Raw genomic sequence first — 143,073 nt, 5'->3', positions numbered from 1 at the left:
AGAGAAACATCGATCAGTTGCCTCTTGCACACCTCCCACTGGGGATGTGCCCGCAACCAAGTTACATGCCCTTGACCGGAATCGAACCTGGGACCTTTCAGTCCGCAGGCTGACGCTCTATCCACTGAGCCAAACTGGTTTTGGCATGTTATATTTTATTTTTATTGGTAGAGGTGCCATCACAAGAAGCTGTGGAATGTGTTGTGTTTGTTTTCCCTTTTCGTTTTTCTCAGTTGAACAAATAAATGTTAATAGACACTCAAATCAGCAATTTACTCCCTAATACTTTCTTTTTTCTTTCTTAGAACACTAATCTTTCCCTCTTGCTTAACATTTTGATGTTAACTTTGAAACAAATACTATGAATGGAGGTGCATGGGGAACCAGCTCTCTTGGAAGCATGTACCCCCTCATTTTACCAGAAGAGGGCACCAGAGAGCTTTTGGACTGTTTAAGGGCCCCCATCCCCAAAGGGCTGGGTGGAGCCTGACGCATTCCTGTAGTCCTGCCAGTCCCAGCCTCTGACTCAGAAGCAGACAGCGTTTGCTAAAGGACAAGTTCAGACACATTTCTCTAAGGTCTTACACCTCTTTAACCTCAAAATGATGTTCTGCTAAATCCTCAAACTTGGACAATGTGGACTAACTCCCTGGTACTTGTTTTGTGTTCTGTTTTTGTTTTTAGCAGTTTTTGAGGTAGACATGGGGTTTTAATTTCATTTTACATGACTCACTAGACATGTCTCAGGGCACACAGATTCTACAAACAAGAGGCATTACAGGGTCTGGACAAGGCACAGCCTAAAACCAATGACTAGAGCTTTGGTGGTAAAAACCTAATGGCCCACACACATTTGCCTTAATAACTATCAGAAGTCATACACTTCAATCTCAGCAGGAAAGGACACTAAGATGACAATAGCTAATTAGTCTACATGTGGAAGAGTGCATAGCATCTAATAGTACAGCAAACATATTTATTTATTGAATTTGTTTTTATTTATTTATTTATTTTTAATATATTTTATTGATTTTTTACAGGGAGGAAGGGAGAGGGATAGAGAGTTAGAAACATCGATGAGAGAGAAACATCGATCAGCTGCCTCCTGCACACTCCCTACTGGGAATGTGCCCGCAACCAAGGTACTCGCCCTTGACCGAATCGAACCTGGGACCCTTGAGTCCGCAGGCTAGTGCTCTATCCACTGAGCCAAACTGGTTAGGGCTATTTAATTTTTTTTAATTCCATTTTTCAGTTATAGTTTACATTCAATATTATCTTGTTTTAGTTCCGGGAGTACATCATAGTGGTTAGACAATGATATACTTCACAAAGTGATCCCCTCGGTATTTCCACTACCCACCTGGCACCATCCACAGTTATTACAATATTATTGACCATATTTCTTATGCTGTACTTCACATGATGTTCGCCATGGGTTTGCCATTATATGGCCTTTATGATGTTGAAGTATGTTTCCTCTATTCCCTCTTAGCTGAGAGTTTCTATCATAACAGAGTACTGGATCTTATCAAATGCTTTTTCTGTGCCTACTGATATGATTGTATGATTTTTATCCTTTGTTTTGTTTATGTGGTGTGTCATTAATTGATTTGTGGATATTGAACCAACCTTGCATCCCAGTAATAAATCCCACTTGATCGTGGTGTATTTTTAATGTATTGCTGAATTCAGTTTGCTAGTATTTTGTTGAGGATTTTTGCATTTATGTTCATCAGAGATAGTGGCCTATTTTCTTTGTGGTGTCTTTATCTGGTTTTGGAATTAAAATAATGCTGGCCTCATAAAATGAGCTTGGGAGTATTCCCTAATCTTGAATTTTTGGAATAGTTTGAGAATAAGTGTTGGTTCATTGAATGTTTGGTAAAATTCACCTATGAAGCCATCCAGTCCAGGTATCTGTTTTCGGGAGTTTTATTTTTGTTTTTGTTTTCTGCATCAGTTTTGTTTATTCTAAATGGTCTGTTCAGATTTTCTGTGTCTTCTTGATTTAGTCTTGGAAGATTGTATGTTTCTAGGAATTTATCCATTTCTCCCAGATTGTCTAATTTGTTGGCATATAATGGTTTGTAGTACTTTCTTATAATCCTTTGTATTTCTGTGGGGTCAGTTGTTATTTCTCCTCTTTCACTTCTGATTTTACTTATTTGGGTCCTCTCTCTTTTTCCTTGATGAGCTGTGTTAAAGGTTTATCAACATTGTTTTGCTTTTCAAAGAACCAGCTCTTGGTTTCATTGATCGTTTGTATTTTTTTAGACTTTGTTTATTTCCACTCTGATCTTTATTATTTCCTTTTTTCTCCTCATCACTTTGGGCTTTGTTCATTGTGTTTGGGTTTTTTTTCCCTAGTTCCTTTAGGTGTACAATCAGATTGTTTACTTGAGACATTTCTTGTTTCTTGAGGTAGGCCTGTAATGGTATGAATTTCCCTCTTAGAACAGCTTTTGCTGTGTCTCATAGATTTTGGGTTGTTGGTGTTCATTTTTATTTGTCTCAGTTATCTTTTGATTTCTTCCTTGATCTCAGTGTTAACCCATTCATTGTTTAGTAACATATTATGTAGCCTCCATGTGTTTGTGTGTTTTTCAAGGGTTTTTTTTCCCCCTTATAATTGATTTCTAGTTTCACACCTTTGTGGTCAGAGACAATGCTTGATATGATTTCAGTCTTCTTACATTTATTGAGACTTGTTTTGTGGCCTAATGTGTGGTCTATCCTGGAAAATATTCTGTGTGCACTTGAAAAGAATGCATATTCTGCTGCTTTGGGTGAAATGCTCTGAAAATATAAATTAAATCCATCTGTTCTAATGTGTCATTTATGGCTGTGTTTCCTTGTTGATTTTCTGTCCAGAAGATCGATCCACTGGTGTCAATGGGGTGTTGAAGTCCCCTCCTATGTCTGCATTACTGTCTATCTCGCCCTTTATGTCCATCAGTATTTGCTTTATATATTTAGGTGCTCCTAAGTTGGGTACATAAATGTTTACGAGAGTTATAGTCTCTTGTTGAATGGATCACTTTATCATGATGTAATATCTTTCTTTGTCTTTTACAATAGCCTTTTTTTAAGTCCATTTTGTCTGATATAAGTATTGCTACCCCCCAACCCACCCACCCGTACAGTCCACACCAGGCAATCACACGCTAAAAAACACAGGCTATATATACCCCAGAGGAAAAGTCATTAGAGCTATTTCAGGCAGTCATACAAATCAGGTCATTCACTTAACAATTACACTAGAACTAGAATGACCCCGCATTTTTTAAATATAATAATAAATAGAGACTGATACATTAGAAAATTTTTAAAATATTTTTTTATTGATTTCAGAGTCTTTACATTATTGTTTAGGGTTCCTCTTTGTCTGTAGAAATAGGTCTGAATATTTTACCATATCCATTGCTTCACACTTCAAATCCCTTAAAAATAACCAATAATGGAAGGACCCTGACAAAAATGGCCATATGGTAATGCAGGAAGGCTTAGCCCTGAGTGGCAGGGCCGCCAAGTAAGCAAAGACTTGGGCACTCCACTGACGTGTGACCAGCAGAGCTGTGTACCTTGAAGGGACCCCATGGGCTTGGACACTGAGGACATCCATGTCCCCGATGGTGACCTCACCCTTACGCATTGTCCAGCACCGGAAGTTCAGTGAAGAACCTGTTGTCAAAGACTCTGCCTTTGCTAGATTTTCAAGGCAAGTAAAACAAGTCACTAAACCTATAGTGACATCATCAGATGGTTTTCCAACAAGTAGCCCTTCTGCTAAGAGCCTTCTTGGTACCACAAAGGAAGCCAGCATCGGTGCAAAGCCAGCACACATAAGGACAGAGAGAGAGAAGGGCTTAGCCCTGATGCAACTGTGCCTGAAGCCTTGGCCCGCTTCTGGGCTCTTCAGTTATATGGGCCAATAAACCCCTGTGCTTTTAAAAACGTAATCAGTAACGGGTCGTTTATATTGTATTTATTAGTGAAGCAAAGAGGCACGTATTCAATAGAACAAGTGAGTTTCCTATTGTGGTTTTGAGTCCCGGAAGCCAAATTTATGGAGCTCGGACTTATACGCAGAGTCACACCAGAGTTCTAACAGTAATACCTTTGTTCCCTCTCACTAGGAGAATTCCAAATCCTATTTCTTTTGGAATACTTACCTTGGATTTTTTGCATATGAATTAAAAATCTAAGCCAGAGTATGTTTTACTGGTGAACACACATTTCATGGCAACTTATTAGGTGCAGGTTTGGAGGACACACCCACTGAAGAGATCACTCTGGCCGGAGGAGCTGGAGCCCTGGGCCACCTGGGACATCTGCCAGATCTGGCTGGCCCACGGACTCAGGCCCCAAGGGAACTGTGTGGACAAGCACTGCTCCAGGGAGTCACTCACCTTCTTTTTTTCTGTGAATTTGTCGCTGGAGGGAACATACCAAACACTAAGGGACAGGGAAATGAGCTACATTTTAGAAATGTAACTGCTTGACTTAAACACCATTTCTCCATGCTCGTCTCTTTGATCTCGGAGAGGGAGTAAGGATAGAGGCATGCAAGTCATGTCTGTACCTCATAAATGCTGAAAAACTTGAATTACTGAATACTTTTAGCTGGCTTTTGCCTCTTTAGGTAATAAGAACCATCTTTAGGTAGCTGGAGGATGAATATAGTAATGGGGGATTGGAAAACTCCAGGCGAGGCCAGTTCTAAGCAGGTTCCAATAGACTTACAAATGCAATGCATTTTATCTCATAGCCTTGAAAAGTTAGTCTCTTTCTGCCCTAACCAGTTTGGCTCAGTAGATAGAGCGTTGGCCGGTGGACTGAAGGGGCCCAGGTTCGATTCTTGTTAAGGTTGCAAGCTCGATCCCCAGTAGGGGGCATACAGGAGGCAGCTGGTCAATGTTTCTGATTTTGTCCCTCTCCCTTCCTCTTTGTAAAATCAATAAATATATATATATACATATATATATTTTAACAAGTATCTTTCTAAAGAACTTACAATCAGAAGGTAGCTCATGGGCTAGAAAAAAAATGGAATGGTTTAGGGCAGTGGTCGGCAAACTCATTAGTCAACAGAGCCAAATATCAACAGTACAACGATTGAAATTTCTTTTGAGAGCCAAATTTTTTAAACTTAAACTTCTTCTAATGCCACTTCTTCAAAATAGACTCGCCCACGCCGTAGTATTTTGTGGAAGAGCCACACTCAAGGGGCCAAAGAGCCGCATGTGGCTCGCAAGCTGCATTTTGCCGACCACGGGTTTAGGGTAGAATGATTGGGGTGGGTGGGGACACCCTGCTACAAAACAATTGAAGACAAGGGCAGAGAGGACGACTGTGGTCCTAAGGTTGAGTTCTCACCCAGTATGAACACTGTGACGTCAGCCCCTGGCAGAGGGCCAAGGCGTGTCCTCCAAGGTGGGGAGAGCAGGGCCCCAGCAGCAGGTTCCTCATCAGACCAGTTTTGCACCAAGGTTTTCAGTTTCGTTCTTGGAAGTGTAGCCTCAAGCCTGTTTTCTCCAGTCCTCCCATGAATTCTGTGAGCTGTCCTGTGAATTGTAATAAGAAATATCCTATATAATAAAACCCTAATATGCAAATCAAGAGAACGGCAGAATGACCGGTCGTTATGACACGCACTGACCACCAGGGGCAGATGCTCAATGCAGGAGCTGCCCCCTGGTGGTCAGTGCACTCCCACAGGGGGAGCACCGCTCAGCCAGAAGCCGGGCTCACGGCTGGTGAGCGCAATGGCAGTGGCAGGAGCCTCTCCCGCCTCCGCTACAGGCAGGCGGTATGGAGCGAGGGGTCCTGGACTGCAGGAGCCCCAGACTGCGAGACAGATGTCTGACTGCCGGCAGGGGGATCAGGCCTAAGCCAGCAAGCAGACATCCCCCAAGGGGTCCCAGACTGCAAGAGGGTGCAGGCCAGGCTGAGGGACTCCCCCAAGTGCACGAATTTGGTGCACGGGGCCTCTAGTATATTTATAATAAGAAATATATATTTGATCTTTGTCCCAGTGATGATAGCACTAAAGATGGCTTTTGTTATGTTAATGGGGTGACTTTTCTAAAACCCCTAAGTAACCTAAGGATGGGAACTGGTTGCTTGGGGAACCAACCATGTGATTAAGGGTTGGAGCTTTCAGTGTCCCCCCAACCCTCAGCCCCCTCCTCCACCTCTGGGAAGGGGAGAGGGGTAGAGATTGAGTTCAGTCACTAGTGGCCCATGATTTCATCATCATGCATAGCTATGTAATGAAGCCTCCGTAAAAACCCAGAAAGGAAGGGGTTCAGAGAGCTCCCAGGTTGGTGAATACTTGGAGATATGGGGAGAATGGCCCTCTCTGAAAGCACGGAAGCTCCGTGCCCGTTCCCACATACCTTGCTGTATGCACCTCTTCCATCTGATGATTCCTGTTATACCCTTTCATAAGAAACTGGTGATCTAGTAACTAAAATGTTTCTCCAAGTTCTGTGAGCCCCTCCAGCAAATTAATTGAACTCAAGGAAGGGATCTTGGGAACCTCTGATCTATAGCACAGGTGACAAGGTGGACTTGCAATTGGTGTCTGAAGTGTGGGGTGGGGGACAGTCTTGTACTGTGCTCTTATCCTGTGGGATCTGACCCTATCTCCAGGTTAATTGCTTGGTAGTGTTGAAAAACACTCCTTGGACATCCAGTGTCCTCCCCCCCAACACACCCCCGGCCCGCCATTTGACATCCCTATCAAGTCAAATAACATTCATCCAATATCCTTTAAAAACATCTTTTAATAAGCTGCTTAAATATCTAGAGTCAGGTTCGGTTGTTTGTAACAAAAAACTCTGAGTTGTTCTTAATCATAAAGTGACATGGCATTTCCTTTGGGATGTTTTGTTCTCACTTCTGTTATCATAGTTAAGTCATTCATCAGTCTCTCTTCATGTGTTCAATTACATTTCTCTGACACAGTTCATCACACCTATGACATATTTTAAAAATAGGGAATATCATAAAAATGGCTTAAGTCAACATTAAAGTGGACTCTCCTTTAAGGCCCTCCACCTAACTGACCTAGCTGATGCCCATAGCATTAACTCCGTGGCAAGCTGGCCACTCTGCTATGCTTGAGATGTTTGATCAGAGCTTTTTATGCCTGTCATACTTAATGCTTAACCCACGTCTAATTTGACACTTAAGCAATTTGAAGTTTTTCTGTCTTATTAAGTGTTTCCAAAGCATTCAACTTAGTTCTCACAGAAGCAATTTTTATGTTTAAAATTTTAAAATCAAAATGTGTAATTAGATAAATGCAAATGGAAATGTCACCGTGAAACGTTACCAATCGGGAAACCCCTTCTTGAAAGCTGCACCTGCCTAATGTCATGGGATGTAACACAGGGAACCGCACACCTCAGTGTTAAAGGCTAAGGTGTCACCAGAAGAGAGATGGAAGGCCAGCTGAGGAGCCTGAAAGTTGACAGATACAGACAGCAAAGGAGCGAAGAGGCTGATATCCAAACAATAGCAAGAAATGAAGGAGCTTCTGGGTTTTTTGTTGTCTTTTTTTCTTTTTAAAATCTGAGGCCTCAGGACGTCTGGAACATTAAGTCAGTCTGTTTGGAAATCTTGTGTAAAAGTGGACTGGGATGAATTCAAGACACAGTAAGACATGGATAATATCTTCAAGTGGTATTTTTTTTTTTTTTTTTTAGATAAATCTAATCATGCCTTGTTAGCATTCAAAACTCAACCTAAGTCCCACCATACAGGGCTGGAGCACTGTGAACAAAGGTCGAGGGCCTAAGAGAAACGGAGAGAGAATGAACACTCTTTGGAAGTTCTCTCTAGCCGGAAAGTAAATTCCTACAAACAGTGGAGCTAGCGTGGTGGTGTGTTACCGAGCACAACTGACTCAGCATGAAGTGTTCCAATTCACAAGGAGGCGTGGGGAGGAGCCCCAGTTTACTTTACCTGCAACCGTACGGTTTGGAGGAAAATCAGTTGAAACGCTGTTTTTCTCATTCTGATGTTTACTTTTGGTTTTGAAGGACCCCCTGGCTTCTCAGGCCATTCAGGCAAAGCCTGCTTGTTGTTTTCACTGTGAGGTCACAGGAACTAACTCCCAGGGTTCTCAGAACCCCATAGAATAAGGTTGCCTTTGTCAGCGAACTATTAGAAATCGACTGTTGATTAACCCCGCTGCAGGTCTGATGTTTAACTTCCTGCAGTAAACATTTGCAGGTCACGGCTGTGACTCTGTTTAGGATCTTCCTATCTCCTCAGGTGCAGGGGTAAAGGTATTCTCATGGCAAACTGCACGTTTGACCAATGTACGGTATCAGCTCCCCGTGTTGGAAGAGTTGAAAGTGAATTAAACCTATCAATGAAATCAGTCTCTTAGATTCTAATCTATAAATTCCATAATAATGTCAAGAAAAAAATTTATAACGTCACAATTTCAATATGAAACCATGACTTTTGAAATGGAAACGTTTGCAGCAGAGAACTACAACATGTTTTCAAAAATATTTTTAAGTTGGCTAAGTTTCTAGGACGCAGTAGGAATTGAATCGTTCTAGTAGTTGCTAGATTTCTGGAAATAATTACCCGCTAGGAGATGAACACCTCTCAACCAGTTATTGCCCAGCTCTAGGCTATTGTTTGTTGGTAAAGGGGCTATTCATTCATAATGTTGGACTCACTCAGCCAAACAAAGACTCTTGGTGACTGTTCAGGTGGATTCCAAGCCAAGAAAAAGGGATTGCCTCATTTCCTCAAGACAACTTTTGATCAGTGCTGTGTGGCCAAGCTAAAAAGTTAGATGGAATTTTAAACAAGGATTTAATGGCGGTTCGGCAGCCACCAACAAACATCCTCCACTAAGGAAGCAAAGTAACAAGATAGATGGGGTCAGACAGGAATTTATTACGGAAATTCACCTCCACTACTGCAATATGCACAGAACTCTTTCGGCATCTGTCAAGGCTCATGAGTATTTTCCAAGAAATTATAAATTATTCGCTTTGACAAAACTGAGGATGTGATAATGGGTTTTATTCACAACCGTCAAGACTTGACTAACAATACGGGGTGGAGTTTACAGGATGTTGGGGTACAACAAAGACTGAAAAAGCCCCTGTCCCCAGGGACCTTATATTCTATTAGTAGAGACAGACCTTAACCATCTTTTTAAAATAATTGTGTTAAGCATTGTGACTTGCGTTTTGAAGGAAATGGGATATGGAGGAGAGAATAACAGTGGGAAGCTAATTAAAGAGGATGGTCGCAGAAGTCCCCTCTGAGTTGGAGACTTTTAACTTGAGACCCAAAACACGAAAGAAGCCATCGCTGGGAGGAGACTGGTAGGAGGAACAGCGCCGGCAGGGCATTGCCATGCAGAGGCCCCGCAAGGCAAAGGTCTGGCAGTTGTAAAAGGACCCACAGAAGGCCCGTGGGACTGACGCATCAGGACCAGGGGAGGGTGGCATGAAATGAGCCTGGAGAGATCCGTGGGCACAGGTTCTGGAGGGAAGCTTTTCTCAAAATTGTTGACCATGACGCATAGTAAGAAATTCATTTTGCATATCATTCAACACTATTTTTTAAAAATATATATTTTATTGATTTTTTACAGAGAGGAAGGGAGAGGGATAGAGAGCTAGAAACATCAATGAGAGAGAAACATCGATCAGCTGCCTCCTGCACACCTCCCACTGGGGATGTGCCCGCAACCAAGGTACATGCCCTTGACCGGAACTGAACCCGGGACCCCTCAGTCCACAGGCCGATGCTCTATCCACTGAGCCAAACCGGCTTCGGCTCATTCAGCACTATTAACAAAATGCTTACGCAAGACCAGGGACTTCCACATCGGGCTCCAGACATGGTTACTTCACTGTCTTCCAGCAGGGTTGTGCCTAAGCATTGGCACGCTGAAATAATAATACTTCCCTTTTATTTCTTTATGTTACAGTTAGGGTATTATGTTGATTAAAATATGTATCAGTCGGTTATACTAACTATGAATTTAATTTGAGAATAAAGGGTATGTTGCCAAAAATTATCATAAAAAAGGGGGCGTTCGGTCTAACGGGGTTGAGAATCACTGTTTCATCTAATACTAAAGAATTTCTGTTATCTCCACTTAACTCAGAATAGAAACACTGTTAAAGCTATTCTCAGCTGCTTGGATTAGCTCACTGAATACACAATCTCTCATGGATCCATGCCAATTGATAAATCCAGCCCAACCTAAAGTTATGTTCCTGCCTCCTGATCTAACAGCCTTAGAATTCATCACCGCACATATTCATGGCCACAGTTGAGACAATATCAATTAGCACTTAGAAGCAGCCTCACCGTCTGACAGATTTAACTCCTGTACACCACCCTCCCTCCCACCTAAGATGTATTGCAGCAGATAGGACGTCGGCTGAGACCCTGCTTTCAGCAGACATTTCCTTCACGGTCAATGCCAGTGGTAATTTAAGTGTTTCATCGCTGGTGTTTGGTCTACCAATGTCCCATCCTTTCCTCATTATGGTTTTCTGATTCTGTTTCATAAAGGATATGTCGTCTTGCATTTTATGGAAGAGGTAAAAAAATAGAAATTTCCCTCTGAATAGTGCTCTATTTGATTTTTCAGAATTAGGTTTTACCCACTCCCACACCTTCACCCCATTGGATCATCAGTCAACAAATATTTATGGAGAAGGTATTACATGCTAGGCATTAGTCAGGGGTCTTTAAACTACGGCCCACGGGCCACATGCGGCCCGCTGTGGACATTTATCTGGCCCGCCGGGTGCCGCTGCCTGTCCTGCTTAGCAGCCGACTCGTCCCGGGCCGCAGTGCGCATAGGAATTTGTTCATAGTTGTTTTTTTTTTAACTATAGTCCGGCCCTCCAACGGTCTGAGGGACAGTGAACTGGCCCCCTGTTTAAAAAGTTTGAGGACCCTGCATGATTAGATAGTTGTCAGGGCTATAAGACTGGTATTGCCCCTGCTCCCATGACATGTTAAAGATACTGTTCCCTTTCTCTTGTTCTGCAAAACTTTTTCATGGCCCACACTTAGTTTTTATCTCTTAGTAATTATTCACGTATTCCTTATTTCTTTATGAGATGAAATCTTTTATATATATATATATATATATATATATATATATATATATATACTTTTTTATTTCAAAGAGGAAAGGAAAGGGAGAGAGTGATAGAATCATCAATGATGAGAGAAAATCATTGATAAGCTGCCTCCTGCACGCCCCACACTAGGGATTGAGCCTGCAACCCAGGCATGTGCTCTGACTGGGAATCGAACCGTGACCTCCTGGTTCATAGGTTGATGCTGAACCTCTGAGCCATGCTGGCCCGGCATGAGATGAAATCTTTACACATTTTATACTTGTCTTTGTCAACAACAGTGACAGTTGAATAGATCTTCTTATCTGATTCTGGATTATGCCTAAGTGTCTGCTAATTTAATTCAAAGAGTATGTATCTACTGCATACAAAACTGTGCTAAGAGGTGTGGCTAATAATAATGATAATATAATAATAGCTAGCACTTAATGTTTAATGAGTGCAATCACTTTGAATGCATAGCTTGTTTGGTTCTCAGCCACTCTATAAAATGTTGCTATTATTACTCCCATTTTACAGATGAGGAAACTGAGGCATTAAGGGGCTTAGAAGCTTGCTCAAGGTTACACATCAGTAATTAAATACAGGTGGTCCACATCCAGGCCAATTCTCTTAACCACTTCTTTGCTTCAAACACCTTGCTATCAAGAGGGAAGCTTTGAAAATGATTATAACTTATTATTGGTTGAAAAAAGAGTCAATCAAGATTCTTGAAATTTTTTGGAACAGCTATCTCAGGTAACTTTTCTCTTTTTTTTTTTTTTTTTTTCTGTTTCACTTTTTTTTTTTTTTTTTTTTTTACTTTAGTGTTTCACTTGACCATTCATGAAATTGTACTTCTATTTTTTTTTTTTTGAAATATATTTTATTGATTTTTTACAGGGAGGAAGGGAGAGGGATAGAGAGTTAGAAACATCGATGAGAGAGAAACATCGATCAGCTGCCTCCTGCACTCCCCCTACCGGGGATGTGCCCGCAACCAAGGTACATGCCCTTGACCAGAATCAAACCTGGGACCCTTCAGTCCACAGGCCGATGCTCTATCCACTGAGCCAAACCGGCTAGGGCGAAATTGTACTTCTTTGTGTTGACTTTGATCTTATTATTTGTCTTCCCTAGTAAAATGAAGAATTCCTTGAAGGTAGGAGCCATATATTATTTATCTTATTATCTTTGGCACCTAACATAAAATGGAGAACCACTAAATATAAGGACTAAATAAATGATTACATTAAAAACAAATAGCAGTAATTATTCATACTTAGTATTTATAAATAAATTTCACCCAAGGGCACAACAGTTTTTCAAAGCCTTTAATTGAATAAATCACAATCATACTCTCATAGGAGAGTTAAATATTACAGTATTATCCTGTTTCACAGTCAAGGGCTTAATTGTCAAAAGGTGAAGTGGCTTACCACAAGTTATTAAGTCAGTCAGTAGAGGAAACAACAGAATCTAAGACTTTCTTTTCTTATTACAAAAAATGATTCCCCCAAAGTTAAATGAATGCCCACAAGAATACAAAAAAAAATCATAACAAACTTTATCAAAACCAAGCAATATTTAAACACAAACATTAACTTATGTTAACTTTGTGGAAGTTTTTTTGGAAAGCAATTACAGAGATCATGTTCAAAAACTTCTTTCCACACTATTTTTGTGTTCTGCACATTATTTTAGAAGTAAGGGCTATATCCTCCCATGAGATCTAGAGGGCGGATATGAGATAAGCCACAGATGAGTGAACTTGTTTTGGCTCCAGTGAGGAAGTGTGCTGTTCCAGATGCTTCCATGCTCCAGGCACATCGGATCCCGGAGGCAGTAGAAACTGGACTAAGACCCAAAGAAAGGGGGTGGTTTTAGCTAAAAACAAAATCTACTCCTTCAGTGTTTCCATAGACTAGGACTTTTTTGAAAGGAAAATATTATTACAACACTAGAGGCCCAATGCGCGAAATTCGTGCAAGAGTAGGCCTTCCTTCCCTCGGCTGCTGGCACCGGCTTCCCTCTGGCACCGGCTGCCAGCAGGCACCCAGGACCCGGGGTACCCTCACAGCCTCGGCTTCGTCTGGAAGGTTGTCCGGAAGGATGTCTAGTCTAATTAGCATATTACGCTTTTATTATTATAGATTATTATAGATGTGTATAGATTAGTTGTTAGCGAACATACTCTGACAAAGAATGATTCTAGAGTCTTGAATTTCTACATGTAGAAACAGTTTTACTCTTACATGTGTTCCGATGACTGTTTTCCCTACATCTGTTCATGGCTTCACTGTCTGTTGAACAGAGCAGGTTAAAAACCTCAAATTCATTCTCCACAGCTCCTCCTCCCTCACTCTCCCATGTCACTTTCCAAGCCCCGCCCACTTTATCTCCTAAGTGGATACATCTCCATTGCATCTTCCAAGGTTGAGCCTCTTCACCTCTCTCGTGGACTATGTGACCGTCTCCCTAGATGTTTTTCCTACCTTCAGTCTCTCCTCTTTCTACTTGTTTTTCCTCACCAAGCTGATAAACTTATTTGTCTAAAAACCGGTGGCCTAGCCCTAGCCGGTTTGGCTCAGTGGATAGAGCCTCAGCCTGCGGACTGAAGGGTCCCAGGTTCAATTCCGGTCAAGGGCATGTACCTTGGTTGCAGGCACATCCCCAGTGGGAGGTGTGCAGGAGGCAGCTGATCGATGTTTCTCTCTCATCGATGTTTCTAACTCTCTATCCCTCTCCCTTCCTCTCTGTAAAAAATCAATAAAATATATATTTTAAAAACCGGTGGCCTACAGGTCAGAATACAACCTCCTTAGAGTATTCATGCCTTCCCCAATTTTTATAACTTACCCTGTTTTCTTCTACTTCCCTGAAACCCTCTATTTTAATTAGGAGTTTCTTCTTGCCGTTTCCCAGACACCTCCGGCATCTCGAGCTCCTTCATGTTTGTGTCCTAGCACATGATGCTCCCTCAGGCTGCAGAATCCTTCCTCTGGATTCATCTCAACGTCAACTCCTAGACGTCCTTCAGATCCAGCATAGATGTGGCCTCCCTCTGAACGATTTCCTGACTCTCCCATGTAATTAATCGCTCTCATTTCATGTCTGTGGCAGAAACTCTTGCTCCTCACTGAATAGCCTTTGGATGCCCACATTTCCCAACTCCCTTGTAATGAGGTAAGGCCCTGTGACTTCGAGTGCGAGTGAGATGTGCCAGTTCTGATCCAAAACACTTAGGAGTTGGTGCATGACCATCCAACTCTTTCTTCTGCTGTTGGCAATTATGGAGACGGCAACACCACAAGATAGAAATGGCCTGGGCATACCACATGGAGGTAGATGCTCTGGAAGTCCTTGAACCTGCATCAGACTTCATACACTGAGTGGCCAGATTATTATGATCTCTGAACGCATAATAATCTGGCCACTCAGTGTATATCCTACATAATAAAAGGCTAATATGCAAATTGTCCCCTCGACCAGGAGTTCGACCAGCAGGCAGGCCGGCCAACTGCCCATGTCCCCTCTCTCTGGCCCGGCTGGCCGGACCCCACCCATGCACCGGGCCTCTAACATAAATACATACACACACACACACACACACACACACACACACACACACACACTGAGTGGCCAGATTATTATGCGTTCAGAGATCATCATAATCTGGCCACTCAGTGTATAAGCACAATGTAAACTTTTGTTGGCTAAGTCGCTTTGTTTGGTGTTTATTCATCACCACATTATGACTTCACCTATCCCGACTAGTTAAACATTCTGCATATCTCCATTTAGCCTCTTATTATGCTGAATTATGACAACGTGCTCATTATTTTTCTCCTATACTGTGAACCCTTGGGTCAGACACTACGCTTTATTTTTCATTTAACCAAGTGCTATAACCCAAACCGAACTTGTTGGAACTCAGCATCTTCAAACTTTACCCCCCCAAATTTTCAGCTTCCAGTGTTTCCTATCTCAGGAAATGACATCACCAGTAGCCCAGTCACTCAATCCAGAATCGGGAAGTATTTTTCTTAGTCTTCCTAATCTTGTTAAGAAATACCTAGAAGGTACTTGTCCACCTCCAAATATGTCTTCCGTTTGCCATGTTTCTCCACCATCTTCTCCATTATTATCTGTCTCTTGATGGGACGATAGGCACCAGCTTCCTAAGTGACCCTCTTCCATTGCTCCTTTGCCATTCATTTTTCATCTGCAATAAGAGAAAGATGTTTTAAAATTCGCAAATATGATCATATTACTTCCAGGCTTACATAACTTTGTTATTTTTTAATATTCCCATCAATAACTTCCAATCACATTTGTATTTCTTATATCATATGCCATCTTACTTTGTTATAATTATTTTTTTAATTTTTGCCCTCCTCTTTCGGGTGTTTTGAGACACAATTTCCAACATAATAGGGTTTCCCCACACTAACAAACCATTTTTGGACATCAAGAATTCAACTCAATTCTGACACTGTGTACCCGGAGGCAGCATCAAATTCCACAGGTTGAAGGCTCAGTCCTCAAGGACCGCCTCCTACTTCAGATGCCAGTGGCAAGACCAGTCTGTTACCTGTGCTTCTGACCAACCTGTTACATATTGGAAGTTCCCACAACCCCTTCTGGGACTTCAGGCACCAATCAGAAGCACCAGCTGTTTCCTGTACTTCTGACCAACTGGCTATAAATCAGAGGTTCCCACGCCCCCTTCTCAGGTTTTATTCATGTGCTGGGGTAGCTCGCACTTCCGTGCCCTCCCCAAGCACACCACTCTCCCAGCACCTCCACGTGTTCCGCAGCCCAGCAGCTCTTCTAACCCGGTCCTTTCAGAGGCTTCACTGCGTAGGTGTGATGATTAAGTTGCTGACCACTGGTGACTGAACTTCCTCTCCAGAGCCTCTCCCCTCTCCAGGGGTGGGGATGGAGGTACTGAATGTTCCAACCCGCTAATCACATCACTGGTTCCACTGTCCACCAGTCCGCATGCTCGGTGCTTCCCAGCCACCTCATTCACATAATAAAAGACACCTTTATTGCTGCCAACACTTAGGAAATGCCAAAGGTTTTAGGAGCTGTGAGCCAGGGACTGCGGATGAAGTCCAAAAATATATGATTGATGTGTGTGTGTGTGTGCATACATACATATACATATACATATACATATACATATACATATACATATATATATACATATACATATATATATGTCTTATAAGTCACAATATTACACCTCCTCTTGGATTTCAAGTGTGTTCACCTTGAAAGTGTCTTCTGCCTTGCCTGTTCACTGCTTTAGTTCTAGCTTATGACACACAACAGGCAGTAAAAAAAGTGTTGAATGAATGAATGAATTCACTTGGAAAATAGTAGATACACAATGGGTGTTTCTTGGATAGATAAAAAGCCAACTACTCAGGTACACTCAAGCAAATATGAATTTCAATACAGTCTGAAATGTTTTATCAGTCAGATTTTAACTTCTAGTGCCTTCTCTTTTTAGGCCAGCCCATAGCCCTTTCGGCATTTAAAATTCTAATCTGTGGTTCATTTATTCACTCTTTTTTTTTGGGGGGGGGGGGGAGGAGGCTCTTTGCATATTAATTCTTATGCACTTATGTATTTGAGCCGCATAACCTTTAAAAATGTGTGTCATTTTGTAAATGTGCTTGAATAATTTTTACACTTATGTACTCTTTCCTCTTGACTGGATTATAAACAAACTTAGAATCAAAACCTGAGCTCTGTTTTGAAACCTTTGCCTCCGCTCACCCTCCTGGCGCCTAGCGTTGTGCTCTGCGTAAGAGGATCACTTAATAACTAACAGAGACTGAAGGGTTAGCCTGCAAAGGTGGACGTGAGAAATGCTCAGCACATAGGTCACTGGAATGGATTCCTGGCTCTGCCTCGGGGTGGAAATGAACTTTAGGGCTGCCATCTAGGGCTTGGGTCAGAGATACAAGGTATCTGGTGCTTATTGTCTTAGTTTCCTTAGGCTCCATTCCAAGATTCCTTCTTTCCAACTCAGTCAGTTATGTTTGGTGGTCCCATGTTAAATATAAGACACCTTAAAACCAGTCAGTGGAGAAGAAAATGCAGTTTCCCGAAGGTCCTTTCAAATTTATTGAAAACTTTCAATTCCTAATATAAACTGCATTTATTCATTAGAAATTACTTAATATTAAGATCTAATTTATCTTTACAACTTCCCTTCCATCTCTCATTGGTACCAATATTTAAAACAAAACCAAAACCCGTGAGCAGGACTATAAAAGACACCTCTGGTGGGAATGAAAACAGGTACACGTGTGAATTCATTCTCAGGGGGTCACTGACCATCACCCTGACTCTGTGTGTGCTGAGGGACTCTCCCTGGCTGTGTCTGTGTAATTATACATCTCAGGTAAGGGGGTAAGACTGATCAGGAGGGCAGCTGATGACAATGGTTCTTTCACACACTCACCTGACATTTACATGATGTTTTAATAATGAGCTGTCTTAAGACGGAAGTTCCAGAGTAAGAAATACTCCAGTGTTTCAGAATAATGCAAAGCTCTCCCGTTCCTTAAAACAATCCTATGCACACAATGAGGCATGGTCCCATACACAAATGAGGGGAAAGTACTGTAAATCTTAGTTCTTATATCGTCCATGAAAATGTTAGGATATTACATATGTTAAGAGAAGAAAATTCATTCTGAAAACTACTGAAATTAAATTTTAAATATCTAACATCATAAAAGCTGGACCATACCTTAGAGCAGTGGTTCTCAACCTTTCTGATGCCGCGACCCTTTAATACAGTTCCTCATGTTGTGGTGACCCCCAACCATAAAATTATTTTCGTTGCTACTTCATAACTGTAATGTTGCTACTTCATAACTGTAATTTTGCTACTGTTATGAATCATAATGTAAATATCTGTGTTTTCCGATGGTCTTAGGTGACCCTGCTAGCGGTTCTCAACCTGTGGGTCGCGACCCACAGGTTGAGAACTGCTGCTGTAGAGCCTAAGACCATCGGAAAACACAGATATTTACATTACGATTCATTAACAGTAACAAAATTACAGTTATGAAGTAGCAACGAAAATAATTTTATGATTGGGGGTCACCACAACATGAGGAACTGTATTAAAGGGTCGCGGCATTAGAAAGGTTGAGAACCACTGCCTTAGAGCTACAAGCAGACAAGATTTTGGCATCTTGTGACTACATGAGCTTTGCTGAGTAACGAAAGAGTTCCTTTTATTGGTATATTTTAGAGGTCAATGAATATTAGATTGTGACAAACTTGGGCATATTAAGTTATAATGTGTTCCTATTTGGGAGTTCCGCAGCCAATTAAGAAAAAAATAAAAAAAGCAGGCCCATTTTCAGTACACACAGTCATCATTTCTGAGATACAGCAGGTTCACTTTCTATCTACTCTGTGGCAACTGATACAAAGTGAAGGTAGTTTAACAGCTCAGGCTGCCTTCACCAATGTCATAGACTGGGTGCTTTAAACCACAGAAATTTATTTTCTCTCTGTTCCGGAGTCCAAGATCTGGTGTTTGCCAATTTGGTAAGAGCTCTTCCTGTCCTTGCAGACAACCAGCTTCTTGCTGTGTCCTCACATGGCTGAAAGAGAGAGAGAGGAAGGGAGAGGAAGTGGGGAGAGAGAGAGAGAGAGAGAGAGAGAGCATATGCTTGCTCTCTGGTATCTCATAAGGGCACGAATCCCATCAGACCAGGGCCCCACCATCATGACCTCATCTAACCCTAATTATCTCCCAAAAGTCCAATCTCTCAGTACTGTCACATTGGGATTCAAGGTTTCAACACATAGAGATATTTATGGGGAACGGCACAAACATTCAGTCCATAACAATAATTTAAAGTGTGGTTTTTTTTTCTTTTTTTTCTTTTTTTTTTATAATATTTTTTATTCATTTCAGAGCAGAGGGGAGAGGGAGAGAGCGATAGAAACATCACTGATGAGAGAAAATCATTGATTGGCTGCCTCCTGCACACCCCCCAACAGGGATCAAGCCCACAACCCAGGCATGTGCCCTGAGTGGGAATCAAACCCTGACCTCCTGGTTTATAGGTCAGTGCTCATCCACTGAGCCATACCAGCCAGGCAGAGTTTTTTGTTTATTTGTTTTTTCCGTAAGGCACATCTGGCTTTTGGGAGTTGCCATGGTGCCTATTTTCCTTTTCTTTCATTTACATTTTGTTGGTTTTTCTTCCCCAAATTTTAGCAATTTGCTTTGGCTTTCATGTTGTGCTGTCCTGAGAAGAGTTCTTAGGAAGTGGTTATTTTCTTTTTCTGCTTCTGACGCTAGCTAGATGGACTATTTTCACTCACTTGCCTTGTGTGGAGGGTATATTGTATTCCTGCTTTATTGCTTCGAGTATTTTCTTTGCTAAAAGTGCGGTGATGTCACAGAGGTCCCTTGTATTCAGAATGTCCTTTCCACAGCCCATTCCAGAATGAGTGATCAATGCTTCCATTAGCACAAATGTCCAGATGCTATTAAAAACAAAACAAGGGTGCCTTATGCCTAAAACGTCCTGACGTGCCTGAAAACTGGACCTCCAAAAGACCATCCGGCTCTTTGAAAGAAAATGGCATTCTTGTATTCAGTGAATACTCTGATGTCAAATTACTTCCTGGAATGACTTTTTCATAAAATCAGCTTGAGTCACTGGTAATTCTTGCTTTGGAAAAGCATATCCTGTGTGGTTAACAAGTGGGTATAGTGAACACACACCAAAAGTTAAAGGTGAAAGGTTAGCAGAAACCACTTATGACTTCAGTCAAATACGATTGGGTCAAGGACTCAAAGTCCTGTTCCTAAAATTGTGGCATACTAATACTGATAGCAAGTTAAGGACTTCAATTACCATGTAATTTATTGGGTAGTTTAAAAACTATCCTGTGTGGTGAGAGGATTGTTCAGCTTTGCTCTCATTAAGCTTAGTGGGTTATCAGGTGACCGTGTCTCTGGACCTGGATGAAAAAAAATGGACCCTTTTCCCCATGTGGAACTAACACACATAAGCCTTGTCAGTACAGGGAATTTATGAAGTCCTTGAGTAGTTTACCATTAAAGTTTAACTTTTAAACTTTAATAATTTAGGTTGCAACCATGGAAAAAAATAACCTGTGTGCATAACTTAAGGGAAATTGAAGTTTTCTTTCCCCCAGCTGATCTTATCTATAACAGTCATTTCTAGTTGTCATAGCACTCAAACTAAAACCATCATACATATTTCTAGGCAATAAAAATCACACACCATATTTCTATGCAATGATATTTGTGCTAAACTTTACTATTTGCAGGTCATTTCTAATATGCTATTGTTTTTAAATTATAAAAATTAGAACTTTATGAGCAAAACATTTACTCAGAAAATAAGTGTCTCATCATTTCTGACATAATTATCAAACTTGAGTGAATGTTAGTTTGATGGTATATACATGTGAACTGATGGTTTTGACACTGGCCACGTCTTTGATAAGTCGATAGAGTTTGGGAGGCAGTGATATATAACGGTGAAGACAAAGGCTCCACAGCCAAACTGCCCATGTTTGAACCTCAGCTCTGCCACTTACTAGCTGTGTGATCCTGGCTAAACTACTGGGCCTCCCTGTACCTCCATGTGCTCATCTATAAAATGGGATGATAGTTAAAATACCTACTTACAGAGTCATCGCAAAGATTATATGAGTCGATCACTTAAAATGTTATTGCCACCTAGCAAATTCCCAGTAAACATTTGTTGTTATGCATGTGGCTAGGGGCACTGTGTCAGACATCCTGAGTTTAAATCCAGGCTGCACCAGCAGCTGGATGACCTTGGGCAGTGCCTTCATTTCTTCATCGGAAAACGGGGATAATGATAGACAGGAGGACTAGCTGAAGTAATGGAGGCACACTGCTTAGAAGAATGCCTGGCACATTGTAAGCGCCGAGTAAATATTAGCAATGGGTACTAAAACCACGCTAGAGAGACTACATTATATTCATGTCTCTTAAATATCAACTGAAAAACAATATCAAGTGGAAAATGTTACATCCTGTTTCACAAGCTTGAAGAATAACTTAAGGCCACATATTTTTAGTAGTAAGATGACTCCAAATATCTATCCTGAATATTATATGAATATCTTTTCTTTTCTGGGTCCGTCCTCATGTCATGGAACCCAGGGGTTGTCACTCAGTCTCAGGGGGTCAGTTCTGACGACTGTCCCTTGCTGTTGAAAGGCCGTTGCCATTTCTGCAGTTCATCCTCAAGGTCCTGGGTCAGAGAGCTTCTGCTGCCAGCCCTCCCTTTATAATTTGCACAAACCACAGGGTCCTCTTTCTCACCTCCCTAAAGCCCAGCGAGGGGCAGACTCCATGATCCAAGCAAGACAATCGCAATAATCAATAGTACATTTCCTAAGGTTCCAGTTATTCGAATGTAAATAACAATATAATAACAAAGAAAACTAAAAAATCCCCCAGTTGCCGAAACCTGTTTGGCTCAGTGGATAGAGCGTCGGCCTGCGGACTGAAGGGTCCCGGGTTCGATTCCCGTCAAGGGCATGTACCTTGGTTGCGGGCACATCCCCAGTGGGAGGTGTGCAGGAGGCAGCTGATCGATGTTTCTCCCTCATCGATGTTTCTAGCTCTCTATCCCCCTCCCTTCCTCTCTGTAAAATATCAATAAAATATATTTTAAAAAAAAAGAAAATAGCCCTAACCGGTTTTGCTCAGTGGATAGAGCGTCGGCCTGCGGACTGAAAGGTCCCAGGTTCGATTCCGGTCAAGGGCATGTACCTTGGTTGCGGGCACATCCCCAGTAGGGGGTGTGCAGGAGGCAGCTGATCGATGTCTCTCTCTCATCGATGTTTCTAACTTTCTGTCCCTCTCCCTTCCTCTCTGTAAAAAATCAGTAAAATATATTAAAAAAAAAAAAAAGAAAATACAATATTAAAAAAATAATAATAAAAAAAAATTAAAAATCCCCCAGTGTTTAGAAATTAAGCAACACACTTGTAAATAACGTATAGGTCAAAGTAGAAATTGCAACCGAAATTAGAATATATTCTGAATTGAACAGGAACAATGATATAGCACATCAAAACATGGGATGTGACTAAAGTGGCATTTAGAGGGTAATTTATATCCTTAAAGGTATATTTTAGGGGGAAATGGCTGAAATTCATCATCTAATATTTCATCTCAAGAAGTTAGAACAGGATATCAAAAACTCAAAGTTGAAAGAAGAAAATAATAAAAATGTAAATGAATAACATAGTGAACAAATAATAAAAATTATAAAGCCAAGATCCGGTAATTTGTAACAGTTAGTTAAACTGGTGAAATCTAGTAAGTAACAAAAAGAGAGAGAGAAAATACCAGTTTTAGGAGTGAATAAAGTTCCTGCCATCATTAAGAAGAGAATAAGAATTAATTATAAGTGAGTCTATGCCAATAAATATTTTTACTGATTTCAGAGAGGAAGGGAAAGAGATAGAAATATCAATGATGAGAGAGAATCATTGATCAGCTGCCTCCTGCACACCCCCTATGGGGGATTGAGCCCACAACCTGGGCATGTGCCCTGACGGAGAATTGAACCATGACCTCCTGGTTCATAGGTCAATGCTCAACCATTGAGCCACACCAGCCAGGCAAGCCAGCTTAATCTTGATACTAAATCAAGATTTTTTTTAAAGAATATAAGAGAGCAATTTCTCTCATTTACATAGATGAAAAAAATCCTAAATATAATACTAGAAACTAAATTCAGTGATAGAGAGAAAATAGTGAAATTAAATTTGGTTTATTCCAGGAATGCAAGGTTGGTTTAGCATTTAAAAATTAATCAATTAAGCCCTAACTGGTTTGGCTCAGTGGATAGAGCATCGGCCTGCGGACTGGAAGGTCCCAGGTTCGATTCCAGTCAAGGGCATGTACCTTGGTTGTGGGCACATCCCAGTGGAGGGTGTGCAGGAGGCAGCTGACTGATGTTTCTGACTCTATCCCTCTTCCTTCTTCTCTGTAAAAAATCAATAAAATATATTTTAAAAATCAATTAATTCAGCATATGAACAAATAATAACATGGTGTGTGTAATAGAAAAGCTAAATAAACATTTTAGTAAATGCATAAAATCATAACCAATTCCAACATTCATTCATAATTTTTTAAAAAAATCTCTTATTAAACTAGGAACACAGGCATGGGCAAAAGTAGGTTTACAGTTTTTCATATAAAAAAAAAAAGTAGTACAAGAATAAATGTACCTAGCCGGTTTGGCTCAGTGGATAAAGCATCGGCCTGCGTACTGAAGAGTCCCGGATTTGATTCTGGTCAAGGGCATGTACCTAGGTTACAGGCTCAATCCCTGGCCCTGGTTAGGATGTGTGTATGAGGCAACCAATCAATGTGTGTCCCTCACACCGATGTTTCTCTCTCTCTGTCTCTCCCCTTCCCTTCCACTCTCTAAAAAAATCAATGGAAAAATATCCTCAGGTGAAGATTAACAACAACAACAAAATAATGATAATACAAAAATAAATAATAATACAAAAATAAACTGCATTTATTCACAACTATAAATCTGCTTTCCCCCATTCTCTCTATAAAGGAATTCCTTAATCTGATAAAAGGTAAATATACAAAATGTACAACAAACATTATATTTAATGGTGAAATGTTGAAACGTTTTCCTCTGAGATCAGGAACAAAGTAAAGATGTCTGCTATTATCACTTCAATATTAGACGTCCCAATCAGTGCAAGTTAAGAAGGAAAAGAGCTAAAAGGGATTAAAAAGGAAAATAAGAAATAAAACTGTCACTATGCACAGGTAACCTAATTTTGAAGCTGGAAAATTAAGAAGAATTTACAAACCATAGGACATAATAAGTGACTTCAGCAAGCTTGTTAGAAGCACGCACAGATGTTACATTTAGGGAGAAGGAAGGGCTACCGATGGTCAGTGGGGCAGGGTGGGGCTTTGGGTTAGGGTAAGATTCTGTTTCTGGACCTGGGTAAGGATTACACAAGTGTGTGCACTTTGTGATACCAACTATAAAACTATACTCTTGGAATCTGTGCATTTTTCCTGTATGCAAATTGTACTTCAATAAAGGATGTCTATTAAAACAAAATAATAATATGGGCTAGGAGAGGGAATTCTGATCAATGAAAAAGTCATTTTAGTGTAGTAGAATTATGGATGAACTATTTAAAGTCTTGCTTTAATTTGGTTACTACAATAGACAAATTTTGGGTGGGAGGATAAAGCAATTTAACATTTATTCAAATACACATGTAAACTGGAGATGGAGACTCTTGAGTTCTGTGCCAGGACCATAACAATTTCAGCCAAAAAAGCTTTTTAAGGTGGTATAATAACAACCTCTTAAAAAGTCTTGCTCAAGAGCAGGGGTCCTCAAACTTTTTAAACAGGGGGCCAGTTCACTGTCCCTCAGACCGTTGGAGGGCTGGACTATAGTTTAAAAAAAAAACTATGAACAAATTCCTATGCGCACTGCGGGCCCGGGATGAGTCGGCTGCTAAGCAGGACAGGCAGCGGCACCCGGCGGGCCGGATAAATGTCCTCGGCGGGCCGTAATTTGAGGACCCCTGCTTAAGAGCTATGAACTTCGAATTTTGAACAATGCAATTTCCAGGCGCACATCCTAAAAACAAAACAAAACAAAAAACAAAAAACCTGTTGCAATATATATCTAAATAATTGAATGAGGTAATGAACCTATGAGGCGAGTAAATGTTAGGAAAAAACAACCAATAATAACAACTTTCCTTTTGCTTTGAAAGAATTAGCCTTTCTCTTTTTTTGAGTTGAATTTTTAAATTGAGGTATAATCGATAACTATCACATTAGTTTCAGGTATACAACATAATGATTTGATATTTGTACACTAGTATATTGTGAAATGGTCACCACAATAAGTCTAGTTAACATCTGTCAGCATACATAGTTAAAAATTATTTATTGTGATGAGAACTTCTAAAATAGACTCTCTTAGCAGCTTTCAAATATGCAACCCAGGATTATTAACTATAGTCACCAGGCTGTTACCTGTACCCTTTCTAACAATATTTAACCATTCAGGGTCAAAACCTAAGGACATTCTGAGTTCCCACACAATAAAACCATGTCATCTGTATGTAAGAGATTATTTCTGTCTCCATCCTCTACAGTGGGATGCAGTGCACATCCGGTTAGTAGAATAATACAATTTTTGAGATGTGGGGGCTCCCTGAACATTTTGGGTCAGGGAGGGACTGAACTTCACTCTTCACTTTGGGAAATATTTTCTTTTGTTGTCTTTGTAATAAAGTTCTAGTTTAAATTTTATGAATGATGATAAGTGTCCTTCTTTCCTCTCCCTTTCTCAACTAGTATCACAATATCAGGGTGGCTTAAATTGCATGTGTGGGGCTGAGTGGGAAGGAGGGACTTTACCTCATACAAGAAGAATCTGTCTACCTGAGCATGGCCACAAAAGATATCTTATCTTGTTATGCTTGGACTTGGACCAAGGACCCAGGCAAGAGCTATAAACCTAACACAAAGAATCATGTGTAGTTATTGTAACTTTGAAGATGGATATTGTAATTCTCTTCCAGTATCACATTAATTTTCACCTAATTTTAAATTCCCATTTGATAACCTAAAAACCTGGGAAGTCTGAAATAGCTCTTCCTTTATCCTCTTCTCTACTATGACCTTTAATAGCAGAAAAGGAAACAGCACTGGACAGGGAGCCAGAAAGGGCAGGTTCTCATCTTGACCTTGCCGCTTGCAAGGTTACAGAGATTACTTCATCTCTTTGAGTCTTAGTTTTCTCAACACTGCACAGCTAATATCCCCTGTTTCAGAGGTATTGCATTTGAAAAGTGTAGAACAGAATTAAATATAGGCTAACATCATTATAATTGCTATCTTAGGTTGCATTCTAAATTTAAAAGATAAAGGATATATATATAGTGGTGCCTGGGCTTGGGAAGAATACAGGGAAATGAGGTCAGAAAGACGAAGGAATGGAAAAATAAACACATTGGTAATTCTAAAATGATAAAAAATAAGGGCAAAGTTGCAATCTTAAAAGGCCAGTGCAACCTTTTACATTGTTTTTCTAATTATATCACACACCTCAATCTTGATGTAGTAGACATCTGTTGTTTTTATTCTGTCCTATAACCTCCCCTCCTTCTGGCAACAGAACCTCTTTCCTTGGAGAACTGCATTCCCCAAATTTTGTGGTTTTCTGGTGGGCTGCTGAACACCTATGACCTGTGTGCACTTGGTTAGGAATGGGATGCTCAGAGACTGGCAGGTGACCCAAGCCGGGGAAATCAGCATCCTTCCTTGAAATAGTTTACCTATTTCCTGAGCGGGGAAATCTCTTTTCTCTGGAGTTCTAAGTGGAATTTTTTTTTTAAGTGGAGCTCTTTTGTCTGTGCAATAAACAGCTACCTTCCTTCCTTTTCCCTTTCTGGCTGCACAGAGGCACTGCTGATTGGGCACTAAGATCATCTTTTGCGGCATCTGATCCCATTCCGTCCACACCTTCACATTTTCCTTCTCAGCACCACATCTGTTTACTAGATGATGGAGTTTCCGAGCAGTTAGGAACAGATATGAAAAGGCTCTGTAATTTTTTTTTAAGACTAACTTGATATAGAAGAAAATGCCACACACGTTCACTTAGAAAAACAACACACCAAGCCGAGTCAATAGTGGCATCTCTCCAGGCATCTACAATACGTATTTTGTTATCACCAAATATCTAATTAGTGTTCAAATCTCCCCAATTGCCTTAAAACTTTTTGTTTTAACCTTTGGTGTGTTTGAATCCTGAAACAAGGGAGCAAAGGTAGGTGTGTGTGTGTGTGTGTGTGTGTGTGTGTGTGTGTGTGTGTGTGTTTTCCTTAGGTCATTGCGCACACTGGCTGGTTACATTTTACCTCTCTTCAAAAAAGGCATTTCATTGTCTCTGTAACACATCCCCATTGAGCAACAGAATTTAGAAATTAACTTAAAACCTTGCTATGTGCTTTACAAATACCAGATGAGGTTCTGGTAATGAAACTGTGGTATAGATAAGCATAAGTGATAGCTTGAAAAGTACCCTTGGACATGAGAACCCCAAAGGGAGCAGGGACAAGCAAACACTCGGCTTTGCAGCCTTTGGGGTCTCCTTACCTTTTTGGTGGCAAAAAAGACGCCCACCATTTGACAATATCTAATAAAATACTTGGTTTATAAGGCAAATGCATTCATGTATTTATTAAAAATGTCTGTGGCTTCATTTACAACCAACATCCTTATCTTTGGCTTTGTTTGTTTTTGTGTACAATCAAGGACCCAATATCATCCCCTCTGGGTATAAATGAATATATTTATTTTGCTTCCCCTCAAGCATAAAAGGATGAAAACATTGCTACGGACAGCCCTACAGCTTTCTTCTCCAAAGAGGAGGTGCCAAGGGGTGAAGAGTTAAACTTTCAGCCACGCACCATCTCCACCCATCTCATTAAATAAAGGAACAACGTAAGTGATCTATGTACTTGCTAAGCAACCTCAGCATTTTGACAAGTCCCTTGTAACCCCTCCTCTCCTCAATCAGATCATTCTCCTTAAAAGCCCTCCTAGAGTTAACACTGGCTGCAACCATAGTATCCTAACATTACATATTTCATTACTTTAGATACTCATTATCCCTTTCTATACGGGACCACTGGGTCCCAAACCAGGCATGGCTCCCCGCCCTCCCTGCCCGGTGGGATTATTATTCTCACTTTACTATGAAGATCTTGAAAAGGTTTTAGATTGTTTTTAAATCTGTCACCTGGAGAACCACTAGGTGCATCCACTAAGCATGGGGACTCGAAAGGTTTAAAACCGCCGCCCTAGGCTGTGCGCTTTTACGGCACTCTGCCTTTCCTGTCTGCTCTCGGTCAGCACCGGGTAAGTGCCCCGGTTCTGATCTGGGACAAAACTCATGATCTTCTGGCTCAGGTTCTGTGAACTGAGTCATTCTGGCACCGAAAATATTCCGTGACTCAGCAGGCCCGCAAAGGAGGATGTCAGATCCAGATAATTTCGAGTCTTTTAAAGGCAAGCTGGGGAACATAAACAACACAGTGGAAGAATTTCGCAGTGGGTGCGTACCCAGGGGAAAAATGTCATTCCATTCCCAGCCTTTTCACTTCCTTCCTTGCCCCTGTTAGACGACAGGTTACACTTTAATTTAGAGGCAGGAAATCGCTTCAGAAAATGCATTTTTGATGCTGCAAGCAGACCCTTATTCTCCGGGGACCGGGTCAGCCCCCTAGACATCCCGGCCCTCTCCCCGGAAAGGGTTGGAGCGGAGCCCGCACGGCAGGGAGCGATCCCGGGCCACAGGCGGGGGTTTGGAGCCTCCGGGCCACCCCCACCGTCGGGTCCCTCCCGTGCCGGCCTCCGGACGCGCCCCGCTGGTCGCGAGGACAGACACCTGGCGGGCGGAGGTCCGCGCTTCTGCGGCTCTGATTGGTGCGGGGCCGGAAGGCCGACCCCGGGCGACCTCACCGTCGCGCCTTTAAAGCCACCTCACTACCCCCGCCCCCAACCCGGAGTCACCCGGGGACGCGGGGTCCAGGGACCCCGGTGCCCAGCCCGCTCGGGGCGCTGTGTCTGCAGCCTCCCGGCCCTCCCGGCATGCACCGCCCCGCGCCCCTCCAGGCCCCTCCCCGCCGATCGCGCGCCCGGGCCGGAGCGAGAGGTGCCCCCGCCCCTGCCGCCGCCACGAGTCGCCGGGGCGGACCGAGGGCGGGGGAGCAGCGACGGGGGCCGCGGGCGCTGCCGAGAGGAGGCCGGGCTTGGGCTTGCGCCTCCGCCAGACCCCACCCCACCCTGCCGACCCCACCCCCTGCGCCTTCCTCCCGGGGGCGCGCGCGCGGGCACGCGCTCGGAAGTCGGGGGTCGGCGCAGAGTGCGGTCTGCGTCCCGGGCGGGTGAGGGCGGCGCGGAGGCGGCGTGCGGGGCAGTGGTCAGCGAGCCGCACGGTCCTCGCCAGCAGCGCCCACCCGCCGGTCTCCAGCGAGAGCCGCCGCCACCGCCCGCCCCGCGAGCCCGGCCCCTGGGCCCGGGAGCTCAGCCCGCAGAGCGGCCTCCGGGGGACGCTGCCGGGAGAGGAACGCGCCGTTGCCGGTGCCGTGGCCCAGCGCGCGGGCGGCGGGATGAGGGGCGGCGAGCGGGCCGCGCGGGCGCTGCGGCCCCGGGGGCGCCTCTGGCCGGTGCTGGCCGTGCTGGCCGCGGCGGCCGGCTGCGTCCGGGCGGCCATGGACGAGTGCACGGACGAGGGCGGGCGACCGCAGCGCTGCATGCCCGAGTTCGTCAACGCCGCCTTCAACGTGACCGTGGTGGCCACCAACACGTGCGGGACTCCGCCTGAGGAGTACTGTGTGCAGACTGGGGTGACCGGAGTCACCAAGTCCTGTCACCTGTGCGACGCCGGGCAGCCCCACCTGCAGCACGGGGCCGCCTTCCTGACCGACTACAACAACCAGGCCGACACCACCTGGTGGCAAAGCCAGACCATGCTGGCCGGGGTGCAGTACCCCAACTCCATCAACCTCACGCTGCACCTGGGTAAGCGGTGACAGCCCTGCCCCCTACTCCTGCTCGCCCACAGCACAGCGCCCGGGCCGTCTTCCCCCACCCCGGCCCAACCTCCGGGGCCCACACAGCCGCGCGCGGGCGGCTTTGCTCCCCAGCCCGGGCCACACAGAAATTCCTTTCTCCGACTTCTAAACTAGATCTAACACTTAACATCCCGCGAGGGCCAAGATGCTTCCCGCCAGCATCTCGCTGATTGCTTTTCTATTTTTTTTTTTTTTTTTTTCTAACTCGGCCGGATTCTCGCTCCCTTGATTAGTCACTATTTCGGCTGTTTTTGTCCCTCTTCTTTGAAACATTAAGCAGAAGCTCCCACCCATGCGTTCCTCTCTCCTAGCGGGGCCATCACAACGCACTCTGGAATCACAGGCAGGAAGGGCCACCTTAAGCACTTTTACCTTGTTGCAGTGTCTCCAGGGTTGAGGGTGATTGCTCTTTGCTCTGTTGAAATAAGCTAGAGAGGAAGGGGTCCAAGATTAGGGAATTTGAGGAGACCAAATGCCTTTACGACCCATAAAGCTCTATGTAATTAGAGTAGAAATTCACTTTTAAAGTTACTGTTCCTTACAGTTCTTCAGCCTTAAAGTCACCAAGCTATTTCACTGCTAATCCTAGTACAGAAAACAAAAGGAGGTGTCTGCACTCACTGTAATTGCTTGGGCCCAGTTTTGTCCCTGGGTAAAAAGGCTCTCCTGACTGTCTTCCTTTTTGCTTTGATTCCAAGCAAGTGTAGAAACATGTATAAGTGAGCTTTTAGAAGTCAGGAAAGGGATGTATAGAAAACTTCATTGCGGGGTGGGGGGTGCGGGCGGGGGGGGGGGGAGGGGGCGCTGCATTCGGATGGACATGTTTATCCTCAAGGGTTATACATCATGTTTCAGCTAGATAAGTGTTTCTTCATCCCTGCAATATATGAACAAGGGAAATGATTTATGTTGTTTAACAGAGTAACAAACAACACGATGTGTGAGAAACCAGCATTCCAGCATTTGATTTGTGGAAGCTTTAATCCCCATTGCCATTGGAAGTCTCGATTTCACCGGTAGCTGGTAGTAATGAACTTCCAGAGAGGGCAAAGTAACAAGCCATTCTTCTGTCAACGCAGGATTATTCTATAAAGTGAATGACATTATTTGGGGGCCTTTGGAAGGAATGTTTTGTAGGCAAATGGTTCTTTTGGTAGTGGTTTGGTATTTTTCTTTCCACTGCTCTCTGGTACACTGAACTTTATACAAGTGTCCAGATGCCAGAGAAGGAATATGACTTACAAAAAAATGCTTTGAAAAGTGGAGTGAAATTACTGTGTATGGAGTGTTAGAGAAGCAGTATTTAGCACCTTTGTTGTGGTAAGTACCATTTTATTTGTAGTCAAGGCATTAGGAAGAGGAAACTTTTGGAAAATAAGTTCAAAAAGTGAAATTCTGAGACACCTCTTTTTCAGGAAGAAGTAAACTGTGCTGAGCTCAGTTTTTCAGAGATACTGGAAACGCGTAGAATTAGCAGTTTTGTGGATGGGGCCAGGTGCCTTTGTAAAGACTGCAAGACACCTAGGGTCTCAGACTTAGTGGGTCTGCTCCTGAGCTATTTCCTCCTAAGTGTTACATTTTTAAACTTGGCCAAGATTACTTTTGAAATGTATATCCAGCTATTTTTGTTTAAATTGTGACTTGTTAACATTTCCGTGTTGAATTTTGAATGGCCCACGAAATCTTATATGATCTATTTTTCAAATATTGAATATTTCAAAGCAAAGGCATTGCCTTAGGCTTTGCCTGGATGTCTCAAAGTGCCTGAGAGTCTCAGCTGAAAATTTCTGAACAAGAATCTTCTTATTGAGGTAAAGGTGGGGCTGTCAGCCTTGGCCTCTGAGTTTTCTGCGGTGGGTACCGTGTAGCAAAAGGTTATTTGAGGTGATCATAGAGGTGGCTAGATTACTCAGGGATTACTTCTCTGTTACAACCACCATGTGGTGGGTAAGACAGTATCAGTCAAGTTAGGTTGCTATTGCTGGGAGGTAGATATATTAACTTTGGGTCTTGGTGATTAAAAGGTCAAAAAGAGATTTTAGACTTCACCTACTTAGGACTCTAACATGACTTTTTGCCCTAAAAAATATATGTTTGGACTTGTTTTTTTGCTGTAAGATTTTTTTTCAGGGTTTTTAAATAATATTCTTGGTAAATGCAGTTCATAAACTATAGGTTTAGAAATTCTAAGGTTAAAAAAAGTTAAAGTAGTTTTCAGATGACCCTGGGATTAACTGTAAAAACATTTACTTTAAACTTTTCAGAGACAATTTCTAAAAACTTGACTAGAACTTATTGTACTTGTTCTCGGGTCAGAAATGATGTCCTGGAGGAAATGGTGTGTGGTGGGAAGGGGAGGGAGATTATTGTGTAGTAGGGTTGATGTCTCAATCAATATCTCTCCCCTTCTCACTTACCTTCTATTCTTCTTTCCCTCCCCCCCCCCTTTTAAATGACAAGGATATATGTATACATGCTTGTTATGGTCTATAATTTATGGCAAATAGGCAAGGCTTTATGATGTCCAGCATATTCACTCCCTCACCCCAATTACTCCATGGGTTTAGCTAGCTCACTAATTATTCCCACGAATTCAAGTGCCATGACTGCCTGTGCATCTATTAAACCTCCCCTCCAGTTCGGATTTCACATACCCTCAAACAAGTGATGCATATTGTGCCTTGCCCTTCCGGAGCATGTGAAACGCGAAGTGAGCGGTGTGAAGGAACGGGTTCTGGCGGCCACTTTTCTAAGCTTCCTTTTAATGTTCAACTTTGAACACAGTACACTTTAAAATAAGCAAAGTCAGATTGCACTTAAGTAGTCGCAAGAAGCATACGTGTTTTGGCACCGACCGTAAGTCATTTTTTATTGTAAAAATAACACATGCCACGGTGAATTAAAACAGTAAGTATAATGACTAGCGAGTCTCTGCATCTCCGGTTGCTAAGTTGCTTTAGAGACCACCGTGCACGGTTTCTTATGTAACCTTCTGGAAACTTTTCATGCACACACGTGTATATAAAATTACATGATCATTTTAACTGCTACCTTTTTTTGGGGGGGGGGGGATGAGGCACATTTTAACAGATGGCAAGTACAAATTAGATCATTGTACTATTATCATCACTTGTACAAAAGCCAGGAAAATCAGCACTGGTTCTGACAGTAGCCATGTCTTCAGTAGCATATCCAGGAATCCAGGGTGCAGGGTGCAGTGTGTCTTCCGATAAAATGAGTTAAAGTTGCTGTGGGAACCAGAATTGCATTTTCTGCTTGTTGTGGAGAGAAATCTCAACCAGGCACCCTTTTCTGAAAAGAAGTCTTTCTTATTTTGCCTTCAACTTCTGGGTCTTCGAACATCTATGTGGATTACTCGATTGCTGATTGTGTGGCTCTTGTGTTTTATAATAAATCATAATAGGTTTCATTAGTATCAGTGGGGTGTGGCTGAGGATTTGCTTTTTTTTTTTATAATATATTTTTATTGATATTTTACAGAGGGGAAGGGAGAGGGATAGAGAGCTAGAAACATCGATGAGAGAGAAACATCGATCAGCTGCCTCCTGCACACCTCCCACTGAGGATGTGCCCGCAACCAAGGCACGTGCCCTTGACCGGAATCGAACCTGGGACCCTTCAGTCCGCAGGCCGACGCTCTATCCACTCAGCCAAACCGGTTCCGGCTGAGGATTTGCTTTTTATTAAGCTGCCCTTTTCATTAACTTGATAGTCATTGTGGATGGAAACTTGGTTGATGGGGGTCTTCATCTTGGGGAAGGTAGCTTTCTCTCTTTCTAAAAACAATTAGATTAAGGGAGTGCTTATAAAACCAACTCAATCAAAGTTTATGGAATTCCTAAAATTTACACCAAGACCAGATTCATTTCCAAGCTTTAGGAACAAATCGTGATTAAAGGATGCATTTTTATCTCTATCTAAATATCCTTTCTGTGTATCTAAATCAGAATAATTGATCTATAAGGATATTACATTTTATTCTGTTTGGTCCTCTGAGTATACACTGAGTGGCCAGATTATTATGTGTTCAGAGATCATAATAATCTGGCCACTCATTGTGTGTGTGTGTGTGTGTGTGTGTGTGTGTGTGTGTTAGAGGCCCGGTGCATAAATTCATGCATGGGTGGGGTCCGGCCAGCCTGGCCAGGGGGAGGGGACACGGGTGGTTGGCCAGCCTGCCTGCTGGTCGAACTCCTGGTCCAGGGGACAATTTGCATATTAGCCTTTTATTATAGGATATACACTGAGTGGCCAGATTATTATGCGTTCAGAGATCATAATAATCTGGCCACTCAGTGTATATTTAGCATGAAACAAACAGCATTTTCTCCCCAGGAAAATCTTCTGCCCAGTAGGCTCTGACTGACTCCATCAGGGAATGGTGTGCTCCGGTGACTTCACTGTGGTATTTGCGTACCCCGGGGGGACACTATTTTAGATTGTCTCACAAAGGCCTGATTTACACTTTGCAGGTTTCAACTTGAGAAGTGAAGGCGCTCTTCTTTAATGGCCAGGGGTTGTTGAACACAGTTTTATAAAGCCCTTGTTTTCCGGTTCTGCAGTTCACTGCTTTTTCTGTAAATACCTTGTCCGTGTTTCTAAAGTATTCCGAAAAGCCTCACACACATTAGGAGAGAAGTTGGAACTAAGAGGCACCCCAACCCCTCCCAGTAATTTTGTCATTGGCCACATCTGTGGGAAGGCTAAGGCTTGCCTATTTCAATTCTAAATCCTTTTAGGAAGTTGGATATGCCTTTTGCTATGCACTCCTTCCCGCTGTGCATACATTCTCATGTTACTGCCAAAGAGTCTGCAAGCATTTTAAAAATACCCACTCAATACATAGCGCAGTAGCCCATAGGAAGGTATAGAAGACTAGTGGCTCGGTGCATGAAATTTGTGCATATTAAAAGGGGATTAATTAGAGGAAATAATTTAATATTGCTATTTGCCCTTTCTTTCTAATAGAAGTGTCAGAGATGAAAGAAAATTAGTAAAATGTATATGAAAACCTTCCTCCTGTCAGAGTCTGGGGCGCACCACGGGACCCAGAGTCAAGTCCCCGTCCACCCAAATGCGCCTCAAAACCGCATGAGACCCAGACCCAGCCAGCCCCCGCCCCCATTGGGCTAGATCCAGACCTGGCCAGTCCCACCCTTGTCAAGCCCTGCCAGGCAGGGGACATAGCCTCAGGTCCCCTGGCCCTGCGCCAGGATGGGGGGGCGTGGCCTGAGGTCCCCCATCCCAGACTGGGGCTGGGGACGTGCCTTGAGGTCCCCCATCAAGCCTTGCCCGGCAGGGGTGTGCAGCCTCAGGTCCCCCGTCAAGCCCTGCTGGGCAGGGGGCGCGGCCTGAGTTCCCCCGACCCAGCACTGGGGGTGCACCTTGAGGTCCCTCGTCAATGCCCACTGGGTGGGGAACACAGCCTGAGGTCCCCACCAGGCAGGGGGGTGCAGCCTCAGGTCCCCTGGCCTGGTGCTGGGGCAGGGGGTGTGTGGCCTGAGGTCCCCCTGCCTGGTGCTGGGGTGGGGGGCTCGGCCTGAAGTCCCCTGTCAAGCCCCACCTGAGGTTCCCCGGCCTGGTGCTGGGGCGGGGGGAGCAGCCTGAGGTCCCCTAGTCCAGCACCAGGACAGGAAGCGCACCTTGAGGTCCCCCATCAAGCCCTGCTGGGCGGGGGGCATGGCCTCAGGTCCCCTGGCCTGGTGCCAGGGCAGGGGGTGAGGCCTGAGGTCCCCTGTCAAGCCCTGCCAGGTGGGGGGGGGCGTGGCCTCAGGTCCCCCAGCCTGGTGCCAAGGCCGGAGGCACAGCCTGAGGTCCCCTGTCAAGCCCCACAGGGGGGGGGGGGGTGCGGTCTGAGGTCCCTTGTCAAGCCCAGCCAGGCAGAGGGGTGCAGCCTCAGGTCCCCTGGCCCGGTGCTGGGGCGGAGGGTGCGGTCTGAGGTTCCCCGGCCTGGTGCTGGGGTGGGGGGTACAGCCTGAGTTCCCCTGACCCAGCAATGGGGGTGCACCTTGAGGTCCTCTGTCAAGTCCTGCTGGGTGGGGTCACGGCCTGAGGTCCCCTGTCAAGCCCAACCAGACGGGGGCACAGCCTCAGGTCCCATGGCCTGATGCTGGGGTGGGGGGCACGGCCTGAAGTCCCCTGTCAAGCCCCACCTGGTGGGGGGTGCGGCCTGAGGTCCCCCAGCCTGGTGCTGGGGCAAGGGGAGCAGCTTGAGGTCCCCTAGCCCAGCATCAGGATGGGAAGCTCACCTTGAGGTCCCCCGTCAAGCCCTGCTGGGTGAGGGGTGTGGCCTGAGGTTCCCCAGCCTGATGCGAGGGCAGGGGGTGCGGCCTGAGGTCCCCTGTCAAGCCCTACGGGGGCGGGGGAGGGTGTAGCCTCAGGTCCCTGCTGATTGCTCATTAAGGCTCCTTATGGAAACTTGGCTTCAGCTGTGGTTGCAGCCATCTTTGTGACAGAGTGATGGTCAATTAGCATATTCCCTCTTTATTAGATAGGATTGAAGGTCTTGCCTCTGAAGTTTATACTTTATTAGATGGAATTTTCCTGCTCACTGTAATGCCATTTCAATAATAAACCGGGAGGGCCTTTATACTATTTCACCGTTTATAAAGCCTCTAGGATATCACAGATTTGATTTTCACAACTCGGAGCAGGTAAAGGTGAGGATCCTGAGGTGGTGATTTGCCAGCATTCACAGTAGAGGTAGATTTTGACTCCTTAGTCTAAAGCACTGGCTCCTGGGACTCAGTTTCTTTAACAAATCTCCCCCCAAAAATCGTTTATTCAGAGCAACTTTAAAATACAAGGTCATGTACATACTGACTCAGAGATACCAGACTCCCTTGGTTTCCCTCCTAGTCCCTCTCGGTTCCTTTTTACTTGTTTCTGGAAGCCTTTATTTTTTTATTTTTTATTTTTTTAAATGCTGCTCACTCTCCCTGAATGAACTCTTAATCTCAAGGCTTCATCTCCAGGCTGGCCAGCTCTTTCTCCAGGCCTAAAGACTTGTTGGACATGGTCAATTTGGGATGTCCAGAGGCCATGTACAAAACTAAATTCATCCCCATCATCGTCTTACCCCACTCAAAAGCCGTATCTTCATGCACAGATGAATGTTTAACCCCGAGGCCCTTGAATCCATCCTTTGCCAAGTCTCCCATGAAAGATAACCACGCTGGACAGGCTCTCATCAGCAAAGATTACTGTGTTTGGCGAGCAGATAGGATTCACTGCTGGGCGGTGGGTCAGCCTGGCCAGCTGTAACTCCACCCCCTCTTTCCCACCCATCTTTCCCCGTCATCTGCCTAAGACTCCACTCTTACCTCTTCTATCTGCCGCTGTGTCTCTGGAATCCTTATCTTTGTCTCTGCCTGACTGTAGCTCCCATGGAATTTCACCTGGATCACTGCAAAGCTTCATAGCTAACTGGTGGTCTTTCTGCCTCCAGTTTGGCTCCTGGTATTTGGACAGCCTCACTCTGGACTGAGCATTGGTTCTAAAATGCAAATCTGAGGATAACATTTCCCAGCTGAACAATGTGCAGTGGTTCCTTAAGACTTTAGGATAATGTGCAGACACCTTGGGGTGGGGGTACAAGATACTTTAGAATCTTCTAGACCTTGTTCATCGCTGGGCTTCAGTTTTGTCATTTTCATGCTCAGAGGGCTGGTTCTTTGCTTTGGAACACTTCTTCCTGGTGCTGCCACCTCCGGGTATCCTTCCCCAGTTTCTCTCTCTCCCTTTTCCATTCTCACTCTCTGGCCTGGATTAGGGGTTCCACTCTGTGTCTCTTTGTTTCCACTTCTAGACCATGAGGTCTTTGAAGGCAGCATCAAAGACTTGGTCGTCTTCTCAGTTCAGTGCAACCAAACTAACATTAATTAATTGCTTGTTAAAAAATAAGGGATTAATCTGCCCCTTATCCTAAATGATCAGTTTCCAAGGGCAACATTTCAAGTGCCTGTGTGCTGGTTCTGTTACCTTGCCTAACTTGCTTGCTCTAAGATTTGTAAGAGGGACCTGCTGGGATTTGCAAGCATCTTCTTTCCTGTGAAATGATAAAGTTAGATGTTTGCTCATTTGGGCTTAAATTGACAGCTTGCTAAAAGGGGCCTACCAAAAAACTCATTTATAGAAATGTCCCTGAGGTTTTAGAGTATTGTGCCAGACTGTGGTGACACTAATTAAGTATGTCTGCTTTTCTTTCCACGGTCTCTTCCCGGGGGCCAGCCTAAAATAACTGGGCCCAGTCAGCCTGGTGCCCTGGGCAGCTCCATATTCATGAAATAAAATAAAGCAGGCTTATCTCCTTCTTAGACAATGGCCCTCTCAGATCTCTCGTGGGAGGAGAACCTTGTGGCGAGGCTGGGGGATGAATTAAGGGATTTACAAGATTTCTTTTCAAACTTCAGGACTTATATTCCCTCGGCTTCCTTCTTTTACTCTTTGTTTCCCACTGTGTGGCTGCTTCCTGTCATAGTGAGGGCGACTTCAGATTTTTGTTATGTCATCTTCCTTGGATTTCTGAAATTGTCTTCGGATTTTTTTTTTTTATTCTTTGTTATTTTATCTTCTTTCTGTTTTGAACGTTTCTGGAAATATTTATCCAGAATCAGCCTCTTTCACATTTTAAAAATTTTCTTGAAATAAAAAATACAAACGGTCTTGTATAGAGTTTGAAACTCAGTGAATTTTGTTTGATGATAAATCACCGTGGATGTGAAGCTCTCCGCTAACCAGGGTGATTGCCTAGGCCCTAGGGCAGTGGTCGGCAAACTCATTAGTCAACAGAGCGGCAAACAGCGGCTCGAGAGCCGCATGTGGGCAGTAACCACGGAGGCACCTGCCCGTGTTTCCAGAGATACCGCAATGACCAGTCTTTTCCCCTCCGTTATAGTTCTAATTTTATGTTCTATGTCTTGACTGGGGTGGAGGTTACATAGGTGTATACATACATGCAAATTCAGAAGTGCAATTTAATGTTTGTATGCAAATTATTCCTCAAAAAAACAGTCAACACAGAATAATATATAGGTGTTTTCATTTGGTTTTGGTATGGTTTGGCTTAAAATAGAAGAACACAGAATCTGAGGCTTGATCATCTAAGATATAGTTCTCTTACTGTCTTTCTACTGCTGGCATTCATAGGTGTTGACTGATAATTGTTGAGTGAAAGGACAAATAAGTGAACCCTCTGGTTTTAGTTGTGATATCAGCTGGTTTTAATGGAGAGTGCCTTCAGAAGGGTGTTCAGGTAAGCTTCAGGCAGAGTCAGGGCGCGGAGTTCTTTTCTCACCTACCTTTAAGCAGGTAATGGTTTTGGTTGATGCTTTGTGGTCTGAAGTGATAAGTTGGTAAGTGTGTGGGTTTTGCTGCTGGTAGATAATTCTCTAAGAATGTGTCTGCACCGTGGTGGTGTATGCTTGGTTCCAATGTCTGGTTTTTATATATAAGTTGTTTAATTTCTATTGTGAAAACAAAATATTCCACAAATTACGTGTAGCTAATGTGAAGGCCCCGTCTTCTTTCCTTTCTACTAGTGGCTTCTTCTCATTGAGTCAGTAAGTCTGCAGCTTGAATTGAGTGGCTTTCTTAGAGAAGTTTATGAAATGTTGTGAAGTATTTACAACTAAGTGAAAAGACCCACTCACTCAAAATGAGATGAGCTTAATGGACTGGGATTCTGAATAGTTAGTGGACAAAGATCTTATGTAAATAAGGCAGCTGGTGAGAGAAATCTTCATTTAATGCCCATTGTTATATGGGATGTGTGGGTAACAATAGATGTTGAAATGTTATATCCTCAAGTAATTTGTAATGTGTCTGAGGAGATGAGACAGAAACATTCATGTACAGGAAATCTATGGGACAATATAAGCACAGCAAGAATAATTCAGTGGAACCTTTTGAAGTGCAGAGGGAAAACGTGCAGAGCCCTTTGAATGAAGAGTGAGGAAAAGCTTCTTGGGTCTTGAAGAAAAGACCCAAGCGGGACATGAATGGAGGACTTTCCAGGAAGGGTGAGGTGCTTGAATGAAGGTCTAAAAGTAATCAGATAACGGTGAAGGCATTGTTTGCTTTCCACAGAGTAGAGGAGACATGGAGGATGGGTTCTGGGGAGATGAGGATCTTGCAAACTAGGTGACAAAAGAAAGTAAATTACCTTCCATTGAGTGCCCCCTGGTTACCTCTTTGAATCCTTTAAAAAAAAACGATCTTGAGACTCTCTCTTACTATATCCACTATGAATAATAATATGAACTAACTTGTGACTTCTCTGAGGTTGGACAGGCTGAGTTTAGGTTGGAATCCAGGCCTGTTGTGGATGGATTCTACGTTAGAACAGACCTGATAAGTGAGAGAGAACTGAAGGAAGACCTTGAATTGGGGAGTGAAAAGAACTTAAAACCTAGGAGCTGAGCCTGGTGTCTCTGTAGACCTCTGCTTGAGGAGCTCTGGTTTTGGGTTGCTTCTTTCAAAACGGGCTGTGCAGTTTTTTTCTTGGCAATGGAAGAATTTTAAATTTGGGGCACTTACACTATTTTAAAATATTTAACCGTCAATGCCTCTAGGACTTTGTAAGGAATTTATTGAATTTCAGAATGAGATCCTGGGTTTTGTCAGCATCTCCTGACAGGGAAAGTGTACTCATTGCCCATTTCCTGAAGGGTGGTCGGGGGAATGCCAGCTTATCTCCTTTTTGCCTTATCCATGACACCCTTTCTGGTTGTTGAGAATTGCTGAATTTAGTCCGGTTGCTTATGTTATCTGACATCCTTGAAGATAAAGCAGCCAGGCCCTCTTCAGGTTCTATTTCATTTCCCCTCTGCTCCAAGTAAATTCTAACTCGGACATGGCTGCTTTTTGGTTGTTCAGGTTTGCTAACTGAATAGGTCTGACCACCTTTTATTGATTGATGGATCCGTAACTACAGTGGTCCTAGATTTCTTTGTCACTGTCATCAGAGTGGCTCCCTTCACCTTCTTTTCTGTATAAGTTACTTTGTAAATCTCTAACTCTGTCTATCGGATCTACCTTATCTATGTTTCTATCTGTTATTTAATCTGTACCTTCTTAGTCTCCCCAGAGCATCACCGAGTGAAGGTTCAATCAGGGGGACTACAGATACCCTAAAAAAAGTGTTTTGTTTTGCTTTGTTTTATTTGCTTTATCTCTAAAGAACAGGGTCATAGTTTCCACTTAGATTTTGTATTTTGGGCTGCTTTCCCACTACAGACTACCTCCACTTCTAGAACTCAAGATTCTTAGGATGGGCTGTTCTTTACAAGTATCAGTTGACTGACTAAATTTTAAGTTCTGCTTTCTCCATAGTCCTGCTTAGTACACATGGTACTCCTGTGATGTTATCACACCATCACATCCTAGTGACTGATGATTTTTATTTTTTATTATTACTTTAAATATCTTTATTGATTTTAGAGAGGAAGGGAGAGGGAAAGAGAGGTAGAAACATCAATGATGAGAGAGAATCATTGATTGTCTGCCTCCTGCATGCCCCCTACTTGGGATCAAGGCCTCAACCCAGGCATGTGCCCTTGACCGGAATGGAACCTGGGACCCCTCAGTCCGTGGGCTGATGCCTTATCCACTGAGCCAAACCAGGTAGGGCTGTGACTGATGATTTTTAAATGTGCATTCTCAGTGTCTTTTCTGATGGGGAGGTTGGGTGGGGTGACACCCATTGTTACATTTGAGGAATGAGTGTTGGGCTTAAAATTGCCCCAGTTGGTAAAATATAGAGAATAAGTATTTTCTCAGGGCTTTTCTGTCAACTCTATTCAAAGAGAATATAAAGATCTGAACTATAGACCCTTGAACAACATGGGTTTGAACCGCGTGGGTCCACTTATACGTGGATTTTTTTTCAGTAAATATATGGTTGGCCCTCTGTATCTGCAGTTTCACATCCTTGGATTCATCCAACCTGGGATCTAAAACAGTATTTTTGAGAGCTTGTTTGGAGATTCTAGCAGCGGAGCACAGCTACTCGTATACCCTTGACCAAAGACGGGTCCTTTCCTCTGGGGGGAAGGTCGTCCTCTTCGGGAGGGACACACATGGATCGGTGAGGGAGGAGGGGGACACCCGCCTAGCCAGCCAGATCAGCTGAATCAACCCTGGCGATCGATGGGGTGACAGATGTCGCAGCCAGATCGCCCTCACATCCTACAACAGTATTTTTGACCTATGATTGCAAATCCAGGGATGGGAATCCCCAGATGCTGAGGGCCAACTGTGTATATTGTTCTAGGCCATGTTATAGAAGGGACTTGAGCACACAAGTATTTTGGTATCTGCAGGGGGGATCCTGGAACCAAGCCCCCCAGATGCTGAGGGATGGCTATAGTTAAGTTTTGGTGGAGTCAAAAGTTTTTGAAAAGGGGGTAGTGACAGCTTGATGACAATGAGTTGAATAGGTTTTCTTGAGCTTTCTGTTCACCAGCAGGGACTGGGAAGTTAGGGTCTAGTTGCCTTGGTTTATACTTTTCTGTACAGCCAAGCCTGGTGCTGCTGTTCCTCCCACAGTGGTTTCTGCTCGTCATGGACCCTATTCCTATAGGACTAATGACTGTTGTTTTGGTGTCCCTAAGTTTTTAGATTATTATTATTTCCTTTTTTAAAAAATATATTTTGTTGATTTTTTACAGAGAGGAAGGGAGAGGGATAGAGAGTTAGAAACATCGATGAGAAAGAAACATCGATCAGCTGCCTCCTGCACACCTCCTACTGGGGATGTGCCCGCAACCAAGGTACATGCCCTTGACCGGAATCAAACCTGGGACCCTTCAGTCCGCAGGCTGACGCTCTATCCACTGAGCCAAACCGGTTAGGGCTAGATTATTATTATTTTCATGCCAGATCATGATCTGGTAGAGATGAGCATCCTGGACTTTTCATTGAAATTGTGTGTTCTTTTTGAAACTGGGAAGAAACAGGGGCTAAGGGTGAAGATTAGCGGGGGAGGAGGAAATTGGAGACCAAAAGAGCAATTGTCTAATGGCTTTGGCCATGTGATCGCCCCTTCATGGGAAAAGGGTCATGTTCTATGGGGTTAAGTGTCTAGGATTAACTTTTAGAGCAGCCCTGTATATAGTTTTGGAATTTATAGTATTTTAGATAAGTTCATGGAATAGAAAATCTATTGACTAAATTTTTAGAACTCTACTACAAATGATGAAAGTTTGTGGGAACATCTGTAATGCAGCTGTAATAAAATTTGTTTACTTGATCGGGATTGCTTTAGAGGCTCACACTGGTTCCTTTACTGCTATTTTCTGCATTTTTGCCGCATGCCAAGAAATAAATTAACACCAACTCCTGGTGGAATTAGGGGTCATTCAGTTTTGTGGCTATTCTAAGATTTTGGTTCTAAACTTATGTCCATTTGAAAGCTCTTCTGTCCTGGCACAGGACATGGATGGTGAAACCAGGATACCAAAAGATGGACTGATTCTGAAATTAACATATTTTCCAGATGTTTGGAGAATGGAGGCTTGTTTTCGGTGCTGCTTTTTGTGCGTTCTTGTGTGTGTCTCTGTGTTTTTATAGGAAAGCCCCTTGGGGAAGGGAGGATCTGCTTTTTGGATTGGGAAATAAAATAGGTGTTAAATTTTTGTGTGAAAACTTTTGTTTGTATTGCCATTTTTGTGATAGATTGAAGAGGCAACTTTGTTCCAAGGAAAGAGCTGTTGGGAAGGGTGGTGTTGGGGCGAAACTCCGAGGCAGTAACTAAAAGCAGACTCATTCACATCTCTAGTGATTTTCACTTATGAAACGGGCCCCTGACGCTCTGACTCAGCAGCCTTTTAACCATGCCTGACTAAATAGACCTTGTTTTTGAAACTCACAGCAGTGCCTAGCTCCCTGCTGTCTTTTGTTCATCCTGCTAACACACAGCTGTTTTGTTCATACATCATTTTGTGTTCAGCTGCCCGGTTACTTCCTATGGTGAATAATGGACACATGGGAATTTGAACACCCAAGTGTGTGGTTATTCAAACAGGAAGTCTCAAGGAAGCACAGTATCCTCGTCAGAGGAACAAAAGGTGGAACGGGAAAGGCCATGGTTGATTCTAAGTCTAAACCATCTGCAGGGAAACAGCTGACAGTTCCTGAGATACAGACACTCTGCAGCTTCAAGGTGGGATCCTTTCTTCAGAACTTGATTCATTTTTTAAAAAATGTTTGGAGTCTCCCACCCTAATCCATGAAATAGAAATGGAGGTGAACAAAGTAACGTGACAGCTCTACCCATGGGGAAGCGTGTGGATCTTAGGAAAGAAGGTGCAACAACTTGCTTTCACCGAAGGTGACAAATGCTGTCCCCAGGTATAAGCCAAGAGGTGGGACTTCACAGGGACTTGGAGAGCAGACAGGGTGGATGGAAAGATGAAATTCTGCACAGCTTTTGGTCACTGAGCTGGAGGACTGTGAGATAAAGGAGAGAGTGGGTTCTACACAGGAAGCATGCATTCTGGCAGAGCCATGGCGGTGAGGACCGTGTTGCCTCCGAACATCCTGCTCACGGGTGCACCAGGGGATGGAAAAAACACGCTAGACCAAGAACTTGCATCAAGATTGGGACTGAAACACATTAATGTGGGTGATTTTGCTCGAGGAGAGCAGTTACATGATGGTCATGATGAAAATATGACTGTCCCATTTTAAAAGAATTGAGAGAGGTTAATGAGTTAGGAAAACAAATGAGTGAAGGTGGAGTTATTATTGATGACCACAGATGGGATTTCTTCTCTGAACGCTTGTTTCATACAGTTTTTGTGCTGAAAACTGGTAATAGTGTATTGTACCAAAGACTTGAAACAAGGGGTTATAATGAGAAGAAACTAAAAGATAATGTCTAGTGTGAAATTTTTCAAATTCTTTATGAAGAAGCATTAGCATTAGCATCCTACAAGGAAGAAATAGTGCAACAGCTGCCCAGCAATAAACCAGGAGATTTAGAGGATAATATCAATCAGATATTGAAGTGGATTGAGAATGGACCAAAGATCATAGCTCTTGACTTATAAGACTGGCCACTTTATAATCACTCTTAGTATTTCCCTGCCCACATCATATAAATTGTCCAATTATTAGTAAACCCCTTTTATTAAAATTGTGCTGCAGAACTGGTAGGTGGATAGTATAAAGGTTTATGTTTGGTTTTTTTTTCCCATGAGAAAGCTGAACAACCTTAAGTATAATTAATATAATGTTATTAAAGATTGGGACTAAAAACAGTCATCATTTCATGCTTCAATTGCTAAAGAATAAATAAATCTGACCAAATGTGTGGATGGATATCTTTTAAGTTTATTATAGAAGAAAATGAACATGATCTCTTAAAATTAAAATCTAAAGATAAAGTAAAGAATGTGTTTACCACCATATACACTCTAGGACAAAACATAAAGCGCCAAAGAGAAGGATAAAAACGGTGGGACTGCAAAGGAGATCTGATTAGGGCTGATCAAGATAAGTGACTTCACGGAAAACTTTTAGATTCCTACCAACTTTGAGATTCTTTGATTATATGATAGAGGACTTGTTAGGACGAGTCAAAACCTGATTTTAGATTTAAAAATGAAAATGAAATCTCTAAAAGAAGGGGGAGCAAACAATTTATATTAAGCAAGTAGGGCAGCGATGTTTAACCTTTTTCATCTTGTGGCACATACAAAGTAATTACTAAAATTCTGCAGCACACCAAAACATATATATATTTTTTGCCATTCTGACCAAAAAAAAAATAGGTATAATTTTGATTCATTCATTCATGCCAGATGGCTATTGTTGTGTTGGCTGTTGTCATTTGTTACTTGACAATCTACGAGAAAAGAGGTCAGTGTCCCCTGACTAAATAGGTATTTATTGCATGTTTTAAAAATTTTTGCGGCTCACTGGTTGAAAATCGCTGATCTAGGGTGATGCAAAATGCAAAAAAAAAAAATCATTTTGGGGCTTAATTAACGGGAGCAATGGTATTCAAATCAAAGGAGTATTGGCTGTGTTCATTGTATGACTGGAACTCTGCCCCCAGTTCCAGTTATAGTAAACATGTTTACACAACATGGGTGCTGCATCTGTTCTTGATTCCTTTTCCCCCCTTTTGCTTGTTTATTGGTTATGTCAAACTCGTGGCAAATTTCTACTCCGTGAAGATTTTATTTTAATATTTTAATTGATTTTTAGAGATAGAAGGAGGGAAAGGGAGAGAGAGAGAGAGAGAGTAACATCGATGTGAGAAACAAACATCGATTGGTTGCCTCCTACACATCCCCTATCGGGGTTTGAGCCACAACCTAGGCATGGGCTCTGACCGGGAATCAAATCAGCAACCATTTGGTGCACAGGACGACGTCCAGCCAACTGAGCCGCACCAGCCAGGACTCCAGGAAGATTTTAATTTCTGGTTCCTTCTGCCCCCTCCATAGCACTTGCCATTACATTGTTTGATATTCATGTATTCATTCATTTCTAAAAATTGGTACAACAAGCATAGTGCATGCCTATGATGTAAGAGGTACTGTCTTCTATTGTTTTCTCTATTTCCCCATTAAACTCAGTTCATTGAGAACAAGTTGAGTTTATTGATTCATCTAACAAAACACTTACTGAGTGCCTGTATATAAAAGGCGCCACAAAGTGCTGGAGACAGGGCAGAGAAGACCTAGAGCTGAACTTCTGGGTGAAAAGCTTGCAGTTCAGAGGACCTGACCCAGGGAGGGTTTTGTTGGCTTTCTTTTTTCATTGGCTCTAAGATCCCTAGCGGATAGCATGATACCTTTTCTCTAGGTGCTCAGAAGTTTGCTGAACGAGTGAGTTCCTATTTCTCTGAGGCTATGGTCACAGAATGCAGATGCAGGTGAGAATGGCAATTTTGTTCAGATTTTCCCAAGGTGGGCTTTGCCTTTGACATAGGGTCGTCGGAACTTAAGTGGAATGGGATGGCTAGTGCATGGTGTAGCTGCCTTACCAACATCCTTAGGTAAAGGCTAGCCACAGTAGCAGAGAGCCCCAACAATAAAGTTGTTTAAAAAATGTTGGTTTCCCTTTCACGGGGTGGTCCTGAGGTAGGTGGGCAGCTGGGTAGCTCCATCCACACAGATGTTTTTTTCATCTTCATGCTCTGCCATCCCTTGGGGTGTGGCCCTCATGTGTGTGTGGTGGAAGTTGGGTGATAGACTCTTCTGTATTCCAAATGGGAAGATAACGGTACTGCCAAGGAGTGTGTGCTTCATTCTTAAGACGGAAACCCAAAAGTGGCACATCACTGTATCATCTGCCACTGGAAGGTGCTTAGACACCTGGCCACTTCCTGTATGCAGTGGAGGCTGGGAAATGTCGGCTAGCTGGGCACCTGTGCCCAGCCACATGTCTGTTACGGTGACAGAGGGAGAACTGATTTTGGCAAGTGGCTCTGGCATGCCAACTCTTGTACTCTGGTGATGTCCTTGCCAGCGCTGTGCGGGAGAGCCTACCTCTCCCAGGTTCTGGTCTCCCTGGAACACCTTCTTTTAGAGGCTCCCATTGTGTGGCTCACAGTTTTAGGAAATGGATCTAGAAAAACTAGCAAACTCTGTGGACCCTCACACCCTCGGGCTTCAGGAGAAGAGGCTCTGCCAAAACGGGTGCGTGCTCATCCTGCTCTTCTCAGCGTGCAGCCTTGGCACCCTACCTTTGCAGAATTCGTTTTATTCTGAGACTGGACCAGGTTGGCACTGAGACCTTGCCTCGGCGTTGAGTACGTAACAGATCCAGGGCGGAGGAGCGCCTCCCAGGCAGGGTCCTGATTTAGTTGACTGTCCTGAGCATGTTTACCTTGGGCTGTGATGGATGAATCAAATCCGTTGTGAAATCCAGATGTGTTTTAGATCGAGAATTCCAGGAGTGATAAAACAGTGCCTGTTGTTTGTGCCACTTACCGGCCACTTGAACATCCTGTCTTGTTCTGGAATCTTTTTTTTTTTTTTTTTTTTTTTTTTTAAATATATTTTATTGATTTTTTTACAGAGAGGAAGGGAGAGGAAGAGAGAGTTAGAAACATCAATGAGAGAGAAACATCAATCAGCTGCCTCCTGCACACCCCCCACTGGGGATGTGCCCGCAACCAAGGTACATGCCCCTGACCAGAATCGAACCTGGGACCCCTGAGTCCGCAGGCCGACACTCTATCCACTGAGCCAAACCAGTCAGGGCTGGAATCTTTTTTAATGTGTTCACCTCTTTCTTGAATATGAGTTCACGGAGGGCAGGAGCTGTGTGTAAATTCATTAAATCAGCAACTTAGAGCTAGCTAGGTACTTGGCTTACGGAATCAGAGTGAATTTAGTAAAATGGGTGTGTACACACAACAGCCACAGCAGTAGCAGTACCCCCAGCCAAACACTTCCATATTCCTGCAGCGAAATGTATTTACACTTTAGGCTGATTAAAGGCTGCAAGAACCTCACACTGAGTTTAAGTCATGCTTTGTTGTCAAATGTCAGGAAAATCCTCTGCTCTTGAGCACTTGTTGAATTTTGGTACATTGCGTCACACTTCACTATGTGTTATACCACTTCTACAGATAGTAATAATAGAACCACTAAACACTATCTCAGAATTAGGCACCCAGTAGGCACTTGGTAATTGATAATTATCTAATGAAATGAATAAAGCCCATTTACTAGGAACTTTTATTTGGTCAAAGGAAGAATTTCAACATTTATTTTGAGGATTTGAGTGGATAGGTTATTAAATTACGGTAAGAATATTTAGAAGTACATAAAAGAGCGTTATGGAAATGTTTAAGAGACGTAGTAGTGGTTGAATTCTAACCAAAAATACCCATTCTAAGAAAAAAGAATTCTTTCCTTGTTTTTTGTTTGATTGTTGTTGTTTTTTTTTTGTAAAAATGCGATTTCATCTCCAGTACCTATGCATAGTTTGTTAGGAACCTGGCTGCACTAAAGCCATCTCATTTGAGATACTTTTTGAATTGGAGTTAATTCTGATTTCTTGTTCTCAGAAGCAGATGTCTGGGTCCTTCCTCTGTTCACACTTTAGGATCTCCCCATTTTCCTACCTACTTAGCCCAGCTTTGTTTTTCTTTCTGTCCTATGGTTTTAAATCAGTAGTTAATCAGTGTCTCTTGGAATCTTTTAAAAAAATGTTGAGGATGAGTGTATAGATGGTTATAAATGATTTCTTTTACCCGTTGAGTTCTCTCAGCTTGGTTTTTGCTTTCTAAAAGATTGTGGTCTCCTTGAATTACTCTTATTTTTTTCTTAGTCAAACTCATTATCTTTATTTGCTCAGAGTCCTTTGCCATCACCCTTTGCCTAAAATATGTCATGTCCTTTGGGCTTGATCATTCCAGTGTTGTTTTTTAAGGAATTTGCCTTCTCAATACATTCTTTTCAACATGCAGGAGGATGAAGACAGCAGTGGGTATTGCACCACTCATTTGGTCACTTGAGCATACTGTCTTGTTCTGCAATCTTTTTCGTGTGTATTTCCTCATATGAGTTCACTGAGGACAGGAAGTATGTTTTAAACCACTAGGTCAGCAGGTTAGAGCAAGGTACTTGCCTCGCGAAATGATAGGCATTTGCATAAGCTTTGATTGTCTTGTTGAATCAGAAAACTCAATTCGAAACGGATAGGGAAGCATAGGGCTAAATTTAACAAATATGTGCAGGCTAACTTCCGGACATCGCCCTGTTGTGGACAGTAATAATAGAAGACCTGCCTGTGTGTTCCGATGCGTTTTCTTTTCAGAACAGGAAAGTAGCTGAAACCAACTATAAACTTGTTCTTTTTAAGAAGCCTCCTCTTCCTTTCCAGGATCCAGGATGCCAAGCTCAGTACCTTTCTTTTTTTAGGATGGCAGAGTTTCTCAGACTGAGACTTGAAGAATTTCTGTCTCACTAAGTATAAAGTCCTGCAAAGTAGGTGTTTAAATTCCTTCTTCGTGTCATTTGAAGGTTATTACAATGTCACACTTCCCTTATAAATTCTCAATACTGATTGCCAGCAAACCCAGAGGTTATTTCTCTGTGAGGAAATCTGTTGTCACTTAGGCTAGTGGTTCCCAAGGGCTCACCAGTAACAAACGAATCACCTCTGGAGTTTTTTGAAATAAGTTATGTGGATTACTATGAAGTGCTGTTCAGTATTTACAGGTAAATACAAGATAAAAGAGATAATTATATTGCTTGTGCAACCGATTGTCTGTTTCAGTGCACAGAGACCGGAGTAGAAGTGAAAACTTCTTTATGAAGTAAATGAGTAGAGGGGTACTTCTTCCAACCCTAGGTACCCTAGAATTTGTGTTTCATTCCCTTGCTTTCAAAAAGAGACAGTTTTATCATCCTTAGACAATGGATTGCTTGTTTTTTGAGTTTATAAAGATGGTTTACTATGTGCATTCATCTACTGCAACTTGCTTTTGGCACTCAGTACATTTCTAAAGTATAATTGTAATTAATTCATTTGCATCCTTCTGTAGGATTTCTATTAAGCGATTATACCACAGTAACGTATTGGTCATCCTGTTGATAGACTTTATGTTGTTGTTGTTAGTATGAATAATGTTCTGTGCATATTCTTACACATGTCTCCTGATGCTCATGTGTGAGAGTCTCTCTCACGGGGTTGCTAGGTCATAATAAGTATTTTCAATTGTATGAGATCATGCAACTAGTTTTCCACAGTGGATATGCCAGTTGAATGCTCACCAGCAGGGTTAATATAAGGCTGTTGACCCAAATTTAGTATTGTTAGAATTCTTAAGTTTTGCCCATTTGATGGTCTAAAATGATATTTCAGTGGCTTAATTTATAAGGTTGAGTATCTTTTCATGTGTTTATTGGTCTTCCATATTTCATTTTCTGTAAAACGTCTCTTCATGTTTTTTGCCCTTTTTTCCTTAGAATTTTTAGAATTCTTTATATATTCTGGGTACTGATCCTCTATCTGTTACATACTGTCTGTATTTTCTACCAGTGTGTGTGATTTGTCCTTTTTATATTCCTTATGATATCTTTTGGGCAGAATCTCTTAATTTTAATATGATCAAGTGTATCAATATTTTCTTTGGTAGTTAGCCTTTTTAATATCTTCATATATTTTATTTTTAGGATCTTCTAAAATTTTTAAATTTGCCTTTTACATTTAAGTTCTTAATCCATCTGACATTGATTTGTGTGTTGTCCTTAACTCCTTGGGCAAACCCCTTTCAAACGTAGTCTTCTAGTTTAGTTATATCCTAGCTGTCTTTGGGGCCTTTGCTCTTCCACATAAATTTTATTTTTTATTTTTATTTTTATTTTTTTAAATATATTTTATTGATTTTTTACAGAGAGGAAGGGAGAGGGATAGACAGTTAGAAACATCGATGAGAGAGAAACATCGATCAGCTGCCTCCTGCACACTCCCCACTGGGGATGTGCCCGCAACCAAGGTACATGCCCTTGACCGGAATCGAACCTGGGACCCTTCAGTCCGCAGGCCGACGCTCTATCCACTGAGCCAAACCGGTTTCAGCTTCCACATAAATTTTAGAATCAGGTCATCAAGTTCTTCTATAACCTCTCTTTAGATCTTGATTGAAGTTACATGAACTTTATACATCCATTTGGGTTGAATTGATATCTTGACAATATTGAGTCTCTCTATCCATGAACATAGTATAATTTTAGCCCTTCTTTAATGAATTCCAGTAATGGTTTCTAATTCTCTCTACACAAGCGTTGGCCTTTTTCTGTTAGATTTAATCCTGGATACATTTTATCTTATAAATTTTTTCTAAAATTAACATTTTCTACATCTTGGTTGCTGGCATATAGGAATGTAACTGGTTTTTGTATGTTGTTCTTATAACCACTTGCGTAATTCTCTGATTAATTCTGATTATTTGTCTTTAGAGTCTCTTGGGTTTTATATGAAGACAATCACTGTAAATAATGACACTTTTGTTTCTTCTTACCAATCCTTAACTGTTTTATTTATTTTTTTCTTTTCTTTGTCGATTAGAACAATATACAAAGTTTCTGTTTAAACATTCCCCTTAAATACTGTGATTCCCAAAGCTTTGCTAATTTGAAAGATGAGAAATGTTTTTATTTTAGGTTGCATTTCTTTTGTAATTGTTGAGGCTATTTTTTATTCTGTGGCATAATATTTATTTCTGTAAGCTACCTCACTTCCTTTTTTTGTAAAGAGATGTGGTATTAATACAAAATTTTTTTCAGCTTAGTTTCTGACTTTTTTTTTTGCTATTAAACCACTGTAAGGAATGTTTTGGGCACAGATTTTAGTGGATTAAAATAGCTCTAAAATATTAAACTTAGTAATACACAGGTACTACTCACTTCTTTGGTAAAATTAGTTACCAAATTAGTTGCTGTCCATACTGTTTGACCTGATAAGTGGTAATTTGAATAATGAAAAGTTTGCTATTTATAAAATTCAGTGAAGACTTGATGAATACATTTGTGTCCCCAAAACACGAAGCAAACTGTCTCAGTGGCAACTCCAGGAGGCACTGATGGAGGGACCTGGGCTTTATTTAGTTTTCATAACTGAATCACTCTTGATTGCAGAGTTTGATAAATTTATCAAGCTCCTGAGATGTTTTAGGACAGTCTTCTTGGTTTTCCTATCATGAATGTGGGTCATAGACTTTAAGCTCTTTCCTCCTCTTCTCTTTAAAATTTAATACACTTTGAAACCTTATTTATATCTGAGAAATGGATTGAACTTAAAGGTCTTGGAACAAAGAATGGTGAATCTATGTGACTTGGTAGAAAGATTGTACAACGTAAAACGTGATAAATGTCAAGTCTTTTGAGTTCTTGGGATAGATAAGCCCCATGTATCATTCATCTGTAAACCCCACAGAAATGGTTCTCAAAGAAGTTGTGATATTGTCACTTTAGGGCCATATAGTGGACAGGTGGTGGGGAGGGCATCGGAGAGGGGAGCGGAGAGGAGGCAGTCCCACACAACAAAGAATTGCCTGAATCCTGCCCATCTGTGGGATTTCCCAGGGGACATTTGTGCTATTAAAAAACCCAGTTATAAAGATCTGAGCCTGGAATATAACTTTGTCTTCATACATAAACACAGAGGTTTTATAACTTAATTTTATTGTACATAATTTATCATGAATACAAGTACCATGTAAGTAAATATTTTTTGAGCTTAACAAGAGTTTACAATCAGGAAAGTCATTTCACTGCCAACAGTGTCTCTTATGGTGTTCAGGTTGCCCATACAACACACAGGCAGACTGCAATCTGAGGGATTCTGTGTATGTATTGTATATTCTTAGCCTCTTTTCTAAAGTATCAAATGTTAAAGAAAAGTGTTGATAACATTCAGTTGAAATTTATCTTTACAGTTTTCCTACATATGAATAGTAACCAACATGTTATTTTCCTGTGGAACCGTGAGATAATTAAATTAAGTGGAATATTTTATAAGGAAACAAGCAGATCAAGTTGGCAGAGGTATATCATCCTTCCTCATGTTCTCCACTCTGATAGTCTGTGATTTGTCCTGACGTGTTATACCTACTCAGTTAAAGCGATATTCCTCTCTGTCTCAAAACATACGCGTGAATCTAGTCTGTGATTACTTCTGACACCAGTTTTCATTGCAGGGTTTACCTGTATCTCTGCCGCTTCATTGTCTGTGTGTCTTACACAGAATGGCATCCAATCCTATTTTTAAAAATTCTAACTTACGTTGTAGTGAGTAGGTACAGGTGTCAGATGGGTTTGCTCTGCCTTCTACTGTATAATCCCCAGAGTTTTATCTATTGAAATGAGCATGTTTTCTTTTAATTCTGGTTTACATTATAGTTTGGGACACACACACACACACACACACACACACACACACACACTCCCCCCCCCTCCCTAGTTAGAAGTCATAGATGTTGTAGATTACATAACTTAAGGATTTCATTTCATTTGGGATAGTAATGTGGAGGCATTACAAAATGTTTATTATAAAAAGAGGCAGGAGTCTGGTGGCTTCAGAATCATCCTGCAGCAGCTCACCTCATGTGCAGTCTTCCGTGTCGCGCCTCCGAGTTCTGCCCGCGCCCCCCCCCCCCCGCCCCCGCCCCAACCCAGTCTGTTGTACTTGGAAGCCAAAGCATCTTCCTAAAATATCAGGTGTTAGTTATTTACCCAAGTACTGTCTTGTGTTAATTTTTTGGTTTCACCGACTGGAGACATGGAAGGTAGGGACTAAATCTTAAATTTCTTTGTATCTCCAACATTAACATAGTTCTTTGCAACTGGTGTATATTCCAGAAGTGTTTGCTGATTTATTTAGTCTACATCCTCCCCCCCGCCCTGCCCATTATGTAGAAAGTCGGAGGAAGTTCTCCATATTTCCTTATAACTCTCCCTATTTGTTGTGCACAACTGCTTTTTCAGTGGGTCTCAGTGGTGAGTGTCATCATAATGTTTTCCAAGGTGGAGGGCATATACATCACCCCTGGTTGTAGAGAAGATGTATAGGAATGGAAAGGACTTAATTCTGGTCCGATTGTAATTATAGCATTAGAATAATGTGTGGTGGAATCATTTAAAATATTTTTACTTTAAAAAATTTGGTTTAATTGTAGTAAAAGAGGTCTTGCTTTTTAACTTTATATAAAAAGGTATGTCAACACTATGTTGTTGACTTTTGATAGCTGTTTTCTCCAATGTGGAATTTGATTTATTGTATGAGATTTGTTTTTGTTTCCTAGAGAGGAAATTTGTTTTTCTTGTCCCTAAACACCATACTCTTCCATTCTTACCACATTATTAAAAAAAATAAATAAATCAGCCCTAACCGGTTTGGCTCAGTGGATAGAGCGTCGGCCTGCGGACTGAAGGGTCCCAGGTTCGATTCAGGTCAAGGGCATGTACCTTGGTTGCGGGCACATCCCCAGTAGGGAGTGTGCAGGAGGCAGCTTATCGATGTTTCTAGCTCTCTCTCCCTCTCCCTCCCCTTCTCTCTTCCTCTCTGTAAAAAATCAATAAAATATATTTTAAAAAAATTAAAAAAAATAAATCAATCTGGACCATCTCTCTTCTGTGTGAGTTGTATTTTTTTTTTTACCCTGGATACAGCAAGAGTTGGGGCAGTACCCCTGGTAAATCATATCTGTATTGGGTAGCATTTTACATATGTTTCTGTGTATTGGTCTTCCAAACTCAGTATCCTTGCCTGATTGTGCTTTACATCCTATGTGCTGGAAATACGGGTCCCAATCAAGATGGTATTATCTACTAATTGATCTTTATCCATCAGATTTCAAAAAGTTGCTATTGATCACGCTGGAGTGTAGGGTTTCATTGCCTGTTGACTCTCCCTGTGGATTTTATTACATTGTTTAATTGTTTAAAAGAAATTTTTGTCTGTATTTATATATTTACCCCATTCTTTGTTAGAAATGTAGGTTACTTCAACTTTGTGACTATTTTCTTTTTTTTTTTTTAATATATTTTATTGATTTTTTTACAGAGAGGAAGGAAGAGGGATAGATAGTCAGAAACATCGATCAGCTGCCTCCTGCACACCTCCTACTGGGGATGTGCCCGCAACCAAGTTACATGCCCTTGACCGGAATCGAACCTGGGGCCTTTCATTCCGCAGGCTGACGCTCTATCCACTGAGCCAAACCGGTTTTGGCTTCGTGACTATTTTCAATAGTGCTTTGATATACTGGCCTAACTTTATGTGTCTTTCTGGTTGTTTTGTTCGGCAGAGTTATTGAATGAAACACATGAGTATTTGTAAGGCCTTTAGGTGTTTCAGTCTTAAACTCTTGAGTAGCAGTTACAGTGTGTCTTTTGCTCTAAAAATTCCCGATTTCTCCTCTCCTTTTAATGTGAGGCAGTCAAATGAATTTTTCTTCACCTGATGCTTTATTCAGGAATTAGCAAATCATGACTGCCTCGGATACAGCTCTGATTTTGGTTGTTACAATGGATTATGATGACCACCAGTGCTTTGACACTTGTCCCTTTGCCTGGGGGCTGGCCCATGACCTTGTTAACCCATATGGATAGTAGGTCAGATGACACGCCAGTTCCAGAGAAGTGACGTTTCCACCTGGGTCTCCTGGAGCCCAAGCATCATGTAGAAGTCTGACTACCCTACAACCAACAGGTTTGAGAGGACATGGACAGGCACTCTGGTGGCTATTCCCAGCTGTGTCCAGCCTTCCGTCTCATCCCTATCAGGGCACCATGTATAACCACCCCAGCTGCCAGCTGCATACTACCAAGTGACTTCAGTCCACACCGTGTGGAGCGCAAGAACCATCCAGCTGAGCCCTTCCCAAATTCCTGACTCTCAAAATCCTGAGATATAAAAACAGTTGTTGTCCCAAGCCACTGGGCTTTAGAGTAGCTTGCTGTGCAGCAATAGATAAGTGGAACCGTTTTGAACCTCTGGGGTATTGAGTATGAGAGGCTAAGCTTTTCTTTCCCAAGGGGAATTAGCCTCTCTTCCTTCCTGGAATGTTGCTTAAAAGGAACCTGTGGACTCCCTCCCAGCAGAAATTGCCCTTCTCCTTGGCTTCTACTGGAGAGCAGTGGGAAAGGAGCCAGAGCTATCCCGAGGCTGTGCGTTTTTGCATGAGAACTGAAGCTTAGCTGGAGTTTCAGACCAAGTTACTATCACTGTGTCTTGTGTCTGAGAAAACAGGCTCTTTTCTGGTCGGCATCCCTGTTGTCTACTGAATGGGAGGCAGGTGCAGGGACCACCTTTAAGCTGATCCCCAGCAAAGCCTTAAATGTGGGTAGCAGTAAGAAAACAAGCTGTGTTCAGATTCTTGGTATCCATAGGTTCCTGCCACCACCCCCCAGGCCAAAAGCTTCCCTTCCATTGCCTGCCAGAGAACACATGCAGCCTCTGGTTGTCACTGCCGGCACTTACTCTGTGTGCCCCACGCTGAAACCATAGCCGCTATGCCCACCTTTTCCCACAGGTGTCCCCAGGCTCTCATGCCTTTTCTTTGCTCTTCTCTCCTTCGTCAAAGGCATCCCCCTTTCCACTCCTCACCCTCTCTCTCCCAAACTCTGCCAGTAGATACTCTCTTCATATACTTGGAGGCTCACATCAGCGGCTTTCTATTTCTTCAAGTTTCATTTCTTTATTCCTCCTGCTCTTGTCTTGCCCTCTCCCTCACCTTGAGCACAGTCCTGTGGCTTTTTGAGTGTTTGTCTTATATCCCTTAGGAGATTATAAACAGAGAAGGTCTTATTTATGATATAAAATAGTGTACATTAAATTATTTGCACTAAGTGGAAACCATTTCTATATTTGTATTTTCTTCTCTTTAATTCCAAGAAACTATGTGAAAGCTCTTTAGCGTTTAGTGACCAGAAACTTAGGGAATTATTGTCTTGAGAGCATGTCGGTTTCCTTATGCAAACACAGGTAAATGAGGCAAGAGGCGTGCACAGCGCTTACTTTCTTCTTCCTTGTGGTGGCTGCAGTTCTCTGTAATTCTGCTTCCTGTCCAGGGAAGCACATTTCTAAATGTATTTGTTTGACTTTATGGTATAAGAATGCTGCCAGTCAGATAGCTTTACAGTGCATTAAATGTAAAAACTTGAAAATTTGCTTAAAAACTTGATTTCCTTGCCCATTTTTAGTAGTCAGATCAGTTTTTCCCAGGTATCTTTGACTGTAGCCCATTAAGAGAAATAAGTTTTCCGTTACTACCTAGTCAGTCCACCTAACTGAAACAGGTTTCTTAAAACGTGTCTCACCATTACTTCATTTATTGTACTAGGATATTTTCTATTCTATTCTAAATATATATTTAAATGCTGATCTTTGACCTGACTTGTATTTTTCATTTCAAACTAATGTATTGTTTTAAAAATACTGAATTGGGTAATAAATGCTTGAATGGTAAGGGTCTGATTCTGAGGCCAATCAGCTTCCCTGGGAGAATTAATGTGTTTCAAGACCACAGTGATGATGGATCTAAGCAGAACATTTTATAAAGATATCATGTAATTCAAAACTTGCCTTATATGAACACCTGACCTTGCCGATCCCGGAGTATTTGTTGTCCAGTGGACAAGTACCCCATCTCTCAAGCCTGACTTGAGCTGTCTTATTCCTGAGGGCTCTTCACTGTGTGTCCCCCCTCCCTCTGCCCCCAGCTCATTGATCTTACCCTCCATCCTAATTCTTTGGTACCACTTGTTTAAAGGGACCTCAGAGACCTCAGAATTCATTTCACCACCACACCCATTTTACAGAAGAAACCGGAGTCCAGGGAACCGAGTGATTGCCTAAGGTCAGGTTTCCCTCCTCTCACTGGTGCTCTCTCCACTACTCTGTGCGCCATCTCAATTTTTGAGCTTCTTTTAAAAACAAAAACGCAAAGAAACAGGACTAGGAGGTTATGTATGTAGACCCGTACCTCCTAGGACAGACAGAGAAGCCTCTTCCAGGTGTGCTCCTGCTCACAGTCTATATACCTGTCTTGTTTAGATGGTGGCATAATATTTGAGTAATTCTGTCTTATTTAAAATCACACCGTAGGCGTAATTTACTAAGCACCTACTATGTGCAAAGCTTTGAGGACCGTGGGCTTTATCAGAGAGTCTGTGCCTTTGGAGAGCTCACAGCCTCCTGGGCTGTTAAGAGGCCGTGGGGATAAGGAGTCCTCAGGAAAACCTGTTGTTTTCCCACAAGTCAGATTCAGAGAGACACAGATTGGTGCCCACCTAGTTCTCTGAGCTTCTCATTTGCTAGTGGCAGGTGTGTTTGTATTTCAGAGCAACAGGGGTGCCCACTTCATAGCTTTCTGGAGGCATCCAGGGACTTTTATTCTACTCTGTCTGCTTTCATTCCGTGCCCCTCCTTAGCCACCTTTGATGTGTAAACAGATTTCAGGATGCAGGCTAATGTCCAGTTTGACTAGTTTGCCTGTGTCTCTGGAAACTTCCTGGACCATCCCAAACCATACAGAAATTTATTTTAAAAACTTGTTATATTATAACAACTTTCAGACTAGCCTAAGCTGGTGGGGTTGGGAAGTTGAAAACATACATTATACATCACCTTCATTTAGTCTCTATGAAAGTTTTTGTTTCTCTTACTACGTAAATACTGTGTCCTAACTAAATGTATATATTTTTTTATGTGCAGTTGAACACCTGAAAAGTAACTAAGTCATAATTAAAGGTCATCTTTAGGATTTGTTCTTGGTTAGCAAATATTAGCAGACCTCATCTCTTTCTAAATATAAACCATCAGTTTATGTCATTGAGTATATTTGGCCATTCTAAAAAGAGACTCTCATTCTAACATGGGAGGACATTTAGTTTTTTGTCTATGATGTAGTTTCCCAAAACTTCACCACTATTGGCTGTTTGATCTATCCTAAATGTAGTCAGTTCTTGGAAATGTACTTAAAGACGCAATTTAAAGATTTTATCTCAAACCTGCTGGTTGTGTGGCTGAATGAATGTGAGTTATGGTTAATAGTTGTATTTTATACCAATAGCATAGGGATGTTGGGGTTGACTGAATTTTACAATATTTTAGTTTCCTACATCTTTATGGCTGTCTGATTCTTGAAATGAACACATTACTTTCTTTTTCTTTATGGTAAAAATTCCTCTGTGGTTATATTTTAATTTGCTTGGCAGGTGTAAATTTAAGTCTGGTCTTGTTTCTTCTCTGCGTTTATTGTAATAGATAATAGTGAGTGATATTGTTTTTCTGTCCCCAGGAAAGAATGGTGGATTTGGTGGATCTGAAGAGTCTGCTATGTGAATGAATCATTAGAAAACACATCTTAAAGGGTTTAGGTTGAAGTTTTGTAGTTCTTATTCATCTTTTCCATTTTCCTGTAACATTTTCTATGTCTCAATGTGTAAATACTTTATCTCTACTCATACTAATATTTCCTGTTAAACAAATTAAAACTGTTTATCTAGACTTGAAGTATTTTTTTATGTCTCTGGGTGTGGGTGTTCTAAGTACCTCCCAGAAAACCTCCAGGAATTTTTGCCCACCTACTTGGTTTCCCTGGAGGGCGAAAGAAGGTGATTAATGAAGGAGGAAAAAAACTCACACAAAAAAACCACAAACAAAAAGCTACTTACATGTTTATTAAAGATAAAACCCATCAGCTCCAATCTCAGCTGCCAAGGGCTCTTCAAGTAAGGTAATATGGATGTATTGTTCTGTTTTGTAGCATGTAACAATTTCTTTGGAATAAAGTCTCAAAAGATTTTCTCGGAAGATAGCTATACCAGGACAGGATCTGTTTTGTTTTGTGTCTCAGTTTGGTGGATGTTTAACGGAGGCAATTGCTTCCATTGTGTTCCCTGAAGCAGCTTATTGCTTAGCTTGTGACTTTAGAATCTCCTGGTAGTGAAGTGGTCTCTACATCAAGCCTTCACAAGCCAAGCATCCATGTCCGGAGGAGACAGTATTAGACTAAGACTCCTGTTCTGAGGTAAGAGGGGCCTTCCCTGTGGATGATTCTGTTAACCCAGGCGTGGCTTCCTGCTCGGAGAGGTGTTGTGCTTCAAGGTTGATGAATGGACCATTCATAAGTTACATCACGGTGGACATGGCATCCCAGGTCGTAACAGCCCAGTTGCCCTGTTCTGCACCCACATTTGTGGTTTGTATTGACCCAAGTGTGTGGTAGGAGATAATGAAGTGATCCGAGAAGCCATCTGATCTAATTCTTCATTTTAGCCAAGGAAAGTAGCCAGGGTAAATTACCTGCCCAGTGTAAGTCAACAATTAATGTGTGGCCGCTGTGGGCATAGAACCCAGGTCCCGCAGCAATCTATAAGATAGTAAAGAGAGGACACAGATGTGGAACGGGGAGAAGACAAGGAGAGTGCCGGTCAGAATGGATGGAGAGCACAGAATCTGGAGTCAGTTTGAATACCATCTACCACTTACAAGCTGTGTGATATTTGGATAAGAAAATTTTTCTGGCTCTAAGTTCCTTACCTTAGAGAGCTTGTGAGGATTAAATAAGATGGTGGTGTGAAGTGTGTGGCTCAGTGTGCGGGAACATAGTGAATGCTCCATAATGGCAGCTGTTCTTGTTCCAGGAGTTCAAGGCGGGAGGGGAGAAGCAATGGGAGAAATGCGAGCAGTGTGGTAGCAGGGAGATGTATTAGTCAGGGCTCTCCAGAGGGGAGGAAATATAGATGAATGAAGAGATTTATTATGAAAAATTGGCTCACGTGGTTATGGAGGCTGAGCTGTCCCCCACCATCTGCTGTCTGCAAGGTGGAGACCCAGGCGCTGGTGGTGTGATTCCAGTCCGAGACCACAGGCCTGAGAACCCGGGAGCCAATGATGGTGTCAGTTCCGGCCCGAGGGCAGGAGAGGACCGTCCTCAGCGCAGGCAGGCAGGCAGGAAGCAAGATGGGGTGAATCCTTCCTGCCTTTTTCTATGCAGGCCCTCAATGGATTGGAAGATGCCCACCACATTGGGGAGTGCAGTCTACTTTATTGAGTCCAATTCAAATGCTGAGGCCACCTGGAAACACCCTCGCAGACACACGCAGAAATAACGTTAAACCTGAGCACCCGTGGCCCAGAGGAGTTGTCACAGAAAAATAACCATCACAAGAAGGCTCTGTTGATGGTGAGGAGACAGTCTTCAGAGCAAACCTTTGAAAACCTCACATCGAATCAGTGTCACTGCTTAGGAATCCTCCTGGCCCCCCCCACTCACGTATCTAAAAGTTCGAGCCTATGGGACCGTGCTTTCCATGGTTACTTCCTGTATTTCAGTCGTGCGGAATCTCCTGCAGTTCCCGAACCATGGATGCATTTTCATTGTTTTTCTTAAGTAGCGGTTGTCCCTTTATCCCGTCCCACCGCTCCCCATTAGTCATCTTCCAAGACTTCATTCAAATCCCGTCTCTTGGACCATGGTCTCCTCATTTCCTACCTTCCTTTACAGTGAATCAGTACTTCCATTGTGTTTCCATAGTACCCTGTACACAACGTTACAGCAATTATTAAACTGTGCCCTAATGTGATATGTTTACACGTCTGACTCACCCAATAATCATTACATTCCCTGACGTCAAGGTCTTAGTCATGTTTGTATCCCTAGCACTAGATTGGTGCAAGATACTCATGAGATGCTTGTGAATGAGCGAATGAATGAATGAATGAATGAATGGAAACATAAATTACTATGATTAGAGGTTATCCTAAGTTGATAGAACAACACGGGCAGAGATAAGGGTGCAAAATTAGCATTGTTTTGTTGGGAAGAATGAGACAGTTTAATGGGAAAGAAGGATTTGTTTGGGGAAAGTGGGCTTGTGTAAACGAGAAGATATGGTCACTTCATTTGGAAGGCTTTCACGTGAAGCAGAAGAGTTGAGCTGTCTTATGGAAGGGAGCCATTTAGGTTTCTTGTCAGAGCAGTGACATGGTTACATAGCAGAGTTACGGGAAAATTCGCCTCGGGGTGGGATGGTTTGGAATGAGGAAAAGTTTGGATCCTGGAATACTAGTTAAATTATTGCAGCGATCCAGATGTGAGTTAATGAGGGCTGAGAAAGGCAAGAGGAGAGACTTAAAACAACAAACCTCGAGCTCTGGCAAAGTAGTTCACTTTTAGATTTCTCACATTTTGGTTTGCCAAGGTGTTATTTTTTTCTTTCCCTCTTCCCTTCAAAAGTAAAGTCCTTTCTATTTAAGTCTTTGGCATTAGTGTCTAAAAACTCCACCTAAATCTGAAAGTCTATACTCTAATTTTTCAAAGAGGAACAGAAGTTCTTTCTGTAATAACTCTTGTCTCCGGGGTTTTTAAACATGTTTAAATTTTTATTTATTTATTTCGGGTTAGGCTCATCTCTGCTGGGCTGTGGGCCCAGAAGGAAGCTTGGGAAATAATTTGTCAGTTCTTTTGTCATTTACAAGATGTTCCTATAGTCTCATAACAGATAGCATAGCTTCCTTCTGTCATCCTTGTCGTGGACAGTGACAATTGGAAAACAGTGCCTAAATCTCTTTTTTAAAGTGTCTTTATTGTTGTAGAGTTGATTCTTATACTGTGGCAGGTGCAGGCACCAGGTGAGCAGGCAAATTTAGGCTTTCCCTGGCATATAAGTGTGGCACGCAAGGACAGTGACAGTGTACACGCTTATAAAGTTTTATGCAAGTGGACAAGCCCCAAAAGGAATTCACATGAAGACAGAGCAGAACCAACTTAATTAAAGGCACACAAGTACACCACAGAGATGGAGAAAAGTTATTCCAGTGTTTGCTAAAAAACAAATTGACTTGTCTGCATGAGTTAATGCATTTGATGCTTAAAATTTTACATGTAATACATCTAAGTATATGTCAGGGTTCTCCAGAGAAACAGAACCAATAGGAGGTAGATATACACACACATACACAAACATATTAATCATACATGTATGTATAAATCAATATATGATAAGTACATGCATACATAAATCTCTTTATATATACTAATCTATTTTAAGAAATTGGCTCACATGTTTGGAGACTGGCAAGTTTGAAAAATCTGTAGGGCAGGCCAGCAGACTATAAATTCAGTTAAGAGTTTATATCGCAGGATTAAGTCCAAGAGCTGGAAACTCAGCCGGAATTTCTATGTTGTAGTTTGGAGGCAAAATTCCTTCTTCTTTAGGAAACTTTAGTCTTTGTTGTTAAGCCCTTCACCTGATTGGATGAGGCCCACCCCTGTTAATCTGCTCTCCTCAGAGTCTACTGATTTAAATATGAATCAGATCTAAAAAAATACATGCACAGAAACATCTAGAGTGGTGTTTGACCAACTATCCGGATACCATAGTCTAGCCAAGATGACACAAAATTAACCATCATAGTGTGTATCTTTTAAAAAAAATTTAATAAATCTTTATTGTTCAGATTATTACAATTGTTCCTCTTTTTTCCCCCCATAGCTCCCTTCCACCTGGTTCCCACCTCACCCTCTACCCTTACCTCCCCTGCACTGTCCTCATCCATAGGTGTACGCTTTTTGTCCAGTCTTTTCCGCACCCCCCCACACGCCTTCCCCTCCCCCCCGAGAATTGTCAGTCCACTCCCTTTCTATGCCCCTGATTCTATTATATTCACCAGTTTATTCTGTTCATCAGATTTTTTATTCACTTGATTTTTAGATTCACTTGTTGATAGACATGTATTTGTTGTTCATAATTTTTATCTTTACCTTTTTCTTCTTCTTCCTCTTCTTAAAGAATACCTTTCAGCATTTCATATAATACTGGTTTGGTGGTGATGAATTCCTTTAGCTTTTTCTTATCTGTGAAGCTCTTTATCTGCCCTTCAATTCTGAATGATAGCTTTGCTGGGTAGAGTAATCTTGGTTGTAGGTTCTTGCTATTCATCACTTTGAATATTTCTTGCCACTCCCGTCTGGCCTGCATAGTTTCTGTTGAGAAATCAGCTGACAATCGTATGGGTACTCCCTTGTAGGTAACTAACTGTTTTTCTCTTGCTGCTTTTAATATTCTCTCTTTGTCTTTTGCTCTTGGCATTTTAATTATGATGTGTCTTGGTGTGGTCCTCTTTGGATTCCTTTTGTTTGGGGTTCTGTGTGCTTTCTGGACTCATAAGTCTATTTCTTTCACCAGGTGGTGGAAGTTTTCGGTCATTATTTCTTCAAATAGGTTTTCAGTATCTTGCTCTCCCTCTTCTTGCATCCCAGTAATTCGGATGTTGGTACGCTTGAGGTTGTCCCAGACGATCCTTACACTATCTTCAAATTTTTGGATTCTTTTTTCTTTTTGCTTTTCTGGTTGAGTGTTTTTTGCTTCTTTGTATTTCAAATCTTCAACTTGATTCTTGCGGTCCTCTAGTCTGCTGTTGGGCTCTGTATAATATTTTTTATTTCAGTCAGTGTATGTTTAATTTCTAGTTGGTCCTTTTTCATATCCTCGAGGGTCTCACTAAATTTATCGGCTTTTTCTAGGAAATTCTTGAAAAAACCTTATAACCATGGTTTTGAACTCTATATCCAGTTGTTTGCTTTCCTCCATTTCTTTCATTTGTGATCTGTTTTTTTGTCTCCGCATTTTCACTGCTTCCCTGAGTTGGTGGAGTAGCTTTGTGTGGTAGGTGTCCTATAGGGCCCAGTGGCTCAGCCTCCCCCAGTTACCTGAGGTGGACACTCTTGGTGCACTGCTTTGTGGACTGTGTGCTCAGCCTTGTTGTAGTTAAGTCTTGATTGTTGTTGGTATCACTGGGAGGAATTGACCTCCAGGCCAATTGGCTGTGAGGATCAGCTGTGTCTATGCTGGGAGAACTTCTGGGCTGGAGACACCCTTATGGGACAAGACTTGCAAAATTGCAAAAGCCTCTGTGCTCAGCTTGGATGGGGCAGAGTTTCAGGGCGGAACCAATAGCCTTGGCTTCCTGTCAGCCCTGCCTTATGAGGCCCCTGGGTCTCAGTGTCCCTCGGTAATCGCTGCAAGCACCTCTGAGAGAAAGCCACCCTCGAGTTTTGCCCGCTACCAGACAGTCCAGTTTCCTCCCAAATGAGTCTGGGTTCCCAGAAACTCGCCTGGAACTGGAGTTCAGTGCAGTCAGGAGCTTCTGTCTCCCTCCCGCTTTAGAAAGCCAGCCGTGCACTCAGCTGCCTGTGCATTCAGCAGTCAGTCCTCTCTGCGCACGCGTGCCTCCGGACCTCTGCCTTCCGCAGCTCCCGAGTCTCAGTGTGCTTTCTCTTTTCCTGACAGTCCAGATTCCCCCCTAATGAATCTGGTTTCCCAGAGTCTCGCCCGGGACTGGAGTTCAGCACAGTCGGGAGCTTCCGTCTCCCTCCCGCTTTAGAAAGCCAGCCGCGCACTCAGCCGCCTGTGCATTCAGCTGCCCGTCCTCTCCTTGTGTGCGTCTCTGTACCTCAGCCTTTTGCAGCTCCTCTGAGTCTCAATGTGCTTTCATTTTTCCTTCCAGTTGTAGAATTTCCACTCAGCCAGCTTTCCTGTGGTTCTGGATGGTGTCCGTTTTGTCTTTGAGTTGTAGTTTTGAAATTGTTGTGCGAGGCAGCAGTTTAGGTGTTTACCTATGCCGCCATCTTGGTTTCTGAATCCATAGTGTGTATCTTTAATAACAAGTTTTGAAACATTGTAAACGTTAAAAAATTTAAATTTTGTTCAGTGTGAGTATTTCTTTGGAAGCCCAGAGCTCTGACAAGAATTAGGAGTACTTGGCTCTGAGAGGCAGAAGGGTATGGAAAGAGCCAAGGATTGGAGCTGAGTGACTTGGGTTCAAATCCCAGTTCTGCCATTTATAATGTGTATGACTTGGCCAAGTTTCTTAAACTTGACTTTCAGTTTCTTCATTTATAAAATAAGGTGTTACTTTATCAGACTACTTTGGTAATTAAAGGAGAGAATGATCATAAAACTCCCCATATAGTGATTGGCATTTAGTGGCATTCAGTACATGATGACTTATTATTGTGACTATTATTAATATAGACCTACATTTACATTGCATTTTAAAGTTTTCAATTTCCCTTTATATCTTGTACACTGTAGCCTTATATACAAGTGTCCTGTTGAGTATACTGTTGGTATTATTAATAAGGAAAAATGGAATAAAAATCTGGCATCTTTCAAATTTATCATTCTCCATTTTTTAAAGACTATTATGATTGAACAAACTAAAAATAAGTGACATTATGGTCTTAAAGTGTTGTATGAAGGTTAAATGAGGTTGGGACAATAAGTTTCGCTTATTGTGTTTTTAGTCATAGGTATATAATTTTTCTTAAGTCATAGTTACATTTAAATAAATTCTAAGGGTGCATCTGAAAGTTAGTTTATTGTTTTGACACTAGTATTCTTGAAAGGGAATCTTATTGTCTAGAAAATCTTTAAAGCAGGTCATATTCTTACAGATGTTACATCTAAAACCTTGTCTAACTATTGCTGACTTACCGATCAGTTCTGGGACTTTGCTCCGAAATAAAAAGTAATCTTTGATCTGTAAAGTTTTTAATGTTGTCTGGAATGCTTTTCTTGTAAGTGCATTTTTTAAAGTTATGGAAGCACTCTTTTTTTTTTTAAAGAATGATTAGTGTGCTTCTTCCTGAAGTTGACTATTTTGTGCATTTCTCTGTTGCTGTAGTTCCACGCTGAGTGTTCTATAGCTTGTCAATATTCACCTCAATAGTCATAGTGTTGGGAGTATCATGATAGCAGAGAGGCCTTGGGAAAGGTATGTTATTGGGGCTTCACATGGGTGATAAAATGAATGAGAAAAAGAAACTTAACTGTGTATAGCTGTTGCTTCTGATGAGTCTCCCAGAAAAAGAGTGTATTGGAGTCCATTACCCTAAGCTTCCCATTGCACAGTGGGACATGTGCTTGGGGTCTGTTTCCTAGTAACCTACTAAGAAGCTTATGGGCTAGATTGGAAGTACCTGGTAATACTCATTTTCTTACTTGAAAACGGAATAATAATTTTTAAAAAGCCTTTGCAATACAATCTTATTGCCTAAGAGGATGGTACATTTTAATGGGTTATCTGTTTTGTACTGTGGTTTCTTTTTGTATGAATGACACTGGATACAGTTGTCCTAATCTCAGATGCTTAAATGAACTTAAAGTATAAGATAATTATTTTATATAGATAAAGTAGCACCTGGCATATAACAGTCCAAGGTATAAGAAATAGTTAGCTAGCACTCATTTTTTTGTACCTGAGCAAAGAGGGGTAAGTACATCCTTTGGAGTATGAATGAAGAAGAAATGAAAACCAGAAATGTTTTAGGGGATTGCTATCCCTCGGATTAGTCCAGGAAGGCTAGCAGCAGCCACTAACTCCTGAAAAGGACCTACCATGTGCAGGCACTATACTAGCATTCTGTAAGTTCATGATCCTCAAAACCACTCTGTGAAGTAGATGCTAAATTATTGCAGGTGTGAAGTCAGTTACCTTTGGGGCAAAAAGTGTTTCAGAATTCATGAATTTTTTGGGTTTTTAGAAAGGTAGTGCAGTGTGGATACTTTGTATTATATATTCTCCCTCCTTGAGCAGTTTTTGGCCAAGTATCCCATAATTGAACGAATTACTATTTCTGTAGTGAAATACAGAAAAGTCACGCATTAGTGGAATAATGACTATAAATAGTCCCATGTCCTTCAGGTCAGATTTTGCTACCAGTGAGCTTTTCTGCCAAAGGAATCTGCTGCCAACTGAAAAACAACAACAAAAACTGGTTTATGGGAATTTCTAAATTTCAGATTTGAGGAAAAGGGACTATGGACCAGTATTTCTATTTTTATAGTTAAGAAAGTAATGGCCTAGAAAAATAATTTTCCCAAGGAGACTTGACCTATACTCATACATTTACCACTTAGTATAGTAGGATATGATTCTTCCGGAATAAGAGCAGATACATACAAATAATGTCATTTCATTTCTTTCTCTATCTTTTGTCATCATGACCCCATTGTTTCTGATTTTTTTATGTGTCAGTGAGTTCTAGAGACAATATAAGTCAATGTTGGCTTTTCCACCTCATTCTTTTCCCTCTAAAATGCAGGTTAGAATGTGCATTTTAACCTGGTTTTAGTGTAATACTGAAAATTTCAGTCCTGCAGCTGAAGTTAGGAGATTTCTCTTCATTGTTTTCTACACGAAATTGTTCCTAACATTTTCAAAGTTTCTTTATAATTTATAGCCTTACTCTATGGTAAGAGTACTTTTTTTATTAGTTATTTTCCCCTGGTAGGTTTTTATTAGCAATCTGTCTTAGTTTTGTCTTTTTTCATGAAATGCGAAAATAGTTTATTTGGCAGTAAACTAGTACATATTTACTGGTTTGTTTATAGAAACAGCTTGCTCTTTAAGACTTTGCTCTGTTTTTCAGGGTTCAAAACATACCTGCTAGTGTTTTTCTTGGGAATTAAATGCAATATATTTAACCATAATTAGTGTTTACATTTTAAAATTTTATTTGAAACGTTGAGAAAACTCAGAATAGGCTCATGATGTCAGGGAGGAGATTTGTGGGCCTTCCAGCCCAGCAGCCTGAGTCTTAATGGAGCTGTTAAACCACCTCTTTCAAAGCCTGGGGTGAAGCCCAAATTACCTAATGCTGGTGTCTAAACTACTTCTGGATAAGCCCGTTCTTCAGCCTCATACAAGCCCTCACTATTTGTGGATGCAAAGGCAGGAGGGAGCTATTGGGATGACAGATGTTTAGAAAGAAGCCTTCAGTCTTGGGTAGAGGTGCAGTGAGAGGATGAGAGTCTAGAACGTGAGACTTTCAAGGGCAGAATTAACAGCTGTCTTCCCTTAGATGAATATGAAGTGTGAGGTTCAGAATTGTGGCAAGTAGGGTATACAGTTGGATACAGTTGATAGGTTGTGATGGACTCCTCATCTCATGCACCTGGGATGCTTCTGATGGCCTGGACTCTGTGCCAGGGGTCACGTTGGAGCACTGAGAAACTGCATCCCAGCAAGACCCACCGTGTTTGCCTCGGGCCACATTGCCAGTTAGAAGAACAGGCCATGATTGAAACTTGTTAGAATGTGGTCGTAAATTCCAATACCAAAATGCACACGAAGGCACCACTCTGTACATACTAATAACCAGGACAGATTTACCCCTTCCAACACAGTGTGCCAAACATATTGGAAACTGCAAGTACTCTAGACCAGTGGTCGGCAAACTTATTAGTCAACAGAGCCAAATATCAACAGTACAACAATTGAAATTTCTTCTGAGAGCCAAATTTTTTAAACTTAAACTTCTTCTAACGCCACTTCTTTAAAATAGACTCGCCCAGGCCGTGGTATTTTGTGGAAGAGCCACACTCAAGGGGCCAAAGAGCCGCATGTGGCTCACGAGCCGCAGTTTGCCGACCACTGCTCTAGACAAATGGACCGTTCCAAGCCCATTGAAATCTCTGGACACAAATTATTACAGACACGCAGTATGCAGTACTTTAGACATACTTACCTCTCGCACACTGGCGAGCTCAGTGCATTGGCAGTTTGGTGCAGTGATAGCTGCAAACACACCAAACTCTTTGGGCATCTTGAGTGTCTTGTCCAAATAACCCAAGCATATACTAGGAATCACGTGCCCACTTCAACCTAGATGGGGAGAAAGGAGCCAGACTGGGATTTCCTTGAGGCCACATCAGACCAATTTATACCTTCTTTATTTTTTTTAAGGGATATAGCAGACATTTATTAGTTTCTAGAGATGGAAGAATTGACCCACTTCAGAAAAGTTAAAGTTTCCCCATATTGAAAGGATGGGTGGATCATAACATTGGAGATCAATTCTAGTTGATCTGCACAGGTTCCACGGACTCCGGAGAGCTGCAGAATGGGGGAGGAATGAGGGAACGAATCCCTCCCCAAAACCAGTTCTAGATCAGCTCCTTTTGGGTGATGCTGAGACTGTAGTATTCCTGGGGGGAGGCGCCAGGTCCTTGGCCCCCTGGGCTGCTCTGGTCCTTCTTTTGATCTCCCCGACTGGTTCCATGGATCTTAGGGTTGACTTGTCCTCCCAGTTCCTACCAGGATGGGAAGGCCTTGTGGTGGGAGTTTTCTCTTTTTCCTTTCTCTTCCTAAAGGCTTCAGTCTGGTGTTGGGAGACTATCTGGTCTCCACTCTGTACACTGGTATTGTCTTTACTCTGCCAGGTTTACATGAAGGGTCCAGCGCCTGGACCCTCCATGGTCTCTTAACTGGTCTGCCGGTCATCTCCCCTCCTGCCACCACCATCACACTGACCTTGGGTGTCACTGCTGCTGCCCCTGGTACTGCCGCTGGTCAGCCCTGCTGGTGCGGGGTTAGGAAAGACATTGTGTTCCTAAGCACAGAGTATTTGTGTGAAGCAGATGGTTGGATTCCTTTCCCATCAGCATAAGCAGGAGATGTGGCCCCAGACACCTCAGTGACCGTGGGAAGGCTTCTGATGCTGACCTGATCATGGTCATCTTCTCCATGGCGCTCCATGGCCTATACCGAGAGGAGAAACAGGGAAGTAGAGAAGAAAATAAGTGAGGCTAGATAGGGCTGTCCCCGTCTTCAAGAGCGTATCATTAGAAGAATCTTTGAAGTCACCAAGTACAGTTTCCCAGGGGATGCAGGAATCCCCCTACGGCACCCCCACAAGGGTCACTGCAGCTTTGCTTGGACAGTTCCAGTGCCAGGGAGAGCACTGCTGCCATTCACCACTGAGCATCCTCAGGCTTTTACTATGTGCACTTGTCTTAGCATTTCTACAAATCAGGTTCCTAAAGGGAGACTGCTGGTCAAAGGCTCTGTCCATCTTACACTCTGAGAGCTAGTAACAGATTGTGCACCTGTGTGCAAAGCATGCTGCAGTGCCACAGATTTATGCAAAAGTCAGTTCATGGCTCGAATAAAGGGCTTTCTCCTGGTTAAAAATGTCCCGCGGCAGATCAGACTGCCTGAGTCCACAGCAGTATGTGTGTTTCCGAACAGACTGGACGGTCAGGGAACAGCATCTCATCCAGATACAGCTGTAGTTTAAAATAACAATAATAGGGCTGCATAGTTGGTCTTCTACTTTTTCTGGACACTATTCACAGATTTGGCATTTGCAAAATCGCCTACTCACTATTTGTAACCCAAAAATCAATATTCATGTTACTTTCTCTATTATTTGGGGACATGTGAATTTTAGTTGTAGATGTCTATAAACTGCTTTCTCAAAAATCCCCTTATTGGGCTTCATTTTTTTTCTGGAAATACTGAGTTTGCTATTTGTTGCCTATAAGGGAATAAATAACTAAGCTGCATTAAGAGTCTATTAAAGTTAAACTGGAGTTCATATGTTATGTAAGGTGAATTTTGCCTTTATTTTTCAATAAGGTTTTTATCTCAAAAAAAATAAAAAATAAAAAGTCTTAGTGAATATGTTTGCTAATTTCTTGTTAGGATGTTTTAAAAATATTTAAATATTTAGGGTATTCACCTGTCGTGAGAAATGTACCCAGACCCATAGAGACAGAAGGTAGATTAGGGGGAGAAGGTAACGGGGACGGACTGCTCGTGGGTTTGGGTGTTTTTTTTTGCGGGGAGGTGATAAAAGTGTTTTGGAATTGGATAGTGATGATGGCTGCACAGTCTTGTGGATGTACTAAAATCCACTGAATTATAAACTTCAAATGGGTGAATTTTATAGTATGTGAATTTTATGTCAATCAAAAGAAGACTAATGTTCTCAGAGCGCCCATCAGATATAATATACTTGGCACATTCATCTAAATCTCAGGGTCTTTTGTACATTTTTTATTTATACAATAACTATTGAGTTAATTCATTTAACCATGCCCTACGTACCCCAGGGAATAAAGACATGGAAGATGGAGAGGTCGTGCCAGGTGGACAGAGTGGTGTGGGCAAAGTCACGGAGTCCAAAAGGAGAAACTCAACTGAGCAATGTTAAGTAGTTTGGGATGGCACCGTGCCCGGCACAGAGTAGACTCTTCTCAAATAATTACTCAAAGAATGATTGAGTGTATGGACAGATGAATGAACGTGCTGGATTGTAGGGTGTGTGTAGAATTAGGTGAGAGATACGTGGACTTGGCCATGAAAATCTTTATGCCATATGTTCAGGAACTTTTTAAAGTCCGGAGTGCTTGGGGAAATTATTAGAAGTCTGAAAAAGGGGATGGAATGACCAGATTTGTGTTTTATAAAACTGCGGTGACTTTATTGCCTATTAAATCATCCTCCCCTAGCCCTTCATGAGGCAAATACAGAGTCATGCAGTTCAGTCCCTGATTCCATAGTTAAACTGTTAACAAATCGTTTAATCTCTGGGCCTATTTCCTCACCTATAAATGAAGCAGTTGCGCTTGGGAATCCTATTCCTTCCACTCTAGAGCATCTGTGGTTTTAAGAAAAGGGACCAGGGACCAGTGCTTCTGTGGGGCCTCAGAGCTGAGCCCCTTTGGTTGGGTTCTGTGTCCAGGCTTTCAGCCTCACTCTGGCCTGCTGTAGAGTTTGGATGACTGAGAGGCTTTGTGGATGCTCAGGTGTTCCTGGGGTGCTTCCAGTTTTGTGGGTGATGGTAGCATCTGTGTGTTCTTGTTGTCAGAGTCATTACCACCATTTGTATTTATTTGGATACTTTGATCTCTGGGGTAGTGAGATAAAAGCTCCTATTAGATTTCTTTAAGTGGAACCAATGCTATATTTAGTTGGTAATTAGGGAACCCTTCTTCTTTGGAGGTGGTGAGGGGACTGCGGCTTAACAATTGCTAGAGATATTGTTACATTTTTTAAAAAATTGGGGGCTCAAGAAGAAGAAATGCTTTTAATTTAGAGAATTCAGAATTATTATTGTTGGAATTAGGAATTTTTCTGTACTTGAATTTAGTGGAGTCTTTCTCATTATAATGTCACCCTTGGTGAATTTCTTGTTAACATGTAAAGAATTATATGGAAAGAATTGTCAGGCAGGTGAAAAGGTAACTGAGCAGTGGGTGGAGGTGAGTTAAAGGAGGAGAAACCCTGCAGATAGTAGCTGAAGATGTGTATTTGTGTGCGGATGAATTCCCTGTGGTGGTCTGCAAGTTTGTGTGGGAGACATTTGTTCTCATTTCCTGTCTCATCACACCCTGCCACCTGCTGTGTCACTATACAAAGTAACAGCACTTTTCAAGATTGCTGTTTAGGAAACCATATTTTATATGTCAGGAAGCCCATGTTTATTTTGTTGTTGTTGTTGCACAAAAGGCAGATCCAGGAAATGTCTCTCAAGGCTCTAAATTTGAAAGTTGATGTGTGTGTGTGTGTGTGTGTGTGTGTGTGTGTGTACATACAGGTGGTCAGATTAGGGAACTGGCCATTGGTGGAGGAAGAGACATCATGAGTAACTTGGACCTGTGCATGTGTAGATGTTTTATCTGCATGTGGGTGGAGGAACATGCTCTACATTGTGTTCTGTAGCTCTTACCCTGTGGGGTTTCTCACTTGAAAGTTGAAACTGCATCCAGTTACAGCTATAATTTAAAACAATAATAATAGGGATAGCACAGTTGGTCTTTTATTTTTTTCTTCTGGACACTATTCACAGATTTGGTATTTGTAAAATCGCCTACTCACCTGTAACCAAAAAAATCAATATTCAGGTCATTTTCTCAGTTATTTGGGGACATGTGCAGAGCAGTGAAAAATTTGAGTCCCCTGATACGCACAGCTGAATTGCAGGGGACGCTCTGCCTTCTTGTTTCAGCTCCCATACTACAAATGTGTCCTCTCCATGGTCTCTTTACTGCCAGGTTTTGCGCATTTTTGTGCTTTTGTTGATTTTGCTACCTAAAATGGCCTTCAGGGGTCTAGTGTCCCTAAGCACAAGAAGGCTTTGATGTGGGAGGAAATGCGTGTGTTAGGTTAGCTTTGTTCAGGCACGAGTTTGTAGCAATGTTGGCCATGACCTCAATGTTAATGAATCAATAATATGTATTAAATGAGGTGTCCTAAAACAGCAGCACCCATAGGACAAGGTTGATCTGTTGACGGGATGTGACCAGAGGCTTGCAAGAATCTAAGCCTGTATTTCCTCTGGGAGTAATGCTTCAATATTTGCTAAGTTGGTGTTTATAGCAACTTTATAGAACACTAGAGGCTCAGTGCACAAAATTTGTGCACTTGCGGGGCGTGGGAAGGGGGTCCCTCAGCCCAGCCTGTGCCCTCTCGCAATCCGGGAGCCCTCGGAGGATGTCCAACTGCTGAGGAGGCGGGAGAAGCTCCTGCCACCACCGCTGCGCTCGCCAACCATGAGCCCGGCTTCTGGCTGAGTGGCGCTACCCCTGTGGGAACGCACTGACCACCAGGGGGAAGCTCTGCATTGAGCGCCTGCCCCCTGGTGATCAGTGCATGTCATAGCAACCGGTCGTTTTGCCGTTCGGTTGATTTGCATATTAGCCTTTTATTATATAGGATAACTACCAAGAATAATGAAAATTGACTGTATTTAGGGTAGAAGCTTATTGTTCCTACTTACTTATGGTTCAGATGTCTGGGTGAACATGGGGTACTTTTATGCTTTTTAAAAGGTAAAAATAATCTCTTTGAGAATTAAGGGAACCGTTTAATTTGGAACTAAGAACAAATACTAGCACACAGGTGAAGCTTGACTTTCTGAAGTCAGTTATTTGGGGGCACCATCTGTGATAATGTGGCTGTGGTGAGCTCTGACTGTCTTGCTACACTGAAGCCTTGTGACAATTAATTCAAGTGGTCCTTGCAAGGTCCCCAGACAGCTCTGTGGACATGACTGTACAATAATATTGAGCCTGAGTCACATGTTTAGTTCATGAAGAAGAGGCGGAGTACTTACCTAAAAGAGAGCTGAACATACAACATCTTTTCCGTCTTCTCCATTATAGAGGATTTGGGCACTTTATGTATTAGAAAAAGTTATCTTTTACATTCTGATGCGTTACTTTTATATTTTAATGCACAATCATTGGAGTCTATAAGAACAAAAATCTTGGAAGTTCTGTATTCAGTGCTGTAAGAGTAAAATATGAAACTTTACTTTAATATCAGGTAGCTGAATAGAAGTAATGGAAACCTCTTTCATTGCCTACCTTTGGATATACAGATTGGACTTTATCTCATTTAGTTTTTTAAAAGACTTTTTTTCCTCCAAAATTCTAACATAGTCTCAATTCCACTTAAGCCTAAAAGAATTTCACTGAAATAAGGTGTGTCTGCTGTTTATATTTTTCTTGTCTCACAGAAAATATTTTCTAAAACAGGTTATTAAAACAATAGGTACATTTGAGCAAGCGTGAACGGAATTTAAAGTTAGGAAGTGAACTCTCAGGTTATCTCCTGCCCAATGTTTGAGCCCCTTCACAAGCTTGGGCTCTAAGCGGCTGGCCGTCCGGCCCTGTGGTCTCTAAACTTTCCTGATTCAGCGCACTAGAATAAAAATATTTCTTGGCATACACCCACAATATATGTATACCAATTTATTTATAAGTTATATACACATATATACGATTGTAATTTATACAAGTATAGTAAATGTTAAGACAAAGGTTAAGACAAAGCTGAATATAGAGTTTCTAATATTTCCCCCACACACATCCCAGTGGTCCGTCTTGCTTGCTCATCGTGGATAGCAATGATCTGTGTCCTTCCCTGGAGACAGAATTTACAACCTGTAGAGTCAGCCCACTTCAGGTATGGCAGTGATTTTTGTAGCCCCGTGATTGGAATGAATAGCTACAGGCATTTGGTAGAGAGAACTCTCCTACACTTGGAGAGTTTTTACAACTACATTTCCTTTAAAATAAATTCTCAAATTCTGAAATGTTTGGCTTGTAACTCTCAGCTGCCTCCTGTGTGGTGGAGAGGGAAGGAAAGATGCAGTACAGTAACGGTTTCCTAATCTCTTGGCGCACTGGGGCATGTGAAATCAGTGGATTGAACATCGTGTTGTCTGGCCAATTTCTATAAATGTTTCTGCAGCTGTCATAAGCAATGTATTACAAAACCTCATTCTGTCATTTTAGCAGATCTTATAGCTATTATAAAGAGAGAACTTTCTTTCCTTGGCCAGTTCTTCCCAACATGAGTCTATAAATAGGCCTCCACCGCGGTAAGAAGGCCGGAAGTGAGGACTCTGTTCACCCTGTGAAAGGCTGTGTGCTCTCCGAGTGTTTTTGTGATGGTTAGACACACTTCACGTTAATGCCTTCAGCTCCCTGTTACTCGCCTTTATCCCTGAGTGAGGAAAAAGGACATCTTGTCCAACAGAGCTTTGCCATTTTTATTTTTTAGTCCTAAGGAACAAAAGGATGCTGCCATGGGATTTTTGATGAAAAGAATGAGAAACATGAGAAAAAACACCTTGGTAGTTATATTTTATTCCACTAACATGTCTAATGACTTTACTAATTTTTTCTTTTTTTTTTCCCTGTCCTTGGCTTTTATTTATTTATTTATTTTTATAAATCTTTATTGTTCAGATTATTACATATGTTCCTCTTTTTTCCCCCCATATCTCCCCTCCACCTGATTCCCCACCCCACCCCATGCCCTTACCCCCCACCACTGTCTTCATCCATAGGTGTAAGATTTTTGTCCAATCTCTTCCTGCACCCCTCACACCCCCATTTCCCCGAGAATTGTCAGTCCACTCCCTTTCTATGCCCCTGATTCTATTATATTCATCAGTTTATTCTGTTCAGATTTTTTATTCACTTGATTTTTAGATTCACTTGTTGATAGGTATGTGTTTGTTGTCATTTTGTTGTTCATAATTTTTATCTTTACCTTTTTCTTCTTCCTCTTCTTAAAGAATACCTTTCAGCATTTCATATAATCCTGGTTTGGTGGTGCTGAACTCCTTTAGCTTTTTCTTATCTGTGAAGCTCTTTATCTGACCTTCAATTCTAAATGATAGCTTTGCTAGGTAGAGTAATCTTGGTTGTAGGTTCTTGCTGTTCATCACTTTGAATATTTCTTGCCACTCCCTTCTGGCCTGCATAGTTTCTATTGAGAAATCAGCTGACAGTCGTATGGGTACTCCCTTGTAGGTAACTAAGTTTTTCTCTTGCTGCTTTCAAGATTCTCTCTTTGTCTTTTAACCTTGGCATTTTAATTATGATGTGTCTTGGTGTGGTCCTCTTTAGATTCCTCTTGTTTGGGGTTCTGTGCGCTTCCTGGACTTGTAAGTCTATTTCTTTCACCAGGTAGGAAAAGTTTTCTGTCATTATTTCTTCTAATAGGTTTTCAATATTTTCCTCTCTCTCTTCTTCTGGCACCTCAATAATTTGGATGTTGGTATGCTTAAAGTTGTCCCAGAGGCTCCTTACACTATCTTCAAATTTTTGGATTCTTTTTTCTTTTTGTTTTTCTGGTTGGGTGTTTTTTGTTTCCTCATGTTTCAGATCTTTGGTTTGATTCTTGGGGTCCTTTGATCTACTGTTGAATTTCTGTATATTCTTTATTTCAGACAGTGTATGCTTAATTTCTGACTGGTCCTTTTCCATTTTTTTGGCATTCTAATTAAGATCTTTAAAGGTCTCACTAAGTTCCTCAGAGGTTTTTAGCAGATTCTTGAGTAACCTTGTAAATGTGGTTTTGAACTCTTATGTCCAGTAGTTTGCTTTCCTCCGTTTCTTTCATTCGTGACCTGTTTCTTTGTCTCCGCATTCTGGCTGCTTCCCTGTGTTGATGGAGTGGCTTTGTGTGGTAGGTGACCTATAGGGCCCAGTGGTTCAGCCTCCCCAATCACCTGAGGTGGATTCTCTTGGTGCACCCCTTTGTAGGCTGAGTGCACAGTCTTGTTGTAGTTAAGCCTTGATTGCTGTTGGTACACTGGGAGGAATTTACCTCCAGGCCAATTGGCTGTGAGGACCCGCTGTGTCTATAATGGAAGAACTGCTGTGCTGGAGACACCCTTATGGGGCAGGACTTGTTTCAGTGGGGCTTTGGTGCTCACTGAGTCTGCCTCTTGAATGTGTCACTTATGGATGTGAGAAGTTGAAATCTGGTGTTGTCTCACACTGACCACTAGGTACACTGGCTTCTGGATCTCCAATGGGGTGCAGGTCAGCTACTGTCTGAGGCCACCCAGCAGGAGCTACAGCGAGGTCTGCAGATTTCTCCTGGTCTGATCAGAGCTGCAGTTTGTTAGGTTAAGCTGCGACAGGGCAGGCCATTTATATGCAAAAGCCGCTGCGCACAGTTTGGGTGGGTTTGTAAATTGGATGGGACAGGGTCTCAGGGAGTCACTAGAGCGTGGCAAACAGCGATGGCTGCCAGTCAGCCATCTCTGCATCTCTGTGTTTCCAAGTCCCCGTGTCCCGCGCCCCTGCACAGTAAACAATGATTCCTGTGCGCACCTCTGTAAGAAAGCCACCCTTACTTTCCGACCCAATGGCAGACAGTCAGCTTCTCCCCATAGGGGTCTGGGTCCCCAGAGTCTCACCGGACACTGGAGTTCAGAGTAATGGGGAGCTGTGTCTCCCTTCAGTTGAAAGAAACAGCGCACTCAGTCACCAACCGCCAGCCCGATTCGCTCGCCTGCGTACCTCAGCTTTTCCGCGCTTGTGCACGTCTCAGTTGCTCTTTTCTCTTTCCTTCTAGTTGTAGAATTTCCTCTCAGCCAGCTTTCCCATGGTTCTGGGTGATAGACGTTTTGTCTTTTAGTTGTAGTTTTGGTGTGGTTGTGAGAGGCAGCATGTACAAGTGTATACCTTATGCCGCCATCTTGGTTTCTCGACTTTACTAATTTTTTCATCACGTTTTTCCATCTTTGTTCATCAAACTAGGGGAGCAATGGAGCCAAGCTGGGAGTTGGGGCAGGGGAAGGCAGGAGGGGTTAGCCTCCGTTCTCTCCTCCACCTTCATGCATATCCTACTTCGGCACCATTTCGACAGTGCACACAGACCATCCTTCCTCTGCACCACTTCAGAGCAAGGTCCATCTTCACTCGTTTTTCTTAATTTCCTGCCATCTCAGTTGTCACTTGATCATGTGAATGCACGCTAATGAATGTTTTAAGTTTGATCACTGGTTATCAAAGCTTTGATATAAATTTTGACGGAAAATCCTTCTGACATTTACAACATTTGTGTATGTGCCAAAAAATTAAACTTTTCTCATAGAGACCCCAATATGTTCCTCCCCAGTGTCCATCCTAAATATTTAAACACAGAAAGATACTTTAACTTCATCTCCAACTAGTTAAAGAAGGGCCTGCTGGTTTTAGTTGTTACCAGTGACTGACTCTTCCCACTGTAGTCCCTTGAAGTGCCCTGAAAGGCCAAGACGGGGCTTTTCATGGGTTTACTTTGGTAACTGGGGTAATTAAGAGGCACTTTGGGGAACAGCGTGGGTCGCTTTTTTTTTTTTTTAAATTTAGAGAGAACAGAAGAAAGGACCTAACAATGCAAATAGTCTCAAACCTAAATTGCCCCTCCGTTTCTTTCTTTCTTTTTTGAAAAGCAGGCACACTTGCTGAAAGTTTGGGGGGAGTGGGAATTCCTTTGAAGTACCTGGCGGCATAATTCTATAGCATTTTTCTTTTTACATAGTGATCCCCGAGATAATCCTGTTGGGTCGCTTTGAACCCGGAAACTCCTGGTGTGGACAGGCTGACTGTATGCAGGAATGCCTTTTCCTGGGGTCGCTCCCTTTCCTGTCACCTCCCGCCCAGTCCCCGTGCTTGTGTGGACTAGCTCTGACCAGTTCTCTCTCATCCCTTCGCCGGTTACGTGTTTGAGGCCGTAACATTCTCTCTCTTAGATTACTCAACCCCGGTGTCATTCTCCCCTTCACCTTTAAAAGTTGTGCTTCGCTTTTTGTTTGTTTGCTTGTGTTTGTGTGTTTTCAGGTACATTTTTCTTGATATTTCAGATACAGATTAAAGTTATGAAAGATACTGGTTCAGAAAGATTGTTCTTAACAGGAACGTTGTCACATTTTTTTCCCCACTAGTTATGGGTCCTATGAATTTCTGCGTCTGGAGGCAGGTATTAAATGGGAAAGTATGTATCACACTGGAATGTTAATTGTGTTTTTAAGTGCTCTTTAGTCTAAAAGCTCCAGTAATGAGATAAGATCCTCAAATTCCCAAATCTGGAGTTCTGGTGAGGAAACTAAACCTTTAATAGATGGAGTCATTTTAGCTCATTTCTGTGATACAGTTAGAGGCCACATTGGGAGATTAAGGAGATCATGACAGGTAATTAATGTGAGAAACTGTGAAAACAGAAGCTTTCGTGACGTATCAGGGATATTGAAAAAGGACAAGAGTAAATGTTTTAATCTATGTCCCATTCTCTGGGAGATATATAATGCTCTAACTTTCTACACAACTGGTCTGATTGCTTTTACTAGTAGAGAGAACCACCCCTAGACCAGAGGAGGGCAGTTTGCCATAACTTGCTAGAAGAACTGTTGCTTAAGAATGTTCAACTCCCGTTTGCCCCAGTTCTCTGCTTACCAAGCAACCTTCTGATCTCTAATTTGGTCTTCTGTAAGGACCTGCCCTGTGCAGATAGATATCTGTCCCATTGTTTTTGACCAAAAATGAACATGTGGTTGTTTATGGTATATGGTTACTTTGGTTATCACAAGTCAGTCCCCAAGAGCCTAATCAGCTGATAAACATTGCATTTCTAGTTTGAAAAGCTGCCGGCCAGATGATTTTGCTTGGAAAAACTAACCAGTGTTCAATCTTTGTAATAGATGCCCTGGAGTTCTACTGAATAGCAACATAAATATTTATATTGCTGTAGTCATCTGAGAATGAAGGGATAGCTTAGTGAGTAATGACAGTGCCATGAAAATGTACAAACAAACCTTTTGTCGTTGTATTGGCTATTTTTTCTACAGCAGATATTTAAGGCATCAAGATAGTTTCTGCATTTTCTAGGCTGTATCCTTCATCTTTAATTAGAAATTTATGTTGTTATTGTGATTTTATTAGTGTCATTTATGTTGCTAGATTGGCAAGTTTTTATTTTTTAGTGTTTTTTTTAAAAAAAAAAAAAAAAAACCAACACAATTTTTGTCTTTGCTTATCTGAACTTAAAAATTGTCCTTAGGACAACCTTTGGCAGTACTAATGTTATACGGTTTTAATAGTCTTCGATGAAAACTGCCTTTGAAAGGCTATAGCAAAGTTTATTTGGCTTCCAAAACAAGTCTTTCAAATGAAATTTAGTAATGCTCCCTTTTAAATTAATAGACTTTATTTTTAGAGCAGTTTTAGATTTGCAGCAAATTTGAGCTGAAAGTAAAATACAGAGATTTCCCACATACTCCCTCCCCCATCCACACACACAGCCTTTCCCACTGCCTACTTCCTATGCCAGAGTGGACCGTGAAACAACATTGACACATCCATATCCCCTGAAGTTTCTACATAGCTTACATTAGGGTTCACACTTAGTGTTGTACGTTCTGTGGGTTTGCACGCTTGTTAAATGACATGTAACCACCATTACCTACCACACAGAATAGTTTTACAGCTCTAAAAATTCTCTGTGCTTTACTTATTCATCCTTCTCTCCTTCCAAATCCTTGGCAAGCACTGATCTTTTTACCATCAGCATGGTTTTTACTTTTCCAGAATATCATATAGCTGGAATCATACAATCTGTAGCCTTTTCGGATTGGCTTGTTTCCTTTAGTAACATGCATTTAAGGTTCCTTCATGCCTTTTCATGGCTTGATAGCTCATTTCTCTTTATTGCTGAATGATACACCGTTGACTGGATATTCCACAGTTTATTTATGAATTCACCTGTTGAAGGACATCCTAGTTGCTTCCAAGTTTTGGCAATTATGAGTAAAGCTGTAATAAACATTCATGAGCAGGTTTTTGTGTGGACATAAGGTTTCACCTCATTTCGTTTTCAATACCAAGGAGTATGACTGCTAGACCATACAGTGAGCAGAGTGAAATTTTGTAAGAAACTGTCAAACTGTGTTCCAAAGTGACGGTACCATTTTACGCCCCGCCCTCCTCCCCCCCCCCCCCCCCGCCCACCAAACAACGAATGAGAGTAGTAATGCCTTTTATTTATTTTTATTTTTTTATTTTTATTTTTTTTAAATATATTTTATTGATTTTTTCACAGAGAGGAAGGAAGAGGGATAGATAGTCAGAAACATCCATGAGAGAGAAACATCGATCAGCTGCCTCCTGCACACCTCCTACTGGGGATGTGCCCGCAACCAAGGTACATGCCCTTGACCGGAATCGAACCTGGGACCTTTCAGTCCGCAGGCCGACGCTCTATCCACTGAGCCAAACCGGTTTTGGCAGTAGTAATGCCTTTTAATCCTAAAGAGATTCGGATGCTCAGTGTGTTTTTGATGACTTCCTTATGAGGATATCATTTGGCAGATGACTGTGAAGTGTGAAAGGTCAGGGTAGAAGGGTTGACGGTGGTGCGTGACATGTGCGTGCACACACCCTGGTGCCTGAGAAAGGGCGCTGAAGGACGAGGACTTCCCAACACCTTCCATTTTCCGAATCACCACTGGTCACCCTGAAACTGCATCTTACATTTGGAATTGCTGCTGCAAATGCAGTCAGGTTGCTACTGTGACGATGGCACTGATGCTTCACTGTGTGAGTGTTGATGAAGAGATCTGTGGCATTCAGGCATGCGCCTGGATCTCTGAAGATGGCTTAATCTGGGGTTTGTTAGGACCAGTGCCAACTGTATCCTAGTGCTGGGAGTAGAAGTGAGGACTGTGACCCTGGATAGTGCTCTTTAGAGTCAGGATAGTTTCCTGGTGAGGTTCCCCGGCTCGAGCCTTGATGTGGACAGTATCGTTGTTTGTCCTGTTAGTGACATTGTGAAGCAAGGGCTCTCTGGCCTTAGCACAGCTCATGCAAAGAGAGTGAAATGCTCAAAAGCTCACATTCCGGCTGTCTGTGCTAACAATTCTGCCAACACTTCTGGCTTTCACAATGACTTGTGTAGGTGGGAGGACTCCAGAGGAAGCAAAGCAAGGTGATAATTTTCTGAACTGGTGCCAGGCAAATAAGAGAAAAAGATTTTTTTTTCTCCCTATGCTATTCGTTACCATACTCCCATTCTACTAGTATACTGATTTCTGTACCGATCTTCTATTTTATTAGTGTTGATGATTGATCTGCCTTTAAAGTTGATTTTCCTTTTTGAAGTCGGAATAAAGTGGGAAGGGGATGGGAGAGTCTCAAGCAGGATACCCTTCCGCCTGGGTGCCTTGTAGCTACTGTGTGGCAAGGTTCATACCTGACGCGTGGCTGGCCTGCCACCCACATGCTACCTGACCTGTGCTGGTGTCTTCAGGGACTGAAACTGGTGTGGGTACCAGTCTGTTCACTATTGAAGAATCCTCATAACAGAATGCCCTTCGGGCTCCCATCCTGTCTCTTTTGAGTAATAACATGAAATTTACCATCTGAATATTTGTAAAAGATATCTGCAAATATTAAGCTATTCCTCATTTTCCCTTTTAGAAGATTTTTAAAACAGGTTTTTACCAACTTTTAGTATGTAAACATTTTAGGGATATAGGTGAAATAATCAGATGTCTTTTGAAAATATTTAATTGATTAATTTATGTGTTTAAATAAAATAAAAAGAAGGTTGTTTCCTACATTCTTACATCCTATGGAACCATTTTATTACAATTTTTTTTTGCCTACATCTTTGACATCAGTGATTGTTAAAGTTACTTTTTAGCTATCATCAGTTTCCCAGAGTACATTCATTTCAATGAATAAGTTGTTTATGATACAGTACTTTTCAAAATGGAAATTTAATCTTAAGCCATGTATACTGATTCATATAACAACAGTATATATTTTTTTTCCTTTGTTTTATTTTTGGGGTTTTAACAATATAGCCACCTACTCTCCTGCCTAATAAAATATCATTTAAAAGGCTTGTTATTTATAATATTCAGCACTTTTAATTTTAAAGTTATACCTTCCAGAGATAATGATATAAATCTGGGTTAAAATGTTTGCCTCTAAACCCCCCCCCCAAAAAAAAACCACAAAAAACCCTCTATCCTGTGCTCTTTATAAACTTTCAAAACTTCTGTTATTTGCAAGCTAATTTGAGTTCTCCACAGTAATTTGTGGTCTAAAATGAAGTAATTGGGAAACTTAGTAAGAACTGGAATATAAAGCAGTTCTCCTCTTTCTGAAAGGATAACGTAGGGGAGAAATTATTTTCTTTGTTCAGGCACATATGATATTAGAACCAGGCCCTGCCCTTACCTGTACATGTATTCATTTAAGGTCTGTGTGGGTTCCTTCCAGTGAAATGCTGACAGTACCAGGCCCTTACTCAATGTGAATATTCTTAAACTTCATATACGAAAACATCAGGAGGAACACTGAAATAAAATGCAGTTAGGGGTGCATCTTATACTGGTTTATTGTGTCAAAAACACCCATTTTATCAATTATTTAGAAGAAGAAATCTAAATTTGTATGTGACTGCCTTTTAAAAGTTTAGGAAACCACCCACTTGGGATCGATCAGTCAGCGCTGCTTATGCCTTTGCTGAAACCGCACACCCTGCTTGCTCTGTGTTGCCCTTTGATTTGGGTTCCACTAGATTGTAAACTTTGGGAGGGCAGAGACACATTCATCTTTACATATTCTATTCCTGTTCATGCTTGGAAATCAATTCCGAAAGTTGTTGCCCACTAAAAAATGTCTTATGAGCATGCTTTAAAAATTATAAGTATAGAAAACTGGTGAAAACTGGCTTACGCTCATGCTATCCTTTTGCTCATGTTTTCTCCCACTTAGCCCTTTCCCATCCTCACTTGCCTTTCGTTTATTCATACTAATGTTTTTCTCTTTCGGTCCTCACTGGACACTTAGAAACTTGAAGTGGTTTGACCCTTAGCATGTGCCCACTTAGTCTGGACTTTCAGGAGAGTTCTAAAAAGGGTTGGACACAGCACTAAGTATAAGCAGGCAAATTTAAAAAAAAAATGTAATGCCCATATCTGTTCTAAAATACACAAGCAGGCCTGCTTTATGCTAAATGACACATTCAGGTGACATACGGTGGCCTTGCCAGTGTGTTTCTGTGGAGAGAAGGAAAAGAGGGCAAAATCTAGGGACGACGGCTCCCCGGACTCACCAGGGTGGATCCACTGTGCAGCAATGCGCTGCATGGCTGCATTGCAATTCTAATCCGCCTACATGCGGAAGTCAATGGGGTCTTTGTTTCAAACTTGTGGAAGAATGCATGAGCCAAGTAGTGGTGGGAGTTCAGTTTAGTTCCACTTTTCTGTGGATTGGGCTAATTTTCAAAGGGCTCCAGACATTTACTTTTTCTGGTGAGAGAAGCAAGAGCAGAAAACCCATTCTTTCCTGCTGCTGAGGAACTTACTGTGAGACATTGTGTGTCGTTTGTCCCTTGTGGCTAGATGTGGACAGAGATGTTTGATTATTTGTTTAGAGCCTGGAGATTGAAATGCTTCATCTTTTGTGCACTGAGAAACCAAAAGTTATCTTTTTCTCATCCAAAGGCGAAGCCGCTGTGTGAGAACCCTGTGCTCGCAGTCAGTAGAGAAGTCTTACCCTTAAAAACGGGACCTGGATTTCTGTTATCCTTTGCAGATCATTCAGTATACGCTCACCGGCAGCTGGCAATCTAGGATTTGACCGGGCACCTTGTGTAGGTTCAGAAAATTACCTCAGTCTTTACAGAACTGAAGTTAATTGGAAACCAGCTGATATTTCATGACTCAGATGTCATTTGTCTTTGTGAAATCAGCTCCTATGGCATTCTGGCATTTCTCTGGAATGTAATTCTAAGAAAAAGTGTTTCAGATCTAGTGGGAAGGTATCTTTAGAAATGTCACTGACACATACGAGTGTAGAATCAAGCTTCTTGGAATTGGTTTTAAAGTTCCTTTTGTCAAAACTGGCTTACGGATGAGAACCAGATGTAAGATTTCTGCTTATTCCCTACTACAGCAGTGCATTCCCTTTACGTTTTAATTATTTGTGTCTTCCCTTATGGATTGTATGGAATTCCTTTCGGACAAGGGTTGAGTCTTGCTTTATCCTTGTATCTTCACCTGAGGGGCATGCAGTAAGTTTTAGCCTATTTTTGCAAAATGAGTGAATCAGTGAATGAATGAACCAGATGGCAAACCAGACTTACGTAAGCCACTCTCTTTCTCTCATAGCTATGCTGCTTATTTCATAAGTCAGACACTTCTCTCCCATTAAAGGGCACCAAGAAAAATGTATCCACGAGTAAAGAGACAGCAAGAGACAAGTCCTGTCCTCATTACTCTCTTGTGTATGAGTATGTGAGTGAGGGGGTGGGGAGAGGGATAAGAAAGGGGGATTTAAAACATGCAAAAAATAAGTGAGATAATCCAGGCACAAATAAGTCAATGAAAAAAGTGCCATGAACATGGAGCATTGAGTTTCTCAATAAAAACCCAAATGTCTTCTTTTTAGTAGGAATCTTACCCCCAGGACTGGGCATCAGTCCCCCACAGAGAGGAAATCCTTGCTACTCCCCTGAAGGCTCATGCATGCTCATGGTGGAAGGACTTCTGGAACCAGAGCTGCTAAACAGAACATCTCTGGAAGGATTAGTTCAGGCAGGGCTGGTGGCTTCTGGCCCTCTTAGGGATGCCATCTTGAAGAATGGAATTTTTGCCTTTTAGCTTTTTGGAAAAGGTATTTTTTTCTCTTTGATCTTGTTAAATAAAGGCTGCCACATACAAAGGCTCTTTTTTTCTATTGTCTGTTTTTAAAATAAAATTGGAAGAAGGTCTTGAAAGGTATCATCTTAAACTTTATGTCAGTATCCAGAAAGCATTGTTTCATTGTAGAATTCTGACCTGTTGTGTGTAGGACGTGAGTCAACCGACAGTAAACAAATATTTGCTGGTCACCTGTTTTGTGCCAAGGGGGGTGCCCAAGAGATTGCAGAACAGTGCTTTCCAGATTGTGGGTTACAATTCCTAATGTCATAAAATCAATGTAGTGAGCTGTGACTAGCATCTTCTAACAAATGAAATGGATAATAGGATAGAATATCAGATTGCATCACAGTATTGCATTGCTTTATCAAGCTGGAGTTTCAGTTGTGTGTGTTTGGGGTTACAACGTAAAGTTTCTTTTTTATTGTGTATGATGGTCAGGAAAGCTTGAAAATACTATTTTTGAGAATATCTAAAAAGTATAGATAGATTTCTTTTGAATAAATTAAACTTGTAGGAGAAAAGAAACTTACACAAAGGAGTAAATACTCAAGTACTAAATTACATGGTGCATCCTGAAGAGCTTAGAGGATAATACAGGTTGGAAGTGTCATGGGGACAGTGGCACTTGAACTAAACCTGAACTAAATACAGGTGGGGTTTGGAAGGAGTGAAAGCTGGAGGATGACTTAGAAGGGAGAAATGGTAGATGGAGAAAAAAGATGGCACGTCTGGAGAGGAGTTTCAAGTTATGTTGGAGTGTTTCAGGATCTGGCTTGGAGGTAGAAAGTGAAGCACAGTTGTTCAGACTTAGTAAAGTCTTGCAATAACACACCTCGGGAGTGTGCACTGACCTGCACAGGTAACCTGCACAGATGCATATGCTGGGGGGTGATGTGATGTAGGGTGGGCTTGTCTCCCAGCTCTTTCCTAACCCCTCTTTAGTTGGGGAGCTCCTGAGGAAATTTCTTCTAGGTGGGTGTTGGATACCAAGTCTTTGGCATCTGATCAAAGAGAGCCAGGAGGACTTTGGCTGCCATCCAGAATGTAAATAGAAAGGAAGAGCGGGTCCCATTGTGGGCCTTAGAGGCACTCCTGTGGGTAAGGGCTGTCTGTTTGAAATATGGCAAAGGATGGACTTGAGTATTTCTTCTGATACCACCGCTAAGTTTGCTCTCACTGTACAAGGAAAAGCAGATAAGAGAGGCTCCTTTTTGAAGTCCCGGGAATCTGACCGACCTACCTGAAGGGTGCTATGCAAATAATTTGTCATGATCTTTTCTTTGACCTCAATGCCCTCTCACTGGATGTGGTGTGTGCATAATTTATAAGACAGCTTCGGGAGTGATCACTAAATATTTCTCCTCCCTAAATAGGGACATTGATACTCTTTACTATTTTCCTTAAAAAATAAAATAAAAACCCTCTTCACTACTAATTTCCTGAACAGAAATTTAAAACAAAGAAATTTCTGAAATTATAATGTACATGAAAAGGAAAGGGATTTAATAGAAAAAAGTGCCTTTAAACATGACTATTTCATCTGTAACACTGCATACATCAGTAATTTTGATTGACTCTGGTGAGACGTTTTGATTCTTTGTTGTAGTAGATTATCAAATGTTCTAGACTGAGGCTGTACTAGAATGTAATTCAGTGTTTAATTCAAGTCATTAGGACAAATAGGCAGACCCTAGCATCTGGGAGTACAAAGTTGCTCAAAATACTTAGGGAGATTGCAGACATCTCAGATATTCGATGGGGGTGGGGGGCTTAATTTAATCAGCAATGCGCCAGCAAGTCCAAGCACAGCCCACGAGAGATGAAGAGATGCAGAGAACACGAACTCTGGTGTCTAAGAAATACTTTGTAGAGTATGCATTTCCATTCCTCTGCAAAGAGGGGGGCAGGGGTGAACGACAAATGCAAAGGGGCCATATTCGCTTATACTTATTTACTGGGGCATCTGCTCACAATCAGTCGCTTGTGGAAAGAGTGACAGTTGGCAGAGCATTTTCATGATGTAGAATGTCCATCCGCTCAGAAGAGCAGCGGCACAAGGAGGCCTGTGTGAAGGACCAAATTCCTTCCCACCCAGCGGACAGGGAGGGAGGTTCTCGCAGAGACTGAATGAGATCGCTCGCCTTTTCCACTTTGTGTGCGGTTTTTAATATGTTTTTTCCTGCTGTCCCAGCTCCCATGGCTCCTTGAATTGATCCGTCGGGTTCTCTCCTTTCATTGCTGTTACTGCTATTAAGTCTCCACTGGAGCAGGGTGATAGGGGCACCACTGGGGAAATACTGTGACTGAAAAAGTGTTGTTTTCCTTGTCTTTCAGCTTGATGGCTTCAAGTTCATGGGCCAGATAAGAGCTAAAGATTATTAGTACAGATTTGACCTTGGAAATGAGTTGAATCTCCATCTCCTCACCTTTTAACTGCTAATTTTCTTGCCCCTTCATTTACCTCTTTTCTGCAGGGCACACAGGCTCAAAATTTGGGCCAAGGAAATCTGAATGTGTCCTCTAATTGTCCTCCAAAGTGAGGAAGAAGGAAGAGGTGCATTCAGAAACTTTACAAGATTAAGAACAATCGAAATACATTTGATGCCCAGAATTACTTATTGATTCATAGGTACAGTTTGCCAACCTTAGATTCTAAACTACTAACGGTGTGTCCCTAAGGCTTGAGTCTGGAAGGAGATGGAACAGGGGCCTCCAGGTATTTCTAACATGAAAACTAAAAGGTCACCCTATAGATTCAGTGTGAATGTTCTGAGAGAATTTAAAATCCAGAATATCATGTCTGGAGTTTTAGAGTGTTCTTCTAATTCTTTAATCAATCTTCCTTTCTTCTCCCTCCCCTTATTTCTTACCCTCCCCTTCCGCCTCTCTTTCTCTCTAATATCAGTGTGAGTGCCTGATACTTTGCTCTAAAGTGCGCATATATATATATATATATATATATATATATATATATATTACATACCTGAAATTTCTTCTCTGAAAAGTAAATATTTCCACATTGGTCTCTAACCAGCAGAATGTAGCACCCTCCCTGAAAATGCCGACACTGCCCGACACAGACTGGGATTAAACAAGTCTAGGCTACTAGACAAAGGAGAAAAAGTGTTTTCTTATCTTTGTGAGTGCACTGAAGCAGAAGTTAACTCTTTGCTTCCAGATTTGTCCCTTGCCACTGAGAACTGCTGTTGGTCCTGTATCATTTTATTACGGATCAGTAACGGTTGGGAGGAGGCCGGAAGGACAGGAACCAGAAGGGATGGGGAATTTGGTTTCGGGGAATCCCGACCATTGTCTGCATGAGAAGAATAGCACAGCGAAAGCCCCAGCAGTAGGTGGTTTTCCCAGAATCAAACATATATTTATTTCTACTTGCCTGAGAGATAGGGCCCTGAGGACACAAGTTGAATGACTGAGAGATTAGCATGGAGAGTAATGTTGGAGAGAGTTTGGGTTCAGTTGGCCCAGTCACCCCAAGCCTCCTTGGACATGGAGTGAGCAGCCCCTGTGGAGCTGAGCCTCTGTGTGTGTCTTAAAGAAGATAAACTGCTATTGTTCTGGTTCACTGCGCAGGCCTGCACAGTTAACACTTGCAATAAATTTTACCTTGAAATACATGACATGTGAAAGTCCAAGTCACCACCCATGAGCGCCTTAGTTCATCCTGCAGCGGAGCACCAAGGGCAGAGGCCTTTTCCTACCTGAGTCTTTAAAGGGTGAGCGCCAGGATGAAGAAGAGTTTATATAGCCCTCGCTGGTTTGGCTCAGTGGATAGAGCATCCGCCTGTGGACTGAAGGGTCCCGGGTTTGATTCCAGTCAAGAGCACATGCCCAGGTTGTGGGCTTGATCCCCAGTAGGGGGCGTGATTTCTCTCTCCTTTCCTCTCTGAAATCAATAAAAAAATTTTTTTTAAAAAGAGTTTACATTAGAGCAGTATTTCTCAAATGTGCATAAAAATCACCTAGGGTGCCCTTTAAAATACAGATTTGGGGAACCCTCCCAGACCCTACCAAAATAGAACTTCTGGGGGTCGGGCATAACAGTCTGCATTTTTTTTGGAAGCTCACTAGGTGATGCTACCAGGCAGGCTGGCGCCTTACATGGGCCAGATTATGGGAACGACTGTAGCAGGAAAGCCTAGCCTGGTGCCGGGCTACTGGGGAGGAGCCCTCCAGAGAGCCTGTGGCAGTGGTCAGCAAACGGCAGCTCCCGAGCCACATGCGGCTTGCGAGCCGTGGTTTGCCGCTCTGTTGACTAGTGAGTTTGCCAACCACTGTCCTATGGGTTTTGAACTGTTTTGGAACCAGATGATTCTTTTTAATCTAGATACTTCAGTGATCCTGTTGATTCCATTGTTTTTGTTAATTCCATTATTTCTTTTTTCTTGAAGGAGGTCTTTGGGAAGGTTCTCTCAAACACTTCATGGTGGGCCAGAGTGGGTCTCTTTTACCCACTCTCGTCCATTGACACTGCCAGAGAGGGTCCTCACTGTCCAGTGCTACACTGGATCACCCAATCAACGTAGCACATGCTGTCTTCCCACCTTTAAAAGCAATTTTTCCTTGAACCCCCTCTCCTCCCCTCCATCCACCATCTCATTTCTTTATAGCAACATTACTTGGAAAATTGTCTTTATTAGCTGTCTGCAATCTCTGCCTCCCCCCCCCACACCGCGAACATTCTCTGGCTTTCATCCCTGTCATTATACCAAACCAGTTGTCAGGCTGTTCAATCCCGTGGCCAGTGTGCAGTCTTCAGCTTTTTCAGTTGTTCAGGAATGTTTGATTCAATCGATCATTCTCTCCTTGTTGAAAAAAATTTTTTAATCTTGGCTTCTAGAATTCTACTCTTGATTCTCTATATGTTTCAGTGTCTATTCCTCTGGAGTCTCCTTTGCTGAGTCTTCTTATCTCCCCATCTGTAAAAGTTGGCATGTCCGAAGACCCAGCTGCAGACCCCTCATCTGTGTTCATTCCCTAGGTGTTTTCATCGAATCCCATGGCCTTTAGTTCGGTCTGGCTGCTGATGACTTCCAGATTTCTCTCTCGTTCTTGGACCTCTCCCTGAAACCCAGACTTAAATGCCTACTTGACATGTCCACTCAGTTGTTTCATAATAAGTGTCTCCAAGTTAAAAGGTTTGAATTGAATTCCCAATTTCCTTTCACTCCATACCCATCCTCGTTTCTCCCATGTTCATGATCTCAGAAAACAACGGCTTCTTCTTTCTAGTTGCTTATGGAACAGCTTACACCTGACTTCCAATCCACCAGTAAATCAGGTCTACTTTACCCTCCAAATATGGCTGGAATCTGCTCACTGCTCACTGGTTCTGCCCTGGACCAAACTACCCTTATCTCCTGCCTGGATGATTGCAAAAGAACCCTGACCAGCCTTCTTGTCCCTATAGCCTCCTCTGTAGTCTTTTGTCAATAAAGCAGCCAGAGCGATCCTTTTAAAATACTGGTCAGATCATGTTTCTCATTGCTTAATTTCCTTGTATAAAATCCTCCAGTGGGTTTTCATCTCATTCAGAGCAGAAGCCAAAACAAAACAAAACAAAACAAACAAACAAACAAAAAAACAGTAGAAGCCAGTCTTACAATGTCCTATAAAGCCTACGTGATGGGCAGGCCCTCCTCCCCTCAGCTTCTTGACCTTATCCCCTGTACATTCCTTCTTGTTCACTCTTATTCCAGCCCCACTGGCCTTGTCACCTTCCCTGGAACTTGCCAAGATGCTCCTGCCTCACGCTATTTGCCTTTGTCCTTCCGGGAATGTTCTTCCCCCATGTGTTTCCCTTCTCCCGAGTTCTCCGGGAATGTCCTTGTCCACCTCAAGCTATTCCTGATGACGCTGTATTAAATGGCATTCCTCCCCCATGTTTTCTATCCTTACTTTGTTCTTCGCCACATCATTTATCATCTGACACACACAATTTTTTTTATTTTTGCTTTTTATCTATCCTTTACCCACCTCCACTCCCCACTGTACCCTAAACCCTACGGTGTTGGGCTCTGTGATTCTCTTCCATAGCCCTAGTGCATAGAATGATGAAATAGTAGGTGCTCAATAAATATTTGTTGAATGAATGGGGAAAAAATGGACATGGAATTATCAAGACCAGTTATGGCTATCAACCGGGCTTGACCTAATGGGTGGCTGTGGTCAGAAATTAAGCAATTGTGGAAACCGAGAAAGACATTTTAGTATTTAAGATATTTTAGGGTATTTATTTTTTTAGGAAAAAAGAAGTATATGATTTAGGGAAATAAGAGGTCAAGTTTATTAGGAATTAAAGTAATGTGAGTAAAGGCATTCTACCAAAATGAAGAATGGTATATTCTAAATAGATTGTCTTGGTGGACTTAAGCTTAAATTCACTTAGCAAATAGCGGTTTAATAAATAAAAGCACACTATTGTTCAACTCTCTGTGGCCTTACGTGTGTATGTGGGGGGGGAGGGGTGAAGGTTTATTAGGGTTTATCTTAGTCTGTTATTGCACCATTACATATAGAATCTGTCATTATATATAAGAATCTTTTTTCCCCAATCAGATTTTCTCACTATTATTTTGCATTCTTCCCTCCTCTGTTATGGGTGAAAGTATGGGCAGTTCTGAATAGTACATGGATATCACAGAAGACATCACTTCCCATATACTTGTGAGGTCTTTTTTTTTCTTAGCTAAGCAATTTTACATTTTTAAAATACGGGTTTTACTTCTGCAGCTTATATTTCATTGCCTTCCTATTTCTATATTTTATTTCCTTAGTATTACAATGAACTTCTTTGCTTTCTTTAGGTGGCTCCATTAAATCCCACTTGTCAGTCAATCCCCTGTAGTTAGAACTCTGTTGTTCTGCAGAATGGATTTTTTGCCTCAGCTCGGGTGAGTGGGAGTAAATGCTGGCTTCATTCCTTTAGCTCAGCCCAAGGATTTCAGGCATGCTTGTGACCTACTAGCCTGAATTAGGGCTGGTATGGAGTCTTGTGAGCAGGAGGTTTGGGTTAAGAGGGCATATGCCCAATTCTTGGCTTGGAATTTCACTTGGGAATCTTGTCTCTTCTGGTGAAGATTTCAAATAAAATGACAAAGATATACAAATTAGGATGAATTTATTTTATGTTATGATAATGGCAAATATCTAGCATCTAACAGTGATATACACCTATTTGAAATTATTCTTCAAGAGTGTGTGATGTTCTGGCGTTCAGTGAAGAATTCTAATTCTCTCTGTTCACATAACAGCTGTCTGATGATCTCATATTTGATGTGTGTTAAACCAAATCAATTCTGACCTTTCCATTTGCTGAAGGGTATATGGCATTTTTGGATATTGCAGTTGGGCAATGCAAGCAGAAAGAGTTTATGTTTGGAAGATTGCTACGCTAGGTTAGTGCCATGGTCTTATTCAGCAATAGCACCAACTGGTAGTTTTGGGAGATGAAGGTAGAACTGTCTTCTTTGGCTTACACTTTAAATTTGGTGCTTTATGGAAACATCTTGCTTTCCTAAGAAATTATCTTCCCCAAGGCATGCCAATGTATTTCAATGACTATTTTATACTGAGCTATAAAGGTTACTTGTCCTGGGTATAAGTAGTGCTGATTTAGATGTATTTCCTATGGGATTGTGCCCTCGTAATGTTGGCATCAAGCCGATGGACAGAGAAGCCATGACAAAGGGGCACTGAAATTTCAGGGAAAGGACTGGGATAGTAAGTTTTTAAAAAGAACCTATTTTGAAGAAGTTTTAGGCAGTAGTAACTAGCCTGTTAACAGGCAGTCAGGACTGAGTTTCCTGGCAGTTGGAATGACTCCACGTACCCAGATCGCATTCTGCATGTGCTCATCAGTCCTCTTCCTGCTCACTCATCCTTGTCCACTTGAGGATCCCACACTCAGCATTCACTTGGCCCTGGGTCATCTTGATTGGCGAGGCCATATTTGGACAATCTGCCTGCCGAGGTGGAGCGATAACAGCTGGAACGCAGCTGTGCATGTTGTCCTGGGAACTCTTGTTTCAGCCAGCAGTTACACCACTCACAAAATGGAAAACGTTTTCAAATAGTTGCTTTTGGTGACTACTGTTTGTGTTAACTGTTTGGGGGATCTCGTTTAGCAGCCTAAACATCTATCATCTCTCGTGGACTTTACATGCTACAACCTTATTAAAGTTTTAAGATTCACAAGATCAAGTCTGACTGCAAGGAAAACAGTCGTTTTATGATTCTGAGGAGTTCGTCCAGAAGTACAATAGTGAATCAGTGACTCCTAATTGGAGACTTCAGAATGAACTCGTTTTCTTGGTCTAATTCAGGCCACTGAAGGGCATTTTGAAGTTTTGCAAAATTCTGTATGGCCATTGTCGCTCATTACTTCATTGTGAAGAAGGCTGTTGTACAAGAAACTCAGTGGAATTCTTCTGAGCTGCACATAACAGAGAGGCGTTTATATTCGCCAGAAGTCAGTGCTTGACTCCAGTTCTGGGACAGGAAGGGTTTCTCCCCTGCTCAGCGATTAGAAATACTTCACCACGTAGGAGGCTTAAGCGGAATTCTTTGGCTTGGCCCCGTGTGAACAAAGGCTGATTCTCGTTGTTCAGGCAGCCCCCTCCCCTTCTCTCATTCCCTCGCCAGCTTGAAGTATAGGATTCAGAGCAGGAAGTATTAGTTAATTTTGTGTGCTTCATTCTAAACATCTGCACTTGAGGCTTTTTGTTTATGGGAGGAATGTGGCAGAGAGAGGGGGGAGGCAGGAGAACATTCAGAAGCTAAATATTTTCTTGAGGGTGTGTATATTCATGGTTAGTCTTAATGGGCATGAACATGAGGTGAGGGGTGGAAGATGTCCTAGTTGTGTAGTTGCTGGGACACTTTTCAGACACGCACTTCTGATTTTCTGAATTGTGTGCTTGGCGTTTTCACCTTCAAATCAGACTGTCTCCTTGGACACTCTTTCAGTGTAACAATAGTATGGTAGCTGTCACTGGACTGGAAATGAGGAGACCTGGTCCTGTTTCCTGCTCATCTACCAAAGGAGTAGGACAGACAGGTAAAGAGTAGGGAAGTATGGTGAGAGAGAGAGAGAGAGAAAAAGAGAGACAGACAGACAGACAGACAACATAATGGGTCTCAGTTGTATGAACATGAGATGAGGGGCGGAAGATGTCCTAGTTCTAGTTGTGTAGTTGCTGGGACACTTCAGACACGCACTACTGATTTTCTGAATTGGAATGTTTAATGGAATAAAAAGTAGCTCCTTACTTTCCCAGTTCTTCCTTATTCATGGTTGCAGGTAATCCTGGATAGCACAGGCAGCTAAGCTTTGACTCTTCCACTCTGTTTTCTGTATTTGCTTCTGTATTTATTCAGAATAGATTCCAGATTTCTTGAAGTAACTTGAGTCTCCTTATCTTATTGTCCTTCCATTGCACCTATGTAGAAAACCACACCTGCACAACGATGTCCGTACAAAGTCACGACCTCCTCCCTCTTCCGCAGTCTGGTCTCTGCCCAGCAAGCCTTTTTTTTCTCCAGTCATCTCTTTGCTAGTCTCTACAGTGGCTCTTAGGAAGTCTCTACGCTCTCTTCACATAATCCCTACCAACATTCCCCAACCCCTTAGCTGACACCCTTGATTTTCACTGCACAGAAATAAAAAGTCACCAGTTAGAATTCTTTCAATGCCCATCCCTTAAAACCTACAAAGTCACTTGCATTTGCATCCAGATAGCAAGCAAGGATTCAGGGTTCCTCTTACATGGAGGCAATCCTTCCACCACCACTAGTCGCATTCTTGTATCCCACCTTTATGAAATGAATAAAGGATTTGACAGTGAAACAGAATGTCAACAGGGTAAATGTAGAGGAGGCTTTCAGAAGTGGCTCCTGTTCCCCATCACCCTCCATCAGTGACCAAGTTACTGTTGATGTCTGCTTCTTACATCTCACTGGCATCCATTCATTTCCTTTCATCAGCTGTTCCTACTCTTAGTTCAGCCACGGTCATCTCTCCGGGATTACTGCCACATCACCTTCACTCTTATCCCCACCCTTAGTTCTGTCCCTTCCACAGTGGCCAGAGGGATCTTTCTGAAAATCAAACCAAATCATGCATTTCCTGACAAATCTTCCAATGACTTGCCATTGTCCTCAAATTGAAGTTGCTCTTCTACCTCCTCGTTAGCTCATCTCCAGCTACTCTCTCCCGTTCCAGCCATACTGTCAACTCCGATTCCTCCAGTGATTACCTCTCTGTCCTCTGGGCTTTCACACATGCTCTTTCATCTGCCTGGACAACTGAGCCCTGTTTGCTCAGCCAGTTCCTCTGCATTCCTCAGGTTTTGGATTTAGATGTCACCTCCCTGGAAAACCTCACAAATCTAGATTAGGTGACTTCCCTCCACGCTCCCCAAACATTATGCACTTCCCTGTCATAGCCCTCCTCGCGTGGAAGCGCAACGTTCTGTAGTGACTCCCGGACCGACTGCAACTCTATGAGCAGTCAGGCCACGTGGCTGTCTTGTGGTGTGGACCGTGTGCACCTCCTCCACAGATCGCCCCATCAGCCTTGCCTCTTCCAGCGGTGGCTATAGGTTAGGGTGAGAAGAGCAGCTCTGAAAAGGAGGCTGGGTGAGGGAAGGCCAGCACCCGCGCACGGCAAGGTTGCCTCCAGGTTTCATGCTACAGCAAGATTGCTTTCTAGGTGTGTCAGCAGTGAGAATGAGCACATAGGCCTGTTTCTTTCGGAGTGTGGCTTTGTGGTACAGATGTTGCTATGGAACTCAAAAGCACCCTGATCTCTTTTGTCTTCTCTCCTTTGATCCAGTCTTCTGCAGGTTGGGTTGCTAAAGCAAAATGAGATTGCGATATCATAAATGTAGACAGAGAGAGTAGAAGAGTAAGGGTCATCTGTAATCTAGAGATTAGCGAGTCAGCCTTTGAACATCCTGAGCCACCTACTCCTAAGTGGTTTTCCCATTCTGGAATGTCTTAGATAGTCGCTGGAATGTCCTAGATACTGCATTATAGCCTCACCCTCATGCAAAGGTGATGTCTTGACATTTTTTACATAGTAAAGAGAGGTTAAATTTGCGTTCTTTTAACAGGAGGGTTGTAAACTGTATTTCCATGACCTGTGTCGAGGCAAAATATTGGATTGCATTGTAGATAGAAGATCCAGGCTGTACCAGGTGGTCCCTGGAATAATCAGGCCCTTATGTGTGAACATATCCAGAGTCCTCATTCAGGAATTTTCTTCTAAACCTTGTTGTAATAAAACTTTATATTTGTATAGTTTTACAATGAGTCTAATATATACAAGATCTTAGTTTGACCTGCAACAACCCTTTGAAGTGGGTGGCTCAGGGATTATCATCCTCATTTTTAGAGGGGAAAATGGAGGAGCAGAAATCACACAGCTAGTCATTGAAGGAGGCAGGACCTAAACTCAGGTCTCACGGTGCCCAGTCCTATGTTCTTTCCATCATGCCACATGTCCTTGTGTTCAAGGTTGTGTGTGTGTGTGTGTTTTGTGTAGATGGGGGGGGGGGGCAGTTAATTAAACCTGTCTTTTAAGATCAGGACCAGTTGAGAAATACAATCAGATACAGCTCATCACATCAATTTTGTTATAGATAGACTGGAGTGAAGAACAGAACCTACACACATGGCTTCCGTGGACTTTTTGCTCTTAATTCCTGCCCCCTCCCCCTGCCACCTCCTTTTCCCAATTGAACTCACCGTGACATTGAGTCTCAGATCTGTACCAGGACTGCAGCAGGCCTCCTGCCTGGAGGCAGAGGTGCTGTCTTGCATTGAGGAGTGCAGGAGATGGACTCAGACAGCTAGAGAGAGAGCTGGAGATACCAGGCCACACATGAGCATCATTCCCCTGGGGATGAGTGGGTTCCAGGAAGTGAGATAATGGTTGAAGTCTGCCCTCAGCACTTCGGAGCGTGTAGGGGAGGATTAGGATGGTTCTTCCTGTGCAGTTAATTCACTTGGGGAGAAAAGACTGGAAGCTCCTTGAGTACAAGGATCCCTAACACATCCTGTCCCCCAAAATGTACAGCCGAGGCCTGAATTTGTCATTGTGCCCAACAAATACTTGTTGACCAAACTGGCATAGAAGCAGCAAAGAAAAGATAATGTCAGACCCAATTTCTGAATGAATGAACAGTTGCACGTGACCTCTTTTACCCACCCGAAGGCACACTGGCTGGCGACCAAGATACCCTGCCGTCGGATTGGCAGCTGTAGGGAGCTGCCTGATTCAGGGATTCTTCTTCCGGAGGGATGACAGTCCACTGACTCCTCCCTTCGCTGCCCTTCCCTGACCAGAGCTCACCTCTCACCTCTTCTTTTTTGAACATGTCCAAACACAACTTCTTTAAGCCACCTTTCTCCTTTTCTCTTTCTGTTTATTCAGCCACTGGAGGAATTTTTGTCTTTTGTCCCACTCTATGCCCTGCCTCCTATCTCAATCACTGTCCTCCCGGTATCAGGTTTCTCTTTCTTAATCTGGTCGATAAGTAGCATCGCACTGCCCAGGATACTCTTCCTGCATGAAGAGAAAATATTACCGTTAATAAGGAATGAGTTTTTAAACATTTTGAAAGTGCCCAGAATACCATTTTTTTCTATCTCTCAGTTAAGCTTTTGCTGAAACCTCAGCATTAAGAATAAATGTACTTCCTCCCCCCATTTTATTTTTAATAGTGTAAATACAGTACTAACATATGCTACAATTTTTATGGCAAATGAAATTTCAGCGACCTATGTCATAAATAGGCTTTCATGAGCTAACTTATGAACCAACTATAACTTTTCATTTGTGTGGGAAAACGTGCTCCGTTCCAGGTGTCGGACACAGCCGATGTGTCATATGTTCTGGAGCCTTCTTAGTCTGGTGTGCACAGGGTGGTTGGTATACTCTTTCTCTGTTAAGTTCTAAAGCAAATTGGGAACAGGGGGGCTTTTTTTTTTTTTTTTGCTTCACACATGAGATATGAACTTGGATGTGTTTGTCCCGTAGGAAAATCTTTTGACATCACATACGTGCGCCTCAGGTTCCACACCAGCCGGCCAGAGAGCTTTGCCATTTACAAGCGCACGCGGGAAGACGGGCCCTGGGTTCCTTACCAGTACTACAGCGGCTCCTGCGAGAACACCTACTTCAAGATGAACCGCGGCTTCATCAGGACTGGCGAGGACGAGCAGCAGGCCTTGTGCACCGACGAGTTCAGTGACATTTCCCCGCTCACCGGGGGCAACGTGGCCTTCTCCACGCTGGAGGGAAGACCCAGTGCCTACAACTTTGACAATAGCCCTGTGCTGCAGGTAGGCATCCGGAGGGTGGCGTGGAGCCAGGTGGTTCTCCCACATACGCACGGGGGATGCAGGAAGATTGTGGTAATGGGGCCTGTGGTCCCCCAGCAGGACAGACTGCTGGCTTTCCTTCTGCTCTCCTGTGGACTCTCACTAAGAGAGGGAAAGCAGTTTTGTTCCTGTCCCCACCCCACCCCCGGTTGATGTTTGTTCTTACGTTCTCATGCACTTGCAAGTGTGTCCTGGGATATATAAACTACAAATTTTTTTAAAGTTGGACCATTTTAACTCTAGCGTTTGTACTTGAGGTGGAAACATTTTGCTTCTGACCTTGTGAAGAGGGTATTTTTGAACTAATCGATCCGGTTTTCTTGCATCCTTTCTTACCTCTTCTTTGATTGGACAAAGTAGAAGATATTTTATTAGCAAGAGGGAACAACTGAAGCAGCATAGTTAAGAATGCCACCTTCCTTCATTATTGTGCCAGGGAAGTCTGATTGGGCTTGTCTAGCACTGTTGCCAATCATGAAAACTCCTCATCTCCTGTAGCACTGGTGTTTGTGCCAGGATATAAATTTAGGTACCCATGGTATCATGCTCAAGCACTGTCGTAGAAACTTTTCCCTATCTAGCAATAGAAAGAATTTTTCTCATGAATGCTGTGTACATATGCCTTATACACCATCATACGGAATCTTTACGTATTGCTTAGATTTCTGTGATTTTTTTCTTATGTTCTGGCTGTTTGATCATGGAGAGACTGGCGAGCCTCATGCCACACACTCAGCACATTAACACAGAATTGGAGGCTCTTCTGTCCTGTGGCTGAAGCTGACATCTGAATGGGGGCAGGCTGTCGGAATTGACGGAGACAAGAAATATTGGATGTGGGTTTGCAAAAGCTGTGCTCATTTCATGAAAAGCTATTGTGATTTCTCAGTAGCGGGGGGCTTTATGCTTTTGTGTCTTCTCCTTTCTCTCTGGAATTTATGATGTTCAGGACTCTTCCTTTAATTTGGTTGTATGGTTTTGGACAGCGGCCATAGATGAGATTATATTTCTCTTGGAGTCCAGTTCTTCCTTTCCATGTATTTCTGTAAGCTGCTGGTTGGGAGATTATACATCTTGATTTTGGAAAACTCTGAGGGTGTAGTGAGCAATGAATATGTTTGCAGAGTCTTTCAGAAAAGTGTTTCTTGCATTGGCAGTAAGAGGTGCTCAAAGTCAATGGCAGGAAGACTAGCTGACTTTGATAGATGAAAAAGCAGGAGACTGCCTGCCTTAGGGGAGGAGTGTTCTACAAAGACTCTTCAAGCTGACCCGGCAGACATTTGCTAGCTTTGTTTCTTCCCACACAAATGATTGTGTTTGACTGTCCTGGAGAGGCAACAGGATAGCCAGTAGGAAAAGGCCGTGACATAATGTTGTGACTGGTTTTCTGGCACTGTCACTAACTGGATGCCTTGTCAGCCGTCTTGAGGCCGTTTCGCCAGCTATAGGAATTCTGGTGTTTGCTGCTCTTGTTCCACAGGAACTCACGAGACTTAATGTGGAAAAAATGCTGTAAGCCTCTGCGGTGGATCTGGTCAGTTGGCATCATTATGCAGAGACGTTAACTATGTGTCTCTAGATGTACACGCTCTGGCTCTGAGATCTGGTTGCCAAGGGGGTTTAAGCTTCAGCTGATTGGACAGTGAGGAGAGGCCAAGCACCCTTTCCTCATCACCCCCTGTGCCGCCCTCCAGAAGCTATCTCTCTGCCAGGAGGGAGGCCCTTCTTGGTGTCATTGTACATGAATATTACCAAGCATGCATTGATTTGGATGGTGATTAGCATTTATTACAGCACTTACCATAATGTGCCACAGTGTGACAAGCATTGTTCTAAGCCCTTCAGATAATATTAACTCAACCCTCAGGATGACTCTATATGGTAGATGCTTTGGTTATCTCCATTTTACAGATGAGGAATCAGAGGCCCAGAAAGGATAAAATAACGTGCCCCAAACAGTTTTAAGTGGCTGAACTGGGACTCAAAACCCAGAAAGTCTTGCTCCAGGGTCTGTCTGCTCTTTTGAAGGTTCCCACTATGAGGGGGAAGCGGAGGAGGGGGGGACCTTAGATTCAGCCCTTGAGAAAATTTTATTCAGGAGAGCTGTGATAAAGGTGAAGGCTGTATAAAATGTAATAAGCATTAAACACAGATATGTTTAGCTATTTACATTACAGACGACTAAAGGATTCCTAACATTGTGGCCATGAGTGGGAGTTGTTATTGGAGTTCCAAGTTTGGATGCGGTGAAATCATCATCTCTTTCCTTTCTAATTATACTTGGAGGCTTGGTGGAGATTAGCTTTTCTGAGTTCTCTGTGTTCTGTCTGCCAGGTGTTTGGCGTGGTTGAAGCAGTGGTTCTTAATCAGGGGCGTGCCTCCCAGTCTCACCCACAGCCCTGCACTCGCTCATTGTGTCTCGTTATGTCTCCGTTCAGGCGTCCTCAAACTACGGCCCGCAGGCCACATGCGGCCCACCGAGGACATTTATCTGGCCCGCCAGGTGCCGCTGCCTGTCCTGCTTAGCAGCCGACTCGTCCCGGGCCCGCAGTGCGCATAGGAATTTGTTCATAGTTTTTTTTTTTAAAACTATAGTCCGGCCCTCCAACGGTCTGAGGGACAGTGAACTGGCCCCTGTTTAAAAAGTTTGAGGACCCCTGGTGTAGGTGATTGTAGTGCAGTCCCAGGAGAGGACTTGAAGTGGAGATGGTGTCTTGGTTAAACAACCATGATTTATTATTTCTCATTGATTCTGTATCGCCCTGTGCTCACTCGCCGGCAGGTGAGCTGGGAGCTGGGTTTCTCTCTCCCTGTGGTCTTACATCCTCAAGGAGGTCAGTCTGGGCTTTTTCATGTGATGGTGGAATTATTCCAGGAGGGCAAGTCCCATGACAAGTGCTTATCAAGCCTCTGCTCGTGTTACATTTGCTGATGTCCCCTCAGCTAAAGCAAATCACACGCCCAAGCCCAGAACCCATGTGGAAAGGGGCTCTGCAGGGTGGGGACACCGGCAATGACAATGGGTTGGCATCATTTGTATAACAAATGTAAACACCTGACTGGCATTAGCTCAGTGAAAGGGCTTTTATTACAAGGGCTTTGATTTCAAACTCTAGGGGGAAACTGTACAACCTTCATTCTTACCCTTGGCCATTATGGTATGCCTACCAAGTTGATCAGCTGTAGTTTCTTCCCATTTGTTCATTTGCTCAGCAAATACCATGTGAGCACCTCTTATACTAGGGGAATGGCAGTGAACAAAACAAAAAATTCCTGCTTACAATTTGGTGATGATGGTGTCAGAAACAGACAATATAAATAAAATAGGGACGGGAAATCGGGCGTTCAGGGGTGGTAGCAGTTTTAGGTAGGGTGGCTGAGGAAGGCCTCGCAGAGAAGTGAAATTGTGGAGAGGGTCAAGGCAAAGACTGACTCTGATTGGTTGAGGCCAGTATAATGATTTAGTGCTTCTACTTGGATGTCTCTCCCAGACCTATCGGAGTGGATTGGCTATGGAGGGAGCGATAGGTGGTGCCAAGTTGGCAGGAGGAGGTAACAACGACCAGCATGTCTTGTACAAGTGTGGAGTCACATGAGCTCTGTGCTAATATCTGATTGGATTTGGGGTGCAGACACAGGGTGGAGAGAAGGGACGTGTATTGAGTACCCAGTGTATGCCAGGCATTTAGAAGTATATTTCATTTAAGCCTCTCAATGGCCTGTGAAGAAACTAGTATTATTCCTGCTTTGGGGGACTCTGAGTGGTAAAGTAACAACTTAGAACAAAGAAAGGAAGAGTCAAGAAGGAGAAGAATATCCAAGAAATTAAAGGAACCATTGAGTATTACAATTGCGTTAATGCTAGAAGAGGACATATGTTAAATGATACAGTCACTGTTTAGTAAACTTTGTCCTATTTATATCTCTTATCTTTAGTCCCACTAGCTGTTTTTTTCTGTTTTTGTTTTCTCACAGGAGTGGGTAACAGCCACCGACATCCGAGTGACTCTCAATCGCCTAAACACTTTCGGAGATGAGGTGTTTAATGACCCCAAAGTTCTCAAGTCCTATTATTACGCAATCTCTGATTTTTCCGTAGGTGGTAGGTAAGTAAACTATTAAACACTTTGAAAGGGATTTGAGCTTTGGTTTAGAAGTGAATGCAGCAACTGTTTACAACTGTATTAATAATGTTGTTAGACCTTCTTATTATCGTGAAAACCAAGTAAGTAGGTTTTTTAAAACCTTGTCAAATCAGTCCCCTTCGTGAATTCTTATTGAGAATATAGTGCAAAGCTCTATAATAGAGAGGCACTATGAAGCTCCGGAGGAAGTGTAGGGCTGACATGCACCTACGGATAATAACTGGACCTTCTAGGAAGGAATGGGGCAGACAATGTATGAATATGTGAAAAAGTAAATACCAGCATAGCCCCATGTTTTAGATAAAAAGATGCCATATGCCAGGGAGGCTGGGGGAAGGTCAATGGGGGGAAAAAAGGAGGTATATGTACTAATATATGTAATACTTTAAACAATAAAAAAAATTTAAAAATAAATAAATAAAATAAATGACTCTCACACAGCAAAAAAAAAAAAAAAAAAAAAAAAAAAGATGCCATATGCCAGAGAATGCTGCAGAACTGTCAGGCTAGAGAAGCAGATGGGCTCAGAGCTGGGTCTTGGATGATGTGGATGAGTGGGAAGATGTCTGGTTTGGTACAGAAGGATGGGCAGGTCATGAACAAAAGTTTAGAGTTGGCAGAGTATAAGCCTACTTGACTCAAGGAAAATCTCTTGTGTGGATTTGTAGAGTTGTAAACCAGAGAGATCGATTGGTAGCCAGAGACTTCACACAGCAGGCAAGAACCTTGGACTTACCTCCCCTGTTAAAGAGGTCTCAAGAGCAGAAACTTTTTTTTTTTTTTGCAGGCAGTGTTCCTGGGGAGGGGTTGATGCTCAGTGAAAGCTGATGGAAACTGTCACCAATGAGAAATCATATCATTTTTTGCAGTAGGGCTGTGATACCACCACAGCGGATCAGGAAGATTAGTTGTATGTATGAGTTATAAGCAGAGTATGCTCAAGAGAATTTATATTCTTGTTATGATGCTGTGTGAACTAGGTGATAGCTGACAAACACCTGGCATTAGGGTGGTGACAATAGAATGGAAAGGAACATTTAGATGCATTTTATTGTGAAGGAAGAATTGTCAGAATTTAGTCATGATGATTGTAAGGTTTAGTGATCAGGAGCATCGTGGTGCCATTAACAGTAAATAAAGAAGATGAGTTAATTGGGAAGACGATGAGTTTGGGTGTAGACATGTAAAATTGTAGGTCACAGAGGTCGTCTAAATTTGTGCAGCAGTCAAGGAGTTTGGGAGAAACATGAGAACTGGAGACTCATCTGGTTATGCTGTAGATGTTCCAGAATGTTTGGGTGTATTTTTAAGTGGTAGCTGAAGCTATGGAACCGATTGCTATCTTCAAGGAAGCAAGTGAGGGAAACTCAGTGCACCAGAGCACATGCTGGTGTTCATGGGGATTTCCACGAGTTCTTATTTTATGGTTTTACCTGCATCTAGGGGATCCTGCAAGGATTCTTACCCCAACAACTTGTGGGAATACCAGGCCACCAGAGAGAGATCTATCTGGTCATGAGGTATCTAATGTCTTGCTGCCCTCAGATCAGAATACTTGAAAATCATTATGGCAGATAATTGCTGACATAATTATTGACTTGTTGTGTGCCTGCCTACACAATCCTAGGCACATGAATAAAGCAACTTCTTCATCCTCCCAGGAACCCTATGAAATAGACATTATCATCTTCCCTACTTTACAGGTAAATACAGGGTGGGGCTCGAGACCCAGCAGCCTGGCCGCAGAATCCACGCTCTTCTTACCCAGTACACTTGGCTGCCTCTTGGCACGCACATTTGACTTCAGGAAGTGATGCTACAGATGTCCTCCAATATTGTTAGGGACTTTCTTCTTGCGTCTGGTTAATGCCCCATCCCTTGTTAAATAAAGTCACATTTTTCCCCCTCCTGTTTAATTTTTCCTCATACCTGAAAACTCAAACAGCCCTTACCTAATCTTGCTCAGTTCCACTGTTTACAGTTTCGAATGGAGATCTCAAGCATATTCAGAGGTTGTTTTTGGTTCCCTGTGTCCCTCCTTTTTCTGCATCCATTTCTGGGGCTTTCGAGCTGTCTCCTGTTTCTGAGTGTCTCTTCTCTCCCCAGGTGTAAATGTAACGGACACGCAAGTGAGTGTGTGAAGAACGAGCATAACAAGCTGGTGTGTGACTGCAAGCATAACACCTACGGAGTAGACTGTGAAAAGTGTCTTCCTTTCTTCAACGACCGGCCGTGGAGGAGGGCGACTGCCGAGAGTGCCAGCGAATGCTTGCGTGAGTGCCCCGTGGCGTCAGGCCGTTCACTTATCTTGAGATCTTTCAGGGGTGGAGGAAGGAATGGGTGACTTGCATTTATGCCTCCTTGAAAGGAAAACAACGAAAGGCAGTGCTTCTTTCATACTTTGAAAGCGTAGGACGTGGACGTCAGAGGAACATCACAGATGAGGGCGATTGGCTGTAAACATAAACCGTGCTGGTTGTGTGTTTCCTTCCTGCGCGCACACACCAGGATGGGAGCAGCCTCCTCAACGCTGGGCACTGTGCTTAGATCCAGATACCGGGCCAGTGTGGTCAGCTCTAACATATGATTTCTCCGGTTTTCTTCTTTGTTGTCCTTTAAAATAGTCTTCTTCTGACTAATGCTCCAGAGCTAAGGTCATTGATTAACATGTGTCAGTTACAATGAGTTCTAGACTAAGACTGCCATTCAGAAGCTTATTTATAAAAAAATAATTTTCCTTGATGTCACTAAAGAGCACAGTGGGGAGAATTTTCTGACTCCCCTCATGCAGAGGCGGTGGCTTTGGGAGGAAGAGTAGACACTAGAATTCCTAGGAAAGGGTGAACTGGAGAAGATAACACATTGTTTGTTCCTTCACAACGTCTTTGTTTACTCTGAACAGATAGGGAAAGGAATCTCAGGAGAAAGGAACCATGAAACCATATAATTATGACTCGCCAAGGACTTAAGAAAATTTTAAAGCAGCTATAATTTTCTCATGTTCTTATAAATATCGCTTATCATATTCTCTTGGGAATAAATTGAATAAGAAAGAGGACCCTGTGAACTTGCAGGAATTGTTGGCAGAAGCCTTGAGAAAGAATTGATATCTTATGACTAATTTTATTAGCTGCCCAGAGCAGATTTCCTTATTCATCTTTTCTTTCCCTCAACAAATCCCAGATTTGCAGATTAACTTTATAGCCTCCTCCAGCATTCCTAAACGATTGCTTGGGCTTCTTTAGTTATTTCACTGAACTGTAATATCCAGTGTTGGAAGCTACATGATAAAGACCGGCAAGAGAAAGAATGAAATATTCCTAAGGTGTGCCACCAAAGTAAATGTACACCTGTGTTCAGAAAATATTGTTTAATGACGTGGGCATATTTAGAGTCCATCCAGGAACATTATGAGAACAACAAAGACACTGGATCGCCAGCTTACCTCGAGCAAATGAGCTGAATGCTGTAGGCAAAGGACTTTGATGAGGAGCTAAGTCACTTTGCTTTCTTCCTCTGTCCCTTTGGCCCTGTGACCCCTCAGAGAACGTTTCTGGAGGTTGTGACAATAGCTCAGTATTGCCCAGGGGCTCGAGCTACAGAAGAGGAAATGACAGCTGCCTTCACTCTTACCAGCTGCTGAGGAGGGAGCCACAGCCTCTGCTTGAGCTGTGGGATAGACAGCAATTTTTCAGCCAGGGTGCCACAAGAATTGTCAAAATGTGCAGTACCTGACTGCTTCGTCAGGGCACTGACCTCTTTCCCTGAGGTTGTCAAATCACAAAATGGCACCAGCCAACACAACAGTAGCCATCCAATGTGAATGAGTCAAAATTATACCTATATTTTTTATCAGATTGGCAAAATATATATTTTTGGTGTTCCCTGAGCACGCAGTGTGACAGCTGTGGCTGCAGAATTTTAGTGATTAGTTTATGTGCCATGAGATGAAGAAGGTTGAAAACTCTTGGGTAAGGACAGTGGAGACCCGGGAATTGTTCTGGCTCATAGTCTCCAAGCACCAGACTGTTCCGGTGGGGCTGGCTGGGTTGATTGTGGGATAATTTAGGGAGGCTGGAGGGAAAAGAAACAGCTATTGAAGAAGGGAAAGGGAGCTATAAAAGTTACTTAACACAACTCTTAATTTGGTGACAGTAATTCGAGTTTCTAAAAAATGTTCAAGTATAATATCATAAAAGAACTGATTGTAAATGAAGGAAGAAAATATGTATAGTTAAATATTTTAAAACAACTACTTTCTGAAATCGAATAAAACTTTATTTTCTAAATAAAACTTTATTTTTATTTAGTGTGCATGATACTGTCTGTAGAATCAAAGATACTTTGGGCAGAATCAATAATTTTGGTAAAAACCATCTGCATCTAAATACAGTGTAATAAAGGATTTCTGTGACTACAGATACTTGTTCTTAAACTATGGTTGTGCCCTGTAGGGGGTGGTATCATTAGTTACTTAACAGATGACGCATTTGGCACTGAGGCTCCCCAGTGGATGAATGATCCATTGGATCCAGATTTCGCTTTAATTCTGGCAGGGCAACAGGGCCAGCCAGCCAGGGGGAGGGACCACAGGAGGTTGGCTGGCTGTGGGAACACACTGACCACCAGGGGGCAGCTTCTGCATTGAGCGTCTGACCCCTGGTGGTCAGTGCACATCATAGTGACCAGTCGTTTGGTCGTTCAGTTGCTTTTATATATATAGATGAACAATGACCTGGAGATTTCTTTCTAAGAAAAGGAATTCCTTGTCTTTTATGATGGTGCTGTTTTTGATCAGGATGAACATTTTCTATATAAACTCTTTATTGACAAACTTTTTCTTTTTCTTAATGAGCAATGCATCTGGCGGTCATTCTTATTCTAACACCATCTCTCACAGAGATGTGAGAAATTGTGTTTTGTTTGTTTAGTCTTGTAAAAACGCCATTCATAAGGAACATGGATCTCACTTAACATGTGTGTTTGGCCGACAGCCTGTGACTGCAATGGCCGATCACGAGAGTGTTACTTTGACCCTGAACTATACCGTTCCACCGGCCACGGTGGCCACTGCACCAACTGCCAGGATAACACGGATGGCGCCCACTGCGAAAGGTGCCGGGAGAATTTCTTCCGCCTTGGGAACACGGAGCCCTGCTCTCCGTGCCACTGCAGTCCTGTGGGTAAGTGCCAGGCAGTGTTGGCTTCAGCCTGATGGGTTTCAAGACAAAAAAAAAAAAAAGTAAGCATGTCCTGTAGCCCCAGAAAATGAAGCTGTTTCCTAGGCATGTGCACAGGTTTGGTATGAAAATGCGGACATTACTGTAACATGGAAATTATAACATCTCAATGATTCAGGATCTGCCTGTCCCCCCACCTCCACTCTCTTTAACCACGTTGGACTTTCTGATGATTTTCGGATGTGTATAAAACTGGGCATGGCCTGAGCAATGATTTTGTAAATAATTAGCAACAAGATCCTAGGGAGCATTTGAACTCTATGGTGAAAGGTTAGCTGCTTCGTGAGTTCTTCCTTGTTAATGATTTTGTTTAGACTGAAATCCTTCGAGAGCTTGAGCTGTTTCATGTTAGTAAATGTCCACAGAGGTGGTGTGCTCTTAGTCCATTCTGTCTTTGCAGGAGTTTGTTGTGCGTGCCGGTCTACACTTAAGTTCTAGGCATGACCCCGAGGGAGCCAGTGCTTTCTCACAGAGGAGGGACGGGCCTCGTGTCCAGTTTACCGCTGGGTACGGAGTGACATGTTAGTGTTTTCAACATTGTTGTTCATGGTGTTTGTCTGGAAAGGTAAAATGCAATGGCTTACAGGGATCTGATTTTGAGAGAATTCCGATTTAAAATTTCACCCTTTTCCTCCGTAACCATCTAGAGATTGCATATTGGTTTTCGGGCATTGTTCTTAGTTACCAATTTTCTTTTTTTGACATGTAATATTGCAGACACGCCGGGTGGTTGACATGCTTTTTACATTTTAGGTTCGCTCAGCACGCAATGTGACAGCTATGGCCGATGTAGCTGCAAGCCGGGAGTGATGGGCGACAAGTGTGACCGTTGCCAGCCTGGGTTCCATTCTCTCACGGAGGCAGGGTGCAGGTGAGACCTTTCAACACCAAAACAAGGGGGCACAACCTAAATGGAGCTGATTCCTAATGATAGACCTGTGGCTTATCTGCAGCCGTATAAGCATTTCCCCCAAAAATAATTGTCCGCGAGATTCAAGACTTCTGGCTGTAATGATGACCCAGCATTGGTGTGCACAAAGATTAAGCAGAGTTTTACATATTAAATGTAATGGGTATCCTTGATTGAAACCAGATCCAAGTATAAAAGTGACATCAGTTAGGTATTATTATTATTATTGTTATTATTATTAACATGTAAACCAACAGGTTGACTTTAAGAGTGGAATTTCTTTGCTCCTGTCTCTTCTCTCACTGTTTTGTTCATTTTCCACCCAACAGGCCGTGCGCGTGTAACCCTTCAGGCAGCACGGATGATTGTAACGTCGAGACAGGGCGGTGTGTTTGCAAAGACAACGTTGAAGGCTTCAACTGTGAGAGGTAGCTCATTCCTTCTCCAACTGGACTGTGTTTTCTCTGTTATCATATTTCAGGCACAGAAAAAATGCCTGATTGTTTCTTAATCTTTTTCAGATGCAAACCTGGATTTTTTAATCTGGAATCATCTAATCCCCGAGGCTGCACACCCTGCTTCTGCTTCGGGCATTCTTCCGTCTGCACGAATGCCGTTGGCTACAGTGTTTACTCTATAACCTCGACCTTTCAGATTGGTAACTTAGACCTTCCCTTCCTTCCCTAAAATGTATAACTAGACGTACAGTATTTTTAAAAAATCAGTAACTCTTGGAGGATATTTTTTTGATGGTAGCAACACTTCATGTTTTTTAATGAACATGATTTTTTTGTTTATTTGGCTTTTTGGGGTTTTTTTGTTGGTTTTTATCATCATATATAGTTCCTCTTTGAAGTTAGTAATTAAATTTTTTTTTTATTTTTCAATTACAGTTGACATGCAATATAATATTAGTTTTAGGTGTACAGCATAGTGGTTGGAAATTCATATAACTTAACGAAGTGATCACCTCGATTAATCTAGTACCCGTCTGACATCATGCATAGTCATTACAATATTTTTTACTATATTCCCTATGCCGTACTTTATGAAAACATACATATAGGTTTAGAATTCACCATAGTTAAATGTTACATAAAATAAAGCAAAAATGTAACTTGAGGGGTATAGCATATCTATACCTGTTGCAGGATTCATTTATTCATTGCTGTCTTTCCCTATCTATTTTTTTAAAGATTTTTTAAAAATATATTTTTATTGATTTCAGAGAGGAAGGGAGAGGGAGAGAGAGATAGAAACATCAACGATGAGAGAGAATCATTGATCGGCTGCCTCCTGCATGCCCCCTGCTGGTGATTGAGCCCACAACCTAGGCATGTGCCCTTGACTGGAATCGAACCAGGGACCCTTCAGTCCACAGGCCATGCTCCATCCACTGAGCCAAACCGGCTAGGGCTCTCCTTATACTTTTTATATGTGTTTGTGGTCCATAAAGGAAGTGAATTCAGGGTGTTTACAATGTCACAGCACTTGTGTTTTTGTCCTCTGCTTGCAGATGAGGATGGGTGGCGTGCAGAGCAGAGGGACGGCTCTGAATCATCCCTGGAGTGGTCCTCTGAGAGGCAAGACATCGCCGTCATCTCAGACAGCTACTTTCCTAGGTACTTCATTGCTCCTGGTAAGTGAGGCCGGAAAGCAGTCTGGCTGGGGTGTGCTCCTCTGTAGTCTCCTTCTCACATCCTTGTCCCATGTGTCTGCGTTCCAGCCAAGTTCTTGGGCAAGCAGGTGATGAGCTATGGTCAGAACCTCTCCTTCTCCTTTCGAGTGGACAGGCGAGACACTCGCCTCTCTGCAGAAGACGTGGTGCTCGAGGGAGCTGGCCTGAGAGTGTCCGTGCCCTTGATCGCGCAGGGCAATTCCTATCCAAGTGAGACCACTGTGAAATACGTCTTCAGGTAAGGTCCTCTTCATTGTAAAGTGTGACTTGGTCGGAAGTGGTTTCTTTATCTGAGCTTCTCAGGCTTCAAGGTGAATGTTGAAGATAAACTTTGGGGTCTAAGGGGCCTTTGTAAAAGGGAGCCTTCCCTGTGTCACCCTGTACCCTTGTCACCTGCCCTGTCAAACCAGCAGACCCGATTTCTGACTTGGTCACATCGGCAGAGCATTACATTGTTGGTGGCCTAAATGAATAAGAAAATGCTTTCTCGGCCCCCAGAATTATCCTTACAGAAGCTAATGGGGCCCCTTCTTTCTCTCCAGACTCCATGAAGCAACAGATTATCCTTGGAGGCCTACTCTTACCCCTTTCGAATTTCAAAAGCTCCTTAACAACTTGACCTCTATCAAGATCCGTGGGACATACAGTGAGAGAAGTAAGTTATGATATAATGTAGAAGAGCTGTTTAACACAATTAGGTAGAAGGATCCATAATTTCCAAAGGGTATCTCTAAAGTCCTAATACTATAAAACTTACCCTAAAGAAGTGGTATAAACTATATACATGAATTATGTATAAAAAAGTATTTTGAATCACTTTTAAGAACCTGGAGAAAATTTACTAAAATTAGTAAATACTACTGTCGTATAATGGATAAGCCTATTCCAATTACATTACATATAAATAGATTCTTCCAAAATTTCTAAATATAATTTTGCTGGCTCACATGACTTAATAACCTCAATTTCTTTTTATTTATTGTTCTATAATTCTCAAGTCTTTTATCTGTTGACTAAATTATAAAACATTATAAGTTACTGAATATACATTTGTTATAATTTGAGATAAATAAAGCTGTTTTAAGTATGCCTTTCAAATTTTTTTCCTATAAAAAGTTTTTGCAGTGTTTTTGAAAATTCATCTTTATTGTTGAAAGTATTACAGATTTCCCTTTTAATGAAGACCTCTTTCTGTAGAAAGGTAGAACTGGCACAGGGGAGCCAGTGGTGAGGTGGCACTGAGAGTGGCATCAGCAGCTTGGGTGTGTGGATTTTTTTTTAAAAATATATTTTATTGATATTTTACAGAGAGGAAGAGAGAGGGATAGAGAGCTAGAAACATCGATGAGAGAGAAACATCGATCAGCTGCCTCCTGCACACCTCCCACTGGGGATGTGCCCGCAACCAAGGTACATGCCCTTGACCGGAATCGAACCCGGGACCCTTCAGTCCGCAGGCCGACGCTCTATCCACTGAGCCAAACCGGTTTTGGCGGGTGTGTGGATTTTTTATCATTGAGGCATAATTGACATAGGCCATTGTATTAGTTTCAGGTGCATGAAATAGTGATTTGATATTTGTTCATATTGTGAAATGATTGCCACAGTAAGTACAGTTTATGTCCATCACCAGACATAGTTACAGAATTTTTTCCTCTCGTGATGGCACCTTTTAACATTTACTCTCTTAGCAACTTTCAAATATACAATACAGTATTATTTGCAACTAGAAGCCTGGTGCACGAAATTCATGCATGGGTACGTTCCCTATGCCTGGCCTGCGATCAGGGCCATCTTCCCCGGCTGCCAGCAGCCGGCCCCACCCCCCGCCACCACCCACCCCCAGTTCCCTGTTTGCCATCAGATGATCGGAGCCTTCCGGCCAGGGAGAGGAACCAAGAGGTCAATTGTTCCCACCCGCTCACCAGCCCCGCCTCTGCCACGTGTCTCCTCTGTGTGTGGGGTGACCAGCAGGGCAGGAGCCTTGGCCTGGCGGCCTGGCGCCGCCCGAGTCCCCAGCCACCCACCCCTGGTTCCCTGTTCACTATTGGGCGATGGGAGCCTGCCGGCCAGGGAAAGGGACCGAGAGATGGACAGTGTGCCTTATAGTGACTGGTTGAGCGGTCGTTCTGGTCCTTCTGCCATTAGGGTCAATTTGCATAATACCCTTTTATTATGTAGGATAGCTACCACACTGTGTATTACATCCCCATGATTTATTTATTTTATAACTGGAACTTCGTAAACCACCAATCTCTGTTCTCTGTAGCTATGAGGTAAGTGTTTTGGGTTTTTTTGTTTTGTTTCTCTTTGTTTTCTTTTTAAAGATTTCGAGTGTAAGTGAGATCATGCAGTGTTTGCTTTCTGTCTGACTTATTTCACTTAGCACAATGCCCTCAACTCCTTGGGTGTGACTTTCAAGATGCCTGCATGAATATCCAGATGAAAATGTCTTATAAGTGGTAGTTAGAAACATGGATCTGGGGCTTAGGAAAAAGTTTGGACTGGAGATCTAGAATTGAAAGGTTGTCAATGCATGGGCAGTAATTTTTAAACTTGGAAACTTGAAAAAAAAGAAAAAACATGCAATTCTGGAAATAGTTATTTAAGGACCATGACCTGAGCCTCAAGAGAGAAAAATTTGAGGAGGAGAAACCATTAACAAGCTTAAGAAGTTAACACCATTGGATTTTGGGTTGGGTGACTAAGGAATCATTGATGAGGTGGAGTGTTTTGTGTGTGTGTGTGTGTTTTTAAGAAGTATTGAAACTAAAATTAGAGTGCAGTGTCCCAATAGTAATTTGAAGGTCAAGAAGAAAAGTAAAGGTTATTCCTTTAAGAAGTTTGGCTATAAAGGAAGGAAAAGAGATGGATTATAATTTGGGAGTAGGGACAAGATGGGAGGAGGAGTACTTTTAGGATGGGAGACTTAAGCATGTTTAGAGTTGGAAGCACATTAGCCAGTGGAAAAGTATCTCATGATCTAATTGTTGAAAAACCCCATAAACATATTTAAAGTTAACTCCTAAGTTCAAGGCAGTAACAGAAGAGATATCCTTCAGCCTCAGGTTGTCAATTTCTAAGAATGATATAAGCAGCCAATGATATTTCATAACATGGGGAAATACACTTGAAAGATAGACTGCCAGAGACAGGAGTGGGATGGAATATAGCAAACATATTTTTGATGACATCATCAGAGCCCGCCTCTTCCATGGGACCATCACTGGCACTGTGGGGTTGGACGAATCATTGGTCTAAGCCAGTGTAAGGCTTCCTCTTTTTATTTTTTTTTTCCTTTCTTTTTCTTCTGGAAAGGGGAAAGCATTGTGATACATGGCATAATGGCTTTGGAATAATTGCATACATGTTGAAGTAGCCCTGAGTATTAGAACTTGTGTGCTTATTTTTGCTGTTTTGTGCAGGGTATAAAAAATATAATTGAGTGGTACTTGTTGACAGGTGCTTTCTTGTCTTTGAACTCTACAATCAGCACCTGCTTTTGTCACAAGAGAGCGAAAACACTGCTTACTGACTGCAGACCTAAACTCTTCTTGTCCTCCATTGACTTGCTCTTCTCTCTTCTTGCTCTGGATTATGGTCCAGTGCTTTTCATTTTTTATATTGGTGGTTGGGAGAACTGTAAAAGCCACCAGTCTCAGTGTGTGTTTAAAAATATGTTTGCTCTATTCCAGACACAGCACCAGCTACCACATGATTATTCTAAATGCGATTTTCTACTTATCTTCTCCAGTAAATGAATTAAACTGATGGTTGCTTGCCTCTGGAAGTTTGGATTTGGTTACCTTTTAATGTTATTGACTTCTCATGAGCTTTTGCAAAACGGAAACCAGTTCAGTGATTCTCTTTCCCACACCCCACACAGGTGCTGGATATTTGGATGATGTCACCCTGGCTAGTGCTCGTCCTGGGCCAGGGGTCCCTGCAACTTGGGTGGAGACCTGCACCTGTCCTGTGGGATACGGAGGGCAGTTTTGTGAGACGTGCATCTCGGGCTACAGAAGAGAAACCCCGAGTCTCGGGCCATATAGTCCGTGTGTGCTTTGTACCTGCAATGGACACAGTGAGACCTGTGACCCTGAGACAGGTGAGCGGATGCTCTTTGGGGGCTGCTCGACCTAAGTTCTTCTCAGCAGATGGGTAGGAAATCCTCATTGTCTCCTTTGTGTGTTTCTCACACCCGCTCTCCAAATAGGTGTTTGTAACTGCAGAGACAACACAGCCGGCCCCAACTGTGAGAAGTGCAGTGACGGGTACTATGGAGATCCAACCTCGGGCACCTCCTCTGATTGCCAGCCCTGCCCGTGTCCTGGGGGCTCAAGTTGTGCTGTTGTCCCTACAACACAGGAGGTGGTGTGCACCAACTGTCCTACTGGTACCACCGGTGAGTCTGCTCTTGCCCCCTGCTCACAGTGTCCATCCTTTAGAAACACTGTGAGAAGAAGGGCTTTGAAAATGGCTGGATTATTTCTGTCTGGCTTAACGATTACAATTTTCCTTGTAGACAACCTTTTGTAGGAAACAGGTTGATTATAGACTTATAAAATGCATATCAGATACTTACAATAGCTAACATATTCATGGCCAGGAACTTTCCTGCCTCATTAATCCTCAGAACCCTCTGAGGTAGGTTCTGCTATCATCCCATGTTCCAGCTAAGGAAACGGAGGCACAGAGACTAGGTTACATGACCAAGCCTGCAGGCTCGTCATTAGAGGAGCTAGAATTTCAACCCAGGTGTTCTGGCTCCAAAGATGATGATCACTATAGTATACTCCCCCACATAAGATGTAAACCAAAACAACTTGGTTTTTAGTTTGTGGGGCCATTATCCTGGGCTTCCTGATATAAAGTGGTAATTAAAACAATTGTTTTATATCCTTTCTCCAAATTGTTCTTGCAGAGTATCAGAGTCCATCACATTTATTGGGAAAATGTGTTCATTTTTTTATAGTTTTGGATAGGCCAGTGTTCCCATTTTTCTGAGTTTTTCTTTCTTTCTGATGAAAACATAAAACTAGGTCTTTTGTAGCTACTCAAGGAACTGCCCACCCAGGCTGGCTGCCCGAGGAGACCGAGGCTCACTGGTGACTGTTTCTCTTCTCACATTGACTTCAGTCTCCACGTAATGGAGAAGTTCTGGCCAGGCCTCTGATACAGCCTTGGACTCCATTACAAGCTTTTTGTTCCAAAGACATTGCTACAGAGCATAAAAATAAGTGAGAGACCAGAACACTGAGCTAATCATCTGTATCTCTTTGTGTTTCATCAAAACATTCTTTAATCATTGGGAAACATCCAAACACCCCATCTCCCTCCCTGTTCCACTGGCCCCTCCCCAAGCATCAGGGCATTGCAACACAGAGATGCGAACATTTGCGTAAGATAGTTGGGAAAATAAGGAATGGAAATTTGTGTAGAACTTTATATTTTTGACTCTTTCCTGTTTTTTAAAAAAATCAGTGGCCCAACAGAGTCTCACGCAGACAGACTTCCCCAGCCTCATTCCCCATCACCCACTGCCACGCTCTGTTCCAGTCCTCCTGGGCTTCTCGTTGTCCCTCAGATGTGCCAGACTCTTTGGCCTGCCATCTGCTGTTCTCCTTTAGAGTGCTCACCCCACTCCCTCCTACCCAAACCTCCCTTTTCCTGGCCAACTCCTGTCTCATCTGGGAGGTGGGGTTGAAACATCACTTTCCCAGGAAGGCTTTCCAATGAACCCTCCCTGCCCTCCTACCCCAGGTGCTTAGTGCCTTTTACTCTGCGGCCATAGGATCTAGCAAGTATCCCATGTATAGTATCTACTCTTAGATGTACTTAATATAATGTTTGATGGTAGAGCCCTTTACTCATTTTGTTGTTTCACTGGGTAGGTGGCATTTGCAAAAACGAAACAGTTAAGCATAGTGGAGTTGTCCTCATGTCTATACTAAAGGGTACCAATGGTGGATTAAGACAGTTTGGGATGGAGAAATGGAGTGTAAAATAAGAGATCTTGGGAAATGTTATAAACATGTTGGTCTCTAATCAGGTGTTTCTCACACAAAGCTTTGTCTCATTAGTTACCACCTGGCTTGAAGGGAGTGATCTATGGCAGTTCTTGAGGATGTTCATTGGGGTGTAGATGTCATTGATAAACAGCATAGCCCCTGTAAAAATATGCTCTCACTCTATTCCTTTATCCTTCTTTGCTTTTTTTTATAGCATTCTTTAATCACTTGATATTTTCATGTTTATTCATTTGTTTATTGTCTATCTTCCCTTCTATTCCTCCACCCCCAGTTTAAGCTCCATGAGAGCAGGGACCTTTATCTATTTTATTCACTTTTGTATCCCTAACACTCAGAATAGCGTTCAAAAATATGTGTTTGCTGAATGAATGCAAATAATTATTGGATAAATGAATAGAGATTGCAGATATAAGGTAAGATGCAATTCATTTAGGACACTATTGAAGAATATAAATAACTCTTTATAATCACTGATATCCTAACGTGGCTTGCATTCACATTTAATGTTTAAAACAATCTTTTGAGGTAATTTAATAATAACAGTCTTTTTTCAACCAGTTTTTGAGTGCATGGCATTAGGAATATAAAAATGATTAATGGATGGTCCCTACTCTTCAGGGGCTAAAAGTATGGAGGGAAGCAGAGATAATTTTAATACAGTGTGGTAATTTCAGACAGAGGGATGCACACAGTGTGCTAAAGGAGAAGAAAGAAGGACACCTCTCCCATTGCTGGGAGGGATGACAAGGAAAACTAAGGCTAAACAGGTATATAACCTGTCCAACACCTTGTAAATAGTACAGCCAGGATTTGAACCTGCATCCTAGACTCTAAGACAAAAGAGTAGATGAGCTATAGCTGCCAGAGGGCATTTTAGAGTGAGAGCTTTCCATGGACTACCATGTACTTCTGTTTTAGATTTTCCACCAGATTTTTTAAATTAAGTTTTATTCAAAACAGGTTTCAAAACGTTTTAAATCTGGATCCTATCTAGAATAGCTAAATTATCTAATGAAAAAGCAGAACTGAAATGCTGTCTTCAAGCTAATCTGGACAAGGATTTCAGGTGAGGGTCTGGCAACTATTTGTATCAGAGACCAGAAGGCCCCCAGCTTCCTCTCCTCTCTCAGCGTCCTGTTTCTTCCCCTCCTGCCCGAGCCCAGCCACATATTCTGTCCTGTTTGCCTCGTCAGTGGTCTCCGTTAGCCACCTGCAGTGGTCAGTCCTCCTCCGGCCCGGTCTCTGCCACACTGGGCACTGTTGACAGCTCACTTTGCTCCAAACATTTTCTCCTCTTGCCTTTTTTGACACTTCCATCTCCTTGGTTTCCTCCTACCTCTCTTCTCTTGGGTCTCCTTTGATCACTTCTGATTCTCAACCTCGGGCTTTCATGTCAACTTGATAGTCTCCCCTTAGGTGAGTAGACCCCATCTTTAGGATTCAAAACCTCTCTGTTACAGCCGCAAAATCTGTATCTTCAGCCCTGACCTTGATGCCCCGAGCACCGGCTACCTATTTACCATCTCCACTTGGGTGGTGGCTGGAAGCCCTCCATATGCTCCTCCTCCTCCATCCTTCATCTGTCTCTACCCTCACGAGACCTACATGCACCATATAGAATGGTAGCCTCCCTGGTAAATGCAGAGTATTTGTTCTGAGGCTCCTTCTCTGTGGGATCCTCATGATTTGGTGACCTTAATCAAAGTTCTCAGCTACTGGCAGGTGGCCTTCTCCAAACAGCTCTTTCTAGTAAAGTGAGAAACTGTTAGGTTCTGGTAACTACTCCCTCCCTCCATCCCTGAAGACCAGGTTGTGGAGCCCATCAACCCCATGGTTACTGTCCCAGGTGCTACACCCTCCTGTGGTTTCCCTATACTCTGCCCATATCTGGGTAGATAGTATCTTTACTAAATTCTCTTCAGGTATTGCTAATTTGAATCTGCTGATTCTTTTCTTCTGTGGTCTTGGTTCGGATGGCTAAAGGAATCTCAAATTTAAGCAAATCCACACTAAATCTTTGATTTCTTCTTTTTCCTGTCTCAACCCTGTTCCCTCCCCAATCTTGGTCATCTCAGTAAAAATACTTCCTTGCACCTCGTTGCTCAAGCTAAAATCCTAGGCATATCCTTCATTCCCAGACGGAGTCAGCCAGCAAGTGTTACTGGTTCTATGTAAATCTAACCACGTTTCACTTCTTCCGCTGACACCAACCTCATCCACCTCACTGTCATCTCTTCCTGCTTCACAGAGTCACGAGTTTAGTGAGTTAGGAAGAGCCCTGAATTCTAGCTCTGTCTCTCTCACTACCTGTCAGCTGTTTGGTTGTGGGCAAGTAATTTAACCTCTCTCCCCGGTCCCTTAGCTGTGATAGAAGTGGGTGGCAAATAATCTCCAGATTCCCTTGTAAAATGCTCAGATTCCGTGCTGGTTGATGCTGCTTAAACAAGGATTAGCCTTTTATTTTTTAAGAGAATGATCCTACTCACCGTGTTGTATAGGAGATTTATGGTATCAAGAGTCACCTTTCATCTCAATATCATCAACAAAGCAAACATATGAATGTGCCATCCCTTGGAAATGGAGAGGTTAAACTCTGAGCCTGACTCACAAAGCACGTTCAGTGTGTGATTTCAGGTAATCCTCAGGACAGCTGAGCTGAAGTAGACAAACCAGGTGCTACTTTCTACCGAGGAACTGGAGAGGTGCCCAAGGTCACAGTGCCAGGACCGCAGCCCAGGTCCTCTGCTCTCCTAGGCTGGTGCCACGTCCACTGCACCATGTTGCCTCCCAATCAGTGGTTACACTAGGCTATTTGTCACCAGGGTAGTTTGTAAGCAGACTCTTCGTAACCTAAGGCCTTTCTTTCGTAACATACGATCGTGTCATGCACAGGTAAGAGATGTGAGCTCTGCGATGATGGCTACTTTGGAGACCCTCAGGGGACACACGGCCCTGTGAGGCTTTGCCGGCTGTGCCAGTGCAACGCCAACATCGATCCCAACGCAGTCGGAAATTGCAATCGCCTGACAGGAGAATGCCTGAAGTGCATCTACAACACCGCCGGCTTCTACTGTGACCGGTGCAAAGATGGCTTCTTTGGAAATCCGCTGGCTCCCAATCCGGCAGACAAATGCAAAGGTGATCAGCCGCCGGCCAGATGCTGTCCCAATTGTACTCATTCTGAGAACTCGCTGTGTGGTCGGTCTCTTTAAATATTTACAGTTGTTTGGTCTGAAGCAGCACTGCTCGATAGAAATAGCTACGCATCACTTATATTTTTCTGTAGAGACATCCAAATAAAGAGAAACAGGTGAAATTAATTTTAATAATATATTTCATGTAACGTAATATAGCTAACATATGTTATCATTTCAACAAGTAACCAGTAATAGCACATTATTGAGATGTATGTTTTTCCCCCACACCAAGGCTTCGGAATTCAGTGTGTGTTTCACATTTCCAGCATCTCAGTTCAGAGCAGCTACATTTCAAGTGCTCAACAGCCACAGGTGGCCGGTGGCTCCTGCACTGGACAACACACACCTAAAGAGTCTATCTGTAAAGTTTGCATTTTTGTGTTTCTCTTGGGTGAGTTGCCTCTTTTGCCGTCTCTCTCTTCCCACCTTAGCCTGCGATTGCAACCCCTACGGGACCTCGCGGCAGCAGAGTGGCTGCAGCCCCGTGACCGGCCAGTGCGACTGCCTGCCTCATGTCACCGGCCGGGACTGTGGAGCTTGCGAACCTGGATTCTACAACCTGCACAGCGGGCAGGGCTGCCAGAGGTGAGGCGTCAGGGGCCTTTGGTAGAAGTGACCTTCGCTTTTTTCATCGCAAGAGATGAATGTTCACGCGATGTCGTTGGCTTGACTCTGTTCAGGAGTTACTCGAGTGCCTGACGTGGGAGGCAGTATTGGAGAGCTGTAATGAAGCTAATGGGGGGTAAGGCGGGATGCCGTGGCCCCGGCTGGGTCAGCCTCACCTGAGCAGCATTTTAAAAATACACAAATGACAAGGTCCTTTCGGAGATGTTTAGACTCAGACCTCCAGAGTGGCAGTTGGGGAATTCTTGTTTTCAAAACTCCTGGTCAGGGCCTAGGAGGCGCCAGGTCGGAGAGCCACAGGCAGTGGCTTTAGTGGTGGAATAACAGTGTTTGTGTGCTGGCTTAGGAAGAGAAGTTCCGAAGAGAACTCCTGAAAATTACTTGTACCTCAGGGGCTCAGTAGTCCTCAACATTCTGTTTTCTGTTACAAATTATATCAGTTTTATGCTGAAAGGGGAAAAAAGAAGTTTGCTTAAAGTCTGTGTTTTGTGTGGTTTTTTTTTAACCTGAGAAATGTCCTGTGTTCATTTCAGGTGTGACTGCCATGCTTTGGGTTCCACCAACGGACAGTGTGACATCCGCACTGGCCAGTGTGAGTGCCAGCCGGGCATCACCGGTCAGCACTGCGAGCACTGTGAGGTCAACCACTTTGGCTTTGGACCCGAAGGCTGCAAACGTAAGGGGTGTCGATGGCATTGAACTCTAAGTCTCCCCTAATTCTAGCTTGGACCGTAAGTCCAGAAAGAACTCTGACAGCCCCCGTCTCCCCGACGGCTCACAGCCAGGGCCGTCCCTAAATCATCATCTTTGCTTTATTCCGTGAATATTATCCTTTTCTCAAACTCTGGGGATTGAGAGCCTCTCTGGTTTCTTTGCAGCCACCCTCTTTATGTCTTCTTTCATTATGTTCCTGATTCTTCCTTCTGCCAGCCTTTTATTTTTCCAAAGAAAAGCCTCCCTTTGGTTACTGAGTGTCCCACTGTGCTCAGTAAAACATTTTATTGATCACATTCTTAGTGCAGACGATGAAACGGTGAGGGAGTCTGCTCAGAACTGTTTGTTGACTTGCTGGCTGCAGTTGCTTCCCACCCTTAGGGCACTTTTGGTGCAGTTACATGTAAACAGCTGCTGCTCCTTGGCATAAACACTTGCCTGGAATTAGGCCTCAGAACAGTGTGGGGTTTGCTTGCTGAATTCCTTCATTTCTCCTGTGGAACGCAGCATAAGTCATTGACTTTCTGCTCAGAGAACAAAGTGAGTAAACAGGCTAGCAAATAATATAATGCAAGCATTAGCGTCTGGGTTTCCTAGCTCCTTAGTGAGAGAAATATTAAACAGCGGAGAGATGACTTCTCCAAGTGCACGGAAAGGGCTCTGATCAGTTTAACAGACTAATTTCTGTAATTATTAAGTGACATGAAACGTGCCCCCCTCCAAAGGATGTACATTTTACTTTGAAATTTATTTTTGTTATAAAAATGTCTGTATTCTCAACTAAGTAGACTTTACCATTTAAATTCTAAGTCAGCCTGTTTAAAAAAAAAAAAAAAAGTCTACTTACCATGATATTATAATCAGTTTATTGGTAGCCTGAATTCAGAGAAAATGCACTCTTCCTTCTTTTCCTTATTCTGTCCTTTTTTGCCTTTATTCTGCAGCCTGTGACTGTCACCCTGAGGGGTCCCTTTCACTCCAGTGCAAAGACGATGGTCGCTGTGAATGCAGAGAAGGCTTTGTGGGAAATCGCTGTGACCAATGTGAAGAGAACTATTTCTACAATCGGTCTTGGCCTGGCTGCCAGGAATGTCCAGCATGTTACCGGCTGGTGAAGGATAAGGTGAGGTGCCAACAGTGCACTCATTCATTCATTCATTCATTCATTCATTCACAGTGCAGATGTTGAATGGCCACTCCCTATGCATTGAGCTCTAGAGAAAAAATGGTGGACCAGGTAGACACAGTACCTGCTCTCAAAGACTCAGGCTCCAGCTGGGAGATAAATTATAAACATTAAATAAAGAAATCCTAACAGATAAGTGCCCGAAAGAATAGAGACCAAAAAAATAATAATAATAACTGGGGGAGCTACTTTATCCAAGGCCTCTCGAAAGAAATTCACTTCAGGTGAGATCTTAGGATAAGAAGGAACAAGCAAGTGGAGGGTAGGCTGTTCTAGGCGGAGGGAACACGGGTACCAAAGTCTCAACACAGGGAGGTGCCTGGAGCCCGCCGAATGAGGAGGGAGCAGTTTGTGATAAGACTGGAGAGGTAGGTAGAGACAGTTTATGTTGCACGTGTTGACCAGAGTAAGGAATTTAGATTCTATACCAAATCAAATGGGAATGTACCAAAGAGTTTTAAGTTAGGAAAATCCAACTCATCTTTTAAGACCACTCTGACTGCTACGTGAAGAATGATGGCAAAGGGGAAGCCTAGATTGAACTGGATAAACATGTATGTTTGTGAGGTAGGTCAGTACAGCGGGCAAGCATTGGGAAAGAGAAGGATCGGGATGGATGTTGGGTATTTTGCTTAAGGTAGCTGGAGGCATTATTTATTGAGATGACTCAGAACAGATTTAAGAGGAAAAAATTAAGAGTATAATTTTGGATGTTAAGTTGAGATACCTATCGGAGAGCCAAGTGGAGATATCAGGAAGGTAATCTAAAGGGCAAGGGAGAGGTAGAACTGGAGAATCCTCAGCACATAGTGTTTAAAGTCAAAGGAGTGAAGTACAGCACAGGAATAGAGTTGATAACATTGTTATATATGGTGCCAAGTGGGTACTGGGGGAACACTTTGTAAACTATATGATTGTCTAACCACAGTACTGTACACCTGAAACTAATACAAAATAATATTGAATGTAAACTGTAATTGAAAAATAAAATTTGTATTTATTAATTAAATACAAATAAAAATGAAGTCAATGGAATGGGCATGCATGGAGGGTCTGGACCTACTTGTTATAGAGTGCCCTCTGAGTTGTATTCCTGCAGGAAGTACAGTTGAGTTCTTCTGAAATATTTGTATGTCCTACCTTTTCCTCTTCTCCCTTCATTATATTTAGGTTGCTGATCATCGAGTGAAACTTCAGGAATTAGAGGCTCTCATGGCAAACCTTGGCACTGGGGGTGAGGTGGTGCCAGATCAAGCCTTCGAGGATCGACTAAAGGAAGCAGAGAGAGAGGTGATGGACCTCCTTCGTGAGGCTCAGGATGTCAAAGGTATGCAGGATCCAATGGGGGTGGGGTGGTGGGGAGGGGGGGTAACTTCTGTGAGGCAAGCCAGTCTTAATTCAAGGTGAATTTGTATGGTTTTATAAAATTCTTTCTTGATTTTTAAACTATTTGTAGCCTTACAAGAACCTGTCAACTTAATGGTTTGAGTAAACATAAAAAATTCTCCAAACACATCAAAAAGGATTAGACATTAAAATTCTATTTTATAAATTTTTTTCATTACAACATGTGTTCTAAATAGCTTCTTTAAAAATGATTAAAGGTGTGCATTATTTTAAGTAGGAAATTGTATCATTGGTTTTCTATCATTGTAGTGAGTAAGAGTTTATGTTAGGCACTGCTTTATTATTTTCTTAGAAAGGACTCTTGTGAGGAAAAGTTATGGACTGTGGGTATTGGCTAAACAGATACTGAATGTATAACACAGTATTTACAAAAGCAAAGATTGGAAATTAGTGTCTACTTGGGAAATTTTCTAATTAGCAAGCATATGTGCTAGTATATATAAAAGTATATATTTTACATATTATGTGCATCTTTAATATCATTCCCAATTTGGTAGACCAGTTCTATGTATATTATCTGATGAGACCGGTGACAGACAGCAAAGGGGTTGACTTAAGATTAAGAAAAAAATTGAGTAGATACTTTATTGACTTCACAAGAAACAGTTTTCGAAACTTTGAAAGTAAAAGATGTAAAAAAAAAAAGATGTTATTTTAAATAATTTACTTGCTTTTTTAAATCACTTTAGATTTTTACTTCTTACTCTGAATTAGCTCTTTCCTACATTTGGACAAGTTCTTTCCTACTGGTATTGAGTGCCTATCGTATGCCAAGCATTGTGCTAAACAGCTATAATGAAAAGATGAGTAAGGTGCTCACCATCTGGCTGAGGTCACTCTGCTTTGGTGCTTTCCATCTCTGAGATGCCCGGTTCACAGACACTCACAGTAAATGCGCGTTAACATTATCACACTTGGGGACCGCAATGATGGACTTCCCTGCTGAGTGTATGAATTTGTATCCACGTGGCATTAGAGAAGTCTTCCTGTTAGAGTTCAGGTCAACAGAAACTTAATAGATGGCTTATTTCTTGTTGTCAGTGTCTTTTAATATCTAGAATTTTGACTCCATAAAAATTATTGATGTAGAGAAGGAAGTAATTGGATGCATCTGCTTTGGGCCAGGTAAATTTTATATGAGAATCCAAAATTTGTTCTGTGAGGTAAATTTCTAAGGAAAATAAAATGAGATGTCAAGAGCGTATGTCCACGTTAGGTATTTTTTGGTTATTTGCTTTGATTGTAACATTTTAAGTCATGACTACACACTGAGACGGCATATAGTGATGAGTGAGAGAGAGGATCTCAGAGTCAAGTGGGACAGACACTGTGATGAATGTAACTGGGCACAGTAGTGACTGACTGGCTCTGCCGATGGGGAAACTTGTCAGGAAGCTGCTGTGTTTGGAAGAGTAAGGATGACGAGTGCCTCGGATCCCATGTGAGGTGACGTGTCCCCCCTGACCCTTCCAATAATCTATGCACCTTCTTCTGCATTGCCCTTGCAGATGTGGACCAAAATTTGATGGATCGCCTCCAGAGAGTGAATAACTCCTTATCCAGCCAAATTAGCCGTTTACAGAATATCCGGAATACCATTGAAGAGACTGGAAACTTGGCTGAACGAGCGCGTGCCCGGGTAGAAAGCACAGAGCAGTTGATTGAAATTGCGTCCAAGGAACTTGAGAAAGCAAAGATTGCTGTTGCCAACGTGGTGAGTGAGTGTGATGCTCTGAGGTGGGGGTGGGGGCGGGGGCATCCCTTGGTAATTTGTAGCAGGTCTGTTACAGTCAGTGGAGTGTTCACTCCTTTAGCTAACTTGACTCCTGTGTCTTTTTATTTGTCTCTAAACATGGAGCAAGAAAACCACAGTGCTCACAGTAGTCATGAAACAGTTATCAGGAACTGGATCCAGAACCAAAGCGACATCTGGGTCCTTTCTCTAGCTTTGTTCTTTCTATGGCACTAGGCAATTGTAGTTTCTTTTATCCTTTCCTGAAACTAGAAGTAATAACTACAATCAAGGATGCTGCTATTAAAGATCTCTGAAATTAAGAAGAGGCATTCTTTTTGCTAAATGACACTAATAACAATTTAGTTTTGCCTGGCCAGTATGGCTCAGCGATTGAGCATGGACCCATGAACCGGGAAGTCATGGTTCAGTTCCTGGTCAAGGGCACATGCCCAGGTTGCTGGCTCGATCCCCAGTAGGGGGCCGTGCAGGAGGCAGCCGATCAAATGATTCTCTCTCATTTAAGTTTTTTTCTCTCCTCCTCTCCCTTCCTCTATCAGAAATCCATGAAAACACATTTTTTAAAAATGTAGTTTTGACACTTGCTTTATTAAAAGTAAATAATTCAGTCCTTTAAAGTTAGTGTTTTGTTTATTTCTTCTTCAGTCAATCACTCAGCCAGAGTCCACGGGGGACCCGAACAACATGACGCTTTTGGCAGAAGAGGCGCGAAGGCTTGCGGAACGGTAATGGCCAGACCCCTGTTCACTGGTGAAGTTGTGGCTTTTCTTGTGGTGTGTTCCCGCATCCTGCACCCGCAAGCTCTTTCCACATCACCCTCCCTCGCAACGTTGGCTCTCCTTCTGGAATGTTATCAGCTACATGTACTCTTTTCTTCCCTTTCTTTGAAATTAGAATATTTACTTTGGACATTAGAGTATGATGGCTTGAAGGGAAATTATGTTTGCACATCTGAAAAAAATAACATTTTTAGATGTTTAATTTCAAAACCTTAAAGTTAATAGATAACTAAGAAGCTCGGTAGAATTTAGTTATTTTTAATAAAAATGTTTAATTTTCAAGCTTCAGGAAAAACCATTTACTAAGCCACAGTACATTTGAAAATCAGCCAAAGAAAACAGACCATTTCATTCCTGATTTTTTTTAAAAAATTAAGTGTAATGTAATTTCTTAAGAACACTTTAAATTGTAGAGGGCATCAAGTTAAAAAAAAATTTTAAATAAAATTGCTGGAATGAATGCTCCATAACGGCAGGCATTTTTGTGTTTTATATACTGCTGAAGTCCCCAGTGCCTAAAACAATGTGTGGCATACAGTAAGCACTCAATAATATGTTTGTTGAATGCATTGCAGAACAGCTGTCAACCTCATGGCTGCTTCAGGAAGCCTGAGGTTGGAATTTTATCCCCGGTGTCCAGAGCAATTACAGTGGCATTTTGCTGAAACGTGTGCGAATGTGAATGTGTGAGCTGTGTCCTTTAGTTCATAGAGCATTCCTGGTCTCATAGCTGGATTTGCTGATTAAAAGAAGACAGCTGAAAACAGTATGGAAAGCTCCCAAGAAAATTAGGTCTTGGAGATCAGTTAATTCCAGTGTACTTCATACGTGAATTTTGAAGGAAAGTTTATCATACCAACATGAACGGCTACCTACTGCAGTGTGACATTGCAGTATAATGAGAAATTTTAGAGCTGAAGAAAAAATACCTTAGCGGTTACCCATCTGAAATGCATTTATTTGGCTGGAGAGCCTGTTGATATGTTCCTTGCCATTTGGTGTTGAGTTGCTTTTCTTGGCCAGTAATGGATTTGCATGTAAGAAATCTGAATAGTCAAAGCTATTTCAAGACTGTGTAGTAAATGAACCAGAGTAGGTCTGGGATTTGTGTTTATGAGTAGATGCAGGCGTTCCTGCAAGCAGACATGGTTTTATATATAAATCACTCTTAAATAATTGTAAGTAAGTTTTTGAAGAAATAGAAACATTTGTTCCTATAAATTTTATACCATTAATTTCCTTGGAAAATACCATTTTCTTAGATTACAGAATGCTACTTGTAAACTCAGGCCCACTAAAATGATTGCAAATTTCCAAATGTATAAGACTTTCTAGTATTTGTAGATGCATATATACATTAGTATGTGTAATAAGGTAAGCATTCCCTAAGTTCTACTGCTTTCCCCATCAGATGGCTCTGTTTCATGGTTGTTGTTGTTTTTTTTTTTCTATGTTATACAGCCATAAACAAGAAGCTGATGACATTGTCCGGGTGGCCCAGACAGCCAATGACACATCAACTGAGGCATATAATCTGCTTTTGAGGACACTGGCAGGAGAAAATCAAACAGCATTGGAGATTGAAGAGCTTAATAGGAAGTGAGTGAAATCTAAAAGTGGCTTATAGCCATTCAGGTGTTCTTGTAAGTAACACCAGTTCAATGAAAAATCAAATGCTGGTGGACTCAGGGCATGTGTTCATGCACTAAGGTTTCTTTTGCTTATCCTGCTTTTCACCTGGTCCCATAATTAGAGCTGGGGATGTAGAGCCATGGACATATTATTTGGTCCAATTACTGTAACTGCAGAAAACGATAACAAGACTAGCCATGATACTTAAAATTGCATAAATGAAAACAGAAGAAGAAAAGAATCATAACGGAGAGAAAATACACTTGAGTTACAAATATTTAAAAAGCGTATGAGAAAGTATAAGGAAAACCAAATGTTATGAATAGAATTGATGAGATGAAATGTAAACTTTAGCTGTGTTGGTATTAAACCATAGCAGTTTAAGGCGGCATTTTCTTTGAGGTTTTGGAAATACTCTCGTAGTGATTTAAACAGAAATGAGTCCACTTAATATTAAGATGCCAAAAGCAACTGAGTTTTTCATGAAATCCCATCTCTTGTCCCTTAGGTATGAACAAGCGAAGACCATCTCCCAGGATCTAGAGAAGCAAGCGGCCCGAGTGCATGAGGAGGCCAAAAGGGCCGGTGAGAAAGCTGTGGAGATCTATGCCAGCGTGTCCCAGCTGTCGCCTGTGGACTCAGGAGCCTTGGAGGTATGGAATGACAACCTGTATGCACAGGGCTTTGGTTGTCACTGTCACTCCTCCCTACACACACACACACACACACACACACACACACACACACTCTGACAGCCCATAACTGTCCACCCACGGACTCACCGCTAAGGCAAGTTCTATTTTACATACATAATAGAACTGATTGAAGTGAAGAATCCTGTGATTATAAACATTAAATAGCAAAGACTACTTTAGTGATATGAATAGTCACCCCTAAGTCTTTAATATAAATCCAAATTGTAACATATTTGGATTAATTAAAGCAGAGTACACCTAGACCATCACTCCCAGGAACTTCCTGGTTGAGAACGAGAGAGAAATAATAGAGAAGGTTTAAATGAAAACATTACATCATGATGCTCAAAGTCAGGTAAAATATTTTGGAATAGGTAGTAGTATTTTATTTCATCTGTACTCTAATCATAAATCCTCATACCAGGCTCTGGATAAATGGTACATATACAGTATAAATATATATATTTTTAACGTTAAAACTTAAGATTTATTATGTTACACTACTTACATCCACAGAGTTGACTTTATTTTTATCATAAAGGTTTAGGTCTCTTCAGACATGTTTATACTGTATCATTCCACATATGTGAAATTTGAGAATAGGCAAAACTAATCGATGATACGAAAAATCAGAACTGGTGGCAGCTGCATTATTGGTAAGATGGATGTGGAAATTGACTGGAAAGAGATACAAGGGAATTTCCTGGGGAGGAAATATTCTGTATCCTGATTGGGGTGTTGGTTATAGGTAAATATATTTATCTAGATTCATCAAACTAAGCATTGTGCATTTCACCACGTGTAAAGTATGCCTCAGTTTTAAAATAAGGTCCGTATTTTGACCTATGCTGTTCTTTTAAGAATACCTATTAAGTATTATAGAGTAGTTAAGCCTACCTCTTCATCTGTTTGTTTGATATAAAATGGAATGGTCTTACTTGCTTCTCACAGAATGAGGCAAATAAGATAAAGAAGGAAGCAGAGGATCTGGACCGTCTGATTGACCAGAAGTTAAAAGATTACGAGGACCTCAGAGATGACATGAGAGGGAAGGAATTCGAAGTGAAGAAACTTCTGGAGGGCGGCAAGGTCGAACAGCAGGTCAGTTTGATTTACAGGTTGCTTCATTCCTTGGGGCAAAATCTGAAACGGTCCAAGTGTAAGCTGTGTCTGTAATGTCACCACAGTAGCAGAGGCAGCAAAGCATGGCATCCTGAGAGCAGGGCCTGTGCTGGATGCCCAGGCCCAGCCTGCTGGGTGCTGGCGAGTCTCAGGGTGGCTGCCTGGCTGTGCCTGATCTGTTAGGGGCGAGGGGGTTCACCTTGGCTGGTTTGGCCTCTGATCAGCCATGTGCTTGCAGACCGCCGACCAACTCCTAGCTCGAGCTGATGCTGCCAAGGCTCTTGCAGAAGAAGCTGCTAAACGGGGACGAAATACCTTACAAGAAGCCAATGACATTCTCAACAACCTGAAAGGTATGAAAGGGTCACAGGGTCAATTTGTATGCTTCCTCCACAAGGGCGAGTTCTTTTTTTATTTTAACCATGAGATTCTTTGAAAAATAATAGTTATCCCCACTTATCTGTGGGGGGTATGTTTCAAGACCCCCTCCCATAGATGCCTGAAACCACAGATAGTACCAAACCCTAGATATACATACCTATGATAAAGTTTGATTTATAAATTAGGCACAGTAGGAGGTTAACAACAATAACTACTAATAAAATAGGACAATTATAACAATATACTGTACTAAAAGGAATTGAATGTGGTCTCTCTCAAAATATCTTCCTGTATTCCACATACGGCATGATACCCTGGTTGGATAAAGGGATGATTCACGTCAGAATGGTTCGAAATTTCTTTTTTTTCTTTTTTTAATATGTTTTTATTGATTTTTAGAGAGAGGGGAAGGGAGAGGGATAGAGAGATAGAAATATTGATGATATAGAAACATCATCAATCGGCTGCTTCCTGCATGCTCTCTACTTGGGGCCACGGCTGCAACGTGGGCATGTGCGCTGACCAGGAATTGAACCAGTGATCTCTTGGTTCCTGGATCAAAGCTGAACCACTGAGTCATGCCGGCTGGGAAAAACTTAGGAGTTGTTTGTTTATAGAATTCCCTATTTAATATTTTTGGACTGTGATTAACAGCAGATAACTGATAATGTGGAAAGTAAAATCACAGATAAGGGGGAAACTATTGTAGTATAATAGATTCTATATACTGTCATCCATAAAACAACAGTTATGGTTTTTACTGCACTTAATTCATCCCCCAATATCCATCTTACCTTTTTTTCTTTTTTTTTTTTTTTTTTAATCCTCACCCAGGGTATGTTTTTATTTTCGGGGGGGAGAGAGAGAAACATCAATATGAGAAACACCGATTGGTTACCTCCTATATGCACCCCAATTGGTGATCAAACCCGTAACCTGGGTATGTGCCCTGACAAGGAATCGAACCTGAAACCTTTCTGGTGTACAGGACGATGCTCCAACTGAGCCATCTAGCCAGGGCCCACTTTACTTTTTTTCTAAAATATTTTAAAGAAAAAAAAAACACAGAGCTCATGTCATCTCACTCCTTCATACTTCAATACGGAAAAAAAGGAAACTTTTTTTGGTAGGCTCGCTTACTTAATCTAGATATGCCTATTTAGCTGACCTCTCTTGGTAAATGGAGATTATCTTTAATTTTCTCTGCCATTTGCATCTCAATATTTGTGTTTTCTTTTCTCACCCAAATTAAAAAAAGAAATGTTCTGAATTCACTGTGTAGTCCTGGATTTGTCTCTGATAAAGTAGCCACAGGCTCTATGAATACTAACGCTTGACACGAGGATGGTTGAATGTAGGGTCCCAGTGTCAGTGGGGTTGAGTTAGAATTGCCGATCCCCGTCTCACTGTGAACCCTTGGGGAAATTACCTACCTCTTTAATCCTCAGTTTTCTCATATATAAAAATGGCACAATGCCTGCATCACAGACACAACAAAGCTCTTCACTCAGCACCTAGCACATAGTGAACACAAGGAAACTGCAGTTTTTAGTATTGGTTGAGGTGGTAGTGATGGTGTGCCCAGCACTCTGCCTGAAAATACACTTCTCAGGTAAGAATTTGCCTTCTAGAGCTAGATGTTCATTCCTCTGACTCTCCTGCATAGAACTGTGCGCTTTGTTCTTCTGAGATTTCAGTCCATGCTGCTTTCATTTTGTCCCCTGACTTTACTTGTCTACATTAATAAAAGAGAAAGATGCAAATTGACCATACCTTCGTGACACCCACCAGCCAATCAGGAGTGAGTATGCAAATTAACCCAACAAAGATGGTGGGATAATTTGCATACACAGGCGCCCAGCAGCCAGGGGCAGTCCGCATCGCCCTAGCCGCTCCGGGCCTCTGGGCAGTGTGGGAAGGCAGAAAGGCGGCCCTGGGCCAGAGCAAAGATAGAAAGGCGGCTCTGGCCTGAGCGAATGCAGTGCCGGCAGCCAGGGGAAGAAAGGCCCATTCTTGCACAAATCTTCGTGCATCGGGCCTCTAGTTTGTAACATAAAACCCAGTCTCAGCTCCCTGAAAGCTTCCCTTTGGTTTGTTGAGTGTCTAGTTCAAATGCATTCCTTGAACTTGTTTTAGACTTTGATAAGCGAGTGAATGATAACAAGACTGCTGCAGAGGAGGCACTAAGGAAAATCCCCGCCATCAACCAGACCATATTTGAAGCCAATGAAAAGACGAGGGAGGCACAGCTGGCCCTGGGCAATGCAGCGGCGGACGCCACAGAGGCTAAGAACAAGGCCCACGAGGCGGAGAGGATCGCCAGTGCTGTCCAGAAGGTGTGTATTTGCCTCTTCTCGAAACAAAGTCTTTGCTCATGCGTTTCTTGAGTTATTTTCCTATTTCTTTCCAGACACTCAAGAGCCCTGGTAAATGTTTCCTTGGCCTCAGTAAAATGATCTTAAATTAACCTTGCCATTTATTTTTTTTTTTTTTACGAGGCATTAGAGTAGGCAACTCCTCTGATCTAGGAGGGAGAATCATTGAAAAAGTCTTTGACTAAAATTTCTACTGTCTCAGTGGTGGCAGGATCTGAGTTTGTGAGCAGGTAGATGGCTTCAGGGAACCATAGAGCCCCTTCCTACACAAAAAATTAGGCTCTTCCGAAATCAGGACAGTTCTTTGACCTGGATAGTTGACCTTTTTTTTCAATCTTGTATAGAGTGCCAAGTCAGTACATCTTTGAAGCTGCTCATTCAAGCATATTGGCCATGCCTAAGCCCCACCTGTTTAGAATTCCTATAGCTGCCATTGCTGGCTTCTTCTACTCATTGTCCGGCTGGCTTTTTTCCTACCTACAGGTCAATCTACATGTTTTATTAGGAGGATTGGTGCTGATTCTAATATTACATATTGGAGAATCACACACATTTTTAGTTTCTTTAGAACAGGCAGTTTCCACTTAACTGAATTGTATGAAATATTCCTGCTTCAGGATTATGGTCTTTTTGTACATTATGATGAACTGCCACGTAGAACAAGGCCAGCTTTGAATTTAAAATGTATCCAAGTGAAAGAATCTAATCAATATGATGTGGTGGAAAGTGTATCCCATTAAAATGTTCAGCATTTGCCAGCTCTGTGACCTCAACTAATAATGGGAATAGTAGAAGACAAAAATAAATGATAAACTCAATATGCAAGTCAACATCCAGTATAAACTACTGCCCTATCCTTTCTGGATTGTATTTTTGAGCCATTTGACAGGTTAATGGTGTGGGGTTTTTTAAACCATTCTTTCTTTTGTACTTAGAATGCTACCAGCACCAAGGCAGAAGCTGAAAGGACTTTTGCAGAAGTAACAGACCTGGATAATGAGGTGAACAATATGTTGAAACAGCTACAAGAAGCAGAAAAGGAGCTGAAGAAAAAACAAGATGACGCGGACCAGGATATGATGATGGCGGGGATGGTAAGCGACATTGCCATAGGTGCTCATGGGCAGAAAGGGAAGGGTATTTCATAAAAAAAGAGTCTCTTTCATATGGACTTTCGTTTCTCATTGTGTTTTCTAGTCAGGAATTGGGTTAGTAACTTACATAGAAGACAAAGAATTTGGATGTTCTGCCAGGTGGTTGCACAATTGTCCTGTCCCAAAGCTGCTCTCAGTTAAATCAAAACATTGTTTTGCACATCTGAGGCTTTAGGGTATTCCACAGTATGTGTTTGTATTTTTGAATGGATAATTCATAGAGGTTATAAAGTAAAAAGGGAACAAAGAAGGATGCAATGAAAAGTCAATTTCCTTCCTGCTCTTGTTCTCCCAGCCACTTGCTCCCTTGAGGCAAAAACCTGCTTCTTGTGTAAAAGGACATTTTTTGAAGCTGGCAAACCATCCCAAACTTGCATCCCATTTACTTGTTCCCCTTTTGTGTGATGACACCATTTGTAACCAAGTTGACTTGTGAGTGCACAGCCCAACCAGAAACGGTTGGTGCTGCATTTGGCTTTTGAAAGACTTTGATGAAGCCACAGTGGCCATACTTCCTCCCAGGTCCATCTGATCACAGTCACAGGAATGATAGACAGGAACTCATTCCGTTGTGTACTTCCCGTCCTGCTAAAAAACAGGCCCTTCTCTGTGGGTCACTTTCGCCTTGGGATGGGAAGGAGAAATACTAGGCAGTTCATCTAGGTAGAGAAGACATTAAGGAAGTGATAACAGGAGGAATCCCTGTGCAAACACCCTGTTTTATTATGCTTTTTTTTTATGGTTGTCTTTTTATTTTATTTTTATTTTTTGGATTGTCTTCATTTTCCGTAGCAAGGTGTGGCCCAACTGGAAATTCCCTTCTAGTAAAAATAGGTGTTTCTCATCAAGGGTCTCCAGATTTCATCCGTAATCTGGTTGTAGAAACATTAGTTTTAGATCCTGTTGGAAGAAGAAGGCTGTATTCTTTTCTCTCTTTTTTTTTTTTTTTTTTTTTTTTTTTTTTTTTTTTAATATATTTTATTGATATGTTACAGAGAGGAAGGGAGAGGGATAGAGAGCCAGAAACATCGATGAGAGAGAAACATCGATCAGCTGCCTCCTGCATACCCCCCACTGGGGATGTGCCCGCAACCAAGGTACATGCCCTTGACCGGAATCGAACCCGGGACCCTTCAGTCCGCAGGCCGACGCTCTATCCACTGAGCCAAACCGGTTTCGGCTTTTCTCTCTTTTTTTAAAAAATATATTTTTATTGATTTCAGAGAGGGAGTGAGGGTGAGAAAGAGCTAGAAACATCAATGATGAGAGAGAACCATTGATTGGCTGCCTCCTGCACGCTCCCTTACTAGGTATCGAGCCTGCAACCCAGGCATGTGCCCTGACTGGGAATCGAACCGTGGCCTTCTGGTTCATAGGTTGACGCTCAACCACTGAGCCATGCTGGTCGGGCAAGAAGACTGTATTCTTGTTAGGCTTCCAAAAAGCGCCTGGACTCTATTCAAAGGGTGGAAAGAAGATCCATTTTTTGTTGTTGTTCCTTTTGGTAAAGAACTTCTAAGGAGCACAACGCACCGTCACATACAGTACCCTATCTACATTTGTCTCAGTCCTGAAAGGCCAGCATTGGGCCAGTATTGTCACTTGGTGGTTTGTTTGTTTTTTTAACCGGAAGAGCACAGGCTCATGGTTGTTCCCAGAAGGGGCAGCAGGGCCAGGGCAGCAGCATTGGTCTCAGCCACAGCTCGGTCCTTCGTGCACAGAGCAGCCTGCAAAGGCTCCGGAGGAACAGCTGACTGATTTCCACAGAGATTAATCATTGATTTGTGATTAACGTGAAGGTTTTTACCCCTTGCTTTTTTTTTTTTTTTTTTTAATTTGACATTGTTTCTCTCCAAAAATTTTACATTGTCTTGACACCAAAACTAAGAAAAACATTTATGTGGCATGGAGTTCACAGCCACTCGCTTGTGTCCTGAGAGATTTATTTCTGAGAGCATCTGTGTTCTGATATTTGGACACTTCCTCTTCCCTGGCCTACTCCTGTGACTCATGCACAAGTGTATTTATTCAGGTTTCCTGGAATTTTCCCAATTATATTTATCTTCGGTTGATTTTTAAAACATAAATTGTTTTGGCCCTGTGTGTGTGTGCGCGCACAGCAGGTTGGGGAGACAATTAATAGAAGAGTGTCACTTGATTATGAAAGTTTTCTGAAGATAGGTCATTTCTAATAATCAAGCTCCTAAGAGTGTCCTGAAAGACATGTTTGAGGTCTAAAAATGTAGTTTTTGTGCTCATTCTTTAAAAATAACTTGTTTCTGCCTGATGGATTTTATTATGAATACAACTCCATGTGTTTTTGAGTGAGAGAGTGAGAGAAGGAGATAATGTTGATCTTTGAAATACAAACAAAATTAGTGTAGGCATACTGAGTGTGGCTGTTATATGTATAAATAATAGCAACATCCTCAACATGAAGATATACCCGCCCTCCACCCCCACCCAAAAAAAAAAACAACAACAACAACAAAAAACCCTGCAGTGAGAGATTGAGGTTTTATGAGTTAGGAAAATTAGATTAGTTGGCTCATTGGGGAAGAAGTGCTTCAAGCAGATGAAAGCATACGGTCAGGACAGGTGTATCATTTATCCTTCCCCCCCCCCCACAGGCCTCTCAGGCTGCTCAGGAAGCCGAGATCAATGCCAGAAAGGCCAAGAACTCCGTCTCCAGCCTCCTCAACCTTATTAACAACCTCTTGGAGCAGCTGGGTGAGTAGCCATAGTGTCATTTAAGGAATCTCCGAATTCTTTGTGCTGTTCTTGGGCTCTGATGTAGTTGATTCAAAAACAGATATTATATATGATGCAAATTTTGTGTGAACTGAATCTTGACTTTTGGTTGTATTACTTCAGTTAGTACGTACAAGGTCCTTCCATAGAATCTGACTAGGTATTGAGTCTGACAGTGGTCCCAGGACTCAACAGAAGTTTGGAGATGTGTTGCCCGCAGGGGTGGCTCATTTATGATTGAGGTGTAGGATCCAGTCGAACAGTGATTATCCTTAGCTCATCCTGCTAGCATTGTCTGTAAAGGATTTCAGTGATGTGATAAAATAACACTTTCGACTGGTTGTGATGTCACTGCCTGGAATTCTCTTCATTTGCCGATGGAAGGATAATCTGATGAGGTGACACTTATATGTCAAAAGGAAAAAAAAGGCTTGATTTTTCTCAAGGAAATATAAGCATATTGGAACCCTCTTTTCATCCAGCTTGATAGCGAGCAGGCTTCCTATAAGACAGATCTCCTTTGTCACTGGCCTTCATCATAAAGTGGGAAACTGTAGTCAGCACAGCTCTGTACAAGGCATTCCATTCATTTCCTAGCCTTTAAAGTTTGGGCAGTGTTTTTTTGGCAGGGAGAGGGGGTATATTTTTTATCTGTCTCAAATGTCAAGAATAATAAATGGTGTGCTAGCAGATGGGTTTGAAAATGAAAGTTAGCTAAAAGAGGTCGATTTTTGTGGAAGAAAGAGCTGGATTTTAAAGTTCGTCGGACTTGGGTTGGAGTCTTCGCTTTCTTGCCCAGAAGCTGTGCAAACTTGGGCAAATTACTTAACATCTGAGAATCCCTGATGTCACATGGCCTTGTGAGCAGTTAATCAAGTACAGCACGTATGAAGTGCTGACTTGTGTGTGGAAGTCTGCTTCCATTTATTATGGAAGCAGTTCCTTTCCAAAGAACCTCTCTTTCTTGCTGATTTTAAAGTGAAGCTTTGCCGAAATGATGTCAGCATTTCAGCCCTGGCCATTGCCCACAGGGCTCCTCATGGTGTCTAACTCTTGAGAGCAGGACATGACTCCCAGAACCAGCTCAGCTTCCCTGGAACCTCAGCACTGAGGCTTAGGGTTCTAGCCCAAAGGGGTTTGTGTATATTAGATGGCACTGAAATGACACACAGGTTACATGGAAAAAGTACTAAATGCCACCAGATGACCTTCAAAACCACAGCAAGGTTTAAGGTCCTAAGGCTGGTTACTTAGGAAACATTTCACAAAAACCATTTTCTCAGAAAACCCATCCAGCCCAGTATTCAGTATAGTTCTCCCCCTTCCTGCCGAGTTGGGTCGGTGTGGTGCTTGGCTTGCCTTGCAGATGCCCTTGCACAACAGGGACAAGTCCCATTCGCAGGCCGCCTTTTCGTAGTGGCAGCTGCGGGGCTCTGTGAAAAGACCAGGGGTACTTGTGGAGTGAAGGCATAATCCTTTCTGAACGCGTCTGTTCTCTTCTGGGTCCTCTCTGACTCTACAGGGCAGCTGGACACCGTGGACTTGAACAAGCTCAACGAGATTGAAGGCACCCTGAACAAAGCCAAAGACGAAATGAAAGTCAGCGATCTAGACAGGAAAGTGTCCAACCTGGAGAATGAAGCCAGGAAGCAGGAGGCTGCCATCCTGGACTACAACAGGGACATCGAGGAGATCATGAAGGACATCCACAACCTGGAAGATATCAGGAAGACCTTACCCTCTGGCTGCTTCAACACCCCGTCCATCGAAAAGCCCTAGTGCCTTCCTTCAGGGCTGGCAGGCAGTCCTCCCGCCGGGAGCCACTGTGAGGCCGGGGCGTGCCTCCACACAAAGATGACATTTTCAGACCCCCACTTCTCTGCTGCTCGCCACCGCTGTCCTTTTGAACCAGGAAAAGTCACAAAGTTTAAAGAGAAGCAAATGAAACATCGTGAATCGGGAACCAAGGGTTTTATCTAACAAAGTCTCTCTTCCACTTACGGCGCTCCCATATCCACACTTTCCCTTCTGAGTGGCGCAAGGACGTGTCCTTATGCAGTGGCCTCCTCCAGTGGTGTGCACACTTTGTGGGAACCCTTGCGTGCCGGGGCTGGGCAAGTAGCCCTCCCTTTCTCACTGGTGCCAACAGAACTTCCTCCGCCCCAGTCCCCTTGTTTCTATGAAGGAAAAGTTTGGCTGCTCATTGTAGCATTGTGATGGCCAGTATAGCCAGCCTATAGCTAAAGAAAATGCATCCACGTCTCCTGCCCCTCCTCCTCGTAAGCAAAAGTAACTAAACCTCCTGTGCCAAAGGTATTGGTCCTTTAGAAGGTCGAGAGCCGTCACCACTTGCTTTAGCTACTTTGAGTATAGGACACTGAGCCATCCCCGGGTAAGGATGCAATTGTTCACGACAGTCTCCGGGAGACTATGGGGCCGAACGTCTTCTCCTATGTTAACAATTGACTAGGAAGATAAACATTCTTCAGATCCTTGGGCAGCTGATCATTTCAGTCTGGATGGGCAGCTTGTACTTGCCACTAGACATCCTTTGATATTCCTATCAGTGGAATCTATGCAGAAGAAATAGGGATATGATAACCACTAAAGTTGTTTATTTTTTTCCCCAAATCTGATTCTTAGAGCTTTGTGTTAGTGTGTTGGTATGGGAACTAGTGTTGTTATCTGGCAGAGAATAGTTGGTCCCTAAGATCTTGACAAGACAAAAGAAAAACAAGCCCCAGTCTTTTCTAGCGAAGGGATAAAACTTAGGTCAGTTTTTATTGTCAGGATCCCATATATCCATTTTTCTTCCATTGGGAAGAGATGACATATTTGATCCTTAGCCTCATTTTTTTTTCTGACGTTCCCATCGTCTAGAATTCCTCAAAATACGTGTTTGCCAAATCCAGGTGGCAAATACTTGCCCTCAGTAGTTCATACAGCTGCCAACACCATCTAGTTCCTGCACTTTGTGATTTAAACCCACTCTAACCCTTCCCTCTAAGTGTCGAGGGAAGACCCTTACGTGGAGTTTCCTAGTGGGCTTCTCGACTTTTGATCCTCAGCTCTGTGGTTTTCTTTTAAGATCACAGTGTGACAATTCCCTGCCACACGACCCCTTCCTCCTACCAACCTGCCTTTGAGATTCATATATAGCCTTTAACACTATGCAACTTTGTACTTTGCGTAGCGGGGGAAAGAAACTATTATCTGACACACTGGTGCTATTAATTATTTCAAAATTTATATTTTTGTGTGAATGTTTTTTTTTTGTTTGTTTATCATGATTATAGAATAAGGAATTTATGTAAATATACTTGGTCCTCTTTCTAGAATGGCACTGTCTGTTCACTTCTCTCCACTTCTCCTCGTCCCGGACACAATGTGTCTGATTACCTCCGCCCCTTCCATCCACAGTTCTCCGGATTGTACCTGGTCCTTCCCTTTGCTCTTTGCCTTGTGTTTGCAGCATGCCCATTCTCTCACGCGAACATCAGCCTGCTTTCCTCCAGCCACAGCCAGCATCCCCGTCCCTCGCCCCCCGCTCCGCTGCAGCCCTGGTGATCCTAAACGGCAGCACGGTATTGCTCTTAACACCTGCTCCAGAGCAGGAGTGCCAGGCTGCCAGGGAATGGTGGGGTGAGGGCATTTTGCAGAAGGATATCTTCAACATCAGTGTAGCTCTAGCCAGCAATGAGCTAGAGATGCCCGTTCTGCAGTGGTTGGAGCTGGATGGGTCAGTCTTAGGAGAGATTGTGTAATTCCTGAGAGCACATCAGGGAGGCGCCCCAGATAGAGTGGGAGAGCCGCCTAGCTCAGTTCTGCCCTTCCCATCTCCCCTTGCAACCAGAGGTGGCTTCACGTGGCACACCCCTAAGCCTTCACTCTTGCTTCTCTCCTGCTTTCCCAGGATCCATGGCTCCTTCTTGCCAAGTTGTCACAGCAGAGTTTCCTAGCTAGTTCCTCTGGTAAAGTGGCCGTTTCCTAATAGACGCTGTGGTCAAGGTTGCAGGAAGAGGCCTGAGATAGACTGCCAGGGTAGTTTTCCATCCAGCCTCTGGGTCAGGGTCACTCCGATGCGTCTTGGGCAACGGTGAAATATTTTGATTCTGTTGTTGGCTTTTTTTTTTTCTTTTCTTTTCTCCTCCATCTGTGTGGTATATTTGTAAGCAGAATTTTATTTTTTAAATAAAAGTTCTTTATAAGACGATACCTTGATTACACCCCTGCAATATAGCCATTGTTTCATTGTAGAGTTCCAGTTATCTGTATTTTACAATTTAATACAACCGACAGGGTGGCTGCTGCGGAATGCTGGGTGTCACAGGGGCAGAGACAGCTGTTACCTGGGATTCTGTTTTTAATTCCAACTGTGGCCCTTTTACATGTGCCTTCACCTGAGCTGTTGCCTTCATTTCTACAGTCTTGCTCTCCAGGGTGGTGAATAAAATGCAACACTTGGCAATTTTTATGTTTTAAAAAACCAGTATTTTATTTATAATAAAATCTGAATATTTGTAACCCTTCATATTTGGTGCGTCTTGAGTACGGGGGCGGGGGGCGTGAGATGTGTTAAAAGGTGTTTACTTATTTTCATAAGAACAGTCCTGTGTGTGTGTGTGTGTGTGTGTGTGTGTGTACATTTTTTTCTCTTACCCTTCTCAGATTGGGATACTTCGGTGTAGCCCAGAGGTTGGCAAGCTTTTTCTGTAAAGAGCTAGATAGCAAATATTTGTCTTAGACTTTGCTG

The 143,073-nt window shown here is 42.4% G+C and overlaps 1 protein-coding gene and 1 pseudogene across 2 annotated transcripts; both read left to right on the top strand.

Moving 5' to 3' along the window:
• Nucleotides 1–29,176: 29,176 nt before the first annotated feature.
• Nucleotides 29,177–142,850, top strand: LAMC1 (laminin subunit gamma 1). Its single transcript, XM_080647314.1, has 28 exons — nucleotides 29,177–29,796; nucleotides 100,202–100,506; nucleotides 104,521–104,651; nucleotides 106,797–106,963; nucleotides 109,685–109,873; nucleotides 110,684–110,801; nucleotides 111,170–111,268; nucleotides 111,362–111,498; nucleotides 112,357–112,479; nucleotides 112,567–112,756; nucleotides 113,061–113,173; nucleotides 116,405–116,626; nucleotides 116,735–116,923; nucleotides 121,443–121,688; nucleotides 122,179–122,332; nucleotides 122,905–123,047; nucleotides 124,030–124,208; nucleotides 125,442–125,598; nucleotides 127,187–127,392; nucleotides 128,077–128,156; nucleotides 129,672–129,809; nucleotides 130,351–130,495; nucleotides 131,489–131,638; nucleotides 131,898–132,012; nucleotides 134,177–134,376; nucleotides 135,351–135,509; nucleotides 138,200–138,299; nucleotides 139,843–142,850. Exons 1-28 carry the CDS (start codon nucleotides 29,385–29,387, stop codon nucleotides 140,097–140,099), a joined length of 4,824 nt encoding a protein of 1,607 aa, XP_080503440.1. The 5' UTR covers nucleotides 29,177–29,384; the 3' UTR covers nucleotides 140,100–142,850.
• LOC308237198 (adenylate kinase isoenzyme 6-like) lies at nucleotides 44,376–44,913 on the top strand (annotated as a pseudogene). The gene has a single exon. The product of its transcript is annotated as an adenylate kinase isoenzyme 6-like (transcript).
• Nucleotides 142,851–143,073: the final 223 nt, after the last annotated feature.

The sequence above is a fragment of the Plecotus auritus genome (assembly GCF_963455305.1).
Source record: "Plecotus auritus genome assembly, chromosome: 12".
Taxonomy (NCBI): domain Eukaryota; kingdom Metazoa; phylum Chordata; class Mammalia; order Chiroptera; family Vespertilionidae; genus Plecotus; species Plecotus auritus.
This window is presented reverse-complemented; position numbering and strand designations above follow the sequence as displayed.

Coding starts and splice junctions, on each gene's coding strand:
- LAMC1 (XM_080647314.1), top strand. CDS start 29,385: ATGAGGGGCGGCGAGCGGGCCGCGCGGGCGCTGCGGCCCCGGGGGCGC. Junction 111,269..111,361: donor GAAGGCTTCAACTGTGAGAG/GTAGCTCATTCC, acceptor AATCTTTTTCAG/ATGCAAACCTGGATTTTTTA. Junction 134,377..135,350: donor TCGCCAGTGCTGTCCAGAAG/GTGTGTATTTGC, acceptor TTTTGTACTTAG/AATGCTACCAGCACCAAGGC.